This window comes from Archocentrus centrarchus, chromosome 4, assembly GCF_007364275.1.
Source record: "Archocentrus centrarchus isolate MPI-CPG fArcCen1 chromosome 4, fArcCen1, whole genome shotgun sequence".
NCBI classification, from domain to species: domain Eukaryota; kingdom Metazoa; phylum Chordata; class Actinopteri; order Cichliformes; family Cichlidae; genus Archocentrus; species Archocentrus centrarchus.
In genome coordinates, this window is record NC_044349.1 from 33,779,384 (window position 1) to 33,902,233 (window position 122,850).

The 122,850-nt window shown below is 40.8% G+C and overlaps 2 protein-coding genes across 2 annotated transcripts; one reads left to right on the top strand and one right to left on the bottom strand.

Moving 5' to 3' along the window:
* The first annotated feature begins 21,533 nt into the window (after positions 1–21,533).
* b4galt6 (UDP-Gal:betaGlcNAc beta 1,4- galactosyltransferase, polypeptide 6) lies at positions 21,534–74,921 on the top strand. The gene is given in 13 exon segments (XM_030726864.1): positions 21,534–22,308; positions 40,160–40,276; positions 51,376–51,489; positions 54,619–54,743; positions 57,478–57,594; positions 61,547–61,555; positions 63,380–63,523; positions 63,525–63,556; positions 63,683–63,690; positions 63,693–63,801; positions 70,575–70,679; positions 74,631–74,650; positions 74,653–74,921. Coding segments are annotated over 13 exon segments (1,140 nt in total). The 5' UTR covers positions 21,534–22,193; the 3' UTR covers positions 74,778–74,921.
* A 9,430-nt stretch (positions 74,922–84,351) lies between these two features.
* On the bottom strand, positions 84,352–116,212 carry LOC115779410 (desmoglein-4-like). The gene is given in 15 exon segments (XM_030728055.1): positions 84,352–84,536; positions 84,539–85,118; positions 85,227–85,544; positions 85,685–85,818; positions 86,153–86,392; positions 90,950–91,171; positions 91,971–92,113; positions 92,552–93,111; positions 93,580–93,765; positions 97,161–97,295; positions 98,156–98,325; positions 105,293–105,431; positions 112,665–112,820; positions 113,740–113,865; positions 116,130–116,212. Coding segments are annotated over 15 exon segments (3,351 nt in total). The 5' UTR covers positions 116,187–116,212.
* Between the last annotated feature and the right edge of the window lie 6,638 nt (positions 116,213–122,850).

Here is a 122,850-nt window from a genome sequence, read left to right on the forward strand (position 1 = left end):
CACACACACACACACACACACAGGCTTGAGATAGGTAACATCCGAGTTTAGTGCAAGAGTGATAGTGTCTTTCTCATAACTGTCCATGCAAGGAGGACCTTTGTTACTGCATAAACTGAGGGTAACGCCAGGGCCCTGTACTACAAGAGTTCACTGTACCCTGGTATATTTATCTGATTCACTTAACCATCCTCAGAAATCAGTGGTCACGTGAAACTGGTTAACTGCTAAGTTAAGCCAGGGTTTCCACTGCACGTTTACATGGTTCGCGTTGTCAGCATCTGAGGAGTCATAAATATGAATAATTGTAGTGTCAAAAGAGAGACTGATTTTTCAAAGGAAGGTTTCAGGATCAATAAAGTATTCTGACTCTGACTCTGACAGTATGTCATCCAGATAGACGAACAAAAATGGCATACCACGCAAAATGGAGTCCATGAGGCGCTGAAACGTCTGTGCCATGCCCTTGAGACCGAAGGGCATCCGCAAAAACTCGAAAAGGCCAAATGGAGTGATAACCGCGGTCTTGGGCACATCACGCGGATCAGTCAGTCAGTCAGTCAGAATACTTTATTGATCCCAAAGGGAAATTACTACTGTTACAGCTGCAACCGTTTCATTTAAACGAGTAAACCTAAAACACAATAACATACACTAAAGGCATAAAAGTATAAAGACTAAAGAGATATTTTGACTATATACACATCTAAATCTATACACATATGAAAATTGTGAGTGCAAAAATTTTTAAATGGGTGTCATTATATATATATGCACAGTCCTTTTTTGTACAATGTATAAGTGTATGTACAATGTACAGTGTATATAGTGTATGTACAATGTATATGGAAATTTAAACAATTTTACGTACAATTGAATACTGATAAGTGAATGACACTGATAAACCACAATGTCACCTATTAAGGGAGGAGTTATAGAGTCTGATGGCCACAGGTAGAAATGACCTCCTGTGGCGCTCTGTGGTGCATTTTGGTGGGATGAGTCTTGCACTGAATGTGCTCCTGTGTCCCATCACTGTGTTGTAGAGTGGGTGGGAGCCATTGTTCATAATGGCCTGCAGCTTAGACAGCATCCTCCTCTCCGACACTGCCATAAGCGAATCCAGCTCCACTCCCACCACATCACTGGCTTTGTGGATCAGTTTATTCCAGCTAACAGGAACCTGATGGTATCCCCTCACCAAATCCACCTTTGAAAAAATAGTTGCCCCAGCAAGATGAACCGGAAAATCTTGAATGTGGGGAACCGGGTACCTGTCATTAGTCGTCGCATTATTAAGGCGCCGAAAATCCCCACAAGGGCACCACCCACCTTCAGCTTTAGGGACCATGTGCAACGGGGACGCCCACGGGCTGTTTGAGCGGCGCACAATACCAAGGCGCTCCATGTTCACAAACTCCTCCCTGGCTATCGCTAACTTCGCGGCATCGAGACAGCGTGCACGTGCAAAAACCGGCGGACCCACAGTGGTAATGTAATACTCCACACCATGTTTAGCTACGGCTGCAGAGAAGGTGGGAACCGTGAGGGTGGGAAACTCGGCAAGCAAACACTGGTACTCATCACCTGTGGCAAGCACGTTAGCGAGGGGCAAGGGCCCAGGACTACCAAGTGTACAGGGGTAGGTATCAAAAGACACAGCATCTATCAAGCACGTATTAGCTACATTGACCAACAACCTGAAAGCACACAAGAAATCAGCGCCGAGTATAGGTACTGACACAGACGCTATCACAAAGTCCCAGTTAAACTGACGTCCCTTGAAACACACAGTCACCAACCTTGTTCCATATGTGCGAATGGGGGTACCGTTCGCCGCGTCCAGCAGGGGTCCGTGACATTGTCCCAAGGCGTCCGCAGCTGAAACCGGCATGATGCTACACTGAGCACCCGAGTCCACAAACAGACGGCGTCCTGAAGCAGTGTCCTCAATGAAGAGCAGCTTGTCCGAGCTGCCAGCGCACACAGCTGCTAGTGAGCACTGGCCCTCTCGTTTCCCTGGTGCTGGAAGGTACACGGCGGAATGCAGCGCTTCACCTTCACTCCAAACCGGCGACGATAGAATCAAAGCACGCTCTTCTTCCTCCGGCGCTCTGCGACGGCGGCCACAGCACCAGCTTCTCCAGTCTCTGGTCCTTGTAGAGCCGCACTCGGTAAAAGTGCATGCACTCCGGAATGCCTGGATGCCAGCAAAATCTTGTCCACCTCTTCAGCTAGCCCGCGGTAATCCTTGGCCCGTATCAGAGCGAAGCTGGCTAGCGCGGTGCATACAGGAGGGGGGAGCTGGTGCAGGAACAGATGCGTAAAGTGAAACGAAGTGTCGCCCGGGCTGAGCAGAGCCAGCATGTGCTCCATCAGTTCGGAGGGTTTACCATTTCCCAAGCCATTCAGGGACAACAGGCAATCAGCCCGCTCTTCGTCCGAAAGCTGATAAATCCGCAGCAGGTTCTCCTTCAGCGCTCCATACTTGTTAGCAGGCGGCGGGTTCCGGAGCAGTCCCATCAGCCGGTGGGTAGAAGCAGAGTCCAGCGCCGCGACGACATGGTAATACTTGGTGTCGTCTGAGGTGAACCCGCGGAGGTGAAACTGGGCCTCCACATGCTGGATCCAAGGCTCTGGATCGTGTTGCCAGAACTCCGGGAGCTTGACCGTGGCCACAAAAATAGCTGGAGAAATGGCACCGGCTGGTGAGGAAACAGCGGCCGTTGAGCTGTCGTCAGCAGACATGTTCTTTTGTCGGGGTCACCAATGTAGGAGTCGGTGGAAGGAGACACGAGCAGGTATGTAGAGTCTCAGCTTTATTGGCGGTAAACTACACAACAATTAAGGACTCAAAAGATGACTGACAGAATAATGGAAAAGTCAAGCCCTTTTGGCTCAGGCTTCTCACCTCCGCCACACTCCAGACCCTTTCCGGTCTCTTCCTTCGCAATAAGAGCTCAGGGCATTCTGGTGTGAAATGTGCATATATGTGGCCACCACACTATGATAAATGTCTCAGCTTTATACATTTTAAATATTTCAGTACATTTTGGGAGGATGAGGCATTTTGGTAACGCTTTCTTTTAAGGCCCGCCCTTATGCCGTAACTATCCTGTAAGTAAATCTTAGTTATGTGGAATTCCGCCATAATTATTTTTAATTCCGTCATTTTTACTACGGCAGAATTAAAAATAATTACGGTGGAATTAAAAATAATTCAGCTGTAGTAAAAATAATTACGGCGGAATTAAAAAATAATTACGGTGGAATTAAAAAATAATTACGGTGGAAGTAAAAAATAATTACGGCGGAATTCTACATAACTAAAATTTACTTACAGGATAGTTACGGCATAAGGGCGGGCCTTAAAAGAAAGCATTACCGGCATTTTAATTAAAGAATGCAGATCATATCAGGAAAATTAAGCCATTATGAACAGATCCAGACTGCATGAGCTGGAAAATAACTGGAGCCTGAACTGGATCTGGGCCTTATCCGATCTGAATCCGTGATCCTGATCAATTTGATTCTGATCCTGCTGCGTGGGTGGACTTGGACATGGTTTGCGGATCCGTTATAGAGCCGATGATCCCCGATTTAGGTGATTTTCAGTGGAAAATATGTGGAAATTCATACTCTGAATTTCAGACACTGTAACTTTCAAAATGACATCATTTAAATCACTTTAAATCCATTTAGTTCAGTTTTCAAGTCTTCAAATCATTTCAGCCTCATCTTCACTCAAACATTCACATCTTCTGATCCAGACATTTTTCCATCCACAGTGTGTTCTGTGTCTAAAGCTTCATCCAGATCAATGTGATGTAACAGTGATGCTACACTAACTACAGTAAATGTTTCAGAGGAACTGACTGACAGTCTGACAGCTGCTGCTGCCTCATTATAAATCTGTGACATCATCGCTGTCTCCATCCTTACAGCCTGTTGATGAGTGAACGAGCTTCATGTCACGTACAAAAATAAAGAACTAACGTCTAACTGGGATTTCAGTGCTTGTAAAAACATAAACGTCTGCAGATGAATTTGCTCCTCTGACGCTCTGACAGCCACTTTATGAAGGAGGAAATGAATGGGAGTGTCAGACAGGTGGTTCAGGTGCAGCAGGAGGGGAGGAGTCAGAGAGACACTCAGAGTTTGTTGGATAAAACTTGCCAGCGAGCAGGTTAGGTTCACAGAGTCACGGTACCATGGTAACTGACTCAGAGTTGGAGTTAACTCTCTTTCTGGAACTGAAAACCGGAGTTTCCCTCATTTTAGGGTTAACAAACTCGGAGTTATTAGCTAAACCTGCTTTCTGGAATAGGCCCCAGGTCTCCACCGCTGTGTTTGCAGCTGCACTTTTTGCTGAGAAACTGGACATACTGTGCAGTTTATGCAGCGGTTTTCTGATTTTGATGCTCAGAAATTCACATCACAGTTTTTATCTGAAAAAAATTGCCAATTTTCATCAGCTTGAAATATTCTCATTTTCCCTGATTTCATTTTTGAAGAAAAATATTATTTTATGTTTTATTTAATGTGTTGAGAAAAACGTTACTGTTTTCTGTCCATTCAAATTTATATTGCTGATTAAAAATATTTTTAGTTTTAGATGTTCAATAAATGTTAATCCCCTTTGGCCCACAACTTAGACTGTGTTTTCACTTTTGGCCCATCCAGTGATTGAGTTTGACAAAACATATCTTCTATTAGTGTTTATTTTCAGTGGGACCAAAGTTTATTAAAGTATAATGTTGTTTTAGGCAAAATTGCAATATAGTTAACATTACAAATTCTGTGGAACTGCATAATTAATTGTAAGTTTTGGCAAGCAAACAAAAAGACAGATTCATTACAGAGATATGTGGTAGTGTTTGTGTGCACAGTCAGAGGCCATCATAGTCAGAAAAGGTGTGGTGTTTTTTCCACTGCAAAACAGGTATATCTGTATGAGTCATGGGCCAGAAAATGTCTTAAATGCCAGTCGGTGTCTATCTTAGGACTGCTAGCACCACTGGCAGTTTGATACATGTGAATAGGTTTGGCAAAAACAAACAAACAAACAAAATGAATGTTGAAATGAATGAATGAAAACAACTGAAGAAGTGTTTTTAGGATAGTCAGAGGGAGGCGGCCTGTCAGCCAGTTTCATTGTCATGACATCCATTCCTGAGCAGTTTCACCACCATCAATACTTGGTGTTTGTAGATTGTAAATGTGCACATTGTAAGCCATTTGTATTTCACTGTATGTTCATGTTTTAGCTTTGAAACTTTTTCTTGCACAGGTCTTCATTTACAACCTTCTGATATGTTCTATCACCAGTTAAAATGCAAGAAAGGTAAATGGGAACCTTCAAGGTTTATCAGTCTTGATAAACCTGATAAATAAAGATGTAAGTAACAAAATTATTTACTTAAATCTACATTACAGTACTTCCTAAACAATTTACAAACTTTTGGGTTTCCTGGTTGTAAAAGCTGTTAAGTGTTTCCCATCTTCCTACATCCCTGAGAATGTTGTTTCTTGTTAGTCCTGTGATTCATAATCCCCTACAGGACTTTTCACAACAGGAACAAGATAACGAGGTACAAATTTTATCTACATTTGAGCTACAGCAGAGCTCAAGTATTGACAGCTAAGGTGGCTCATATTTGTGCCAGTACATTTTTACGTTTTCATGTAAAAAAACAAAACAAAACAAGTTTCGTAGGGTGCCAGGGTGGCTCAGCGGTTGAGCGGGCAACCACATATGCCATGTGGCAGTGCAGACGGCACAGGTTTGAGTCCCGCCCTAGCAGTCATTTACTGTATATCTTTCCCCATCTCTCCTCCTGCTTTCCTGTCTCTCTTCACTGTAAAACACAATCAAATAAAGCTGCAAAAGGTCAAAAAAAAAAGTTTCTTAGTTGCTCCTCTGTGAATCATCACCTTATTGTGGTAGAGGGGTTTGTGTGTTCCAGTGATCCCAGGAGCTATGCTGTCTAGGGGCTCATCCCCCTGAAAGGGTCTCCCATGGCAAATTGGTCTTGGGTGAAGGGCCAGATAAAGAGCGATTCCAACAACCCCTACGGAAGAGTCACCAAGGGAAATTTTTATCTTCCCCAGGATAGGGTTGCTGGGGCCTCACCGTGGAGCCAGGCCTGGGCAGAACTTCAACAGTATTCCGAGGGAGGCTGAGGACATTGAGTCTGAATGGACCATGTTCCGCAGCTCCATTGTCGAGACTGCTACTCAGAGCTGTGGCTGCAAGGTGGATGGTGCCTGTTGTGGTATAATCCCTAACATTTTTTTCTAATGTTGCCACTGTCACTTCCTTGCTGTTGTGGCCCACTTTCCAACCAATTAGGATTCTACCTACTCAGAGTATCATCCATGTCAAGCTACATGGAGAACTGCATGAATGCACACATACAGGTGCTGGTCACAAAAGTAGAATATCATGAAAAAGTTGATTTATTTCTGTAATTCCATTCAAAAAGTGAAACCTGTATATTATACTCATTGATTACACAGACTGATATATTTCAAATGTTTATTTCTTTTAATTTTGATGATTATAACTGACAAATAATGAAAACCGTAAATTCAGTATCTCAGAAAATTAGAATATTGTGAGAAGGTTTTTGGAGTTGCTGGGTGGGGTGCTGGAGAGGGCTCCATCTGGTGACTCCATCGTCTTGCTGGGAGACTTCAACGCTCATGTGGGCAATGACAGTGAGACCTGGAGGGGCGTAATTGAGAGGAACGGCCTGCCCGATCTGAACCCGAATGGTGTTTTGTTGTTGGACTTCTGTGCAAACCACAGTTTGTCCATAACAAACACCATGTTCGAACATAAGGATGTCCATAAGTGCACATGGCACCAGGACACCCTAGGTCGCAGGTCGATGATCGATTTTGTAATCGTATCATCAGATCTGCGGCCATATGTTCTGGACACTCGGGTGAAGAGAGGAGCTGAGCTGTGAACTGATCACCACCTGGTGGTGAGTTGGATCAGCTGGCGGGGGAAGATGCTGGACAGACCTGGCACACCTAAACATATTGTGAGGGTGCGCTGGGAACGCCTGGCAGAAGCCCCAGTCCGGGAGATCTTCAACTCCCACCTCCGGCAGAACTTCGACACTGAGTCCAACTGGACCATGTTCCACACCTCCATTGTTGAGGCTGCTGCTCAGAGCTGTGGCTGCAAGGTGGTTGGTGCCTGTCGTGGTGGTAACCCCCGAACCAGATGGTGGTCACCGGAGGTGAAGGGAGCCATCAAGCTGAAGAAAGAGTCCTATCGGGCTTGGTTAGCCTGTGGGACTCCAGAGGCAGCTGACAGGTATTGGCAGGCCAAGCGGAATGCAGCTCGGGCAGTGGCCGAAGCAAAAACTCGGGTGTGGGAGGAGTTCGGTGAGGCTATGGAAAGACTTTTGGACGGCATCGAAGCGATTCTGGCAAACCGTCAGGCGACTCAGGAGGGGAAAGCAGTGCTCCACTCACGGTTTATAGTGCAGGTGGGGTGCTGCTGACTTCAACTGATGTTATAGTCGGACGGTGGAAGGAATACTTCGAGGACCTCCTGAATCCCACTGACATGCCTTCTGTAGTGGAAGCAGAGTCTGGGGACAAGGGGGAGGACTTGAACATCACTGGGGGTGAGGTCACTGAGGTAGTTAAACAACTCCTTGGTGGCAGGGCCTCTGGGGTGGACGAGATTCGCCCTGAGTTCCTGATGTTGTAGGGCTGTCTTGGTTGACACGCCTCTGCAACATCACGTGGAGATCTGGGGCAGTACCATTGGATTGGCAGACCGGGGTGGTGGTCCCCATCTTTAAGAAGGGAGACCGGAGGGTGTGCTCCAACTTTTGGGGGATCACACTCCTCAGCCTCCCCGGAAAGGTCTATGAAAGGGTGCTGGAAAGGAGGGTCTGTCCGTTAGTAGAACCTCGGATTCAGGAGGAACAATGCAGTTTTCATCCTGGTCGCGGAATGCTGGACCAGCTCTTTATCCTCTCAAGGATATTCGAGTGTGCGTGGGAGTTTGCCCAACCAGTCTACATGTGCTTTGTGGCCTTGGAGAAGGCATTCGACTGTGTCCCTCGGGGTATCCTTTGGGAGGTCCTCCGGGAGTATGGGGTGTCTGGCCCGTTGTTGCGGGCCATTCAATCTCTGTACAACCGCAGTGAGAGCTTGTTCTGTATAGCCGGTAATAAGTTGGATTTGTTTCCTTTTTCACCAATTCTGTTCATAATTTTTATGGACAGAATTACTAGGTGTAGCCAGGTGGCAGAAGGCTTCTTCCTTCGTGGCCTGAGAGTCTCATCTCTGCTCTTTGCAGAAGATGCGGTCCTGCTGGCTTCATCAGGGGGTGGCCTCCAGCTCGCAGTGGAACGGTTCGCAGCTGAGTGTGAAGTGGCCGGCATGAGAATCAGCACCTCTAAGTCTGAGGCCATGGTTCTCAGCCAGAAAAGGGTGGAGTGCCCTCTCCGGCTCAGGAACGAGTTCTTGCCCCAAGTGGAGGAGTTCAAGTATCTCAGGGTCTTGTTCACGAGTGACAGGAGAAGGGAGCGGGAGATCAACAGATGGATCAGGGCTGCTTCTGCAGTGATGCGGACGCTGCACGGGTCTGTCGTGGTGAAGAGGGAGCTTAGTGTAAAAGCGAAGCTCTTGATTTACCGGTCGATCTACGTTCCTACCCTCACCTATGGTCATGAACTTTGGGTAGTGACTGAAAGAATAAGATCGCAAATACAAGCGGCAGAAATGAATTTCCTTCGAAGGGTGGCTGGCCTCTCCCTTACAGATAAGATGAGGAGTGTGGCCATCCGGGAGGGGCTCAGAGTAGAGCCGCTTCTCCTCCTCATCGAAAGGAGCCAGTTGAGGTGGCTTGGGCATCTGATTAGGATGCCTCCTGGCCGCCTCTTAAGTGAGGTGTTCCGGGCATGTCCCACTGGGAGGAGGCCCCGTGGTAGACCCAGGACACACTGGAGAGATTATATCTCTCGGCTGGGCTGGGAACGCCTTGGGGTCCCTCCGGATGAGCTGGAGGAGGTGGCTGGGGAGAGGGAAGCCTGGGCTTCTCTGCTAAGGCTCCTGCCCCCGCGACCCGGCCCCGGATAAGTGGAAGAGAATGGATGGATGGATGGATGGATGGATGGATGGATGGATGGATGGATGGATGGATGAGAAGGTTCAATATTGAAGACACCTGGTGCCACACTCTAATCAGCTAAGGCCTTTAAATGGTCACTCAGTCTAGTTCTGTAGGCTACACAATCATGGGGAAGACTGCTGACTTGACAGTTGTCCAAAAGACGACCATTGACACCTTGCACAAGGAGGGCAAGACACAAAAGGTCATTGCTAAAGAGGCTGGCTGTTCACAGAGCTCTGTGTCCAAGCACATTAATAGAGAGGCGAAGGGAAGGAAAATATGTGGCAGAAAAAAGTGTACAAGCAATAGGGATAACTGCACCCTGGAGAGGATTGTGAAACAAAACCCATTCAGAAATGGGGGAGATTCGCAAAGAGTGGACTGCAGCTGGAGTCAGTGCTTCAAGAATCACCACACAAAGACATATGCAGACATGGGTTTCAGCTGTCGCATTCCTTGTGTCAAGCCACTCTTGCATCAGAAACGTCTCGCCTGGGCTAAAGACAAAAAGGACTGGACTGCTGCTGAGTGCTCCAAAGTTATGTTCTCTAATGAAAGTAAATTTTGCATTTTCTTTGGAAATCAAGGTCCCAGCGTCTGGAGGAAGAGAGGAGAGGCACAGAATCCACATTGCTTGAGGTTCAGTGTAAAGTTTCTACAGTCAGTGATGGTTTGGGAGTGCCATGTCATCTGCTGGTGTTGGTCCACTGTGTTTTCTGAGGTCCAAGGTCAATACAGCTGTCTACCAGGAAGTTTTAGAGCACGTCATGCTTCCTGCTGCTGACCAACTTTATGGAGATGCAGATTTAATTTTCCAACAGGACTTGGCACATGCACACAGTGCCAAAGCTACCAGTACCTGTTTTAAGGATCATGGTATCCCTGTTCTTTATATACCCCATAGAAAAATCTATGGGGTATTGTGAAGAGGAAGATGCGATACACCAGACCCAACAATTCAGAAGAGCTGAAGGCCACTATCAGAGCAATCTGGGCTCTCATAACACCTGAGCAGTGCCACAGACTGATCAACTCCATGCCACGCCGCATTGCTGTAGTAATCCATGCAAAAGAAGCCCCAACTAAGTATTGAGTGCTGTACATGCTCATACTTTTCATGTTCATACTTTTCAGTTGGCCAGCATTTCTAAAAATCCTTTTTTTGTATTGTCTTAAGTAATATAATTTTCTGAGATACTGAATTTAGGGTTTTCATTAGTTGTCAGTTATAATTATCAAAATTAAAAGAAAAAAACATTTGAAATATATCAGTTTGTTTGTAGTGAATGAATATAATATACAGGTTTCACTTTTTGCATGGAATTACTGAAATAAATCAACTTTTTCATGATATTCTAATTTTGTGACTAGCACCTGTATGTAGGTTGTTTACTCAGAATCCTTCTCTCTGCATAGCCAAATACCTATGCAAATGGACACAGTTAGAGGCCGATAGGGTGTGGTGTTTTTTTTTCCCCACTTGATAACAAATGTGTCTGTACAGTATGAGTCATGGCTCTAGAGAATGAAAGTGTCTGTTACCACATTTCAACTGACGAGGTGCTGATGCTCGTGCCAGTGCTGGTGCTGGTTCCAAGGAACTCATAAACTACTTAAAAACGGGCCTGTGTTTCCCTTGCACTTTGCAAGCTGATCCTTTACTTATGAGTGTGGGCGGGTCCTTGACTGGAAACGAAAGCTGAAGGGCACAAACGTGGGAGAACACACTCCCCTTTTGTAAACTCTATTTCTTGTGATGCAAACATATTTTATGGTCCAAACAAAACTACTGCAGCATCTGCGTGTGGAACAAGGTATACACAGACAGCGATTATAAGCAAGACAACAAGTACACACGTTGTTTCCTTTTATCTGTGATATGAACTGAAGGCTGTGGTACACAGCCAACCAATAAAGACAAATTGTTAATATTCAAGATTGAAGTATCAATTAATGGTAGGACTTCTTTAAGCAGTCTAGTAGGAATGAGATCTAATAAACATGTTGATGGTTTGGAGGAAGTAACTATTGAAGTTAACTCCGAAAGATCAATTAGTGAAAGAGAGTCTAAACAAATACTAGCAGTGATGAAAGCAGCTGAACATGAAGATATGTCTTTGAGACAGTGAAAATTTTATTTGTAAAGAAGTTCATGAAGTCATTACTAGTTAAAGTGAAAGGAATACTCAGCTCTACAGAGCTTGGACTCTTTGTCAGCCTGGCTACAGTGCTGAAAAGAAACCTGGGGTTGTTCTTATTTTCTTCAATTAATGATGAATACTAAGATGTCCTAGCTTTATGGAGGGATTTTTTATAGGGCAGCAAACTCTTTTTCCAGACTAAGTGAGTATCTTCTAATTTAGTGAGACACCCTTCTCCCTCCAGCTTATGGGTTATCTTCTGATTTGAGGCTTTCCTTTTCAGAGGAGCCGCAGTATCCATAGTCATATGCAGTGAGGATGTAAATCTATTGACAAGATAATCTACCTCACTGGGAGTTTGGGTAACTACTTTGCACTGTGTGGCATATGGCATTGAAGAGCATAATAATTAAAGAATTATATCTTTAAACTTAATTAAAGTACTTTCACAAAGACTTATACTGTAACAACAGAAATTTCCCTCTGATTCTGATTCTGATTCTGATAAAACTTATTCCCCCCAGCTGTGTAATCCATTAGAGTAAATGTAAATGTTATTAAAAAATGATCAGACAGGAGGGGGCTTTCAGTTTCAGTTTATTGTACGAATGTTACTGAACGTTAAGTCTTCAGTTTCTATGCCATAGGTCAGGACAAGATCCAGAGTATAATTAAAGTGGTGGGTGGGCTCATTCACATTTTGAGAGAAGCCAGTTGAATCTAATAATAGCTTAAATGCAGTGTTGAGGCTGTCATTTTCAGCATCTACATGGATGTTAAAATCACCCACTATAATTATTTTATCTGAACTAAATCAGATAAAAAGTCTGAGAAATCAGACAAAAACTCTGAGTAAGGACCAGGTGGATGATAGACAATAACAACTAAAACAGGTTTTTGAATATCCCAATTAGGGTGGACAAGACTAAGAGTCAGGCTTTCAGAAGAATTTGTCTCTGTCTTTGATTAATTTCTAAATTGGAATAGAAGATTGCTGCTACTCCTCCTCCTCGACCTGTGCTTCGAGAATTCTGACAGTTAGTGTGACTCGGGGGTGTTGATTCATTTAAACTAACATATTCATCCTGCTGTAACCAGGTTTCTGTAAGGCAGAATAAATCAATATGCTGATCAATTATTAAATCATTTACTAACAGGTACTTAAAATACAGAGGGAGACAAAGTAAAACATTCAGGTCTTGAAGACAACAGTGGGGTGACAATATCAAAGACTTAAATGGCATCCACACAGCAAGTGATTTGCAGCTACAGTGAGTTATTGTAGAATGTCAGTCACCACTGGCACATTACCTAGACAACTGGAGCCTGGAATATCTGAAAGTGGTTGCCCATCAAAGCAATGTGCAACAAGAAAGCTGCTTCTTGTTTAGACATTCCTTTAATAGAATAGAATAGAATGCCTTTATTGTCATTGTACAGGATGTACAATGAGATTGGAGGGCCACTCCTGTTCAGTGCCATGTAACAGAAAATGAAACTCTCTAAAATGAAAATAGAAATATTATAAAAATATTATAATCTAGTATAATCAATGTGATCAAGAGATATACAGAAAATAAACAATGTGTAAAATATACAACAAATAGAATGTATAAAATATATACATACATACCTACATTGGTGCATCTGTACATTGTAGGAAAGTAAATGCGTGTATACATATAATAATGAAGATGATGAATATTGCACTTGGTGAATGAATATTGCACTAGTGAATGAATACTGGATATTACACAATATAGGAGTGATAGATATTGTTCAGTATGAATAATATAATATTGCACAGAGATGTGGGTGTTGCACAGTTACAGTGGGTGAGTGTGTGAGTTCAGGGTGGTGATTGCTCTGGCGAAGAAACTGTTCTTGAGTCTGTTTGTTCTGGCTTTGATGCACCTGTAGCGCCTGCCAGAGGGCAGCAGGTCAAACAGGTCAAAGCCAGGGTGTGAGCTGTCCTTAAGATAGTGTTTTATTTGTCACATGCACAGTTATACACAGTACAATGCACAGTGAAATGTATTTTGTACCTGCAACCATATATACACACACATATAAATAAGAAGAAGAATAAAAATAAAAAAAAGTAATTCACACTATACACTATACTCTATATACTATACACTATACACACTTTTATAAATTATAATATTTACATTGTGCAATAATGGTCCAGTTAGGGCTCAGAGTTGAGCAGACGGATGGCTTGTGGGTAAAAACTCTTCTTCAACCTTTCAGTCTTAGCCCTCAGGCAGCGGTAACGCCAGCCTGATGGGAGCAGGGAGAAGAGAGAGTGTCCGGGGTGGCTGGGCTGTTTTAGGATCTTCATGGCCCTCAGCCTGCACTGCTTGGTGTAAATGTCCTGCAGGTTGGGGAGGGTGGTTCTGATGGTCCGTTCAGCTGAACGAACCACCCTTTTTAGGGCCATGAAGTCCTGCTTGGTGCAGTTTCCCATCCAGGTGGTGATGCTCCCACGCATGATGCTCTTGATGATGTTCCTGGCTCTGCTGATGCAGCGGGAGGTGTAGATGTCCATCAGGGAGGGGAGAGGGCAGCCAACGATTCTTTGTGTTGTCTTGACTACCCTCTGAAGCCTGACCCTGTCTGCCTCAGTGCAGCTGCCGTACCATACTGTGATACAGTACGTCAGCAGGCTCTCAATGGATGAGCGGTAGAAGGTCAGCAGCAGGTTTGAGTCCAAGTTGTTCTTCCTGAGGACCCTCAGGAAGTGAAGTCGCTGCTGAGCCTTCTTGATAACAGCTGTGATGTTATCTGACCAAGAGAGATCAGCAGAGATGAGGACACCAAGAAACCTGAAGGTGTGGACCCTCTCCACACGCTCGAAAAAGGAAGAGCCGTGAGCCGCTGCGTCTGTGCGCGCCGCCATCTTGTTGCATTACATACAGTACACTGAAAAGCAAAGGGGTTATAGGGCTAATGGATTAAACACTCCAGGGAATAAGTGAATGCCTTCTGGATACAAGAACTGTGATCAGAAACAGCAGGATTTTAAATGATTACAAAACAGTGAATAGCGAGTCTCTCTCAATATTCTTCCTCATTTTTCATTCTGAGTTTCCAGGTTAAAATTGTGGAGGTAATGGTTCAATAGTGATTTGCTCAAACTTCTTCATCATTAACTGTCTTGGAAAACTATAAAGGCCTTTCATCTAACTGAAGTTAGAAAAAAAAAAAGAAAAGAATAAAAGGAAATCAACAAAAGTATAGTTACAGATGAAGGAGAAGGGTTATGGTTATGGCACACTACAGTGAACCTAAAGCACATTAATACTACAACTGAAAAAGGATATAAGCATTTAATGTATTTAATGAGCTATGAATTAAAATTAAAGCTCATTATATGTTAAAAAAAATGTCTTTAATCCATAAGAGCCAGACATTTTAAGGGTTTCTGGGGGTAAAATTGACAACATGCCATTAAAAGTTTTTTTGGCCACAGCAGCTTTTGTCTACAGTGGAGAGTGACAGAAAATGGGGGAAAGATACAGGGGAAGACACGCGGGCAAATTGGCAACAGGCCGGGACGCGAACCCGCACCACCCGCACCGCAACGTGGCGTGCGTATGTGGTCGCCGGCTTCACCACTAAGCCACCCAGGCACCGCAATTAAAATTTTACCTTGAAATGAGTGACAAAGTTAAAGGAAACAGTGACAGACTAAGTGAGTTTTCTTGTTGTCAAAAAGTCCCTTGAATTGTTAGGTAGACATAAAAAGGTTTTTGTGCCTAAAGCTAACCAAACAGTGAGTGAAATACAATATCCTGTACTGTAGCAAATACAAAACTAAGGCTGAAAAGAAAAGTAGTTCCAGACAAGGGTTCCTTAGTCTCCTTGCCAAATCCAGGTGTTCTGTGTTTCTATCCCATTTTCTTCAGTGTAATTACACTAACATTGCCACTGCTCTTTTGCAATCTGTGTAAATTAATAAATCCTTAGAATAGGTCATATCAAATGCCTCAGAGAAGTGAATTATTGTTGTTTAGGAATTCCCAAACCTAAACCTAATGTTTAGGTTTGGGAACCTACTGTGTTACAGTAGAATAGATGCACACAGACTGAGGAATAATCTGAAACACATCTGTTTCCCAGTCTTTAGCAGAATTGCACAGGGTGTGTTATGTGATAGAGTACAGTACTTTGATGGCGTTTGGATACACGCTTTTCTGTAGTCTGTAGGTGTGGGCCCTTATTGATCTGTAATGGCAAGAGTGAAAAGGTGGTGGCCAAGAAGAGGAGAGTCCTTACTGATGTTTGCAGTGCAATGTGAGCTCAGGGTTCTGTAGATCTGCTTGAGTGAAGGTAGCTGAGTGTCAGTGGTCCTCTGTGTTGATTTGATGACTCTCTAAAGAGCTATGTCAACCTCATTGCAGCTAGCATGCATTCACCACTACGCTACAGTAAGAGGACAGCCAGCAGCTGTTTGGACAGGTTGGCTCAGAGTTTTCTTAAGAAGTAGAGCTGTTTGTGTGTCTTCTTCACCAGAGAGGCTATATTTAGGGTCCATGTGAAGTACTGGGAGATGTGAATGTTGACGAATTTAAAGCTTGGCTGGGTTCAAATCCACCTTGGCTGGGGCTTCTCTGTGTGGAGTTTGCATGTTCTTCCCATGTCTGCGTGGGTTTTCGCTGGTTACTCCAATTTCCTCCCACAGTCCAAAGGCATGCAGTTACTGGGTTAGGTTAATTGGTGATTGTAAATTGCACAAGGTGTAAGTGGTTGTTTGTCTCTCTGTGTTAGTCGTGCAACAGGCTGGTGACCTGGCCAGGATGTATCCTGCCTTTCACCCTTTGACAGCTGGCATAGACTCCAGAATGGAGAATAGATGGATAAATGGATCGATGGAAAAGAGCTTACAGTAGCAAAAATAAAGCTTAGCTCCATAAAATATATACAATATCACAGAACAAAATAGGAGAGATAGCACACAGCAAATGTGCAATAACTCATGTGAATGTGAAGGAAACAATCAATCTGTTATTTACTAAAAGGCCAGAGGCACCAACATGCAGAGTTTCTCAGTAAGTCATCAAGTCATGTCGGGAAACTAAATGGAACCAAAATGGTAAACATGAAAACACAGAGTGAGGTGTGTAAGGTGTGTCCGCCTGGTTTTTCAGGTTTCTGTAGGTACTTGATCTGTTACCGCCCTGATCCTCTTCTTCCACCCTCTCTGTTTAGCTAAAACTCCCTCCCTCCCTCCATTTTACCTGACTGACACATGACTTCATAATAATAAGAAACCTGTTGTGCATTGCCGTGAGAGATCGGGTACACCACTCAAACAAACACTACACTGTTCACAAAATACTGGAGAACCTTTAAACATCGAGTTAGTGCGGTACTCCCACAAGATTGTCTTGAAATAATGAAGTCATAAGAATTTATGTAAAAATGCTTAACAGATGTTCAGTTTATATCAATTACAAGACACCTACTTCTGCCAGACCACATTTATCAATGAAAGTGCCATGTATTTTATAAATCAACTATAATGGCATAAAAGACATGTAAAGACAAGTAAAATATCTGTGAAATGGCTCTTGAACATCAAGAATAAATGCACACATCAGGAATTTCTAAAAGACCACCATATGGAATGTCTGACCCTTAAGCTTAATCATAGAGCCTACGATGTGGCCCTGTGTCATGTTGCCAAAATTTATACCTATGCTGGCTGCATTAATGGCATGTGCAGTCATATCTCTAACGAGGTGCACATTAGATCTGTTATGGTGTTTCAGAAAGGATTGTGATTAAGATGTATCTACGTTGTTGATACGAACTATGCTCGTTGTTGCACAGCCTTCAGGTGTGCAAATCTGAACTAAAAACTGCTTTTAGTCCCTGGGTGAGGAGGGTTAGGGCCAGAGACCCATAGTTCCATATTGTCTCAATAGAGCTCTTTGGTCTCAGATTGCAGGATTACTTTGTGACTCTTAGAGTTTCTAAAAGTTGAATGGGAGGTAGAGCTACCAACTATCAGGCCCCTCACCTATGGAGTTAGCTCCCAGACTGAATTCAAGGACACAGACACTCTCTCTAATTTTAAGATTAGGTGTACAGTGGCTTGCAAAAGTATTCATACCCCTTGAACTTTTCCATATTTTGTCACATTACAACCACAAACATAAATATATTTCACTGGAATTTAATGTGAAAGACCAACACAAAGTGGTATACAATTGTGAAGTGGAAAGAAAATTATACATGATTCAAAACATTTTTTACAAATAAAAAACTGAAAAGACCACACCAGCAACACCAATAATGCCAATTATTACTTATCCCAGAATAGTGAAAAGAGAAAAGTATGGACACGGAGAGAAACATGTTATGATCTGAAGCATGCCACATACATGGTGGAGCCAATGTTCTGGCATGGGTATATATGGCTGCCAGTGGAACTGGATCAGCAGTGTTTATTGATTATGCGACTGTTGATAACAGGATGACTTATGAAACATACATGGCTATACTGTGCTCAGATTCAGCCAAATGCTGAAAAATGTAGACAGACCCACAAACAAGCAGCAGCCAAAGGTGGCTACATAAAGGTGAAACACGGAATCTCAAGAGTGGACATTTGGTGATGTCCATGAGTTCAGGCAGTATTGTAAGTATTAAAAACAGTTCCTATATTTAAAATTATGTTACTTTGTCCAATTAATTTTGAGCCTCTGAAAATGGGGGACTATTTATAAAAAAAATAGCTGTAATTTATAAATAGTTAACGCAAAACTTTTATAAAGCTCCTGGCACAATAGATTGTTTGATTTAAAATCCACTGTAGTGATGTACAGAAACAAAACTGCAAAAACAAAAAACTGAACTGGCTTCAATTTCCTTTGTCATTTTACTGCTTGTTGGAAAAAACCCTTACATGATTGAACATGACTCACTATTTTGGAAACCATCACCCAGATGCCAACATTTCACTGGAATTCTTTTCTGCTGAAAAGAAGAAAGCTGTGACAGGTTGGTTGCTCAGACTTGTTACTTTTATGTAACAAAAGATTCATTTCCAAGAAGGAAGTGGATCAGTAGTGCAATTATATGTATTCTCTAGAAGCCACACAGCCCAAATCTAAAAACACATCTCTGTTGTTGCAGCAGAACCACACTTAACCAGTGCAACTCCACTGACGACACAGTGACTGTATTTTTCTAAATATATACACAGACATATGCATGCTTGAAAGTACTTTATGTATCTTATTCTTCTTATTCTTCGTTCAGCTACATGTCTACTGTTTATATACATTTACATTCACATTATATATCGATGTAATGAGAAAGGTATTGGATAGATACAATACAATAACAATAAGGTAGACTCCCCTGGGGGGGAATTCAGTGAATTCAGACATGGGTGTGAGGTAGAACAAGGAAGTGTTTTTCTGCTGAACTATAAAAGTAGACATCAATTAAAACATACCAAAGAGGAACTAATATGTCTCCTTGCATCTCAGAACAGCATTCTGTCACAATATGTCTCATAGTGCCCACTAACAACAATATTGTATATTACTGCCACCTTGCGATGCATTTTGGTTATTGTCTCTGGAATCCAACCACTGTCATTTTCTGTGGGCATGTCTGTTTCCTGTCACCAAAGGCTGGAACAAAGGCAAGCAGAGAGTGGAGTATCATTTTGTGGCTGTTTGCACATGCAGATAAACCACTGACAGGAAACTGATGGGAGGCCAATATGTAAGAAGTTTCCCCGGTCTCTGTTTTCACTGCCCTGAGGTTATTTACAATCTGTACATTATTATGTACATACACAGATGTGTGTGAAAACAGGAAGCAGGAGGAAGTAGAGGAGCAAATGACTGTATTTTATCATTTAGTTTCTCTCTAGCTAATCACTTTGGCCAGACTGCTCTTGAATTAACAACAAAGGAAAATATTGAAATCAGTGGGCACTGAATAAACATCAGTTGTGTGTAACACGGGACTGTTATTGCACTGACTCAAGAAATACCAATACTTGGCTTTGGTAGAGCAATTCTCACATTAGGTGTTCTACCTTTCTATAATAGTCATGGCTTCTTTTCAGCTTAAAAAAAACGATTATAGATTATATTGGGAAACATTAACAATATATTTTTAACATGTGATATGTTTAAATAATGAACTGAATACATCTCATAGTTCATAGTTTTATGATTTCAAATGCATACACTATATCACCAAAAGTATTCACTCACCCATCCACATAATTTATTCCAATCACTTCCATGGCCACAGGTGTATAGAACCAAGCACCTAGGCATGAAAACTGCTTCACTCTAAAGAGCTCAGTGAATTCCAGCATGATACTGTGATACAATGTCCCCTGTGCGACAAGTCGAGTCGTGAAATTTGCTCACAACTAAATATTTCAGTCAGCTGTTAGTGGTATTATAACAAGCTGGAAGCAATCAGGAACGACTGCAACTCAACCATGCAGTGGTACCAAATAAAATGACAACAGAAAGTTGGTGGCCAACTTTCTGCAGAGTCAGTGCTACAGGTTTCCAAATTTCATGCGGCCTTCAGATTAGCTCAAGAACAGTGTGTAGAGAGGTTCATGAGATAGGTTTCCATGGATGAGCAGCTGCAGCCAAGCCTTACACCACCAAGTGCAAGGCAAAGAATTGGATGCAGTGATGTAAAGCACACCACCACAGGGGTGGCTGTACCTCAGGAAGTAGAGTAGGTCATCTACTAATTGGAAGACTGGTGGTTTGGTCCCTGGCAAGTGTACTTGAGTAAGATATTGAACCCCAAGTTGCCCAAGTATTCATCAGAGTGTGAATGGGTGAATGCAAACATCTTGTATAGCGCACTTTGAGAGCTCAGAGTAGAGTAGAAAAGTTCTATATAAGTACTAGCTCATTTACTGGACTCCATAGTAGTGGAGATGTGTTCTGGAATGATGAATCATGATTCTCTGTCTGGCATTCGAGTGAACAGATCTGGGTTTGGCAGATGCCAGGACTGACTGCATTGTGCCAAGTGTGAAGTTTGGTTCAGGGAGGATTATGATGTGGGGTTGTTTTTCAGGAGTTGAGAAGGCACTATTGAATATAGTTCCCTGAATTATGGCAAATCTTGCGGCTCTATTATTGTGTTGTTCTGCATAAATCACTTTTATGTATCAAGATAAAGACTCCTCTTTGTCTGCTATTATAACACACTGAAAAGACCTGGGTAAAATTAGAGTCTATAAGATAATTTTCTTTTGATTTTTGTAGATGGGGTTCCTTTAGGAGGATGTCTGCTTTTAATTTTGTGACATATTCCACAATTGTTATTCTTTTTTGCCTGTGAACGAATACCACGTACATTCCAAGAAATCAGAGTTAAGGGCAGCATAAGATGAAAGATTATGTCATGTATGTATATACAGTGTGAGAGCTGGATGCGTGTCTGTGTAACCTATGGATTATGAGTACCTGTGAAAATGTTACTTGCATGTGGGGAGCTGTTATACATGTATAGTGGCTGTCATGTGGGAAAAACAAGAGGTGCTGGGTTATAGACATAGGGATGTTGATGAGAGATATGTACAATAAAATAAATAACCATAATAAAAGGATGCAAGACAATACAGATGGAGATGTTTTAGGGTGTATCTGTGTATGTATGAGGGGAAGTGATGTGTGAATGAGGAGTGGAATAAAGGGATATGAAATAATTGCGAAAAAAGACAAGAGAAAGGAAGAAAAAAAAACTCCTTTGGCAGGGAGAAAGTCATAAACCTGTGAGATTTGTTTTTACTTAATAATTTTTTTATTTTCAGCATTCTCTATGTCTGCTTATCCATTCAGAAGAGCCACAGAGTGGTGTAATGAATAAGATTGTTAAGGGATGTGGCTCAGAAGGTAGATCAGGTCATCTACCACTCAGAAAGTTGGTGGTTCAATCCCTGGATATTCCAGTCTGTGTGCCAAAGTATTCTTGGGAAAGATAATGAACCCAGAGTTGCTCTTTATGTGTTCACTCAGAGTAGAAAAGCGCTGTATAAGAACCAGTGTATTTACCATTACAGTGATATGTATACTTGTGTCATTTTACAGCATAGCAGCACACTATTCTGAGGGGTTTCCAATGTCCACAATTTTGCTTTCAAACACAAAAGCAGAACCGCCGTACACTAAATTACCAAACTGAACTTCCTTAACACATTGCGTCTGTGACGCCACGATCAAGGGTTTCCACGGAAACGTAGAGGAGAGATATACCCACCGGAAACGCTGCAGTGCCAGCACAAAATGTATCGGAAATATGCATTTTCTCTTTTTGTGAGTTTATTTTTCACACTATTCTGCAGTCGAGTATATTGAATGCCACGGTCGTGCGAAATCATAGTGCTTGATTTGATGAAACAGTGCGCAGACTGTATAGGAAACATCACCAGGCTGTGGTGGGGAAGGCACAGCGGCCCTGCCTCCTTCAATGACCGTCTTCAAGTGCTAGCGCTAAAAGTCTGCACTGGCGACACTGTAACCATGGACGAGTACCATAATTTGCCTTAAGTACTACTGACGCTGAATCTCTCGTGTAACTCTTTCACAATGTCCGACTGCTTGTGCAGCTGGAACCTCCCAGTAGTCTGATACTAACGTTACAGGCCTGCGTTTACCATCTCGAAATTTCTTGGCAGGTGGAAGCACACTAGCTGGTACTGCTAGCGTTGGGCTTTTCCGCACTGCACCTCTAGGGTTTGATGGTGCAGCCTGTGTGCAGTGTGTTTTTTTTTTTTTTGTTGTTTTTTTTTGCTGGCCACACCTCTGCATTGATATCTACCAATTGGAGGACCATTTGACACCAAAAAGTATTTTATGGGATTCTTATCAGCGAAAAAGAAGTGGACATAAGCTAAAATGGTGAACTGGAGGCGGCTACTGCGAATGTCCAACCGATCGTTTCTGGCCTTCATATTCTTCTTCTCCATGTCCACCACTTGTCTCTACTTCATTTACGTGGCTCCTGGAATAGGTTAGTAATCAGCAGTTTACGCTACACGCTTTACACGGTAATGTAATTGCGTCTGGATTTTCCTCTGCACTGTGCTTCAGCTGCTGTTATAGTTAATGCTAACGCTAAACAAGTTAGCTAACAGGCTCACTGACACAGTTTAAAGTTCGATACCAGGCTCTTATGTTTACCTGGGCTTATTTATTTTGCTATAATAATCAGTCAAAAGAGTCTCCTATTGTCTAGTAAGTTAAAACATTGCACTTAATTCATAAAATCAGGACAAGGGGTAGCATTCTGACACTCCAGCTGTCACTACATTTCTGGTTTATGAATGAATGAAGTATGAGCTTCACTGCTATCTAGAATATCTGGCGTTATGCTTTGCTTTTTCCTTTTTTAAGTTGGGTTCTGTTATTTTGTCGGTGAAAGCCTGAAAAAATATTGACGCGTATGGGTGCTGAACTCCTTTTTTAGAGTGTATGCTGATTTTGTTCGAACAAACTCATTTATATATTTGAGTTGATCATATTCCTTCCCAGCTGTATAGTACAATAAAGCCCTGACATTTGAGTAAGTATGTCTTCAGGCTTTCTTGAACTACCTCAACTGAAAAAGTTTTTTTTTTTTTTTTTTAAAGAACTCTCTTTAGATCCAGTTATGTATGAATGCGGATGTTTGAATTGTGTTTTGCAGGCTGGGCAGGTTTCACTTTTTGTTTGTATATAATATCTTTGTTGATTGCCTTTAATTCTTTAATATCTGTGGGAAAGAAGTGATTGTTTGTAGATAGAATTCCTATGTTGTAAGTGCAAGTTTTTTGTTTTTTTTTTCTGTGCTTGTGAGAAGAGAGTGAAATGAAATGTAATTTATGACATGAGGCCTGTACTACAAAACATGACTTGGGCTTGTAGCATTGTCAACACCAAGGGTTTTCAGTATCATGAAGCAGGGATTTAGCCAGAATCTGATGACACTGTGTGTGTGTGTGTGTGTGTGTGTGTGTGTGTGTGTGTGTGTGTGTGTGTGTGTGTGTGTGTAATATAATATGAGGAAGGGCATCTTGTGTAAAATTTTATTTTATTCTGTAAGAAGATCATTTATAACCTTCACTAATGCTGTTTCTGTACTATGATGAATTTTGAAACTTTTCAAATAAACCATTCCTCTGTAGATGAACAGTTAGCTGTTTTACAAGAATTTTTGAGAGAAAGGAAGGTTGGACATTGGCCAATAATTAGCTAAGACAGCTGGTGGCTGTAATTAGCTAATTACAGTCAACTTGAAGGCCTGTGGTACACAGCCAACAAATAAAGACAGATTTATCATTTTTAAGATTGAAGCATCAATAAATGGAAAGACTTCTCTGCACAGTCTAGTAGGAATGGGATGTTGATGGTTTGGATGAAGTAACTATTGAAGTGAACTCCGAGAGATCAATTGGAGGGAAAGAGTCTAAACAAATACCAGCAGTGCTGAAAGCAGCCGAACATGAAGATAAGTCTTTGAGATGGTTATGAATAATTTTTTTCTCTAATGTCTAAAATTTTATTTGTAAAGAAGGTCATGAAGTCATTACTAGTTAAAGTGAAAGGAATACTCTACAGAGCTCTGACTCTTTGTCAGCCTGGCTACAGTGCTGAAAAGAAACCTGGGGTTGTTCTTATTTTCTTCAATTAATGATTAGATCTGTTAAGATGTCCTAGCTTTATGGAAGGCTTTTTTTTTTTTTTATAGAGCAACAAACTCTTTTTCCAGGCTAAATGAGCATCTTCTAATTTAGTGAGACGCCATTCTCTCTCCAGCTTATGGGTTATCTGCTTTAAGCTGTGCATTTGTGAATTATACCACGGAGTCAGGCACTTCTGATTTGAGGCTTTCCTTTTCAGAGGAGTCACAGTATCCAAAGTTATACGCAGTGAGGATGTAAAACTATTGACAAGATAATCAACCTCACTGGGAGCAGAGTTTAGGTAGCTGCTCTGCACTGTGTTGGCACATGGCATTGAAGAGCGTAATAATGGAGGAATTGTATCCTTAAATTTAGTTACAGCACTTTCAGAAAGACTTCTACTGTAATAAAACTTATTCCCCACTGCTGTGTAATCCATTAAGGTAAATGTTATTAAGAAATGATCAGACAGGAGGGGGCTTTCAGGGAATACTGTTAAGTCTTCAGTTTTTATGCCATATGTCAGGACAAGATCCAGAGTATGATTAAAGTGGTGGGTGGGCTCATTTACATTTTGAGAGAAGCCAGCTGAATCTAATAATAGATTAAATGCAGTGTTGCAGCTATCATTTTCAGCATCTACATAGATGTAAAAATCACCCACTATAATTATTTTATCTGAACTGATCACTAGGTTAGCACTGCTGCCTCACAGTTAGAATACTATCTGGAAGGCCTGGGTTCGATTCCACCTTGGCCCGGGTCCCTCTCTCTCTGTATGGAGTTTGCATGTTCTCCCCGTGTCTGTGCGGGTTTCCTCCAGGTACTCCGGTTTCATCCCACAGTCCAAAAGACATGCACTCCAGCCCCCAGCCACCCCCCCCCGCAACCCTGAATGGGATAAGTGAATGGATGGATGGAACTGATCACTAAATCAGATAAATCAGACAAACGATAGTTTATAACAAACAGGTTTTTGAATTTCCCAATTAGGGTGGACAAGGCTAAGAGTCGGGCTTTCAAAAGAATTAAAACTTTGTCTGGGTCTTTGATTAATTACTAAGCTGGAATAGAAGATTGTGGCTAATCCTCCTCCTTGACCTGTGCTTCGAGCATTCTGACAGTTAGTGTGACTCGGGGGGTGTTGATTCATTTAAACTAACATATTCATTCTGCTATAACCAGTTTTCTGTAAGGCAGAATAAATCAATATGCTGATCAATTATTAAATCGTTTACTAACTGGGACTTGAGAGACCTAATGTATAATAACCAACATTAGACTGTTTTATTCTTTGGTGCAGTTGAGAATGCTATATTTTTTCTTTTAGAATTTTTATGCTTAAATGTTTCTTTTGTTTTTTTTCTGTTTAAGACTACGCTTCCTCCTCACAGTCACCCAGCCAGCCTGTATTCTTTGCTGGGGGGCGGTATCTAACGGTGGTTAAGCTACCATGGTTCGCACTGACTACAGGAGCCTGGTTAGCTAGGGCTGCACGATATTGGAAATTAGTGCGATATGCGATATGGAGGTCTAGTATTGCGATAACGATATTGTCGCAATATTTTTTCTTTTTACCTAAAAATGCAATATACATGACCAATAAGAAAAAAAAAATCTATAAAATGTATACCAACAACAAATATGCATTTCAAATGTTGCATTTATTTAACATATAAACAAACATGTTCACATGTTTGTTTGTTTTTCATTTGAATGTTATAGTACATTAGGGCTATATGTCTTGAGAGTAATTTTTTATCTTTAACACTTACCAATTGCCAGATGCAGGCGATGGCCAAAGCACTGCACTCTGAACCAGTTGTTGACCTCAGCAGCCTTCACCACGTTCGCTCCGTTATCTGTTGTGATGGCCACTTGTTTGTTTTTGGGCAAGTTCCAGTTGTTCAAAACATCCCGCAGGGCAGCAGCAATGTTTTCACCAGTGTGTGTCTCGGGGAAGTATGCTACTTATAGGCAGCGTGTAATGAGCTCAAATTTGCATGTCAAAAAGTGCACGGTAAAACTCATGTATGGCTCAGTGGTTCGACTGGACCACAAGTCAGTAGTGCTAGCATAAAAATCCACTTCACTGAGCTCTGCCTTCTCATAAGGAGCGGCAGAAGCGAAACTATCATTTATGTTAGTTTGTGAACTTGCCTTTCGTTTGCTTGACTTTACCGGAGTAGGCTGTGGGTTTTTAGATGTTAAATATACGTTGTAAAGTTCCTTGTGGTTGTATTGAAGGAGGTTTGTCGTGTTTCCTCTTGACATAGCCACGATTTTTCGGCATGACTTGCAAAGAACTTGTGTCTGTGACTCGTCCTGTGTGGAAAAACCGTAGTCGTCCCAAATGCTCTCTGTTTTCGTCTCGACTCGTCTCTTCAATTCCCGCCATGCTTGTTTTCCTTCTGTGTGTGTATGTGCTCCCTGCGCCGCTGAGAGCATGTGCTCGCTCTGGCCAATAGCGACGCGGCACCTTCACATTTAAGGTCGCGCGGGATTGGTCAAAGTGCGGACATAAAGAAAGACGTTATTTATACATTAAATAATTAGAAATTATCGCGCATTTTTTAGATATGCCTATCGCACGTGCCAATATCGCGATGACGATATTTTTTCGATATATCGTGCAGCCCTATGTTTAGCTATAGGATTTTTCAGGGTGTGGAGCCGAGTCTCCAATTCAGTAAGCCTGGCCTCCAGAGCTACACACAGACTACATTTCTTACAAGTACCGTTTCTGCTAAAGGAGGCTGAGGAGTAACTAAACATGTGACACTCAGAGCAGGAAAGTGCAAGAGGGTTGGTAGAAGAAGCCATGCTGATAGTTAGAGCTAGGCTAGCTGCGCTAAGCTAGTGAGTTCCTAAAAACAAAGTGAATAATGTGGATACAGGTGATTCAGCAGAGAGTGTGCTTTAGAGAAAGCAGGTGAACATTACACTGAAATATGTTGTTATCCAGATAAATTGAGCTACACAGATTATACAGCTAACACAGCAAAACACCACTGTACTCCGAAAGAGGAACAGGAAGTGATACAATATCGCAGTGAGAGCCAACACCAGGTGACAGCTAAAACCACCTCAACTGGCTCCTTTTGATGTGGAGGAATAGTGGCTCTATTCTGAGCCCCTCCTAATTGACTGCATTTTTCACCCTATATCTAAGGGAGATTGCTTTGAGGCAGGTCCATGGGCTGCAGCCCAAAAGCAGAGACATGGACCTGCTAAGGCTAAGGCCCGGACAACAGGCGCTCTCCCTTGAACACCCTCTCCAGGCTTCTCTTTAGAGTGTACCCTTGTTAACCCTATTATGGGCAGGGTAAACTGTTCAGTTGATACATCTACCATAAGGGTTGTTCTTTCATTCAGGAGCAGTTTGCCTTGGGAGACCCTACCAGAGGGCAAAAACTCTCAGACAGCAAAGCCCCTAGGATCACTGGGATACACAAATCTAGGGCTGCATAAAACGATTATTTTAGTAATCGAGTATTCTATCGATTATTCCAGCGATTAATCGAGTAATCGGATAAGAAATACTTTTTTTTATTAACAGTTTATCTGCAGATTTTAACTTCCGTACTGCAGTTTCTCGCCATGTGAACAAACAGCGGTGAATGAAGCAGCTACAAAGTTCTCTTTTCTTCACCTTAACACTTGCTGATCAGGTGCTTGATGAAGGACCTCCAGCTGTTTCACAGATTTAATGGTGGTTACTAAAAGAAAAAGCTGCTGTTTTGGACGCTGGAAAAACGTTTCCTTTTTCACTACTTGAGCTCACCGTCACAGCTTCGCCTCTTTGCGCTTGCGCAGTTAAAACCGCTGCCTGCTATGAGTGTTTTGAAAAACTAGTGGCTGCGGGAGCCATGGCGCATGTGTGAGTAATGGTGTAATGCTTTGTATTCACAAGCATTCTCAAAAATACGTTTCTACTGCAGGTCTATATTTAGTCACTAATAAGGGATTAAAGTATAAAAAATATTTTGAAGGAGCCCCTCGGTCCTGGGGGGCGGGCCTTCCGGTACCGAACCATCGCTAGTGCTAATGGCCCGCGCTCGCTAGCAAACCAGTTCTGGTAGCTACAGCTGAAGTAAAGACAAAAATAGCAGCTGAAATTATCAGCGAGCACAAGACACACAGACACACAGAGAGCAGTGGAGGCGTGGAAATGCATGTCAGCGACAGTTGCCACCCGTCCCGTAAAGTACGGAACACGGCATGTTACGGAGCCGTATTCCACGGAGTCCCGTAACATACGGGGTTCTGTATTTTACGAGACAGGTGGCAACTCTAGTGATGATCCACTCTGTGTTAAATTAAATCCATCGCAGCGACGGAGAGCTTTTTAGAATGTGTGCTTGTGTATACGTGAGTGATTCACATTCCAGTCCAGTAGGTGGCGGTAATGCAGTTCTATATTGGTTTGCCAGCCCCCAATAAACCCACAAAAAAACGTCAGCACTAATGCTGCTAATGCTAGTGAGGAGCGCCGCTTACACCGAGACAGCTGAGCGCTGCAGAGTTTAAACGAAGCATCGACACAGTAAATTTGTGTCGATAAATTTTTAGAATCGATTTAATCGAGTTAATCGATGAATCGTTGCAGCCCTACACAAATCCCTCCACCTTGATAAGGTGGCAATTTGCAGAAAGTTATCTTTCACATTTTATCTACCACTCCCATTACTGAGTAAGGCATTAATCTATGCTGCATTTTTGCTATTTCCTATTGCAGAAGATAGTTTGTCTGCATGCGAGGGTTGGTTGTAGCACAGCTCAAGCTCACCCTCTCTCACTCGCGCACACACCCTGGTCTTTGTGAGGATGGTGGAGAGAATTAAGCAGTCAAAAGTGTGGTTGCTCTTCACTAGAGTCAATGCTGACAGTGCTTGTTGCCACAAATGCAGTAGGTCTTTGCTTTGTAAACACAAGCAGTCTGTTCATACATTTAGCCAAAGTCTATCACATTCAGAGAAAGGTAGAGTTCAACTGCCTAGCTTGTAGTTCATCTGGTGCTGCTCCAGGTATCCTGGAAAGCACACATAATTATCTAAATTACTGGTTATCTTATTTAAAACATGAAATTGGGTTAGTGATTAAAAGAAAGTATTAGCAAGCCGACTTATGGATGCATACATTTAGTTTGAGATGGTCAAAACCTCACCTGAACTTTTGTTCCCAATACTCAATCCCAAATGCTCACTGTAAGGGATATACTGGCTAGGTGGTGTATACAGTCTGGCCTAAGTCTTCGGTCAGAAGACTGCAGCAACCCAGGAGTGCAAGGGAACAGTCTTTAATAAAGTCTCACAGGTGAATCACAATGAAGGCACAGAGTCAGTAACAGGTAGGTGACTGGGTAGATAAAAGATGTGGTTTTCTGAAAAAGCATGGACACCAATTCACTAATTAACAGTATAAACAAGCAGGATAATAACAATCACCTCACTTTCTGCTGAGTGTAACACACGCACTACTATATAACCATCCACAAGAAGTCCCCATAGACCACAATTAGACATACACAAACTCAAACTTATCAGGATATTAATAACAAACAAAGCGAGACAAATAAAATACAATTCTGATATAAACAGTCTCGCGGTACAGTTTAACATAACTGGGTGCCGTCATTATCGAACAGTCAGGCTGCAGTAGCACCATACAGGCTAACCGGATGTAGCTTAACCTGCTACCGAGCTACGATGGATATTTGAGCAATGAAATATATGTGCATGATATGCACACAGTTGCCCCACTGTCATATTGCTTAACCCGACAAAGAATGACACTTACGGCTTCATGAACGCACACCCAGTCCTCCAAAACTGTCTTTTTACTGTGATGCTCCTTCGCCGCTTTATTAGGTATGCCGGTCTGCCGTGCAGGGCATAAAAAACGAGCACCAGGGTCTCGCAGTTGTGATGTTCAACTCTCGCGCTAACCTCCGAAGCAGGGAGATTTGGCACACTCCCTTTCAGTTTCAGATTACTTAGTGATTTAAAGGCTGCAGTCAAGTCAACAATACAATTCAATTTTATTAATATAGCACCAAATCACAACAAATCCCTCAAGGCGATTACAATACAGTAAATGTTGTCAGAAAAGGTCTTTAACATCTGTTCAAGGTAGAGGTTTTAATTCTTACATAATATAGGTACTTGGATAAATTTTTAAAGTTGTCAGTTTGATTTCAGTTCTAAGCTGAATTGATAGAACTCTTCCCACAGATTACAGAACACTTTAGTTTTTGGAAATCGGACCAGGGGTTCACGTTCTAGAGGGATTTTAATCCAGCAAATTTGGGGGCAAGTCGTTACATTTTAATGGTAAAACAATGAAAAAACTGATTTTATTCTACGATTTTGAAATAAAACGTAGTACATCGTCAAATAGGCTTTCAACCACTTTCTTAGCAATTGCACAGGTACCTGTCACATTTAGGATTGCATTTACATTATGACCCTGGCATTAGCACTTAACCTGGACATTTAACCTTCAAGGTGACGCGGTCATGACTGTGAAATTTTTATCATATCCAAAATATAGCAAGTAGTATATCAAAGTGAAGGGAATTTGACAAAGATTACGAATCTGCAAATGAAAAAGGCTGATGAACTCACATTAGCCAGCAATTAATTGTAAAACCTCCTCCTAGTACAAGTCAAAACTTGATTCCCATAATTATCAATAAGAACATGAAAATCTGCCTTTGTCTTCAATATGTTCCTGAAAAGAAAATGAAAATTTAAATATTTATTTATTTTTATCTAGTAAAGTGCCAGCACGGTCGAATTATAATTTCAAACTTAATAGTTTTTTAATTAAGGGACCAAATAATCGATATAGAGGGTTTTCTTGGTGTTATGAGGGGTGTGAGAGTGTAAGATATTGGGTTAAAATGCACCTTTCTTTGTAAAAATAGAACTTTTTCTTTTAGAGAAATTGGATCTGAATCGGACAAACTGTGGGAGACCCCCGATGGCGGACAATGAAAATGATGTCATATCCAGACACCGGGAGCTGCGGTGTCCCGTTTTTTTTTTTTAGCGCAGAGCGAGTCAACACGAATCGCTAATTCTTCCTCCGGTGTCATAACACACTGTTGGCATGCGCAAGTGGGTCTATCCAAGTAATATAGTAGTTCTTTTTCTAACTTCGCTCAGTGTTTCACTATGGAAATCGCCTTGGCGTGACCACCTATGGAAGCTGCAATGACACCACGTCTGTCTGCGACAGACCCGTCAAGCTGTGCTCAGGGCCCCGCCCCTCATACTAACACAGCTGACCAGCTCCTCCAGCTACTCATTCTCACTTTCTTCCCATGAGAAACTACATCGAGCTCCCTCAGCGTGTCCAGGCTAGCTTGGTTAGCTGTTAAACAGTTCTCAAGCAGTCCCGTAGAGGAGTACGTCGCCGAACGCCGTTCTCCAGTTTTCAGTCTGGATTGTGCTAAGTCCTTTGAAAGAAGTGTACTTGTAGTTATACACCTTGGACAGCAACCGCGTCATAGCAGGCTGTCTCCAGTGGTTGCCTGGTTTTTAGTTAGCAGGGTAGCCGTTGTTTGTGTGTGTGTGTGTTTGTGACTTGGGCTAACGTGTTACGGCGAGCTTTTCAGTGTCCGGCTAGCATTAGCTTGTTAGCAGGCCACTACCGTGTTACGTCTGGCTAGCATTCATTTGCTAACCGACCCCAAACAGTGTTAGGTTTCAGTTAGCATTAATTTGTTAGCTGAATCTACTGGTAGAGCTCAGCTAACGTGTCACATCGAGCTGACTCTCGCGGCGACTAGCTTGGACTTAACCCCGTTGCTAGCGCTAGCTACAAACAGGCTAATGTGTTACGACGAGCCTCGTGTTGCTCAGTCTCACCCCCTTTCCGACTACTATGGCTACGGCTCTTACCCCCACCAAAGGGTCAGAACCGAAGGCCAAAGAGGCAGCATCCCGCGTGTCATGCAGTGCCTCCATTTTGAGCAGGGACCCTCATCGGATGTGCATAGCTTGCATGGGTGCTAAGCATGCTCAGACTTCTCTGGCGGACCCACACGGTTGCTCACGCTGCGCCTTGATGCCAGAGAAAATTTGGAAAGGAGGCTGAGAGTAGCAGTGGCTAACAGCCAGGACCCCTGCCTGTCAGCCAACAATGCTACAATTGATATCCATCAGCCGCCAGCCACAACGAGCTGGGCGGACATCATGCTCTCACTTCCCACGTTGTCTGGTTCAGACAGAGCAGATGCTGGGTCAAAGGTCACAGTGTCACCATGCACTATCCCTGTGTCATCATTTACTTCAAAGCACTTCATCAGTGTCACCAAGCACTGCCCAAGGTTTTCAGACACTTTACTGTGTTTCGGAGGTTCAAAAAGGAGTAAAGTGTCCATTCCTGCAACCAGGCAGTTTGCCAAGGGCAGAATGTCCCCCCCAATTTAAAAAAAGTGAAAGAAAATCACTGCTGTGTCACCTTGTCCCCAGCGGGGGGAGCCCACGCTCTTTCCGAGGGGGATAACTTCCGGGAGGCAGAGGTGATGTCACACGTGTTCAGGGGCCCCCTCTCTGCGCGGCTGGAGCAATGGTGCGCATGCGCAGTCTATCACTGGGTTATGGCCACCATTTCCCAAGGATACAGGCAACAGTTTGCAGTGAAACCACCGAAATTCAACGGAATGTTGACTTCAGTGGCCAAGGGAGAGTCAGCAAATGTCCTGGAGGACGAAATTGCTTCTCTGTTACACAAATGTAGCAATGTGTGGAGGCAGCGGTGTCTCCGTTAAGGAACAGCAGCATCAGAATATTCTCGTACATATACGATTATCTAATATGCTCCCGATCACGGGAGCAGGCAATCAGAAACTCCAGTGTGGTGGTAAACCACTTTACAGAGCTTGCCTTCAAAATCAACCTAGAAAAGAGCCGCTTGGAACCCGCACAATATATTGCGTATCTGGGGCTCATTTTAGATTCCAGATCTTATCGTGTCACGCTTTCAGAGTGCAGGATCACATCCTTCACTCAGTGCCTCTCCTTTTTTCAGCTGGGACACGTCATGCGGTTCTGACTCTATCTCCGCCTCCTCGGCCTCATGGCCTTGGTAATATCTGTGGTGCATTTGGGGCTGCTTATGATGAGGGATTTTCAGCATTGGGTCTCATCCCTACATCTGTGCCCTCAGGTCTCGGTCACAGTATAAAAATAACACCGTCATGTATTGCGGCTCTCCAGCCTTGGAGGAACCCAGCAGCTCTCGCTGCGGGAGTATCTCTGGGGGCGGTGTCATCCAGGATGACCCTGACCACGGATTCGTCCCTGTCGGGATGGGGCGCAACAATGATGGGGAGGGCAGTGAATGGTGTTTGGTCCCAGAAGCTGGCTCAGGCTCACATCAGTGTGCTGGGCCTGCACACAGTGCATTTAGCTCTAAGGCATTTTCTGCCGTATCTCCGGGGGCAACATGTTTTGGTGAAATAGGACAACTCCACAGTAGTTGCTTATATCAACCGCCAGGGTAGTACTCATTCCCTGCAGCTGCGCAGGCTAGCCAGGGAAATAATTATGTGGAGCAGCACAAAATTCCTCTCCCTTCGGGCAACTCACGTGCCAGGTATTTTGAACAGAGGGGCAGATCTTCTGTCCAGAGGGAACCCGCTGTTCGGAGATTGGAGACTTCACCCGCAGGTGGTGGAGCAGATATGGCAGAGGTACGGCCAGGCTGCCGTAGATCTCTTCGCCTCGCAGGAAAACATACATTACCTGCTGTTTTTCTCCCTGTCAGACGCAGATGCCCCACTGGGCATGGACGCTCTGGCCCATCCATGGCCAGACACACTGCTGTATGCTTTTCCACCTCTCAGCCTTATCTCCCCAACCTTAATCAGAGTGAGGGATCAGGGGCTGTCGCTAATCTTAATAGCTCTACGGTGGCTGTCAAAGCACCGGATAGCAGAAATAATTCAGCTTCTGGCAGACGAACCGTGGCCTCTCCCCATCCGCCGGGACCTCCCGTCTCAGGCACGAGGGGAATATTTCATCCTCACCCAGACCAGGTGGCTCTCTAGGCAGCATTTAAATTCTGCAGGCCTGCAGAATTTGAATGCTGTAGGCCTGCCTCTGAAGGTTATCAACACCATTCAGAATGCAGGAGCTTCCTCTACACGCTCTCTTTACAGTGGTAAATGGCGTGTTTTTTTAAGAATGGTGCTATGAAAGGCAGGTAATCCCTTTTCAGTGCTCTGTGGTGGAGGTGCTGTGTTTTCTTCAGGATTTGCTAGACAGAGGAAAAGCCTTTTCCACAATAAAGGTCTGTTTGGCAGCTATTTCAGCCTGCCATATGGGATTGGGTGATAAACTTATTGGTCAGCGCCCTCTTGTATGTCGCTTCATGAAGGGGGCTCCCAGTCTCAAGGCCACTGGTCCCATTATGGGATATGTCACTCATCTTGGATGCACTCTCCCACCACCCCTTCGAGCCGATCGAGGCAGTGGGGCTGAAGTTTCTCTCACTTAAAACCGCTCTATTGTTGGCTCTAACTACAGCCAAGCGAGTTGGTGAGTTACAGGCTTTGTCTATTCACCCCTCGTTTGCAGTTGGCCTCTGGTCTTACTAAAGCATGCTTGAGGCCGAATCTGGCCTTTGTCCCTAAGAAAATAGAGTCATCTTATAGGTGCCCCACAGTAGAACTGTTGGCGTTTCACCCCCCTCCGTGTTCCTCTGTAGAGGAGCACAGGCTTAACACCTTGTGCCTGTGTGGGCCTTGGGGACATATGTGGACAGAACAGCTGGGTTCAGAAAATTAGATCAGCTGTTTGTTTCCTGTGCGGTTTTATAGGCTGGATGTTGCACAGTCATCCCTGGCTCAGGCAGTCCTGGAGTCTAGTGCCTCAGGTCCAAGCTGAGATCTTGAGCAGTACTGGAGCATAGCTTCAGGAGGGCTGACGCAAGCCGGGAGTGGGCTATATCTCCCATAGTGAAACCGAGTGAAGTTAGAAAAAGAACATTGGGTTACTTAACGTAATCCATGGTTCTTTGATAACAGAGTGAGGCGTTACACCATCACTCTCCTCCTTGCTTGGGCACGGAAAGAAGTCTGCTTAGAATGAGTAGGGAGGAGCTGGTCAGCCGTGTTAGTATGAGGGGCGGGGCCCTGAGCATGGCTTGACAGGTCTGTCGCAGACAGACGTTGTGTCATTGGAGCTTCCATAGTTGGTCACGCCAACTGTTATCAAAGAACCAGGGATTACGTTAAGTAACCCAACGATACTGTATAGCTGGACTTTATTAATACCAGATGGTTTAGTGGCTTTTATTTTGATATGTCATTATACATGCCAAAATCATGTATGATGATGAGTTATTTAGATTATTTTCTTCTTCAAAATGAACCGTAAGAATACTGTTGAAGTACCAGACCGATACAGTGTCGCTAAGTGTAGTAATACTGTTAAAACAATATTCGTCCGAAGTGTGGATACTGATTATAATTGTATTTTAATAAGTGTTTGACACATATAAAAACAGTTTTACCAATTTTGTTCTGAAGGATTTGACAGACTCTGCCTCTGTGTATATTAACTGTGCCATGTGTTAGTCTTAGAAGATATTGTGCACATCTTTATTACTCACCAGGGTTCTAGGTGAGAACAATTTCCCCTGATTGGACATTTAAAAGTGTGACTAGACAACAATTTTCTATTTAAATGCTGGATTTGCTGAGAATGGAAAAGACTTTGGTTTTAAAAATACACTTCTAAGATAAAAATTTGGTTGGGGGAGTTGGACACAAGATGCCTTCATGCCTTCACACAAGGCTGAATGCATGCAAAGAAACTAATATCTATTCTATATTGACATTGAAACAAAAAGACACCTTCTACATTAAGCAAAAAGATATTGAATTGGAATTATATGTGGAGGCCAGATACTTTTAGAAAGCTACACGCATAGTGATAACAAAGCAAAATATTATATTCCAAGTTCTGTTTAAGAGTAGGATACGGGCGCCTGGGTGGCTTAGTGGTAAAGCCGGCGACCACATACACATGCCGCGCTGCGGTGCGGGCGGCACGGGCTCGCATCCTGACCCATCGCCAATTTGCCCACTTGTCTTCCCCTGTATCTTTCCCCCATTTCCTGTCTCTCTCCACTGTCTACAAAAGCCGCTGTGACCAAAAACGCAAAAACAAAAAAAAAAGAGTAGGTGACAACAGCTACAATGTTACAGTTTGTAGCTCATAGGCTCAGTCAGTTCTGAAGTCTTCTATTTTGAGTTTCAATAAAAGTGATTGTCTTAGGCTTCAGTCGCACAGGACAAGAGATGATCGGCAACCATTGTTTGTGAGTGGAAAAAAGTTAATTCCACCAACTGGCTGGCAAGTGGCTGCTGGCAGTGTTAGGTGAAACTGGTCACAAAAAGGGTGTTGCACCAAAAACCTTTTTGTGATTGCTTTCGTTGCTAGCCTATTGCTGTGGTCTTCCATAATTTGCATGGAAGATGGTGATTTGTCTGCAGCCAGCCATGATGAACATCTCTCAAACCAGTGATTCGTGACAACTTTATTTATGCACAACACGTTGTACCCTTGGCCTGTGCAAACCATTGAATGAAGTTTTATTGCCATGTGGGTGAACAAGTTCACACATTGGAAATTGCAGTTACAGAACACCATCCAAATACACAAACACAACACACATAGGGGGATATGTGTCCTTGGGTCATGCAGCCGTTTCTTACGGCGCTACCTTTGGCAGGAGGAGAAAACAACACATCATGGGGAAGTTAGGTTAAAAAAAAAGTCATCTGGTACAGTGCTCAAAAAGAGCACTATACCAGGGTCCAAAAAAAACCACCTTAGCAAAGCATTTGCACATGTAAAGCTAGGACAGCGGCGGTAGGTGAGGTCAGGGCGGGAGGGGATGCAGAAGGAGACGAGAGGTGGGGGCATTGTGGAGCCAGATGCCAGGTTCCAGCCAAAACAGTTTGCTGATAGTGGTGGAATTTCATCAGCGGCCGTGATACACCAGACCCAGCTTCACAAATCACAACGCGGAGTGGGGGGGAGAGCAGCCGCACACAGTGCCCTGGAGAGAGATATGGTTGCCAACCAAGGCCGGCAGGGGAGCCGAATTCCTGATAACAGAAGTTGTTTTGGAACAGGCTGCTTGTTTTTCCAACAGCCTTCAGTCTTACTGGGAAACCATTCAAAAATCCAATATTCCAAATTCGCTGATTGCCGTCCTCACTGTGCAGAACCGAACTATATCTCCTGATCTAACCCCTCTCGCCTGCGAGCTCGCTAATCTTGCGGCTCAGGTCCACCAGGCTTTGAGTCTGAGTTTGTGCGGCTCTGCTCAGCCCTTCCACCTGGATCGGCAGCCTCTGCAGATGTCGAACCGCCGTCCAGATTTTCTTAATTTGCCAGTAAAGCAGGTATCCACCGAGCCCAAACAGAGAAGATACTGCTACCAAAAAGCCGAATATGTAGGCGTCTTCCACGTCTTCCACTCCAAGGGCCGAGAAGCACACAGGTCTCCACGAGCTCCAAGAGTCGATGACGTATCCAACCGGGTCAGTTCCACTCGGACACGCAGGCTCCCCTGTCCCGGATCTCATAGTGGAAAAAATTCGATCAATGATGGAGAATGCCCAGTTTGCCAGATCCATGTTTCAATCTTGTTCTTATTCGGACAGTGTGTAAAAGACGCTCTCACAGCAAGCAGCAAGCGGAGAGATGGGGAGGGCAGGGAGAGAGAGATAGTGCGACCGTCTCCGACAAGAGCAGGAAGAAAGAGTTTTGTTTACAGCGTATAAAACTCATACGTTGTTAGCTTTCCTGTTAGATGCTAGAGTACAGAAAGAAAATGCTGAGCATTTCCACAGTCAAACACTTGAATTGTTTGCGCTTTCTGGCAAAAAACTTCAAGGTCATCAAAGGCTTTGTTGGAAAAAGGCCCGCTCTTCAAAATAAAACCCACATGGATTGTAAATAAGAAATAGTTAAGCTTTTGATAAAACAGACTATGTCAAGGACTATATCAAGGATAATCTGACAGCCATTTTAAAGGGTATTTTATAGTGACTGCTAGTTTAGTGGTAGTAGAACTTGAAAAAGATTTTTTTTTTTTTTTTTTCCCTCCAAGTAAATTTGTACCTCGCTGCTGCAGCCAAACTGTTTCAACAAGTGCAGCTTGTACTTCAAGGGCAAATTTGTATGCACGTTACAAAGTGCATAGCAGACAAGACAGCAACTTTCATGCAATGGGAGTGGAGGGAGCAGGTAGGCGCTAAACTTGTGGCTAGTCACTTTTTGGAAAAAAACAGTCGCTATGGGGGTCTGAAAAGCCCAACCAATGTCCAGTTGTTGTTGTTCTGGGAACACTAACCTCGCAAGAACCGCCACCCAGGCTACTGCAGGTGGCAGTTCTTGCGAGGCTAGTGACAGAATTCAGTTTGGAGCAGCACAGGAATGCTTTTTAAAAAATTATTATATTAAAATACGGGAAATTTACGGGAAAATAATAATACGTGAGGACGGCGGGACAGTGGGGTAAAATATAGGAGTTTCCCAGCCAAAACGGAAGACTTGACAGGTATGCCACAGATGCTCAATGGGATCTAGGTCAGGATTTTAACTGGGCCGTTATAACACATGAATATTCTTGCGCCTGCGCCTGCCTCTGGCTGCATGACCGCAGATGCTCGTCTCTAGATGAGTGATCTGGAACGATCATTTCATTGTGTGCCTTGTGTGCACAGTGACAATGAGTTGAACATCTATTCTAAGCCATTCCACTGTAGCTCTGGCTGTACGTTTAGGGTCATTGTCTTGCTGGAAGGTGAATCTCCTTTCCAGTCTCAAGACTTTTGCAGCCTCCAACAAGTTTTCTTCCAGGATTGCCTTGTATTTAGCTCCATCCATCTTCCCATCAACTAACCAGCTTCCCTGTCCCTGCTGAAGAAAACTATCCCCACAGCATGATGCTGCCATCACCATGTTTCACACTGGGGATGGTGTGTTCAGGGTGATGAGGAGTGTTACTTTTCCGCGACACACAGCGCACACATAGCGCTTTGCATTTAGGCCAGAAAGTTCAACTTTGGTCTCATCTCACCGTCTTCAGAGTGACCATGGGTCTCTTGCTGCTTCTCTGACCAGTGCGCTCCTTCCTCAGTCTGTCAGCTTAGGTGGATGGCCATGTCTTGGTAGGTTTGCAGTAGAATACTTTTTAAAATTTTTGGATGATGGATTGAACAGTGCTCCTTGGGATGCTCAAAGCTTTGGATATTTTTTATAACCTAACCCTGCTTTACACTATTCCACAACATTATCTCTGACCTGTCTGATGAGATCCTTGGTCTTCATGATGCTGTTTGTTTACTGGAGTTCTCTAACAAACACTGAGGCCTTCACAGAACAGGAGTATTTATACTGAGACTAAATTACACACAGCAGGACTCTATTAACTAATTAAGTGATTTCTGAAGGCAATTGATTGCACTGGATTTTATTTAAGGGTAGAGTACAGGGGGCTGAATACTTTCACGTCACACTTTTCAGATTTTTATTTGATTAAGATTTTGAAAACCATGTATCATTTTCATTCCACTTTACAATTATGTGCTACTTTGTGTTGACCCATCACTTAAAAGCTCAATAAAAAAACATGTAAGTTTGTGGTTGTAAGGTGACAAAATGTGAAAAAGTTAAAGGGGTATGAATACTTTTGCAAGCCACTGTACACTTTTGTTTATTTTTTTTCCTCCTTGCAACTGGTGGTTGCCAAACGATCACCGACCCATCTCCGGGCCTGTGTGACTAGAACCTTAGATTTTCAGTCCTTGGCTCACTTTCGCATGTGATGGCACAGCAGGGCAGACAGTACACAAGTATACTAGGTCAGTGGTCCTCAACCTTTTTTGAGCCATGGACTAGTTTAGTGTTAGAAAATATCACACTTTTGATTATGGTCGTATCATTTATTTTGATGTATTTATCCATCGGTCCGTGTAAATATTGTCTAAGTATAATAATAAATGTGAATCCACTGTGTATTCTTATGCAAGTCTCAGCAGCGTCCTTGTAACATTGCGCCACAACATGATTAGAGAGCATTGTGGGCAGGGAGGATGTTAGTCATTTGAGTGTTTGTAATGCTATAAGTCTGTGACACTAAAATATGTATTTCTGTTCTTTCTATCAGCCAACACATACTTCTTCATGGTGCAGGCTCAAGGCATCATGTTGAGGGACAATGTGAGGACCATCGGCCAGATGATCAGATTGTATACAAACAAGAACAGTACTCTTAATGGGACTGGTAAGTTCTTTAAGTGCTTACTTTGACTGTCCTGCAGCATTTTTTGGCTTCAGTATGTACTATACAGCTATACAGAGTTCAAAGCAATTGTCAGTGGCAGCACATGGATGGCCACATGGGGCTGACTGTACAGGGAAACTGTAATTTCTTGTGTTTCCTCCAGGGAGAGAAGCCAAACAAGTGTGGTGTTAACAGGAAAGTTGCAAGCTGCCCTGGTTGAAGGGTGTTCCTTCCTATCTCTTATTTAATTTTTTTTTTTTTTTAATTTCCATTTGTAATCGATTATAAATGCAGATACCAGTAGATCAGTAAATGGTAATTTACTGATCTACTGGCCAGTAATACTGGCTGCAAATTTTGGCCACCAATCTGGCTCTTCTTCTTCTTCTGTATGCTGTACTTAGGCAGTATTACACAGCATCACATGGATGCAGGCAGAAACATGAATACCACCAAAGCTAGTGAAGGTGAGACAGAACCAGGTAGCACCAAAGAGGCAAAAAACCAGCCAAGACAAGGAGCTTGTTCATAAATGAGAGGCACTCTCTGTAGCACAGACATGGTTTGTACTAGGTAAGACTGTTTAAAGTCCAGTCTGGTGGAATTTGACATCTGGGTTCTCATCTGGGTAAATTTTAAAAATGTTCATGGCTGCAGACTATATATGAAAAACCATCAAAAGATTTTCAGCAAGCACTGTTCTACCACCCCACACCTGACTTAATAAAATAAGAACTTGCCAAGAATCACAAATTTCTCTGAAATCTGATTCTGTTTCTCACTCCCAGGAGTCAAACCTCATACCATAACCCTGCAAATAATCATCGACTAATAAAAAGTATTGCAGTGTGTAATACCACAAAATAAACATAGTATATTATAAAACATTGACATTTTTTACTTTCACTTTAGACCACCACCTACTGTAAGGTTTTTGACACAGCTACCCTAAATTACCAGTATTAGTACCTGCTATCACCCACTTTTTTCCAGAATGGTGACTCAAATTCAGCACGATCACACACTATCTCCAAACATGAACTCTGCTAACATTAGCCTGCTTCTTAAACCAGGCAAAGACCCTACACTCCCATCCAGCTCCTGCCCAATCTCACTTATAAATATTGACCTTAAAATAATTTACAAAGCCCTTGCCAGAAGATTAGAAATAAAATTTATTTATTTATATAGCGCCAAATCACAATAAACAGTCACCTCAAGGCGCTTTGTATTGTGGGTAAAAACCCTACAATAATACAGAGAAAACCCAGCAGTCAAAATGACCCCCTATGAGCAGCATTTGGCGACAGTGGGAAGGAAAAACTCCCTTTTAACAGGAAGAAACCTCCAGCAGAACCAGGCTCAGGGAGGGGCAGCAATCTGTCACGACTGGTTGGGCTTAGGGGAGGGAGACAGGACAAAAAACATGCTGTGAAAGAGAGCCAGAGATTAATAATAATTAATGATTAAATACAGAGTGTAGTATAAGCAAAGTAAATAAGGTGAATGAAAAGAGAGAGTGCATTATGGGATGACCCCCCCCTTCCCAGCAGCCTAGGCCTATAGCAGCATAACTAAGGGGTGGTTCAGGGTCACCTCATCCAGCCCTAACTATAAGCTTGATCATAAAGGAAAGTTTTAAGCCTAATCTTAAAAAGAGAGAGGGTGTCTGTCTCCCTAATCCAAGCTGGGAGCTGGTTCCACAGAAGAGAGGCTTGAAAGCTGAAGGCTCTGCCTCCCATTCTACTCTTAAGTATGCTAGGAACCACAAGTAAGCCAGCAGTCTGAGAGCGAAGCGCTCGATTGGTGATATGGTACTATAAGGTCTTTTAGATATGATGATGGGGCCTGATTATTCAAGACCTTGTATGTGAGGAGAAGGATTTTAAATTCTATTCTAGATTTAACAGGGAGCCAATGAAGAGAAGCCAATATGGGAGAAATACGCTCTCTCTTTCTAGTCCCTGTCAGTACTCCAGCATTTTGGATCAGCTGAATGCTTTTCAGGGAGCTTTTAGGACAGCCTGATAATAATGAATTACAATAGTCCACCCTAGAAGTAATAAATGCATGAATTAGCTTTTCAGCATCACTCTGAGAAAGGATGTTTCTAATTTTAGAAAATTGCGCAAATGCAAAAAAGTGGTCCAACATATTTGTTTAATATGTGCATTGAAAGACATATCCTGGTCAAAAATGACTCCAAGATTTCTCAGTGTAACTGGAGGCCAAAGTAATGCCATCCAGAGTAAGTATCTGGTTTGACACTATGTTTCTAAGATTTGTAGGGACACTCCATCTATTATACATCCTGACCAACCAGATTTTATTAAGGGCAGACACTCAGCCGATAATACACACAGACTTATAAATGTAATAGATCACGGTTCCATTAACAAATTAGAAACCACTGTAGTCTTTTTAGATGCAGAAAAGGCATTTGACTGGGTAAACTGGAAATTTCTACTAGCAGTTTCATACTAATTTGGATTTGGTTCATCTTTCATAAACTGTATCTAAACACTGTACAGCTCTCCAAATGCATGTGTTAGGACAAATGATTCAAAGTTTTACTAGGCAGGGCTCCCTGCTTTCCCCTTCACTTTTTGTGATCTTTATTGAGCCACTAGCAGCAGTAATTCAACAAAATGTAGATATTTAAGGAATTCAAACTGAAAATATAGAATATAAGATAAGCTTATTTGCGTTTTTTTCCTTAGGAACTCACAAGCCTGTAGTTACATTTTTAGATAAGTTCTCATTTATATCAGATTAGCAGTTTTGCTTCTGAATTGTAATTTTCAGCCCACTACCATCAGGCAACATTAGGTATTTAGGTATACCTAATGGAGGATGATCTCATCCTCCATTGTTTTTAGTAGAGGAATATAATTCAACTTAAATATAATTCTATTTCAATGTAATTTGATCCCTAACAAACCATCTTGGTTTAAGTCACTAGACTCACATTTCCAAATTTTAATGGAAAAACAAAACATCAAGAATAAGTTTAAAAACTCTATAAAATCCGAAATACAGTGGTGGTCTAGAACTTCCAAACTTTTATCACTATTTCTCACCCAATAGATTGCAATACATTTCAAAATGGACCAAATCAAGGTTTTCACACAGCCCATGGTTAGACCTAGAACAAGCACTTTGCGGAAAAGTAAAAATCTAATTTCTGCCTTTCGTTAGCTCCAGTATCAAGCAACATAATTGCTTTAAAAGCCGTAACATAAACACCTCTCTGACAGGCTGCGGGAAATTTTTAAAAATAGCTAAGTCTTCACTTATCCTAAGTAAGCAAATGGCCATTTGGAACAATCCAGACACATGTCAGAAAAAAGGACTACATTTTCCAGAATGGCAAGTGAAAGTGATAATATAGTACATGTTATTCAAGATAGGTTCTTGGAATGAAATAAAGGTTCTATTTCAAAATGTGGAATCAGCAACAGTAAGTTTCTTGACTATTAGCAATTGACGTCCATCATTCAGGCAAGATTTAATTTAAGTCAACTGAATTTAGAAGTGCCTATATAGTTAACAGAATTTCTAAGTCTTTGTACCCCTAATTTGTTATCCAAAACATTTAAGTTACAGTAATCCCTTGCTACTTCACGGTTTGCTTTTCACGGACTCGCTGTTTCGCGGGTTTTCAATCAATATTACTGTAAAATATTTATTGCGGTATTTTCGCCGTTTCGCAGGTTTTTTGCGGTACTCGTTCTTCACATGCGTAGTACATGTTGTACAGTAATGTATATATTTGGTGTATAAGTGTGCGGGGAGGGTTTATAAAAACTTAAAATAGTCTATAACTACTAAAATAATGTATAAGTATTAAAATAAATATAGCGTCCCTACTTCGCGGATTTTCCCTTATCGCGGGTGGTCCTGGAACGTAACACCCACGATAAGTGAGGGATTACTGTATTGTTAAAAATTGATGATTCAGTTTCCCTCCAAACTGCAAAATGGGAGCAAGATCTTTCCATCAACTTCTGGACACAGATATATTTAAATGCCTTCAAAATGACTAAAACCCCCAACTTACAACTTGTGCAATACAAAACATTTGATATAACACTATACAGGACAAAGGATGTTCCAAATGGGCGTCACACGCTCAAACACATGTACTCACTGAACAGGCAACTCTGCTGAGAACTATGTGCATGCTATATGGTCTTGTACAGTATGCCTGTTCAGAGGTTCTGGCAGAGGATATGTCAAGACTTATCCGTGTGGTTTAATTGCAGTATCCCAACCTCTCCCAAATTGTGCATTTTAGGTAATGTAAGTAGATTAGATATAGAAGCATATACACGCATAGTTCTTACTGCCTTATGCATTGGTAAGAAAACTATCGTGAATTGGAAATTCAAAAATTATTTGTGTATCACTCACTATAGGAATTTACTTTAAGATTACTTTAGAGAGAATGTCTGCCTCCTCTAATAACCAATTGGATGAATTTGATTCTCTCCACTGACCAATTCCATCACTTAGTGGGGGTGATCAGCTGTAGTCTTGTCTCTCCATGTGCTTAGCAAGTGGCTGGGGGTGGCTTGCAGTAATGGGTGCTGGGTGGTCGGCCTCCTTTACCGGAGTCTGAGTCTGGGGGTGGGGACCATGTTCTCAGCTTGTGCTGGAGCGACCAGCCTCTGGCAGGGTGGGCTCCTTGTTTCCTCTGGCTCTTTGGGGCTCTTGCCCTTTGGCGGTGGGGGCGTTGTCTGGGGCAGTGGTGCAGACCAAAGTAGCTTAGCCATCGTTAGCTCTCCTCCAGCAGATTGTCCCTTGCAGCCGGGAAATTAAGTTGGCTGGGTGACAATGAGGAGGAAGTGTATACCTAAATAGAAGCCTCCGGTACACCACCAACCCGTTCTTGTTTGCACATTGTTAAACATTAGGTCTCTCTCTTCAAAGTTCCTATTAGTAAATGATTTATTAATTGATCAACATATTGATTTATTCTAACTTACAGAGACCTGGTTACAGCAGGGTGAATATATTAGTTTAAATTAAACTGTAAGAATCCTTGAAGCACAGGTTGAGGAGGAGGAATAGCAGCAATCTTTCACTCCACCTGATCAATTCACCACCACCTTTCGCCCACTGGTGAGCTTAGCGCTGGACCCCCTGTAGTTTGCCTACTTGCCCGGCATCGGGGTGGACGACGCCATCATCTACCTGCTGCAGAGATCCCTCTCTCACCTAGAGCTGGTGGGGAACACTGTGAGGGTCATGATCTTTGACTTCTCCTATGCTTTCAACACTATCCAGCCTGCACTCCTTAGAGGGAAGCTGGAGGGAGCCGGAGTGGACAGGCAGCTGACTGCATGGACCATCGACTACCTCACTAACAGACCACAGTATGTGAGATGCCATGCCCGTGTGTCTGATGTGGTAGTCCGCAGCATGGGGGTGCCGCAGGGCAAGGTCCTCTCACCCTTTCTTTTCAGTCTGTACACTTCTGACTTCAGATACAACTCAGTCCACTGCCTCCCACAGAAGTTTTCAAATGATACAGCCATCATTGGATGCGTATCAGACGGGAATGATGAGGAATACAGGGGGTCAAATAGTGACTTTGTTGGCTGGTGTGAGACCAATGCTCTCTAAATCAACGTCAGCAAGACGAAGGTGATGGTCATAGACTTCAGGAGAAAGTTACCCCATACAGCACCGGTGAACATCCAGGGAAAGGATATCGAGACAGTGGTCTCTTAAAAGTACCTGTGTATAGTGTTGTTTTTTGTTTTTGTTTTTTTTCTCATTGGTAGCTGTATTTTATTTTTAATTCATTCAGTTCTATTTTTTATTGTTTTTTTTTATTATTATTTTATCCTTAAGTGCTGCTCTCATTCTGTTCCTCTCTGTACTTGAGCTGCTGTAATGTGCAAATTTCCTCACCATGTGAAGTCTTGTCTTGTCTATGGAGCTGCATAGCTACAGACCACTCAGGGTGCCCATGCTAACTGCTGTCCACCAGCAAAATTGCCAACAGTGGGCTGTGAGCATCAGAACTGGATCACAGAGCAGTGGAAGCAGGTGGCTTGCGCTGATGAATTATGTTATGATGAGTTTGAGGTGTTGACTTGGCCTCAAACTTCCCCAGATCTGAACCTAATTGAGCATCTGTGGGATGTGCTGGACACACCAATTATTCTGATCTATGGAGGCCCGACCTCACAACTGAAAGACATAAACGGGGTTCTAACGCCTGACCACCCAGCGCTGCACCTTGCTGAGGTACTGTCATGGTGGGCTGAGAATTTCCACTGTTAGCTACTGTAATGGATTGCTATTATCACAGTTAGCTAGCGGCGCAGCCATTAGCACTAGCAATCAGTTGTTTAGCACCGAGGGTATTAATTAATCAATTAAAATATAATATAATATGAGGATGGGCATCTAGTATAAAATTTTGTTTATATAGCACCGTATCACAACAGTCATCTCAAGGTGCTTAATATTATAAGGTCAAGACCATACAATAATTACAAAGAAAACCCAACTATCAAAATGATCCCTTATGAGCAAGCACTTGGGAAGGGGAAAAAAACTCCCGTTCAACAGGAAGAAACCTCTGGCAGAACCAGGCTCAGAGAGGGCCAGCCATCTGCCGCAACCAGTTGGGGCTGAGGGGAGGGAGACAGGACAAAAGACAAAAGTAGTGCTCAGTGGTATGGTTATACTGGATGGAATTTTGTTTATGGTATGATTTCTTTTTAATGCAGCTACAGTACAGGTGAAGAGATTAAGACCCAGAGTTTGAATCTCAGCTACATTGAGCTCAAGGTCAGAGGTCAAATTTTCTGAAAGTTTTGCCAACACAAAAACTTGAATGATGTCACCTTGGATGTTCAAATGATACTATAGGTGCATCTACTAAAAATCTTGCTAAAAAGTGGAATTGTATCTAACAAAAAAGAACGCCAAAGGAAGTGTTAGCCCGTTATGGAGTCACTCTATAGGCCTGTGTCAAATATTTCATTTTCATCAATGGAGACTAAGAGGAAAAAAATTCATTGTTAGGTTGTTTGTTTTTATTATTTGATGACATTAGCATGTTTTATTTCATATACCCAGGTCCACGTTTTTAAAACTGCATGTTGGATCAACTTTTATTTAAGTGTAGTTCACTTGAAACTTTACATATCCAAAGCTTAACTGAGTCAAAGCAACAAGTTTACTTGACTAAGTCAAGTTGAGTCAACAAATTCTTTTTTACAGTGAAATAAGCTTTTCCAGAACTTAGAATGAGAAAACTAATACCTACAAATCTACTATAATTCGACAATGAACAAATCCATCATAAACATAACTATAATGCACACAGAAATATCTCAATATGTATTTCAGTCAAGAATTTTATTGCATTAATTTCAACAAGTGACTTGTTCAAAATTCCTAAATTCAAGTGTCTCAAAGACAGTTACTCCAGAGAGCACACTGAATATAAAATAAACTGCACTATGTAGTAGCAGTAGATTTATAAAGCTCTTGGCACCAAAGGACAACATCACGAGTACAGTTCCTTTAGGACAAGTGCAGAAACATCTTCCCATCCCTGAGCAGTTTATTCTTCAGAGTGGACTCCTGCAGTACATGAGTCAAAAGTCACTCCCATAGACAGGTGCTGAATTACCTCAAAAGTGTACTTCAAGTCTTTTGGATATTCAAGGTTCAGAATGTGCAGCAGTCCCATCAGATTCACAAAAGCATTGGGGACATCACGCAGTGGTCATTCCCTTGATGCCCTCCTCAGGATCTGTAGGCTTCATGAAAAACAAAACAAAAGTGTCAGTGCTTATGTAATCCTTTGTCATATCATTCAGCATTCAGGGGGCACAAGTGTTAGCCTGCTCACTGTGAACTAGTTTTGTTTTTTGTCTGTTTTTGAATGATAAACTCTTAGCTCGCACATCTTCAGGAATGCAGGATTCTTCCTCGCGTACCATGGTAGGCCCTGCAATGCTGCTGCCCAACTGTCTTTGATTCCATGCCTGCCAACAGAGCATACAGCTGCCATCAGAATTGGATGAGCCCATCAGTCCACAAGTGATTTCAAGTACACATTTTGGTTCCACACTGTGATGCTTGAATTTTACAAGACAATATTTATTTAATAAAAAATATTTTTTATATACAACCTAATAATACATGTAAAAGAAAAAATAAATCAAGGAAGCATTACATGATTAAGACAAGTAGAACAGAGAAGGGACTTAGCAACATTATATCTACCTTTTTAGTATTTAGGTTCACCCTCTCTCCTAATTCCCATCCCCTTCACTTCTTTCATTTCCATCTTTTCTCCTCCTCTCTTTCATCCTTCTGCCTTATCCCTATTAATACATTCTCCTTCTTTCAGCTGCTTCGTTTAGTGGTCACCACAGTGGATCACCTGCCTCCATCCCACCCTATCCCTTGCATCCTCCTCTGCCATGCCAACCCTCTGCATGTCCTCCTTCCATGAATCTTCTGAGGTCTTCCTCTTTTCCTCCTGCCTTGCAGCTTCATTTTCAGCTTCCTTTGTCCAGTATAGCCACTGTCCCTTCTCTGCATATGTCCAAACTATCTCAGCCTTGCCTCTCTAATCTGCTCAGTTTAAGCAGTTTGGAGAATAAGTTGTTTCCCTCTGTCACTATTTCTGATCCTCTACATCCTGGTCACTCCCAATGGAGAGCTGAACATTTTCAACCCAGCCACCTCCAGCTCTGCCTCCTGTCTTTTTGTCAGAGCCACCATCTCCAAACCATACATCACAGCAGGTCTCACTACCATCTTGTAAACCTCCCCCTTCACTCTTCTACTGGCTTTCTACTGTCTTGCTCATTTTCTGCATGAAACCATCCTGCTGCTCACTGCCCTTCACCTCTCTTCAACAACTCTTTCCTGTATCTTCATGGTATGGCTCATCAGCTTTATCTGTAGCTGCAACAGCTCTGCATAAGACAACACCAGCTGATGCTGTATAGAATTCTCATTCTTGCTGATCTGCATGTTTGATTTTTGACGTTAAGTAAATGGGTTTTGCAAGCTAGCTAACCAGCGAGCAAACTTGTACTGCCAAAAGCCACAACGAACTAAACATGAAATATGAATTAAAAGTTGTGGTGACTGACTGAAACAGAGTATGGATGTTTAATGCTTCCAAATAAAAAAGCTAGAAATACTTACTTGATAATAACATACAGTCCACTTCTTAACCAACATGGCAGCCAGGTTCTTCGCTGAATTTCCTATGTGACCCGCGACTGTGAGCATCATGTGACCATGATGTCATATTAAGGGCGCATGCGTAGTACATAAAATACGAATCCAAACGCGATTTCTTTAGTTAACTGAACGGATTATTTTGAGTTTTTAAGTATTTTTTCAAGTTGAAGTTGTTCTAACTCAGTTAGTTGTAATGGGCAATGAGTTCACACAACATAATTACATGAGTCCAGCTGACTAAATCCCCAAATCCCTTTTTACTGTATGGAGTTTGTCAAAAATGCATATTCACAAGCCACAAAGCTTCTGGGAGAATGGACAGATGAGACAAAACTGGAGCTTTTTGGCAAGTCACATCAGCTCTGTGTTCACGATGCAAAAATGAAGCATACAAAGAAAAAAACACTGCACCTGCAGTGAAACATGGAGGAGGTTTGGTTATGTTCTGGGGCTGCTTTGCTGCATCTGGCACAGGGTGTCTTGAATCTGTGCAGGATACAATGAAATCCCTCAACGATTGAGGCATTCTGGAGCGAAATGTGCTGCCCAGTGTCAGAAAGGTTTCTCAGTCACAGGTCATGGGTCATCCAACAGGATACTTACCCAAAACACACAGCTAAAAACACCCAGGAAGGGCTAAGAACAGAATATTGGATTACCTTGAAGTGGCCTCTATGAGCCCAGATCAAATCCTCTGGAAAGAGTTGCAACATGCAGCCTGGAGAAGGCATCCTTGAAACTTGAGAAGCAGTTTACTCAAGAGGCATGGGCCAAAATACTTGCTGACAGGTGCAGAAGTCTCGTTGAGAATTACTGAAATCACTTGATTGTGATTATTTGTTGTTGTGCAACAAAATATTAAATTGAGGTACCATCGTTTTTGTCCAGGCCAATTTCATTTTGTGTGTGTGTGTGTGTAAGTGTAAGTGTAAATAATTCTGTTGAATTCAAAAGCAATGTCTGATGTTCATTAGTTCATTTTCAGTAAATTTTTATTTATTACTTTTGTCAGTTTCAATTTATTTCAGTGACCATTGTGTGTTTTTCTTTCCTTAAAGAAAGGCTACTAACAATTTTCTCCAGGTCTATATCATGACACATCACTTTGGTCCACAACACAGTGGTTATAGTGATATGCGTTTACGGACAGGTTGGCACATATACTGAACTATGATGAAATGCTCCTCTGAACTTTTTTGTTATGTAGGTCATGTGCACTTCTTTCAGCTCGGTGTACAAGTCTACTTCTACTCTGTGACTCTCCTCTGTTGTTTGCTGTTTTTCTGGGCTTCACGGTTGTACAGAGGTTAACACTGTTGCAGAGTTTATGAATTCTCATTGTTCCCGCATGGATTTTCTCTGACTATTCAGGGTTTCTTCCCACAGTCCACAGACATGCTCTTTAGGTTAGTCATTTAAAATTGGCTGAAGTTGTGAATGATATGTGGATAAAGTGCTTACTTGCACAGAATAAAGTGCTATATGATTGTGACTGAGGCTTGTAGCGTGAAGCTTACTAGAGCTTTTTTAGTAAGACTGGGAAAGCACTACATAAATGCCAGACTATTCCATTGTATTGCTCTGCACTGAGTGAACACAAGCAACACTCTATACAAGTTTAGTACATAAGAGATAGTATATTTGTAGTATTGCATAGCAATATCGTTGTACTACTGCCACTGGTAGCTGCTGCCTTAGCCATTGTGGTTCAAAGTAGTGCTTTTGCTTCTTCATTGGAGCATTCAGTATTTTAGTGAGTTTGTGAATTGGGACTACTCTGAAGCATAGTGGCTCTTGCTTTGGGGGTATACCACTATGCAGTCAAGCTATAGAGAAGTTGTGCCTGATTTTGGTTGTTTATACTGCAGACTATCCTGATGGCAGTAATTCCACTGAGTACCTGGCCCAGCCAACCACTTACCTCCCTGAGAACTTTACCTACGCTCAGAGCCTCCCTTGCCCAGAACGATTACCTTCTATGAGTGAGTACACTGCTATAACCAGATAAGTGTCAAAGGGGCTCAGTGACATTAAGTCGTTGCATTTTTTTTCCTTGTGTTTTCCAGTGCAGTTTATTATACAGGTCACTCCACATAAAACTACAATTGGATCCTGTGTGAAATATGAACCATTTTTTGTGTACTCCATTTTAAATCCACACTAATCAAAGATATACATAAAATAAAATTAGCTTTAACAGTTTTAACATAACTAAGAAAGAAAAGTGTGCATATAGATTTGCACCTGGTCCCTGGTGGACAAGATTTTTTTTTTTACATGAGTAAGGACCTTCTGTTTAATTCTCTCTGCTAATACAACTTTAACAACAGAGAAGGAATCAGTGCTGAAATTTTGCTGGGAAAGTCAAAGCAGGGGACATCAACTACATTTGTCCAAGGGCTGGAATATTTCTCGGCAGACCCTGTGAGGGCCAGATGCTCTAGTAAAGTAAAATAAAATAAAAATTGTATCCTAAATAATATATTATCAATTTGATATGTTAATTTTCCTATCAAATGTATACTATTTTTAATGATGTGATGTGCAACTCTTGCACTTACATGTTCTTCTCTATTACGCTGATGATTGTTATGGGAACACCGCAATTGTGCACAGTTCTTTATAGATATGAACACGGGAAACAAAAAAGTCTACAAAGAGCAACAAGTTTATCTATGCACAATCTACTTTTCAAAAGGCATTTTTGTTGTTTTTTCTTTTTTTTTTAAATTAATATAGGAACATAGGAAGAGTTCAGATGCAAAACCCTCTAAATCTGCCTGGACACTTTCAAAAGAGCATTTTTTTTTTTTTTTTAATCTGGATCTTGTAGTAAAGCTCAATTTCATTTTACAAGCAATGGTGAGGTGACCTTTTTTTTGTTTGTTTTTGTTTTTCTTCACAAATGTAAATATAGTAATTTAGAAACCAGCAAAATTTTCTGTCCATCCTCTGCTCAGTGTGAATGAAGGCAAAAGGCCCAAATATTAGACTATAATAAAAATATTTCTATATACAGGGGTTGGACAATGAAACTAAAACACCTGGTTTTAGACCACAATAATTTATTAGTATGGTGTAGGGCCTCTTTTTGCGGCCAATACAGCGTCAGTTCATCTTGGGAATGACATATCCAAGTCCTGCACAGTGGTCAGTGGGATTTTAAGCCATTCTTCTTGCAGGATAGTGGCCAGGTCACGACGTGATGCTGGTGGAGGGAAAACGTTTCCTGACTCGCTCCTCCAAAACACCCCAAAGTGGCTCAGTAATATTTAGATCTGGTGACTGTGCAGGCCATGGGAGATGTTCAACTTCACTTTCATGTTCATCAAACCAATCTTTCACCAGTCTTGCTGTGTGTATTGGTGCATTGTCATCCTGATACATGGCACCGCCTTCAGGATACAATGTTTGAACCACTGGATGCACATGGTCCTCCAGAATGGTTCGGTAGTCCTTGGCAGTGACGCGCCCATCTAGCACAAGTATTGGGCCAAGGCAATGCCATGATATGGCAGCCCAAACCATCACTGATCCACCCCCATGCTTCACTCTGGGCATGCAACAGTCTGGGTGGTACGCTTCTTTGGGGCTTCTCCACACTGTAACTCTCCCGGATGTGGGGAAAACAGTAAAGGTGGACTCATCAGAGAACAATACATGTTTCACATTGTCCACAGCCCAAGATTTGCGCTCCTTGCATCATTGAAACCGACGTTTGGCATTGGTACGAGTGACCAAAGGTTTGGCTATAGCAGCCCGGCCATGTATATTGACCCTGTGGAGCTCCCGACGGACAGTTTTGGTGGAAACAGGAGAGTTGAGGTGCACATTTAATTCTGCCATGATTTGGGCAGCCGTGGTTTTATGTTTTTTAGATACAATCCGGGTTAGCACCCGAACATCCCTTTCAGACAGCTTCCTCTTGCGTCCACAGTTAATCCTGTTGGATGTGGTTCGTTCTTCTTGGTGGTATGCTGACATTACCCTGGATACCGTGGCTCTTGATACATCACAAAGACTTGCTGTCTTGGTCACAGATGCGCCAGCAAGACGTGCACCAACAATTTGTCCTCTTTTGAACTCTGGTATGTCACCCATAATGTTGTGTGCATTGCAATATTTTGAGCAAAACTGTGCTCTTACCCTGCTAATTGGACCTTCACACTCTGCTCTTACCGGTGCAATTAATGAAGATTGGGCACCAGGCTGGTCCAATTTAGCCACGAAACCTCCCACACTAAAATGACAGGTGTTTCAGTTTCATTGTCCAACCCCTGTAGATCCACACAGTACAACCGCAGTGGCACAAAATGGCAGCACATTAACATTTAACAATAACAGAATGCAGGGATGCATGGACATAACAGTTGGTGTCCAACTTTGGACTCATCAAAAACTCATTGTAGATCACTTACTTAAAATAAATAGCAATTTAGCCTTGCATTGATATCCCCAAATATCATCAAGGAGTTATAGCATACTGATGGATAAAACCGTATCCAAGGGGAAAAAAAAAATTTTTTTTTGTTTTTTTTTGGTTTTTTTGTGCCCCGATCAGCTGTTCGTCTGAAACAGTAGTAACAGTTCTGGAATTCACAGAATTATTCTCAGCGCATTTTATGACAACTAACAACCAAAATTGGCAACCCACTCATTGTGCATACTGCTCTTTGGCATCCCAGACATAGCTATGTACGTGATTTATCAGATGACTTGTCTTTTGTGTCACAAAAATTACACCCTTGGTACCCTTGGTACATCCGCAATGGCAGCTCCAGCTGACATTTTGTATTGAATTATTTTCTAAGTGTTGCTAATGTGTTATTTGGGGATATATCTTCCTAGCTATAATGAAAAAGTGGAATAAAAATTAGTCGTGTTTTTTTTTTTTTTTGTTTGTTTTGTTTTTTGTTTTTTTTAAATAAACATCTGTTTAACACTTTTCTAGTTTAGTGTGGAGTGACCACATATGTACATGTATATTATTTTAGGGTACCAAAATTTTGTGTGTGTGCTTGTGTGCGTGTGTGTTTGTTTACATAATTTTTTTTTTTTTTATGCCAAATATGTTTGTGGAATAACCTCCCACTTAAAAATAATCTCCTCAGAGGGCCTTATGAAAGTGAACATGACAGAGATCCCTATGGAAGACATAGAAATGAAGTTCTCCAAGTTTTTTGATGTCGAGTTTGGAGGCCAGTGGAAACCGAAGGACTGTAGACCCCGCTGGAAGGTGGGTTTCTACATTTAAATAATAATTGTATATTCTGGTAATTATTGTGAAAAAATACTAATGACCTGAAACATACTTAATAATTTTTATTAGCTGAAATGGCTTCCAGTGGAACTGGTCACTAGTTTTTATCAATCAGCCCTATATACATAGATGAGAACATATGTACTCCACACAAAAAGGCTCCTCTCACCTGCAGGTTTGAATTATCTTGATTTGAAGTGATGGTGCTAACCACTGTGCTGCCACATTTTATCTATGATGATGATAATTTGTCCAATTAAATTTAAGCCACTTAACGGAGTATTCTTTAATAGTTAACACAAAAATGTCATTTATTGCTTTGAGTCATAGCTGAAAGTCTGCTATTCTTTTGACTCTAATAGTTATTTCGCATCAGTTGTGGTGGAATATTAAGCTAAAATGATCAAAACTGGTTCAGTTTCTAAATTTTTCCAGATAGTTTTCTTGGCACATAAAGGGGTGCATACAAGTAGTATATATATATATGTGGCACCATAAAACTGTCAATCATGATTGATGATGACAGGTGTGTGGCAATGATGATTGACAGGTTGGAATTTAAAAAAGCAATGCGCGTACATGAGAGGGCGTGTGCGCGTGCGTGTGTGATCATGCGTGATCTAACAATTGACCCCCACTCAAAGCCTTATACGCGGCAGTTTAGCGGCGGATTACTAAGGTGATTTTTAATTAAACTAGGTTTTTAAATGTACAGCGTACAATGAGGAGTGGTACAATGTTTTTTTCAATGTTAAAACATGGATCGTAGGTCGTGTGATCAGCTAACACTTTGATTTTTGTTGTTGTTCAGATGAATGCGCAAAGGATCATGGGAGTTCTCATTTCGGCATTTATGTGTTTAGTTACAAAGTTATCAGCTATGTTTTGCTGCTCTCTCATCGATATTATTAGTTTGAGATGTGAATTATGCACGTTGTCTGGTATGGAGGCGATCTAGTTAATTGAACACCGTGACCATGATGGGTGTAGCCACCCTGCTTTCTCGACAACATTGGGGAAATTCCTAGATAAAAAACATACTTTAATTAACAAACACGTTAGTAATAGATATTTTATTAAATTAGGCTTAATAGATACTGTCAGGATACATTCAGCCGGCCACCTCGAAAACTCCTGCTTATAAACCTTTTGTAACAATGACTCCTAACAAACGAAAACTCCATGTCAGCTGATCACCCTGCCTACACTCCACGGTTTAACATGGAAAAAACCTTGTACTGCTCATCGCGCAAAGCTTATGATAAGTATGAGATTCTGTTTTCTGTCTTAACCCTGTGGGGAAAACATAGGACTGTTCACGAGGCCTACCTAGTTTGATCATAGTCTGACATTTTTTAATACGATCGGGATTTCTTTGGTTACGCATCTCACTCAAGAAGATGATAATAACCTGTGGGGCAGTCCGGTAAAAGAAAGAAAGCTCAGCGATCTTCGAGCTAACTTTGCAATACCTAGTCACTTGTTTGTGACCCCATACAGGAAGTGCATTTTTATTCACACAGAACCCCTTTTACAGGTCAGGGCCGTACTGCAAAACAGCCACAGCGACCCTACGCCATTAGCGGCTACACCCATCACGGTCAAAGTGCTCAATTAACTAGATTGCCTCCATACCAGACAACGTGCGTAATTCACATCTCAAACTAATAATTTCGATGAGAGAGCAGCAAAACATAGCTGATAACTCTGTAACTAAACACATAAATGCCGAAATGAGAACTCCCACGATCCTTTGCGCATTCATCTGGACAACAATAAAAATCAAAGTGTTAGCTGATCACACGACCTACGATCCATGTTTTAACATTGAAAAAAACATTGTACCACTCCTCATTGTACGCTGTACATTTAAAAACCTAGTTTAATTAAAAATCACCTTAGTAATCCGCCGCTAAACTGCCGCGTATAAGGCTTTGAGTGGGGGTCAATTGTTAGATCACGCACGATCACACACGCATGCGCACAAGCCCTCTCATGTGCTTTTTTTTAAATTCCAATCTGTCAATCATCACTGCCACACACCTGTCATCATCAATCATGATTGACAGTTTTATGGTGCCACATATATATACTACTCATACAACAGTAAGCATATGAAGTGTCTGTGTTGCTTTATTTGACAGAAATCTTTGCATTTTCCTGTTGTTTCTGATGTCTTTAAATTCATTCAAATCAATAAAACATTTAGACAGGATTGCAGTATTGTCAATAATATAAATGAGTGATGCTTAAATTAATATTTGTGCAAACTGATGAGTAAAATCATGCAAGTTCTTTTTATGACACCTTGAGATTGTTATTAATTTCCTGCTTTGTAGTACCTTACTATCAGTAAATACTCATTTGGTGGTTTAGATCAGATAAGAAAATAAATATTTTAGTCTCACAGAAAATAAATTAATGAATGTTGCACCAAAAATTTCGCTGCAGGAAAGATGCTATTAAGATGCATGGTATAATGGTAATACCAGGACCATATCATGTTATAGAAAGAATCCTAAAAATTTCCCTTCAAGCTAGCACTTGTTGATAGCATAAAGTAAAAACTCCCTTTTAATGGAATAAACAATCAGCCACAACTTGATGGAGTGGGAGAGAAGATGAGCAGTGAGAAAACCATAACGGAGTGGGTTTATTGGGCTAATAACTGCAGTTCACATTCTTGTGCTGATTCTTACTCTGTCTATAGGTGGCCATCCTGATTCCATTTAGAAATCGCCATGAACATCTTCCTATCCTTTTCCAGCACCTCATCCCTATGCTGCAGAGACAGCGACTGCAATTTGGCTTCTACATCATTGAGCAGGTACAGTCTTTTGTCTGTGGACTGTAGTGTAGGATGAAATGTTTTTGGCACATTGACAGAGTTGACATTCAACTCAATGTCCCTCTTCTGAGCTTAGTGTGGGTTGTTGAAAAATATGAAAGCAGTTTTCTTTTTTGAAAGCTGGCTTTTAAGATTTCCTGTTTGTTTCCTGATGTTTTTGTACATGTTTGATACCGTAATCAAAGCTTGTGTAAGCCGTTGGTGTGCTTCTACCACCAGGTAGAAGGCAAGTAGCTGTTTGACAGCTACAATTTAAAAAGTCTTGTCTGGAACCCCTTCCAAAAAATAAATAAATAAATAAAAGTAATATGCAGTCCACAGGTCAAACTGGCATATCCCAAGTTTGTTAAAACTATGCTCATTTAAAGAACAGTTTTAGCAGAGAAAGCACTCTCCAACAAATGAAAATCAATGAAATGACGAGTAGCAATTAACTATTACCACCATGGCATTGATTATCCCTGTTTCAAATTAGAATTATATAGTTTGCTTGGGATTATGGCCAGTTCTAGTCTGATATGTCAGGATGGGCATTTTTGGCCAAAGATGAAAACTGGAGTTTTGTGTAGCTGAATAGTTACCAGCATCTTGTCTTTCTGAGCTGACACTTTTGTACATGATCCTGTGAGTAAAAAAAATCCCTCTTCTTTCAGCTGCTCCCTTTACGGGTCACCACAGTGGATCATCTGCTTCTATCTCACCCTAACCTCACCTGAGGACTTCTACTGTCATAAATCACTCCTGGCATTCGTCTCTACCTGCTCAACCCTGCTTGCATTCTCTTTTTCATTTCTCTGTGCACTGTTTCTTTAAACTCATCTACCTTCACCCCATTGCTCTTTTCAGCTTCACTGTTACACCCTGTCACCCTTTCATTCATACACATGTATTCTGTCTTGCTTCTATTGACTTTCCTTCCTTTCTCTCCAGAGCATACCTCCGCTTCTCCAGACTGTCTTCCGCCTGCCTCCGTACTCTCACTACAGATCAGTGTTGTCTGTGAACATAGTGTACAGGGAACTCCTGCCTGACCTCATCTGTGGGCCTGTCCATCATCATTGCAACCAAGAAGGGACTCAGAGCAAATCCCTGACGTAATCCCACCCCACCTTGAACCCATCTGTCGCTCTACCACACACCTCACCACTATCTTATTGTCTTTCCATGTCCTGGGGCCATCCTCACATATCACTCCTTATTTCCACATATAGTACCACAATTTCCTCTCTTGGTACCCTATCATATGCTTTCTCTAGATCTTCAAAGACACAGTGCACTCCCTCTGATCTTCGCTATACTTCTCCATCAACGCTCTCAAAGCAAACATCGCATCTCTAGTGCCTCTCTCAGCCCAACCCAAACTGCTGCTCACTGATTGTTACCTCTCTCCTTAACCTAGTTTAAATAACTCTTTTCCATATCTTCATGTTATGGGCTCATCAGCTATATCCCTCTGTAGTTACTACAGCTCTGCACATCACCCTTGTTTTGAAATTGGTACCAGTACACACTTCTCCTCCATTTCTCAGGCCATCCTCTCACTCTACAGGATTGTGTTAAACCATTTTGGTTAAAAACTCCACTGCCCTCTGCTAGGACATCTCCATCCTTTCCAACAGGTATGTCATCTGGACTGAGTGGATTTCCACTCTTCATCCTCTTCACAGCTGCCCTCACTTTCTCCTCACTAATTCTCTGCACTTCCTGATTCAATGTCCTTCCTTCATCTGTTCACTTTTCTGTCATTTTTTTCATTCATGAATTCCTCAAATTCCGCCTGTCCCCTCAACACACTCTCTTAAGTTGTTAGTACATTTCCATCTTTATCCTTAATCACCCCAACCTGCACGTCCTTTCCAGCTTGATCTTTCTGCCCTAGCCAATCAATACAAGTCCTCCTCTATTCCTTAGTGTCCAGCCTTGCATACACTTATCATAAGCCTTTTCATTTACAACATCTTCTGCTGTATGCCTAGCTCCAGTACTTCCTGCTACATTTTTCATTCCCTGACTACCCTACTCCTTCTTTGCTAACCTTCTTCCTTTGAATACTGTCCTGTCCTCATTCCATTCCACCAAATCTCCTTGTTCTCTTTCCCCTGTCCAGATGATACACCAAACACCTGACAACAGCTGTACTTTCCCAGTCACCTGGTGACTCTCCCTACCACCAGAGCCTGCCTCAACTCATCCCTGAAATTACATACATTCTTCCTTCTCGGCTTTTCACCATTTAATCCTTGGCTCTTCATGTCGCTTACTCTTCTTGATTTCCAAAGTCATCCTACATTACCATCTGATGCTGCTGAGCTAACATTTTCCACTGACACAAAATCCACTAACCGTCTGTCCTTCTGCATTCCATTCCTGAACACCATCCCTACCCAACACCACCTTGACAACCTCTCGCTCCGATCGCCAAGCTCTTCCCCCGCCCTGGGGACACACGCTACCGCTCTATCCAGCTTACTCCAGAATCATTTTTCTTTTTCTCTTTTATTGACATCCAACTTGTGCACATGTGCACTGACAACATTCAACATCGCCTTTTTCCAGCTTCAAACTCAGGATCGTGTCTGACACACTTGTTACCCCCCACATCCACAACACTATTCACCTACTCTCCTTCAAGATTACAGAGCTACTCCATTTCTCTTGTCTACATTGTGGTAGAATAAGTTGAATCCACCTCCAGTGCTACTGGCTTTGCTTCCCATCTACCTGTCTCCTGCACGACGCACACACACAATATGCACGTGCTGGTCCTGAAATTAGAATATCATAAAAAAGTTTATTTATTTCAGTAATTCCATTCCAAAAGTGAAAACTTTGTAATTATTCATTCATTACAACACAGACTGATCTTTTAATTTTGATGATTATAACTGACAACTAATGAAAACCCAAATTCAGTATCTCAGGAAAATTAGAATATTGTTAAAGGCCTCATATTTGAAGAACCCTGGTGCCACACTTCTAATCCGCTAATTAACTCAAAACCCCACTGCAAAAGCCTTTAAATGGTCTTCTCAGCTCTAGTTCTGTAGGCTACACAATCATGGGGAGACTGCCTGACTTGACAGTTGTCTAAAAGACGACCTCTGACACCTTGCACAAGGAGGGCAAGACACAAAAGGTCATTGCTAAAGAGGCTGGCTGTTCACAGAGCTCTGTTAAATTAAAGAAATAAACAATTGAAATTATATCAGTCTGTGTGGAATGAATGAATTAATATAATATACCATAAATCAACTTTTTCATGATATTCTAATTTTATGACCAGCACCTCTCAGATAAGTCTATCAGCTTAAAATCTTTACATGGTACTTTCTATATTTTGACAATTGTCAACAAGTACCACTCTAACAATCATAGTTTCGAAGTTAAAAGGTTTTTTGTCAATTTTTGACCAGTAAATCATTAGGCTGATCTTGAAGACCTTAGTGAATGTAAGCCAAATTTCAATGGATTCTTAACATGACAATACTCTACACCCCTAAAAAAGTTTAATCAGAATTCATTCAAAACTTTGAGCTGTTGTGTTTAAAGACCAATGGCATGCATGCAAGCGCTACCAGAAACATAACCTCCTTGGCGGATTTATATATCAAAAATAACTTTATTTAGTTGTCTGATGTAGTGCCAAAAACTACAATACAGAACTGCAAGTGTATATAAATGTAGAAACTGTATAAATGACAAACACTGAAGATTTTCTTAATGCCAAAAAATTTTTTTAGGTTTGTCTGAGGTAGTGCTTCGTTTTCTGGCAAACTTGGCACATACACTATATGCCAAAGTATTCCCTCACCCATTCCAGATCATTGAATTCATGTGTTCAATCACTCCCATGGCCACAGTCTAGCCATGCAGACTGCTGCTACAAACATTTGTAAAAGAATGGGTTGCTCTCAGCTCAGTGAATTCCCAGCGTGGTACTGTGATAGGATGCCACCTGTGCAACAAGTCCAGTTGTGAAATTTTCCCTCATTACTAATAATCCAGTCAACTGTTAGTGGTAAAGTGGAAGCAACTTGGAATGACCACCAACTTTGCCACAAAGTGCTTGGCCACGTAAACTGACAGTAGATGGTGAGGTGCATAGTGCGCAGAGGTCACCAGGCTTCTGCCAGAGTTTTCCATGGCTGAGCAACTGCATCCAAGTCTTACATCACCAATCGCATGCAAAACGTTGGATGCATGGTGTAAAGCAACTGCCACTGGACTCTGGACTTCTCCATCTGGCAGTCCAATGGATCAGTCTGGTTTGCTGGTTGCCAGGAGAATGGTACTTGTCTGCATTGTGCCAAGTATAAAGTTTGGTGGAGGGGGGAATTAATATGTGGGGTTGTTTTTAACAGGAGATGGGCTCAGCTCCTTATTCCAGTGAAAGGAACTCTTAATGTTTCAGCATACCAAGACATTCTGGACAGTTTCATGCACTCAACTTTGTGTGAACAGTTTCGGGATCACCCCTTCCTGGTTTCAATGTGACTGCACCCAGTGCACACAGCAAGGTCATAAGGCATGGATGATAAGTTTGGTGTGGAAGAACTTTGTGGCCTGACCTCAACTCGATAGAACACCTTTGGATGAATTAGAGCAGAGACTGTGAGCCAGGCCTTCTTGTCCAACATCAGTTGCCTGTGCTTTATGAAAAAATGGTCAAAAATTTTGCATAAAGACACTTCTAAACCTTGCAGAAAGCCCTTCCCAGAAGAGTCGAAGTGTTTATAGGTGCAAATGGTGGGCTGACAGCACATTAAACCCTATGGAATAAGAATGGGATGTCACTCAAGTTTCATTTACCGTGTGAAGGCAGATAAGCGAATGCTTTTGGCAATATAGTGTAATTTGTTGCTGATCTCTCTCTTCATCTCCTCCTCTCTCTCTCCTCCTCTCTCCTCTCCTCACCTCCTCCTCTCCCTCTCTCTCTCTCCCCTCCCTCTCGCTCTCTCTCCTCTCTCTTCTCTCTCCCTCTCTCTCCTCTCACTTCTTCTCTCTCTCTTCTCCTCCTCCCTCTCTCTCTCTTCCTCCCCTCTCTCTCTCTCTCTCTCCCCTCTCTTCCTCTCTCCTCTCTCCATCTCGCCCTCTCCTCTCTCCTCCTCTCTCCTCTCTCTCCCCTCTCCTCCTCCCCTCCTCCCCCTCCCCTCCTCCTCTCTCTCTTCTCTCTTCTCTCTCTCCTCCTCTTTCCCTCCTCCTCCTTTCTCTGTACTGTCATCAGTATGGTTTCAAATTAGTGTCTAATCTGATTTTAATTGTAGTAAAAATTTAGAGAATCTTTTCTTGTTGTTGCTTTTTGTTTGTTTGCCAACCCAACTATGAAGGCTAGATTTGTAGGAGTGATTAGAAATTCATTCCCTGCATATTGGAAATATCAAAGTATTAATGCAAGCATGAAAACTTGGATATGAATTGTTCCACAAATATTTATTACATATATTTTGCCATAGAACAGTTTTAATAAAAAACAATTTAAAGCCATAATGCTTAATTGTTTTTTGCAGTTTGCTAATTGTATTTTTAAATCTCAGTTACAATTCAGTGTGTGTGTGTGTGTGTTTTTGTTTCAACAGCATAAGTTTAAAAACTATATCATTCATTACCACTGATTAAGTATAGTAATTGCGCGCATACTACTTGTAAATGTAGTATGCATGTAGTTTACTGTACTGAACGTTTATTGGAATGCATTGAGAAAATATGCCACTCCTATGACTGCAACCATGCTCACCTGAAATTTGACTTTTCTTTAGAGTGGAAGCCACCATTCAACAGAGCCATGTTATTTAATGTGGGATTCATGGAGGCTATGAAGGATTTAGACTGGGACTGCTTGATTTTCCATGATGTTGACCATATCCCCGAGAATGACCGAAACTATGGCTGTGGTCAGATGCCACGCCACTTTTGCTGCCAAGCTGGACAAATATATGTACATGTGAGTGTGTGGAAAATTTACCAGACTGGTAGATTCGAATTTCATTGCAACAGATCTAGCAATAATAAACTGGAGAGTTTCATTCTTTTCTTTTTTTAATTTACTCATGTTTGTTGTTGTTTCTAGTCTTCCATATATGAGTTCTTTGGTGGTGTGAGTGGGCTCACTGTGGATCAGTTCCGGAAGATTAATGGCTTTCCTAATGCATTTTGGGGCTGGGGAGGAGAAGATGATGACTTATGGAACAGTGAGTCTGGTGGGATCTGGAGATTCAGTTCCCTTATTTAGTTACTCAATCAGTTGTTTTTGTTTTTTTTACTTGGCCAGCCACTGAGGAAGGTACTAATTTTACAGCTGACAGTGCAGTGTAAGCTCCACTATCAGTTTAAATCCTTTGCTCTGAATCTGTCTAATGCAGTGATGCTACAGGTGCGACAAGCTAATTGTGAAGGACTGTTTTCACTATGAAAGCCAGCCACCAGATCAAAGCATATGTACAATACCAGTCAAAAGTTTGGACACACCTTGTAATTCGGGGATTTTCATTATTTAAAAATCATCTGCATTGTAGATCAATACTTAAGTGGGTGGCTGTAGCTCAGTAGGTAGAGCAGGTCACCTACTGATCGGAAGGTCAGTGGTTCAATTCCTGGCTACTGCGGGCTGCATGCCAATGTATCCTTGGGCAAGATACTTACCCCCAAGTTGCTCTCCAACCGTTCCGTCGGAGTATGAATGTGAGTGAATGTTAGATAATTAAAGCACTTAGCTTAATTAATTAATCATGGAAGTGCTTGTATGAATGGGTTGTGCATGGGTAAATGTAAAACGTGTTGTATAAGCGCTTTGAGTGCTCATATCTGAGTAGAAAAGCGCTATATAAGAACTAGTCCATTTACCATTTAAGTCATCCAAACTATGACAAAATGCATATGGAATTATTTAGTAAACAAAAAAAGTGTTAAACAAACAAGAATATGTTTTATATTTTAGATTCTTCAAAGTAAGCATCTCTTACTTAGATGACAACTTTTCACTTCTTGGCATTTTCTCAGTCAGATTTTTGAGGTAGTCACGTGGAATGGCTTTAACACCTGTGCCTTGTCAAGAGTTAATTTTTTGAATTCCTTGCCCTCTTAATGTGTTTGACACCATCAATTGTGTTGTAAAGATGTAGAGTTGGTATACAGTGAATAGCCCTAATTGAGTAATGTTCTAATCCATGTTATGGCAAGAACTACTCAACTAAGTAAAGAAAAATGACAGTCCATCATTACTTTAAGAACTGAAGGTCAGTCCATCCAAAAAATTTCAAGAACTTTGAAAGTGCAGTTGAAACTAGCTTTCATTAGTTGAAACTAGGAAGGAAGACCAAGAGTTACCTCTGTTGCACAGGATAAGATCATCAGTTACCAGCCTAAGAAACCTCAAGTTAACAGCGTCTCAACATCAACTGTTGAGAGAAGACTGCGTACATCTGGACTTCATGATTGAATTGCTGCAAAGAAGCCACTTCTAATGAAGAACAATAAGAAGAGAATGACTTGGGCCAAGGAACACAAGGAATGGACATTAGACCAGTGGAAATCTGTCCACTGGTCTAATGATGAGTCCAAATGTGAGATTTTTGGTTCCAAACGCAGTGTCTTATAAGACCGTGAAGTTCCCACTGTAGGCCCACCACCCGCAGGAGGCGTCGTAGGGGTCTGGTGCAGTGTGTGTCGGCCGGTAGCCAAGGGCGGAGGCCCTGGCGGACCGATCCCCGGCTATCGAGACTGGCTATTGGGACATGGAATGTCACCTTTCTGGTGGGGAAGGAGCCTGAGCTAGTGTGTGAGGTTGAGAGATACCAGCTAGATATAGTTGGGCTCACCTCAACGCATGGCCTGGGCTCTGGAACCAGTCTCCTGGAGAAGGGCTGGACTCTGTTCCAGTCTGGAGGTGAGAGGCGGCGAGCTGGGGTTGGTATTCTCGTTTCCCCCCGGCTTGGACGAGAGGGTAGTTTCCCTGCGCCTTCGGGCTGGGGAACGTGTCCTGACTGTTGTTTGTGCTTATGCGCCGAATGACAGTTCAGAGTACCCACCCTTTTTGGAGTCACTGGGCAGGGTGCTGGAGAGTGCTCCATCTGGTGACTCCATAGTCTTGCTGGGAGACTTCAACCCTCATGTGGGCAATGACAGTGAGACCTGGAGGGGCGTGATTGGGAGGAACAGCCTGCCCGATCTGAACCCGAATGGTGTTTTGTTGTTGGACTTGTTAAAGGACTGTTGGCGTCACTATCAGGCAACCGTGAAAGATTCTAAACAAGAGTATTTGTCAAATATTGGACTGGATTCCACTGTACTGTCTAATTTTAGGCCTATTTCGAGGCTTCCATTTCTTACTAAAATTTTGGAAAAGGTCGTGTATAGCCAAGTGAAAGCCTTTTTAGGCGAAAATGATATCCTTGAGGTCTTTCAGTCTGGCTTCAAGCCTCTTCATAGCACTGAGTCTAAGGGTTTTTAATGACATTTTCCTGGCCACAGATGCGGGAGACTGTGATTTTACTTTTTTAGATCTGACAGCTGCTTTTGATACAGTGGACCAATATTTTAATATCTCGTCTCGAACAGTGTATAGGTATTCAGGGCACAGCGCTAGAGTGGTTAAGGTCCTACTTGACCCAGAGAACTTTTACTGTCTGCTTAAATGATTTTAAATTTTCCTGTGCTCCTTTGTCGTGCGGCGTGCCCCAGGGTTCAATTCTTGGACCATTGCTGTTTTCTCTATATTTGTTGCCCCTTGTGTCTATTTTCAGAAAGCATAAATTGCTTTCCACTGTTACGCAGACGATACCCAGATGTACATGCCCCTAAAACATAGTGATGCAAACTCATACAGACCTTGACAAAGTGTCTCAATGAAGTCAAAGCTTGGATGGCTTTGAACTTCCTGCATTTAATGAAAATAAGACGGAGGCATCTTTTTGGTTCGGGCGTCACTGGGGTGCCAACTTCTGTGGATCTGGGTCCTTTATCCCAGTATGCAAAACCCATGGTCACAAATCTGGGAGTTAAGATGGATGAGAGGCTTAGGTTGGAGGGTCAGATCACTGCTGTGGTGAAATCCAGTTTCTTTCACCTGAGACAGCTTGCCAAGATTAAAACCATCTTGTCGAAAAAACATTTTGAAGCAGTAATCCATGCCTTTGTCACATCCCGGCTGGATTACTGTAACTTTTATATTGGTGTAAACCAGTCCTCATTGGCTCGTCTTCAGCTAGTCCAGAATGCCACCGCACGGCTTTTGACTGGAACACGTAAGAGGGAGCACATTACCCCTGTTTTAGCTTCACTGCACTGGTTGCCTGTTTATTTTAGAGTTCATTTTAAAATCCTTTTTATTTGTTTTTAAGTCTTTAAATGGCCTTGCCCATCGTACCTCTCTGAGTTAGTGCACCTACACTCCCCTTCCCGCTCGCTCAGATCAGCTGATAAACTGCTTTTGGACATGCCGAGGACTAAGCGGAAGCTTAGGGGGGACAGAGCCTTTGCAGTGGCCCCTAAACTATGGAACTCGCTGTCATTGCATATTAGACAGGCCTCTTCACTGACAACTTTTAAAACCTCTCTTAAGACCCACTTATTTCACCTGGCGTTTGACCAGATTTGAGATGCTGATTTTAGTTGTTGTGTATTTACTTCGTATTTTATTTTACCTAGTTATTTTACACTGTTTTTTTATTTGATTCATGATACTATGTATGTTATTGTTGCTTTTATCCTATGTTATTTTATTTATTAATTTTTATCTGCACTTCCCTTGTGTACTGTTGTCTTGTTTTCCTTGTTCAGCACTTTGATCAGTGCTTGCTGTTCTTCAAGTGCTTTATAAATAAAATTGGCTTGGCTTCTGTGCAAACCGGAGGCAGCTCACAGGTATCGGCAGGCCAAGCGGAATGCAGCTCGGGCAGTGGCCGAAGCAAAAACTCGGGTGTGGGAGGAGTTCGGTGAGGCTATGGAAAAAGACTTTTGGACGGCATCGAAGCGATTCTGGCAAACCATCAGGCGACTCAGGAGGGGAAAGCAGTGCTCCACTCACACGGTTTATAGTACGGGTGGGGGGCTGCTGACTTCAACTGAGGCTATAGTCGGACGGTGGAAGGAATACTTCGAGGACCTCCTGAATCCCACTGACATGCCTTCTGTAGTGGAAGCAGAGTCTGGGGATGAGGGAGATGACTTGAACATCACTGGGGGTGAGGTCACTGAGGCAGTTAAACAACTCCTTGGTGGCAGGGCCCCTGGGGTGGATTAGATTCCCCCTGAGTTCCTGAAGGCTCTGGATGTTGTAGGGCTGTCTTGGTTGATACGCCTCTGCAACATCGTGTGGAGATCTGGGGCAGTGCCACTGGATTGGCAGACCGGGGTGGTGGTCCCCATCTTTAAGAAGGGAGACCGGAGGGTGTGCTCCAACTTTTGGGGGATCACACTACTCAGCCTCCCCGGTAAGGTCTATGCCAGGGTGCTGGAAAGGAGGGTCTGTCCGTTAGTCGAACCTCGGATTCAGGAGGAACAATGCGGTTTTCGTCCTGGTTGCGGAACGCTGGACCAGCTCTTTATCCTCTCAAGCATATTCGAGTGTGCGTGGGAGTTTGCCCAACCAGTCTACATGTGCTTTGTGGACTTGGAGAAGGCATTCGACCGTGTCCCTCGGGGTATCCTTTGGGAGGTCCTACGGGAGTATGGGGTGTCTGGCCCGTTGTTGCGGGCCATTCAATCTCTGTACAACCGCAGTGAGAGCTTGGTCCGTATAGCCGGTAATAAGTCAGAATTGTTTCCTGTGGGTGTTGGACTCCGTCAGGGCTGCCCTTTGTCACCAATTCTGTTCATAATTTTTATGGACAGAATTTCTAGGCGTAGCCAGATGGCAGAAGGCTTCTTCCTTGGTGGCCTCAGAGTCTCATCTCTGCTCTTTGCAGATGATGCAGTCCTGTTGGCTTCATCAGGTGGTAGCCTCCAGCTCGCAGTGGAACGGTTCGCAGCCGAGTGTGAAGCAGCCAACATGAGAATCAGCACCTCTAAGTCTGAGGCCATGGTCCTCAGCCGGAAAAGGGTGGAGTGCCTATGCATTAGATAAAAGTCAAACTGTAAATATGACTGAGTGTGGTTTTACTAGGGGAAAAAATAATAATACAAAATAGTGACAGTAAATTGCCAATCTCAAAGTGATAAAAATTCCCAACACTGCACCTGTTTAATAGCTGGTTGGTTCTGGCCTTCACAGCCTACATTGGTCATGTTATTCGAGGGATGTTTTTTTTTTTTTCCTGACATCCAAACCAGTTTCCTCTCATCTGAGGGTGACCGTTTGAGGCTTCTTCCAAACCTTGGAAAAGTGTTGACACATCCAGATAACTTACACTTGCGTATAATTGTTTGAAATTATGATCATGGAGTCTGCAGTTGTGTAAAAAATGGTTCAAAGAAACCTTTGCAATTTGTGCAAATCTATAATTCTTAGATCTTCACTGAGGTCCTTGAACTTTCTTGTTCTGACCACTGGTCAATCCAAACAAACCCTGGTAGTTTCTCTTTGTTGGCAAAGAGAAACTACCAGCTGTAGTCAATCATTATTACTAATGAGAAGTTTAATAGGCCTTGACACTATCAAGTTAAGTCATTGTAGAACCTTCAGCAGCACTTATTAAAAGATTTAAAAATTAACGCGTTAATTTCGATTAATTAATTATGGGGAAATTAACGAAATAAAAATTTTAACGCATTTTAATCGCACTTTGCACCGAGGAACGTTTCTCAGTGCACAAGTTCCCGGCATACAGATTATATCGACGCACGATGTCCAAATTCAGGGGCCGCATCCTTCGAAGGACCCAGCCCACGTAGACCGCAAAGGCCGGAAGTGAGCGGCTAGCCTTCATATCAGCGTCACCTGCCCTCACCTCTGCCTAGCTCATGTCGCCTAACAACCATAAGTGCGAAGCACAGCTGTGTAAAAGCAGCTGGTTAAACGGAGAATGAACTTTTCTCCTTTTTGTGGTTTAATTTTAAGTCTTTATTCAAAATAAGCTGTTAAAACAAGCATAACAACATCAAGGAATACAGCTGAGCGAATGATTAATTTCCAACTATATTAAGTGAGACATTAATGTTGACTAAAACTATCCAGTTATGATGCTTAACTTTAATTTCAGGAATTTGCTTATCACAGGAGCACTTCCACCCTTCGTTGGTCTGTGTAAGAAGACTGGTGGGAAATTTTTTATTTTCAAGTTTAAGCTAATGTATATTGATTCATTCATCAACCAAACTTAAATTAATATTTCTCATGTTAAATATTAAAATGTGATTAAATTGCGATTAATTTTGATTAATTAATTACAAAGCTCCTAATTAATTAGATTAGATTTTTTAATCGAGTCCCACCCCTAATTTAAATGTGTATGTATATATTTGAGCCTCTATATATTTTTTGACATGAGCATCCAATTCTTGTTTTTTAAAGTCATCCCAACCTGGAAAAAATAGTTGAAAGAAATCATTAAAATTCCGAAATTACCATTACAGTCATGCCCATGATCAGTGTATGTAAACTTCTGAGCACAAATGGTTTAGTCTACAAAGTTTATTGATTCATATTAATCTTCACTTTAGTGCTTGAATATTATTCTCAGTTGTTGATGCTCATGATTTCCTTTGGTACTGGTGAAAACAGTTTTGGGAGGTGTCAGAAATTCTCTGTGGGGGAAACCATCCTTTTCAAAGGGGTGACAGAGTATTTAACAGTGATGCTCCTGATGACTCTAATATCATGAGGTTTTGTTTTCTTTTTGTTTGTTTTTTTTGTTTTTTTGTTTTTTATGTGTGCCAAAAAAATTTTAAGTTTAACAGCTTTGTTGTTCAGAACAGTGGTTTAACAAAGTGAATTATACTAGCAGATCTTTCAAACCAATGGGTTGATATTATGTATACACTAATGTTTTTGATTCTCTAAATAATAATTCAGCTTGATTTCCCTGCAGGGTTCATTATGCTGATCTGAATGTCACACGACCAGAGGGAGAGATTGGCAAGTATAAGTCAATTCCTCACCACCACAGAGGAGAGGTGCAGTTTCTTGGGAGGTAAAGCTGCTTTTCTCATATTAAATAAAAATAAATAAATAAGAATACATAAATGTCCCAATTCTAAACAAAAGTTTTAAAATAGAACATTTAAGTCTGTGAATGAAATCTCTTTGTTTTAACTGCAGTACATCTAACATCCTCTAGGTGATGTGTACAAAGTTGTACATAAATGTAATTTAGGAAAAAGAGCAAAGCAGATCATCCAGTAATTGGAAGGTAGGTTCATTGGATTCAGGGTTCCTCCAGTCAATATCTTTATCTGCTGATGTGTCCACAGGTTTATGGGTCTGTTTGTGATATGAAAGCTGTGTGCAATTTAAAAAAAAATGCACAAGTTAGCTTCCTAAAAGGGGCCATTTTATACCTTCTTTGCAAAGAAATAGATTTGTCCGTGTTTCTGAGTTTATACAAGAGGTTTTTCTACTAACTTGATCAATTTTTTTGAATGGGATCACACCATCAGTAATGCTACTGAGATCTGAGTGTGTCTGCTATAGATGTCTACCTGTAGTCTGGTCTCTGTAGTCTGGCTACATACCAGTAAGTTATCAGAACTGCAACATACACAACGTCATGCTATTATGTTGACAAAATTTGTCAACTAGTTCAATGGGCTGTTGAGGTACAAGACAAAATTTGTTTGTTCTTTTTCTACAAACATATAGAACTGTTTTTGTACATTGCGCAGTATCCTCAATTAGAAATGTCCTGTCTCGGCGTGATGCTGAAAAGCTAATTCCAAGCCAAGACAAGAAGTGACTTAAAAATGGACAGTGAAGAAGCCTGTCGGAGCAAATTCCACAGCCTAGCTGCTGCCACAGCAAATGCTCTGTTACCTCTGAGCTTTCATTGTGTCCTCGGCCCATCCAGGAGCAGCTGATCAGCTGACCTGAGCGACCGAGAGGGCGAGTGCCCATGTAGGAGCTCAGAAAGGTAAAGGGGGGCAAGACCATTCATACATTTATTACTTCTAGGCTGGACTATTGTAATCCATTCAGGGTTCTAACCAGAAAAAAATTTCAGCCTGGCACGGGGGGGTGCGGAGGGGCTAATGCGATGCTGAAGTGTACGAAAGGATGCAGTACGAGCACTGTGTGTACAACTGGGGTATAAAATTCATTCACAGAATGGGCCAAAATTTAAAACACAGTCTTAAGTCTCAGGCCAAACAGGATTAACCTTTTATTGAACAGTCTAAAACTGAAAATATTTTAACCTGCAATATAAATTTCAATGGCCATAATACAGCAACTTTTTTCCTCAACACATTAAATAAAATATAATGTACTATTTTTATTCAAAAATATCAGGGAAAATGAGAACATTTCAAGTTGATGAAACTTTGCAAATTTCTTTTTTGATGTACTATCAGAAAAAAGTCCAGAAACAAGAAACAACACACTATTTAGTTTTCTCTCTTAATCCATTTCTTGCTTACTTTACATGAACTGACAAATTTCCTTAGGTAGCTCTTCACACCTGTGTGATAAGGTATGTCACCAAATTCAGAAGGTATTTCCTCCAGAAAAGACTAAAACTGCTGGTGATTTCAACCTTTGCCTCTTAATAAAGATGTTTGTTTTTGTTTGTTTATAAGCACTGTAACACAGACAGTGAACTTTATGTCACACACGCATGCATGTAGTGAAATTTAGTGATTTAACCCATCACGCATGCAGCACAAACAGCACATGTGGCGCAGGGGGCAGCTAGGACCCACAGTGGTGTACTCAGATTAGAGACAGGCAGAACTTCAGTGTTCTATGTTTTGGCTTCTTCTGGCCATTTGGCTTTTTTATTGCTGCACTGGAGAGTGGTTATACAAGCAACCTTTTAGATTTTTAACTCTATTGCAATTCTATTGCAAATTCTGGAAATCTTGGATATATATATATATATATATATATATATATATATATATATATATATATATATATATATTAGGGGTGGGACTTTAACGCGTTAATTTCGATTAATTAATTACGGGGAAATTAACGCGTTAAAGAATTTAACGCATTTTAATCGCACTTTGCACCATGGAACGTTTCTCAGTGCACGAGTTCCGGCATACAGATTATATCGACGCACAATGTCCAAAATCAGGGGCCCGCATCCTGCGAAGGACCCGCCCACGTCTTTCGTAGCCCACGAAGACTGCAAAGGCCGGAAGTGAGCGGCTAGCCTTCATATCAGCTGCCGTCACCTCTGCGTAGCTCATGTCGCCTAGCAACCGTGACGTGTGAAGCACAGCTGTGTAAAAGCAGCTGTTAAACGGAGAACGAACTTTTTCTCCTTTTTGTGATTTAATTTAAGTCTTTGATTCAAAAATAAGCTGTTAAAACAAGCATAACACATTTCAACATCAAGGAATACAGCTGAGCTAATGATAATTTCCAACTATAACCAGTGAGGACATTAATGTTGAAAAAACTATCCAGTTATGATGCTTAACTTTAATTTCAGGAGTTTGCTTATCACAGGAGCACTTCCACCCTTCGTTGGTCTGTGTAGTAGACTGGTGGGAAAATAAACAAAATTTTGAAGTTTAAGGTTATGTATTGATTCATTCATCAACTAAACTTAAATTAATATTTCTCATGTCAAATATTGAAATGCGATTAAAATGCGATTAATTTCGATTAATTAATTACAAAGCTTGTAATTAATTCGATTAATTTTTTAATCGAGTCCCACCCCTAATATATAGATATAGATAGAGAGAGAGAGAGAGGAGGAGAGAGGAGAGAGAGAGAGATAGAGAGAGAGAGAGAGAGAGAGAGAGAGAGAGATAGAGATAGAGAGAGAGAGAGAGAGAGAGAGAGAGAGAGAGAGAGAGAGAGAGAGAGAGAGAGAGAGAAACAGAGAGAGAGAGAGAAAACCGAGATATGAGAGAAACCGAGAGAGAGATAGGAGAGAGAGAGAGAGAGAGAAAACCGAGAGAGGAGAGATATAAACCTATATATATATATATATATAGATTAGATATAAACCTATATATATATAAACCTATATATATATATATATATATAAACCTATATATATATAGGTTAAGGTCTGGGCTTTGAGTGGGCCATTGCAACTCCTTGATTTATTTGTTTTTCAGCCTTTCTGTAGTAGATTTAACTGTTGGACAGAGAGCCCCATATTTGACTCAAGAATATGTTGGTATACAGAGAAGTTTCTAGTCGACTCTCATGCCAAAATCACCACCCCTTTACCACCATGCCTGATAGTTTTTGTGTTTGTGCTTATATGCTCTGTCCACAAAATATGGCATAGTGCATTATGGCAAAGCATCTCCACTTTTGGTCTTGTCTGTCTGGTTTGTTTTTATGTAACTTTGCAAAAACTGAGCTGTGCTGCCATGTTCTTTTTAGAGCCAAGAAGGCTTTCTCCTGGAAGTCCTTCCAGACAAATCATATTTATTAAGTCTTTTTGTAATTGTACTGTTATGAACTTTGACATTTAACATGCTAACTGAAGCCTGTAAAGAGGTGTATCTCTTGGGTTTTCTGAAATTTATGTGAGGCACTCCACAGTTTGACCTTTGGGTAAATTTTGCTGGGTTGTCAACTTCTGTGAAGATTGGCATTGTGTTAACATACACCTGAATGCTTCCAGATAAGTGAACTGCCAAAAGCTCTGGTTTCATAAAGGTGGTCACACTTGCTGATGATCACTTACTCAAGTACATTTGATTAACAGCATCCAGCATCTGTTTGATTTACAGTCCACTGTGGTGGTGTTCATAGGCAAATTTTTTTTTTTAAACTGTCGTTGAAAAAATACTTCTAGACCTGACTGTATTGAGATAACCATTACCTTAATGTTGGCTTGTCTAGACACTTTGGCCCAGACTTACTAAGCAGGGCAAAAAAGCGATGGGGTTCAATCACATATGGGAATACAGCATGTGGAGTGTACTAATACTGTCAATTTATTTGGTAGGTATAAACTGCTGAGATATTCCAAGAGCGGCAACACTTGGATGGTCTCAACAACTTGCATTACAGTCCCCACATCTCGCTTAGCAGTCTCTACAAGAACATCTCTGTGGACCTTTATCCTGAGCTTGCCCCTATCACAGACTACTAAACTGACCTATCCACATCGTCCTCCACTCCCTCAGCTCACCAAGCTCCTTTCCAGTTTGCCATCCTGGTATTATATTCAGCAGTTCAGAGGTGCAGCTGCAGAGAAGAGAAGGTGGCACAGATTGTGAGGGATAAAGTGAATGTGCCAAGAAATAATACTGCCAAGAAATCTTGCTGTAGACAAATAAAATCCAAACTGGGGGTAAAAGTGTGTGTGTGTGTGTGTGTGTGTGTGTGTGTGTGTGGGTGTGTGTGTGTGTGTGTGTGTGTGTGTGTTAAGGCAGTGGCTAGTCTCTTAAATTGAACTGTTGATTTTGTGTGTCAGGAGGTCTGCTTGTGTGTTGAGTGTGAGTGGATGAGTGTGTTGCTGTATTTCATTTTGTTTGTGCCAGCTTAACTACTACAAGTTACAATCTTGGTCTGTTGGGTGAGCAGCAGTTATCCTAAACTCTGTTTACGGCAAAGCCTTAATGTGGCAAAACCACAGCTCCCTGCTCTCGGCTCTGCACTGCTTCACTTATGTATCACCATCACCTTACAAGGCAACAGACTTTTTTTTCAATTTCTGTTTCATTATTTTATACATATCATTTTTATGTAGGCTTTTTAAAAGGAGGGACATGGGGTCAACATTTATGTATGTGATGTACATTTGTTCTATTTTGGTTCATTATATTTATTTCAGGATGTTTGCCATTTCTTTTCTTGGCTGTTGTGTCTTCTGCTGCACTGCTGCTTGAATTCCGCATGAACATGTATGTAAATATCAACCTATTAATGCCCGATGACAGAACACAAGTATGTAAATATAAGGCTTTTGAATGCTTGGGCAATTACAGTGATATCCAGGGATTTGAATTTTATTTTGGCAGCTACCCTTTGGAGGATTTAATAAGAGTGACTCATTCCGTTCCAGCTGGAAGTTCTAACATTACTTTCTGAGCCAATCTCTGGTTCAAAAAGTATCCATCTCTCATGTTTGAGATTATCTTTTGCATGCCTAAGTTGATTTTATTTTCCACATTTAGTTTTTTTTGTTTGTTTGGTTTGTTTGGGTTTTTTCAAATTATAGAATTATTTCATCAGGTAGAGATCTGTATATTTATTTTCTTTATTTTTTTTTATGTGCATTGTATGAATAAAAGTTGGAGAAAGCATGACTGGGCCTCCCATGACTTGGTTGCAGCATGGTTGCCAGCATATGTCCACACAACATGCTTTAGTACAAGTTCAAGATTTCACATGAGTGTGTATTTTTGTCTCAGATGTTTTTATTTATAATTTTTTTAATCTATTCTCCTGTTGTGTTTTTTTTTCTTCCTCTTCTTTCAATTGCTGGACGATGTCATAAACCTCTTCATTGTACTGTACGATGTACTGGAGCATGGCAATTTGGTGTGGATGATGTGTGTCTGGCTTTTTTTTTTTTTTTTTTTCTTCCAAAGTTGCAAGGCCACTGAAGAGCCAGAATGAGAGAACATTAGTGCCAGCTTCTCATAGCTGTCCAACTGTTCTTGTTTGGCATGTGGTGTGAAAACATATTTTTCCTTAACCTTTTGGAGAAACGTGTAGACAGAATTTTTGATGACATATTCAGTGTTATGATTCTGTTTCTCTAGGATTTAAATTTGACCATGAATTGTATGTTTGGACATTTTATGTTTTTAAATGGTTCTATGACCACTTTTGTCCTTGACATTATTTGCTGAATATCGAACCCCATAGTGTCCTACACACTGTGTGAAATTGGAAACTGGCAGCCTAAACACTGTTCCTGCTGTGGGTCGTCCACTGATTTAAAGCTTTAGTGACCAAAGATGTGAAATTTATCTCTGTGACTGCTATTAATGCCTACTTATAAACCAACTCGTCAGAATAAGATATGAGCAAAAACTGTCCAGCCTGATATGTACAACGGTTACTACATAAAGTAACAAATAAATGCATCAATTTGCTAGTAAAACTATGGATTCAAGTTAAAATTGTACAAAGACATCAGTATATCATAACTAATTTAATTATTTTGGTTGGCTGGAAATCAATATTGACTGTTTGCAGTCTCAAGGTGCTCAGGCAGTATTACAGCAAAAGCACACAGAATTTTGTAGTGAAAATCAAGAGCACATCAGCATCAGATTCACTTTACATGATTACACATTTAATAAAAGGTTTCAGGATTTGGCAGGCTCTGTGTGATTGTCAAATAGATGTAGGTTTTAAAAATGCACATTGTTGCATTCTGCTTTTTTGTTGGTTTTAAATGGGGTTCTATTTGTTTGGAAGCTTTGATTATATTATGTCGTCTTCATCAGCAAAATTGCCTCTTGTAAAATTGTAAACGGGTTGAAAGTGGCATGTGATGGTCAGTATTGTGAGCTGCAGACCAGCTGCAAAACACATCTTTGAGATAATTTTACTAAGAAGTAAACTTTAAAAAAAAAAAAAAAAAAACGGCAAAAACATGTAAATACATTAAAAAAAAATGGCAATAGATGGTTTGTTGCTTGCATATTTATATATTTTTGAGCTTTGAACGTTCAAATTCAAATGTTTCAACAGTGATAAGATATGGGCACACAAGTGATAACCCAGAATCACATCCAGGTTTAGGCTTCAGAAACACTTTGCGCCTCTTAAATACTGACAGTCTGTTTTCAGTAGAAGCTGCATTAAGCACCACCGAGCAGCAGTGTAGGAGTGCAGAAATTAAGGCATAGTTACAGTATTGAGTGTCCAGCCTTTTTTTTTTTAAATCACATGTACAGATGGAACACTCCCATCCAGAAAACTCCCAGTGTACTATGAAGCTTAGCATAGGACTGACCAAAACATTGTGAGAGACTTGTCACAGACCATGCAAGATGGATCCCAATAATTAAATAATAGAGTTATTAAAACAGGGAATTTAGGATCTAAAGGCAAGCAGTGTTTCTCATGACTCATCTGTTCTTTTTTTATATTTAATATTGATGTGATATTCCCAGCACAGTATCTATCAATGCTTTAATTTCCTAATTCCAATTTGTATTGAAATATCAAAATTTTGAAAAGCAGTATTTACAATATAAGCCTTGTTCCACATGGGATTGAATTAGTTCCTGTGGTGCATTGGCTTGAAGCCCCATTCCCTCAAATATAAAATGTCCATCATCAGTGTACACCTGAAGGTTATACCCCTCTCCTAGGACCTTTTGGTGGTGCTTAGACCCAAACACAAGCATGCTAAATGGATGAAAACAGAAACTGCAAAATGTAGCTCAAACCACTATATAGACGTTTAATTGGGTGTGGTTACTGACTGGATCTGCCACAGGTCTCTAGTATATGGTTTTTATTTTTTTAAATTAGCTTCAAGTCAATGTAAGTTTTTCCATCACAGAACACACAACACAAAGATGGTGTGGCAGGGCAGCCAGCATGTAGCTCTTCAGGTTAGGTTGTATTTCATTACTCCTAATCTCTAGGAGTTGAAAGGCCAAAGTTGATCCATATAACAAGAGTGTGTGTGACCAATTTTTGAAAATTTTACTTTTTTACCGTTAGCTCTGATTGTCAGCTCAGTGGGTCCCAATAATAGGCAAAACTGACTGTTTCATCACATAACTTTCAGTAGTCTAAAAGTGTGTAAGGTTGTTCAGGTAATATGTTCACCATTGGGCAACAATTACTCTTATTTGTAGTATTTGTGCCTTGAGTTTTTTTTTTTATGACTTTACATTCTAAGTAAAGATCTATAAAACATTATTTTTTATTGAATTGTCAGTGATTTTCACCCTTTATTGTTAATTATATGAAGTTTAAATGAGTATGCAGTATGTTTTTCATGTTCCTGATCTAAAAGGTTTTTATCAAACATTTGGCATACTTTGTCCTCTCTTGCCTTGATGTTCTGTCATCCTTTAATGATCTGCCATGACTGTTTGTGGATCATTTTCAACAAAAAATCTTGCCAACATGCACTAAGTCTGAGCTGTCCGGGCAGTGAACATTTTATCCATGTCAGTTGTAGCTGAGGTGCCTTTAAAAAAATATATAATAAATCCATGTTTACCATCCTTCCAAAAGAATTACCAGAAGAAAATAGTTTAAAGACAACTCTTTTATGCACAAATTTCAAAAGCTTTGAGGATAATCAACGAACAATGGCTCAACACGTTTTATGTTCTTCATTCTTAACTACATATGTGCACAAAATATTGTAAATTATAGCCAGTTTCCATGCGCATGAAGACAAACGGGTACACAGGTTTTGGTTTTATGAACACCACAAAAGGCAGCTTTCCACACAACTCAACAGTTGCAGTTACTTATTATTGTTCGGTCTTAACCTTACAATATAAAGCGCCTTGAGGCGACTGTTGCGATTTGGCGCTATATAAATAAAATTGAATGGAATTACTAAAGGGCAGCACGGTGGCGTAGTGGTTAGCACTGCTGCTTCACAGTTAGAATACCATCTGGAAGGCCTGGGTTCGATTCCACCTTGGCCCAGGCCTCTCCCTCTCTCTGTGTGGAGTTTGCATGTTCTCCCCGTGCTTGTGTGGGTTTCTTCCGGGTACTCCGGTTTCCTCCCACATTCCAAAGACATGCACTTACTGGGGTTAGGTTAATTGGCTAATCTAAATTGCCCATAGGTGTGAATGAGAGCATGAATGTGAGTGTGAAAGGTTGTCTGTCCCTCTGTGTTGGCCCTGCAACAGGCTGGCGACCTGTTCAGGGTGTACCCTGCCTCTCGCCCTATGACAGCTGGGATAGGCTCCAGCCCCCCCGCGACCCTGAACAGGATGTGCGGAAGCGAATGGATGGATGGATGGAATTACTAAAGAATATGATGTGATGATTGTTGGTAGTTGGTAGTTTAATTGCTCTGTGGGTGTTTACCAGTAAGTTCACCTCTTGGTGACAAACCGTCAAACTTCTTCTATGGTGAAAAAAGCAAAATATGTTGATAAAATTGTTATTCCAAAACAACAGGCAGTGTTGCAGTTGTTTATGGTTATGGTAGTGGTCATTTCAGAATTTTGATAGAATACATTTTCTAAATAATGACTGGATTGTGTCATGAAACTAAGAGGACTGTAATTTAAAAGGGAAAAAAAATTACTGCCTGCCCTGCTCAAGTTGGTCTGGGTGTTTTATTACTTTCATCATACTTTCATCTTTGAAGAGTAGCCTGTGTCCTTTGTAGCCCTTTGATGTTGATTGTCTAATCACCACATTCTTCATGCACACAAGTCTGTTGAAGAAGAACATATACTACCCTGAGCCAGGCCTGTGAACATGATAATGTAGCACCTACTCCCTGCAGTTCTGCCTCTTACTGGCTCAGAAGCAGGTGCTAGAGCCCTTCATATTGTTAGATATCTGCAGTCTTTAGGGCCAGATGGTATAAAGCAGTTTAAGTGTGCTTTAAATGGTTACTTTGTAAAGATTTTTTTCTCCTGTCAATAGAAGACAAAATAAACACATCATCAGCATATTCTGGAAAACGTAAATGAGCAGTCTCATCTATTTGTTTATCCTCTTAACACATTTTACATTACATAATATATATTTGTTGTGATGTTTATCTCTGGGTTGCTTTGATGAAGAATTAACCATTGATTGGACTGAAAACATACAGGTCCATGAATTTTTGCACAATGACTCAGTGTTTGTAATGTTGCCTCTGTACACCACCACAGTAGATTTTAAAAAATCAAGATGTTATTGATGTGAAGACTTTAAGTTTTAATTCAGCAGTAGTATTGCATGAATTGTTCAGGAGTTGCCATTTGTATATAGCACACACACTTTTTTAAAGGGTCAAAAATAACTTGACAGACTAACTTGATTTTAAGTATAATGATTGCTTATAAAGATCAACTTAAGGATTGTTTTCCTAGCCTAGCAGAGCATCTTGCAGCCACCTTCAACTATTTCTTTCAGTTTTGTTTTCAGTAACTAAAAAACATGCACTATTACGCAGAGATAAGGACCTGTTGCTTTACTTTGAGAAACTCTTGGGTTGCTTTTGCAGTATACTTTGGGTTATTATCCAGATCTTGTAAATAATTTCTCACAGAATAATGAGGGCATCGGCATCACCTGGCCATGAAACCGATCGTCAGTCAACTGTCCAATTACTTTTGAGCCTATGGGGTACTATATAATATTGTATAATAATGGGTGTAATTATTATAGTTAACACAATACTTTATTAAATCGCTTAAAAGAAAGTCTGCACTTCAATCACAGGCTGTTTGTATGATTTAAAATCTTCTTTAGTGGTGTACACAGATTAAAAAAAAAAAAAAAAAATTACAAAAGTTGTATTATTATCCAAATGGACCTGACTGCACATAGACATATTTGAGGTGATTTGTATTAACATATTGTTGAAGATTGTTCATTTTCATAAAACATTTATCTAGTTCAGAGTTACAGGGGTGCTGAGGCCTGTCCCAGTTGTCACTTGGCAACAGGTGTGGTACACCCTGAATAGGTCACCAGTGCTAATTATTTGTTTAATTTGCAGATTATTTTGTAAAGTGCAGCAGAGCAAATTGGGCTATTGGAAAAATTATCCACAAAAATAAAAAACATCCCAGTTGAGATCAGAGCAGGATAGATTAAAGGCCTCCAGAGCTGCTGGTAAGTCTTAAAAGAAAAAACTTAAAGAATTTTTCATTTCATTTGAATGCAGAGGAAAGCAGCAGCGAGAAATTACCAAAGAAGCAGCACCGTTTTGATGACATAAAATTTGAAGTGTGGGACGACATAGTTTTCCTATTAATTTAAAAAAAAAAAGAAAGTTAATTTAAATTAAATTCTATACACTCCTGAAGGTGTATAGAATTTAGGATTATTACTTATGAATGTGTCATGGTTCTGGTTTTGTTCTGAGTTCTGTAAAGTTTGTGGTTCTTTGAGTTTTGTATTTTGAGTTATCTTTTCACTTTCATCATAGGGTATATTTAGTCCTTAAGAGTTCAGGTCTTAGGGTGATTTGTTTTGTTTTGTTTTGTTTTGTTTTGTTTTTTAACCTCTCCTATGTTCCCTGTGTCCTGGGCCCCATTCCAGGAATCATGTTCAACAAACTCTGAGTTCAAAACAAACATTAAGTTGATCAACTCTGAGATTGGCAACTCCCATTTCCGATTCTGGAACAGCTGATCAGAATCAGTTCAGTCAATTCTGAGTATGTGCACCCTGAGATTACTGCATGGGTGAATCATAATTTTACATTTGATTTTAAAAAAAATCAAATTATTTGGCTCTAACCTGACAGAACAAAATTCAGGAGACAGAAACTTAAGATAAAAATCTGCAGAAAGATCAAATCCAGTTTACTGACTGACCTGTGATATTACTAACCCAGACAGCAGCAGACTGCGAGGGCAGAGCTGTCTCAGCTTTATAGATTTTAAATATTTCAGTACAGTTTTGGGATGAAGAGCTATTTTAAATATAGAACGCATATGATGTGTGGAAAAATTAAACCGTTATGTACAGATCCAGATGAGATGAGCTGGGAAATGACTGGAGCCTGAACTGGATTTGGGCCTTATCCAGTCTGAATCCATGATCTTTATCCATTTTGGATCCCTCCTGCAGTGCAAGTGGACTCAGACATGGTTTGCTGATCCATTAAGGAGCCTATGATCCCTTTGGACATAGGCTCGAGCTTCCATTTTAATCCAGAGGACCAAGGATTATGAAGACATGATAGCTTTCAAAATTTTATGGATAACAAACTGAGACTTGTAGCTAAACCTGCTTCCTGGAATAGGGCACTGGTCTGTGTTCAGTATTTTGGACTCTGTTAACCCTTCTTAAGTTTGCTTCTAATGGACTTCACAATTGTGTTTTGGATTTTCCACCTTCCAATTAAAGGTTCATTTTCGTTTTTTCGGCCTGTCTCGACTTATATTGCTTCCAAAACCAGGTAAAAGTGTAAGAAATTACTTTTTTGTATAAAAAGAAAATGGTAAATGGGCCAGTTCTTATATAGCGCTTTTTTACTCTAGCTGAGCACTCAGAGCACTTTATACTACACATTCACACAAGCACTTTTTTTTCTACATCCAAGTGCTTTCTATCTGACACTCTGATGAGCACGTCTGGAGCAACTAAATATCTTCAAACTTCAATATCTTGCCCAAGGATACGCAGACTGGAGCAGCCAGGAGTTGAACCACCAACCTTCATAATTAATAATGGCCTGCTCTACCCCCAAGGCACACCAGTATGTGTGCAAAAATAGAAAGGAACAAATTGTAAACTGTGTTCAAGGTCATGAGGTACTGTGAGCATCATTGTTAGCTGGCAGGTGCCAACATGACGGTGGGAAGAAACCTCCCAACAGCTGAATAAGCAAAGACTGTATAGAATAGAATGCTTTTATTGTCATGAATGTACAATGAGATTAGATGACACATGAGGTGTTACGTTTCCTTTTCAGTATCAGTGCTGGTGTGAAGACTGTTCCTGCTTTGCAAGGGATTCTTTCAATAAATCTCAGAAAATCTGCTTGGTTTCAATGCTCAATTTATTTTTTTCCACAACACCCATAAGGTAGAAAACTGTTTGAAACCAGCTTTCACACAGTCTACCAGTCCCTCATCCCACAAGCTTCAAAAAGAAAACAAAAAATAAAATAAAATAAAGTGTATATTTACACATACTGTACATCACCTAACCTAATCACCTTAAGTGAAGTAGCAATTAGTAGCATTTCTCAGCATTCCCACTTTTTTCAATAAAAATTATTTTTAGATAAATTATAACATTACTGCTTTAAAATGCATGCCCCCTCAAGCAAATTTAGACAGGTATGTTTACAAATTTCAGCATAGTTTTTCTGGCTTACAGATGAACCTATAATACATGTTTAATTTAGTATAATGATATATGAGAGGAAGATCACTATATGCTTCTTTATAATTCAGTTCACAGCAACTAAGAATAAATACATGTAATGATTTTTTTTTTTTTTTACATTAAAATAAAAGACCCAGACATGCCAATGAAAGATTGCTGTAAACAAAATGAATTTACCCACTAACAAATTTCTAAATACAGGAATCAGGTATCAGATTAATCACTTTGTCATTCTCTAATCTTTTAATCAAAACACAACTTTGTTTACAAACTGAGATCCCTCTAACTTCAGTTGACTTTAATTATATTGGTTTCATGGCTATCAATCAGAATGAGTCACTTTCACTTCTTCCACATTTTGGCAACCAGTACCATGTTGCCAACTGGTCTCTTTATGTGTGATAGCCATCTAAACCTGACCAATGGCTATGAAGACAAGCTCAGTCTTTCTAAAGAATGTGCAAGATTTTCCAAATCCCACTACAAACTATTGACCAGCATTCCTCACTGCAAATACAAAACAAAGTTATGTCTCCTGTTGACAAAAGGTCTCATATTGAGAATTAGACAGAGTTCTTGAATTTCACTGATCATCATATTAATTTGCTCACCTTGTGTGTAGGTTTTACTATATATTCATGCTTTTTGTATTTAACCAGGATAGCATGTCTGGGCAAAGTGCCCTGAGATGAGCCAGGGTCCAACTCTGCTACTTAATCTGGACTAGTTTTATCCTTAATTAACATATAATTATCATGTTCATTTAATTGCATTATTTTCCAGTCCTCCACAGAGCCCAGGGACACTGCTGGGCTGTTGGGCATGAAGAGAGAGGGGCTAGCTGGAAGAGAGGAGCTGGCAGGATTCTCTGAATTCTCATTATCCTGGATTAAAAAAGATTGGTTCTGTTGGATCCATCGACTAACAAAAGTGTGTTCTTTGGATGTGGTTGAACTACATATTGTACGGGTTGTAGTACAGGTCTGGTGTGGTAAATTGGTTGCTGCTGTATTAAAACAGTCTGAATTGGACTGGGTAGTTTATCAGAATGATTAATATTAGAGGAACGACTGATTCTAGTAATCTTGGCATGGGGAGGTGTCATAGATGGGGCAGTACTTACAGTATTGACAGATGATTGTTGTTTGTTAATAGATGACATTACTTTCTCAGTCTTTATGTCTGCATGCTTTGTCTCAACAATGTGCCCCAGTCTGGTCTTAGAAACTGGTTCAATAAAACCAACTGTGCTTTTGGTAGAACCTACTACATTATGTGGCAGAATGGTTTTGCGTGTCATTGAAGGAGGGATACAGATCTCAGCCAGATTCTTGAACTTTGGTCCAAAGTCAGTGAGGGTGTGTAAGTCATCGTCATTCTCCAGAAGACTGCAGCAGCCCACGGAGCCAGCAGAGGAGCCCTCGCCCTCAAAATTATATTCCAACAGAGTATTCTCAGCAGGAACAGCACACAACGCTTTCTGTTTGAGGTAAACAAGTATAAGTATCAAAAGGCTCATGACATAGGTGTGTCGGGAGAAGATACTGTGACAAAAGAAATTGCATGCAAAGTTACTATACCGTACTACCTGAGAGTAGTAATCATTGAGAAAAGCATCAGGAAGGGTTATATCCTCATAGAGAGCTGTGGTATGTTGTACACCAAGCCTATTCCTGCTTAATGTAGCACGTCCATTGCCATAGTTCACTGATTCCCTTGACAATGTGTAGGAATTGTCAACTTCTATTACATTTTGGCAAGTTGCCTGAAATTTGTGCTCATTGCTGATTTGTATCTGATTAGTTTCCATTATTTTTGAAATTATAGCGTTGGAGTTTAGCAGTTGTCCTGTCTCAACCTTTCGGAGGGTCCCCAGGGTAACAGGTAAACTTTGAAGTGACACTTCCTAAAAATATAAAAAGAAATAAAGTATTAGCTTTGATTTTTTTCTCATTTTGTGTATTGATGAATTAAGAAAGAAACAAAACAAGAAACAAACATAAGTAATATTTTTCCCAGAAAAAGGAGACAAAAATGGCAACCCACCTTATCCTCACCTCTCCCTTCAGTATGATAGGATATGAGGTACTCTGTGGTATAAAATGGTACCTCACTAAATTTGTCAGGAAAGATTTTGTCTGCACCTCCACACTGACAGAGCAGCAGAACAAGTGGAACGACTACACAAATGAAAAAATAAAAGCATTCAAATCAATGTAAAGATTTTGAAATCAAAACACTAAATCATAAAAGATCAGGGCCTTCGTGTATTTTAATCAGTGTTTTCTTTCCTGTAATACAGCAGCACAGTACACAGTACTTTAATTTTCAGATAATACAAAATAATTTGCTACAAACTAGTATTATGTTTTCAATAAAATTGAATAAATAAAACAAATAAATGTGTAAGGCTGTAATAAATAGTCCTGAATATATATTAAGGTAAAACATTAGGCATGTGGTTTCTTGCTATGTTATACACATCAGTATTGGATATTTTAAAACTGAACTCACATATTAGTAAGCACGATGCCATTACCAACAAGCCAATGGCCGGTGCAGCAAGCTTAGATGACATAGTTCCTAGTGCTGCTGTCTTTAGACTGCAGTCCTTTGTTTCCACACAGGTACAAACATCCACAGTAAACACTTCTGTGCTTGGACAGGACAGACCCTGAGCATCCAACACTTCTACCTGCAGCTCATATGGACCAGGCCATAGTGGCTCAGAAGAATGAAGAGCAGCACTTGTCTCTGGAGAGAAGAGAGCAAAGAGAGCTGTCAAACACAATTCCCCCCTTGGCCAAGAGGGGGCTGTGATCATAAACACTGCAACTTGACAACTTGAGCTTCAGCTTAACTTTACCAAGACTGCAGGATTTATTCTGCTTCCTCTAACAAAGGAAATTCTTACTTTTGAGGTAACAAACAGTTGCACCTCAATTACATTTTGACGGGTAACATAAAATTTGCATGAATTTGTCTTCAGTAACCTTGCACTTTACAATATTAATATTCGCACTGGATTGATTTTAGTGTCATATGATTAAAGGAATGAGTAATTGTGTTACAACTCGTACAATATGAACTATGAAAGTGTCTGAATATAGTATAACAGAAATTTGATTCTGTTCATCTGATGTAGCGTTTTCAGTAGAGAAAGGTTTCATCACTCAGCCAAGTGAATTCTGCAGTCTCAGCTGACTGCAGGTTTGCATAGTGATCAAAATTTGCATCATTGCCTAACAATGAACTACAAGATCAGTTTCATGGTTGTTAATATGATAAATGGCTATATGTACTGTTCACAGGGAGTTGGGGGATCGCTGCAATCAAAGCATTGTAATTTAATTCAATTCAATTTTATTTATATAAAATCACAACAACAGTTGCCTTAAGGCATTTTTTTTAATGTAAGGTAAAGACCCTACACTAATACAGAGAAAACTCCTACAATCAAAACAACTCCCTATGAGCAAGCATTCAGTGACAGTCGGAAGGAAAAGCTCCCTTGTTGTCCTGTCTCCCTCCCCTCAGGCATAACCAGGCTCAGGGAGGGGCTGCTGGTTGGAGCTGAGGGGAGGGAGACAGGACAAAAGACACACTGTGGAAGAGAGCCAGAGATTAAGCGACCCTGAACAGGATAAGTGGAAGAGAATGTATGGATGGATAAATGCAGAATGGTGTATAAACACATAGTGAAAAGAGGTGAGTGAAGAAGAAACACTCAGTGCATCATGGAAACCCCCCAGCAACCTAGACACACTGCAGCATGACTAAGGGATGGTTCAGGATTACCTGATCCAGCCCTAACTAGAAGTTTAATCAAAAAGGTAAGTTTTAAACTTAGTCTTGAAAATAAAGAGGGAGCCAATGAAGAGAAGCCAGTATTGGAGAAATATGCTCTGTCTTTCTAGTCCCTGTCAGTACTCTAGCTGCAGCATTTTGGATAAGCTGAAGGCTTTTCAGGGAGCTTTTGGGCCAGCCTGATAATGAATTACAATAGTCCAGGCTAGGAGTGAACTGGTTTTTCTGTATCACTCTGAGCCAGGAGGTTTCTAATTTTAGGGATTTTATGAAAATGCAAGAAAGAAGTCCTACACATTTGTTTAATATGTGCATTGAAGAACATAACCTGGTCAAAAATGACTCCAAGATTCCTCACTGTGTTACTGGAGGCCCAGGTAAAAGTATCTGATTAGAAACCATGTTTCTAAGATTTGCAGGGCAGATTAAAACAACTTCAATTTTATCTGAAATGGTAATGGTGAAAGATGTTTTCCCCATCCCCATCCTTGGTTCAGAGATGGTCATTAAGAGTTTAAAGCAATTTAATTTTCCCAAAGGGACACATTAAAAACTGGGACTGCATCAATAAGCTGAACTCAATTCTCTTTATAAATTGTTGTTAAAAATCCCAAACATATCAGCAAATCTACATTAGAATGGCTGAAAAGTAATGAATCAACATTGCAATGGCCCACTCAAAGTCCAGACCTCAAACTGACTGGAATGGAAGGAACTTTGCTAAAGAGCAGTGGGCTTGAATTCCTCCACAACAATGTGACAACAATTAGTTCAAGTTTTTCACATGCTGCTTCTCCATTTTGACATACTTTTTACTAAATAAATAATGACACAGTGTAATATGTCTTGTGTTGTTATTCATCTCAGGTTGTATTTAAATAATTTTAAGACTTAGTAAAGACCAAATAATTTTTCATTATGTCCTATTATAACCGTTCTAGGTTATATATAAAACCTAGAACTTGACAAAAGGAGTACCTGCTATTTATCACTACTGTATGCAGAATAATAAACAAACTTACAGCATTAGCCCTTTATGAATCTACCAATTTGTTAACTCACAAAACAAATCCCTTTGTCTTTCCTTTGTGCACTGCAGTAAGAACAGAAAAACAATATAGTATAATTCTTCAGTATGGTACAATGGTACTTCGAATACCACTTTACCTGCTAGCATGTTGTGTAGCTACTGTAAACATTTCTAGTTTCACACATTTTGTAAAAATCACATACTGCCAAGCATTTACACTACCTCAGATGATTTCCCACACTCTTATCACTTCTGTTGAGTCGCATGCAAAGAGGCAATAAACTTAAACTTGGACTGTAGAATTTGACAGAATTTTCCTGTTGTCTTCCAATATGTGAAATTTTCACAGACATGTAATTTTTATTTAAAAGAAAAACCCTTAAATTCTATTTTAGTGCTGACAATACATATCTAAAATTTGATGCACTGAGTGAAAATGACAAAACATACGGCAAATTAAGTATATTTTCTGTAATTTTACACAGATTTCTTAGTTAATTAACAGATATATTGTGCAATTATGGAAGTTTTCAACAAAAAAGTGGTTAAAAAAATTTATGAGCAGATAGTTTATGTCAAAAGGTATACATAATTACAGCAGTTTCACAGGTGGTGTATTTTACATAAGTTTTGTATGATGTATGATGATGGTAGTGATGGCAGTGATAAAAAAAACAATCATTATTACTATTATTGTTGTTATCATTATTATTGTATATGCGTATCCCTCTATGTGTGTGTGTGTGTGTGTGTGTGTGTGTCAGAGTCAATGTCAGTTTAAAATTAGCTGGAAGTGCTACGTCTTCGCTGAGTCTTTTATTTACAGCATGTTTTAAGCACACTATAGACCAGGGGTGGGCAATCCCAGGCCTCGAGGGCCGGTGTCCTGCAGGTTTTAGATGTGTCCTTGATCCAACACACCTGAATCAAATGGCTGAATTACCTCCTCAGTATGCAGTCAAGTTCTCCAGAGTCCTGCTAATGACTTCTATATGTGATTCAGGTGTGTTGGCTCAGGAACACATCTAAAACATGCAGGACACCGGCCCTCGAGGCCTGGAGTTGCCCACCCCTGCTATAGACTCTCTGCTGGGAGAATATGTTTTATATGTTTTATATGTTTATATTGTTCAGCCATACTTTACTAAAACCACTGAATGAAGTGCAACTGTGAGTCGCAATGTCAGGGGAATGTGTGCACATTAATTTGGTGATTTAGGAAATGTATAAAATGTTGTTTTGCTTGATTCTAATCTGCTGCGTAGTCTCTTTTACACTACTGGAACTGCAGCTACTAGAACACACAACACACACCAAGAATACCTGTTCAGCCCTTCAAATTAATTTCAATTTGATGTGGTGAGAAACTAGTGATTTCTATGTCTCCTTTGAAATTTCTAATGTGCAGCAATCTGATAGAGCACCCAGCAATAAAATTATTAACTGGAATCAAAATGTTTATTTTACTAAATCACCAGATTAATGACTTTCTGTAGCATTCATCTGTTGTTGTAGCATTTTACTGTTATATTTGAATGTTCTTTGTAGACTTGTATTCACCATTTGATAATGTCTCTGGCATATGTGGCATATCATTTTCTGTAGAAAAATATGACCCATGAAACGCCCCTTTGAGATTGGTTAGATGCTGCCAACGCCACTCCTTTTATGTGAATGTGCGGGAGGAACCCTGGGTTAACTTTGCAAGTTAGCCCAGCTTAATTGTTTATCCTAATTGCCAATGTTAGGGTAAGTGAAGATAATGCAAAGACCCTGGGTATACTGAACTCGCTTTGTAGTATATTCCCAGGTCCACCAGTCTGTATGTCTTTGATTTGATTTCCATACCCCTCTTGGCTTCCCCACCTGATAATACACTAGGCTTTAGCGCACACACACACACACACACACACACACACACACACACACACACACACACACACACACACACACACACACACACTTCAAGAGACTTAATTGTTTTTCTTGTGTGTGCAGTATGTGACTTATATATTTATTGTTTCAATAATGTCTGTCAATTGTTTTCTTTAAAGAAAATAAATAAATAAAATCCCATCGAAAACATGCTTATTTATTCCCGATACTGTCGCCATTACTCATGGTCAGTAGATTAGACATGCAACTCTCTCGTCTCCAGACAGCTAATGAGTTGGCTAAACAACAACAATAACAGTTATAAGCTAATGTTGTGCCAGCTAATGTTAGGCTCACACTTTCCCTCTGATATGCAGTTGATTAAATTCTCACATCATATGAGGGTTTACTCACCAAGCCTCAAAGTCCAACAATATTACATTCACTTCAAAGACAGTTTGATAACACCAGTGTCTTTTTTAGTTATAGGGCAGTAAATTACTGTTAAAAAAAAAAAAATGTTCAACAATCACTAATGCAAAAGAAAACAAAATTGTATAAACTTTTTAAAAATTTTGACCCAAACCACTTTTTCTTACCATTAATAACTTCTACAACCCAGCTGCCTCGTGTCCCATCAGGTATGATTCTGAAGGTGAATGGAGCAGCATTGGGACTAACATCTTCATCGATGCCTGTAACATAAACTGATTTTTTATTAGAGCACAGACTGGTATGGGTTGTAGTGAGGGTTGGACAGTGGTCATTGGAGTCTGCGACTTGAATGGCTATTGTTCCTGTGGCTGTCTTTGATGGCATGTCTGAAAGCAGATAAAGTCGATACCTCAGTAAATACATGTAATTGCCATTTACTTTTACAAACATATGAATTTGTATTTTTTGTAACAAGTTCAGTGTCTTGTTCTCATAAATTGTAAGGTCTGTTAAAACTAGTGTTTTTTAGAAGAGCAATGGTGTATATTATTGCTGACTAATTGTGTAAAATTTTATCACACGTTTCTTTCAGCTGCTAAAGTAAAGACAACTGTGCAAAATGGAGACATAATTAAACATATGATTCCTGTATAAAAACTTGAATTTAATAAAATAGCAAATGATTATTTTCTTTACATTTTATAAACCCAGTTCCTAAAAGTTGGGATGCTGTGTAAAATGGTAAGTGGACTGGTACTTAAATAGCTTCTTCCCACTTGATTTGAGCACTCAAAGCACTACTACAAGTCTCATTCATCCAATCACACGCATTTATCTTTCTCTTTACATAAGCACTTTTAACAGTTAAACATACACTCAGGGTGCCACAGCCACCCTATTGTATTCTGTCGTAAATACAAACAGAATGCAATGACTTGCAAATCTCATGACTCATATCTTATTCACAGTAGAACACAGAAAACACATTAAAAGTTTAATGTTTAATATTAGAGAGAAATGACCAAAAAACTTCACTGCCATACTTTGAAAAACATTAATGAACTGTGCAAACATCTGAAGTAAACTGAAATTAAGTCCTGCAGTGGGGAAGAAAGATGCCCTTCAAACCCAAATATAAGAAAAGAGGAAAGCAGAAACAAGACTTACTGTTGACAAGATAATTACCTTTGGATATAGCTAGAATCTTGCCGATATAAGTACCATTCCTCAAGAAAGGCGACTCTCTGTCTAGTACTTTGTTGAGTTTAATCTCAGCCGTTTCTTCATCAATTGTAAACCAGTTGTCTGGATCATAACCTTTGGCATAACTGGAGTACAGTAGATGTATAAGAAAGGGAAAAATAAACTATAAGCAAAGTAACACTGAATTAAAAGTTCCCATTTACTTAAAAAAAAAATTGTTCAACAGTATGAACATTATAAAAATGCTAGTATGGCTCTGTCTAGGCCAGGGATCAGCAACCCGCAGCTCCGGAGCCACATGTGGCTCTGTGCAGCTTGGGGAAGTAAATTATAATCTGATTATACTTCATATTTCAGTCTTTATATTATTAACACAATATGATCCTTTAATAGGATTAAAGCAGGCCTATTGCCTAAGTTATGCATTAAAAAAAAAGGGAGATGTTTTTTAAAATGGTTTATAGAATTACCAACATATTTTGTGATTTTAACTGGCTTATTTATGTCACTACCTACAAGCATACTTAATTATTATGCATTCATTTATATACTACTTGACAAACCTGACTTCTTCAGCTGGTTTTCCTGAATCTGGATCAATGGCCGCAAACACAGTGATCAGGCCATTTTGAGGTGCTTCATTTGGATCCTCAGATACAGGAATATTCCTGGTGTCAGGTATAAATGCTGGACCCTCTGGTACATTATTCACTGCTATTTTTACGGGGTAGCTTTTTGGTGGCTTTCCTGGCTTCTGCTTTGTTCCTGGTCCTGGTTTAAGGTCTGGCTTCAGCCCAGTGCCCACACCAGGTTTAATTCCAACAGCCCCTGCTTCAGGCTTAAGTCCCACATCCAACCCGACATCGAGCCCTCCTTCTAGATCTAGGTCCACATCTACATTCACACCTGCATCCACTCCCACATTTACTTCCAGATCTGCCCCAACACCCACACCAGCTTCTGTACCAGCTCCTGCCCCGGCACCTGCTCCAGTAGCCAGAGGTCCACCCTCTCCAACCTGAATGTCTACATCCATCTGTATAGCACTACCTGCCACAAAAGGAGCAACATTTTCAATCAAAAGGCCAAGCTGAAGATTCTGGACTTCTTCAAAGTCCACAGCCTGGAAAATAAATGATGAAAGAAAAAAATTAATGAGATGAGAGAAAACAGATAGAAAAAAGAAACAAGAAATACATTTATGAAATCAACGCAGAACTAAATGATATATTGTGAATCAACTGGTTCTTATGTTGTACTTTTCTGCTTTATATGAGCACTCAAAGTGCTTTATAAACCATGTCTCATTAACCTATTCACAGACACATTCATACAAGCACTTTCTACATCTAAGTGCTTTCTATGTAACATTCACACACACAATCACACTCCGATATATGCATCTGGAGGAACTCAGGGCTCAGTAACTTGCCCAAGGATACTTTGGCATGCAGACTGGAACACACACACACACACACTGGGAACACGAACCTTTGGATTAGCAAATGACCTGAGCCATAGCCACCCCAATTTGCAACTAGTTGCAAATTAAAATCTTCAAATATTTGAAGTCATCTTATAAAAAATGTACCTTTATCAGCTTTAGGATGCCTTCATTGGTTTTGTTGTCTGTCTCAATGGAAAATAAATTATCGTCATTCCCTTTGGCAATTGTAAAGACAGTCAGCCAGTTGTCTGTGAATTCTTGGTCTTTGTCCAAAGCTTTGATTTTCATCACCACCACATTTTCAACATTTTCATCCACTGAGCCAGAATACTGAAATTAGAAGAGTTAATTAACATGTTAATGACAGCATATAAGGAAAATGGTTTTTTGTAATAATCAGGAGTCAAATTCAACTGAACAAATTATTTTAGTAATTTGGCAATTCAGTATACTTTTTTTTATCTTATCCTATTGTGAGCTTTTGTACAAAATATTCAATTTCCATTCAATTTAATTTGTTTTACTTTTATTTACATAGCATTTTCATAACAGGTGCTTTATATTGCAAGGGAAAGACTATTAGAAAGGGACCCCAAACAACCCTGTGAACAAGCACTGTGTCATGGTCCTGGGTCAATTTACCCAGCACTTGAGTTTTTTTTTGTTTTTTTGTTTTTTTTAATTCATGTGAGCCCTTGTTTAATGTTTATATTTGCTTTGTGTATTCTTTAGTGTATTCAGTTTAGTCCTAGTTCTCAGTTGTTTTAGAGTTTAGTTCTTCCCTGTGTCCCATCCTATTGTGTATTCTCCTGTATTTAGTTCCTTCATATCTGTGCTTACACATTTAGTTTTTGCACTTCTTGCTTTCTTTTGTAAGCTAGTTTTTCCTTATGCTTTGCCTTTAGTTTTGCTTCCTGGTCTCATCCTGTGTGATTCAGTTTGGGGGTGGGGTGAGGTGAGTGGGGAAAAGAGAGCATGGGGAAACAAGGACAAACACAAGCTATGGGAGTCAGTAGACAAAATTTGACACATGGGGAGTAAAAAGAGCAGAGTGGGCAAGAAATGCTCAGTGCATCATGGGAAGTCCCCCTGTAGCCTATAGCAAGGAGCCACCTATAGCCATTCATTATAGGCATTATCAAAAAGGAAAGTTTTAATCCTAATCTTAGAAGTAAAGAGGATGTCTGTATTTCAAAAACCAAACTGTGAACTCCACAGGAAAGGAACCTGATAGCTGGAGGGTCTGCCTCCCATTTTAGTTTTGAAAACTCTAAGAACCTTAAGTAAGCTTCCACTCTGACAAAAAAGTCCTCTATTGGGATAAAATAATATTTTGGATGATTTTAATATATGATGGGGCCAGACGTCCAGACGTCTGAGAGCAGGTTTTCAAGTTCAATTCTGGATTTAATTCAATTCTGGAGTCCCAGTGAAGCGAAACTAATATGGGTGAAATATGAGGTTAGGGTTAAGGTTCAGGTGTAGAGTTGACGTTATCACTGATGGATGGATGGATGGGTGGATGGATGGATAATAACAATCTTCAATTCAATTTTAATTTATTTATATAGTGCCAAATCACAAGAAACAATAACCTCAAAGTGCTTTATATTGTAAGGTAAAAATTTTAACAATAATTACAGATAAACCCAACAGTCAAATCAACCCACTTGGGGACAGTGGGACGGAAAAACACCCTTTTAACAGGAAGAAACCTCTGACAGAACCAGGCCCAGGGAGGGGCAGTCATCTGCTGTGACTGGTTGAGGGGAGGGAGACACAACAAAAAACACACTGTGGAAGAGAGCCAGAGATTACTAATAACTAATCATTAATGCAAGAGATGAATGAAAAATAAATATTCAGTACATCTTCGAAACCCCACCCAAGCAGCCTAGACAATTGAAGTGTATCTAAGGGCTGGTGCAGGGTCACCTGATCCACCCCTAATTATAAGACTGATCAGAAAATAAGTTTTAAGTTTAATTTTAAAAGTAGCAAGGGTGTCTGTCTCCCGAATTCAAATGGGGAGCTGGTTGAAAGAATCTTAAAGCTGAAGGCTCTGCCTCCCATTCTACTTTTAAATACCAGAGGAACCACAAGTAAGCCAGCAGTCTGAGAGCAAAGTGCTCTATTGGGGTGATAAAGTACTGAGGTCTTTAAAATAAGGTGGGTCCTGATTATTCAAGACCTTCTATGTAAGAATAAGGATTTTAAATTCAATTCTAGATTTAACAGGGAGCCAGTGAAGAGCCAATATGGGAGAAATATGCTCTCTCTTTCTAGTCCCTATCAGTAGTCTTGTTGCAGAATTTTGGATCACCTGAAGGCTTTTCATGGAGCTTTTAGAACAGCCTCATAGTTATGAATTACAGTAGTCCAGAAAAAAGTAATCAATGCATGAATTAGCTTTTCAGCATCACTCTGAGACAGGATGTTTCTAATTTTAGAGATATTGCACAAATGCACGAAAGCAGTCCTACGTATTTGTATAATATATGCAGTGAAGCACATAACCTTGGTCCAAAAATGACTCCAAGGTTCCTTGATGAAAGCATCTGGTTAGACACCACGTTTCTAAGATTTAAAGTGTTAATACAATAACCTCAGATTTATCTGAATTTAGAGGCAGGAAATTAGCAGTAACCCAAGCCTTTATAAATTTAAGACATTCCTGCAGTTAATTGATGTGTGTCATCTAGTTTCATGGATAGATAAAGCTGGGTATCATCTGCAAAGCAATGAAAATGTGTGCTAATAATACTGGCTAAGGGAAGCATGTATGAGAAACCAGCTCCCAGTTTGGTTTGGGGAGACAGACACCTCTATTTTTAAGATTAAACTAAAAAACTTAGGTTTTTGATCAAGCTTATAGTTAGGGCAGGATCAGGTGACCCTGAACCATTCCTTAGTTGTACTGCAATAATCCTAGGCTGGGGTGTTCCCATGATTCACTGAGTATTTCTTTTTCATTCTCTCTGCATTTAATCAGTAGTTATTATTAATCTCTGGCTCTCTTCCACAGCATGTCTTTTGCCCTGTCTTCCTCACCTCACCCCCTACCAGTTGCAGCAGATGACTGGGTCTGCTGGAAGTTTCTTCCTGTTAAAAGGAAGTTTTTCCTTCCCACTGTCACCAGTGCTTGCTCATAGGGGGACTTTTTGATTGTTGGGTTTTCTCTGTAATCATTGTAGGGTCTTTACCTTACAGTATAAAGAACCTTGAGGTGACTGTTTCTTGTAATTTGGTGTATATAAATAAAATTGAATTGAATGCTAAAGATGGGAGTAATAGAAGAGTACTGGAGTATTTGCAGCAGGCGGGGTTCACAGCGAACCCAAAGAAGTGTGTGGTTGGATGGAGGGAGGTACAGTATCTGGGGTACCACTTGGGAGGTGTACAGCTAATGTATAGCTCTATTGAAAATGATTAATAATATAAGAATACATTTGTATGCCTCAAGAACAACTGTTGGTTGTATAGAATAGGTTGGACTCTGGCAAAGTTTTTGACTGTTCATGTCATATATGACATATTGGGAATACTTTATTTCTCTTGGGAGGTGTTTTATTTGGGGTGCTCTGAAGTTCAGTCTGGGGCCTTCTTCTTTTATGTCTTTATATGCTACCCTTAAATTGAATTATAGGCACATACACCAAGTTACACCCTGCCTCAGTTTCTGAGAGTCTTGAACTGACTGCTGTCTATAAGTACAGGTCCATTACCTCAGATTTCTCCAGAGTGGGGATGTTGTCATTGATGTCCAGGATCTTGATCTCCACAGTTCCAGTTCCTGTTAGTCCCCCTGCTGCTCCTCCCATATCAGTTACTTTTATAACTAGTCTGTAGAAGTCACAAGCCTGTCAGAGGAAAAGAGGACAAAAGCATAACTTATACATGCATCGTTCATAGAAGAATTGTGATCATACTGTACTGGTGAAAAAAGCTAAGATGGGGTGTCAATTCCAATTCAACATTGCTGTCCTTCTAGGATGAGAAAGTAGCTAAAGGTTAATTCTCATTAAAATTAATCTTTGTTTTTTTTAACAAAAGAACTCTATCTCTCGTGAATTTCAGTTGTAAACAGCCTGGTTCCTATATAGTGCTTTCCCTATTACACTTGAGCACTCAAAGTAAGCACAGCATGCCTTATTCACCCATTCATACAAGCACTTTTCTCTACACCTAAACTAGCTGCATACAAGCACTTTTTCTACAACTATCAATCATTCACACTCAGATGAACACATTGGAGAGACACTTGGGGTTCAGTATCTTGCCCAAGGATACTTTGGCACACAGACTGGAGCAGCCAGGGATTGACCCACCAACCTTCCAGTTAATAGGTGACCTGCTCTACCTCCAGAGCTATAGCCACTCCAATCAGAATACAGACTGTCAGACAGTTATGACTTTTTCAAATTTATTTTCAACAAAAACTCTGAAGTATATGTTCAATTTGTTTTATTGTAAATGAACTAGTTCTTATATAGCACTTTTCTAATCAGTATGAGCACTCAAAGCACTTATACAACATGTTTACATTCACCCATGCACTCCCATTCATACAAGCACTTCCATGTTTACTAAGCTAAATGCTTTTGCATGTAGCCTGGAGTAGCCAAGAATCAAACCGATGACCTTCTAATCAGTAGGTGACCTGCTCTACCTACTGAGCTACAGCCACCTCCATTGTATGTGCAGTGACTACTAAACTCACCTCTCTGTCCAGTGTTGGCTTTTTGACATACAGTTTTCCAGTGCTTTCATCTAAATTGAACATATGACCTGTGCCTTCTGGCTCCTGACTGGCGATTTTGTAGGAGATCTGAGCATTCTTTGTTCCAGCTTGGTCCTTATCTTCACCCTTGAGCTGCATGACAAGGGTTCCTGCAGTGGACCACAACATCACATGATCAACAATTTTGAAATATATATTACACTGTTAAAAAATAATTAAAGCAAGGCTTTGAAAACATATCAGATCTCAATGGGAAAAAAATTGTGCTTGATATTTACACTGATATGGACTGGGTAATGTGTTAGAAATGAAGGGATGGGGCGCCTGGGTGGCTTAGTGGTGAAGCCAGCGACCACATACATATGCGTTATACATTGTGGCGCGGGCGGCGCGGGTTCGCGTCCCGGCCTGTCGTCAATTTGCCCGCGTGTCTTCCTCTGTACCTTTCCCCCATTTCCTGTCTCTCTCCACTGCCAACAAAAGCCACTGTTGCCAAAAACGCAAAAAGAAATGAAGGGATACCACATAATTTGATTAACAACCCCCTCTGCTGCTTAACTGACAAAATCAGATGTTCAATTCACAGATTAAAAAGTATTCTTTTTTTTTTTTTTTAGCAGTATGTAGACTGTGTTTAGAGCTGATAAAAAAAAGTTTCAAAATTTCAATTGGATCTTACAGAAAAAAAACACATTTAACAGTTTATAATTAAATATAATGTGGGAGGCTGTGGCTCAGGGAGTAGAGATTGGGTGGTCATCTGTGAAACATTAAAGTTTTAACCCTGTTTTTTTCAGTTCCCATGTCTGTTGTGTTCCAAAGAGGGGTAGAGTTTTTCCTTTTTTCTGTCTCTCTTTTGTTTTCTTTCTTTCCCTCTTGCTCTTAGTTGGAGATGTGGACCAACGCTTCCTCAGGAGTCCACCTAGAGATGGAGTTTTCCTTTCTTGGGCTTTCTCTCCCACAGCTGCTATTAACTGGTTAGCCTGCTCTTGGTATTTAACCTTTAAAACTAACCGTGTTGTCGCTGACACAGCATGTTTCAAATGTCCAATGATTAACTGACTTCCTACAACAGCACAAGTAAAATTGTCTATAAAGCACACTCTCAGCTTTCAGAAACCATTTGAAGTTTTCCAACAGGACAAACTGCTGCATAAATACAGTAATTCAATTCAATTCAATTCAGTTTTATTTATATAGCGCCAAATCACAACAAACAGTCGCCTCAAGGCGCTTTGTATTGTGGGTAAAGACCCTACAATAATACACAGAAAACACAACAGTCAAAACGACCCCCTATGAGCAGCACTTGGCGACAGTGGGAAGGAAAAACTCCCTTTTAACAGGAAGAAACCTCCAGCAGAACCAGGCTCAGGGAGGGGGGGTCATCTGCTGTGACCGGTTGGGCTGAGGGGAGAGAAAAGACATGCTGTGGAAGAGAGCCAGAGATTAATAATAATTAATGATTAAATGCAGAGTGGAGTATAAACAAAGTAAATAAGGTGAATGAAAAGAAACAGTGCATTATGTGAACCCCCCAGCAGCCTAGGCCTATAGCAGCATAACTAAGGGATGGTTCAGGGTCACCTGATCCAGCCCTAACTATAGGCTTGATCAAAAAGGAAAGTTTTAAGCCTAATCTTAAAAATAGAGAGGGTGTCTGTCTCCCGAATCCAAGCTGGAAGCTGGTTTCACAGAAGAGGCGCCTGAAAGCTGAAGGCTCTGGACAATAGTCCACCCTAGAAGTAATAAATGCATGAATTAGCTTTTCAGCATCACTCTGAGAAAGGATGTTTCTAATTTTAGAAATATTGCGCAAATGCAAAAAAAAGTGGTCCTACATATTTGTTTAATATGTGCATTGAAGGACATATCCTGGTCAAAAATGACTCCAAGATTTCTCACAGTGTTACTGGAGGCCAAAGTAATGCCATCCAGAGTAAGTTTCTGGTTTGACACCATGTTTCTAAGATTTGTGGGGCCGAGAACAAGAATTTCAGTTTGATCTGAATTTAGAAGCAGGAAATTAGAGGTCATCCAGGCCTTAATGTCTTTAAGACATTCCTGCAGTTTAATTAATTGATGTGTGTCATCTGGCTTCATAGGTAGATAAAGCTGGGTATCATCTGCATAACAGTGAAAATTGATGCAGTGCTTTCTAATAATACTGCCTAAGGGAAGCATGTATAATGTAAATAAAATTGGTCCTAGCACAGAACCCTGTGGAACTCCATAATTAACCTTAATGTGTGAAGAAGACTCCCCATTTACATGAACAAATTGGAGTCTATTAGATAAATATGATTCAAACCAATGCAGTGCAGTACCTTTAATACCTATAATATGCTCTAATCTCTGTAATAAAATGTTGTGGTCAACAGTATCAAAAGCTGCACTGAGGTCCAACAGGACAAGAACAGAGATGAGTCCACTGTCAGAGGCTCTAAGAAGATCATTTGTAACCTTCACTAATGCTGTTTCTGTACTGTGATGAATTCTGAAACCTGACTGAAACTCTTCAAATAAACCGTTCCTCTGCAGATGATCAGTTAGCTGTTTTACAACTACTCTTTCAAGAATCTTTGAGAGAAAAGGAAGGTTGGAGATTGGCCTATAATTAACTAAGACAGCTGGGTCAAGTGATGGCTTTTTAAGTAGAGGTTTAATTACAGCCACCTTGAAGGTCTGTGGTACATAGCCAACTAATAAAGACTGATTGATCATTTTTAAGATTGAAGCATCAATAATTGGAAAGACTTCTTTGAACAGTCTAGTAGGAATGGGATCTAATAACATGTTGCTGGTTTGGACGAAGTAACTATTGAAGTTAACTCTGAAAGACCAATTGGAGCGAAAGAGTCTAAACAAATACCAGCAGTGCTGAAAGCAGCCAAACATGAAGAATAATCTTTGAGATGGTTATGAATAATTTTTTCTCTAATGTCTAAAATTTTATTTGTAAAGAAATCCATGAAGTCACTACTAGTTAACGGCTGACTCTTTGTCAGCCTGGCTACAGTGCTGAAAACAAACCTGGGGTTGTTCTTATTTTTTTCAATTAATGATGAATAGTAAGATGTCCTAGCTTTACGGAGGGCTTTTTTATAGAGCAACAAACTCTTTTTCCAGGCTTCTAACTTAGTGAGACGCCATTCTCTCTCCAGCTTACGGGTTATCTGCTTTAAGATGTGCGTTTGTGAATTATACCACGGAGTCAGGCACTTCTGATTTGACGTTTTCCTTTTCAGAGGAGCCACAGTATCCAAAGTCGTACGCAGTGAGGATGTAAAACTATTGACGAGATAATCAACCTCACTGGGAGCAGAGTTTAGGTAGCTGCTCTGCACTGTGTTGGCACTGAAGAGCATAACAATGAAGGAATTAGATCATGCAATGTGTGCTTGAGCAAAAATGCTGGCAGTGATACGCTTGGTGTTAAAGGCTGTTAGGAACCAGCTGGTGCTGCTACTCTCTGCCAGATCATTGTCACCATCATGGTGGTAAAAAGGCATTCTTTGTTATTTGCTTGCTTTCATGTTTCTCACCCAGTAATTCCATGCTCTTCAGTTGCCTGCCTGAAGCCTGTCTGATTCCTTCAAGTTCTATTACTTGCTTAATTCTGAGGAGATTAACAAGCACTTGTTGCTTATCTCTATCCATCCATCCATTTTCTTCTGCTTATTTGGAGCCAGAACACAGAGAAAGCAGCCTAAGCTGAGGAACTCAGACCAAACCAACAAAACTACATAATACAAATAAAAGCAGAGATGAGATTCTGAGGCCACCAATGCAGACACCTTCTGCCACTTGGCTATGCCTAGAAATTCTTCCCATAAAAATTACAAACAGAATTGGTGATAAACAGCTGCCCTGGCACAGTCTAACACCCACTGGAAACAAATCCAACTTTTTGTTGGCAATGCTGACCAAGCTCTAGCAACAGTTGTACAGGGACTGGATGGCTCAAAACAAAAAGCCAGACACCCCAAATTCCTGCAGCACCCTCCACAAGATACCCTAAGGGACACAGTTGAATGCCTTCTCCAAGTCCACAAAACACATTATTACGGCCACAAAGAGAGCTGCTATCCCCCCCCCCCCTCCAGGTTCTTCCAGCCTGATTGCCACAGCTAAGTGGCATTGCAATTGTTTGGGAGGCTGCATATAAGGCTCCAGCTGTCAGTGCTCCTGGCCTTTAGGCCACTGGGCTCTGGCATGTGTGGTTGCTGGACCGTGGTCTGCTTGTTCTGAAAGTGTTTAAGATTACTAGTAGTAAAACCTTGGCATTTGTGTTTTTGGCTCTGCAGTGGAATCTTTTGTTTTGCTAGTGCTCCCGTTTTTTCCAGTTTTGCGGAAGCTTGGTAGGGGTTCTCTGACACTTTTGTTTGTTACATTTTTCTCCTGTTTTGTGGCTAGCCAGGGAGTTTAGGTATTGTCTTTTTGTTTTCACCCCAAAGATTAGTATTATTTTTGCTTCTAGAAAGTGGGGGTTTTGTTTGTTATTTTGGCCTAGGAGATCCTGAAGTCTGATATGCTTCCTTAGTTTCTCTTTTCTTATTTTGGTTTGTAAATAGTTATTTATAAATATTTGTAAATAAACCTTTTAAGTGTGTGCAAGATCCTGTTTGTGGTTTGTCTTTGTTTTGTGTTACGCTCCCCCTGCAACCCCTAGACCCTGCAGGCAGGAGAGCTGTAACAACTTGTGAACTGGATGGGCAAATTTGCATGCACACTGAAATATTCATGAGAGTATAACGAGGTAGTCCAGCATTCTGTGACCAGAAAGAAAACTGCTTTGTTTTTCGGTCCCCCTTATTAAAGATGGTAATCATCACCACAGTCTACCAATCCAGAGGCACTGCCTCAGATCTCCATATGACATTGTAATTAGAAGGCTGGTGGTTCGATCCCAGTTTGCATGCCAACAGTGGATTAAAAGCCCTAAAATACGGTACTATCCGAGGTGTGATACCTCTGTATCATCACAGATACGGACAATATCCAGATGAATGCACACTGGATCTTTAACAGAGATGTTTTGTAAATTTCTTCCAAACTCTGAATGAACATCCATTACATATCTGGATAATATCTGGCTAATATCCATCTAAACATCTTTGACAGATCAGATCTTCCCGTATTCTGTCTGGAAACATTACAGATCATTCCGGATATAGGCCCTTTTTGTCCAGTGCAAGTTATCACTGGGCAGATATTGAACCCCAACTTGCTCCCAATGTGTTCACTGGAGTGTGTGTGTGTGTGTGTGAGAGAGACTGCTCATGTAGAGTAGAAAAGCAGTACATAAGAACCACTTAATTTACCATTTATCTCATCCCCAGTAATAAGGTGAGTCCTCCCCTATGTCTCCAGACTCTGCTGTCAGAGGATGTGTCAGTGTGAATACATGAAGGATATCCTTAAAGTATTCCTTCTCTGGTCCAACTAATCCTCAGTTGAAGTCAGCAGCTCCCTGCCCACATATTCACCATGTGAGTAGAGCACTGCTGTCCCCTCCTGAGTCACCTGATGGTTTACCAGAATTGCTTCGAGGCAAACTGAAAGTCTTTTTCAACAGTCTCACCAAAACCCTCCCATACCCAAGTTTTTGCTTCAGCTGCTACCAAAGACACATTGCGCTTGAGCTGCTGGTGCCCATCAGCTGCCTCTGAAGTCCCACAAGCTAATCACGCTCGACAGAACTTCTCCAGCTTGTTCACCAACTGGTTTGAGGATTACCAGCAGGACAGGCACCAACCACCTTGCAGCCACAGCTCCATGCAGTGGCCTCAGCAATGGAGGTTAGGAACACAGTCCATTCAGATTCATTGTCCTCACCTCCTCAGGATTCTGTCGAAGATCTGCTGGAGGTGGGAGTTGAAAATCTCATGGACAGGGACCTCTGCCAGGCGTTCCCAGTGCACTCTCACTATGTATGCCAGACCTGCCCAGTATCCTCCCCTGCCATCTGATCCAACTGCACCACCAGGTGGTGAACAGTTGACAGCTCAACTCCTCTCTTCACCTGAGTGTCAAGAATATACAACTGCAGATCTGATGATATGATTACAAAAGTGGTCGTTGACCTGTGACCTAGGGTGTCCTGGTGCCATATGTACTTATGGACACTCTTATGTTCAAACATGGTGTTCACTATGGACAAATTGTGATTTGCACAAAATTCCAATAGATCAGGCAAGCCATTCATCACAATGTGAGGGTGTGCCCTTCCAGGTCTCACTGTTACCCACATAAGCACTGAAGTCCCTGCTTAACTTACTTGAGCCAAACAGCTTTTACTTTTTACTTTATTACATTTTTAGAGCACTTTAAACACAGGGACTGTAACAAAGTGCTGTACAGTCAACACACTTACACATTCACATAAAACACAAAACACAGCAATAGGGACAAGCTAAAAGCAACAGTCTTAACTCGGGGTAAAAGCCAAACGGTAAAAATGGGTCTTAAGAAGAGTCTTAAAAGTAGATAATAAAAGAGCACTCCTAATAGCTACTCCCAGTAGCTGGTTACAATTACAGCAAGACCAAGGTCTTATCTGCATCTAACCTGCCGGCCCACTCTCCACTGAATCCATCATACCTTCACTAAAATCTCACCTGCTTGCCTTCTGCCCCTCAGAATCACCAGTTGAAGAAAATGGCAAGTAAAGTCTCAGAATCATATTACAAACTTTAAAAGATCTTATCAGTCTGGCCTTGGGTGCTGTTAACATCTCTTCTTCAATAGAAATTCCAGTCCTGATCCACTATAATTAGTTGTCTAGGTCTGCTCTTTGGGCCCAAATTGCATTAAAAAGAAGAATGTCAAAGTGTCCTGGACAAGATATTTGGAGTAGTCATGGATGCATCCAGGAATACTGTTTGCTTTTATCTACACTGAAATGCAGATAAACACAGATTTTTGTTTTTTAACCACAAAAATGTTAAGCATTTCATCATCTTGTCAAACATTTGTCACTTATCTTACAAGATTGAATAATTATTGCTAAATAACAAATAATGTCACGTGACAGCAAAAGATGAAATACAGTATGTATGCCACATAAAGAAGGAGGCTGATAGTTAAAATATCAGGTTTAAAATCCATCGTTACCTTTTTTGCTTGCCTCTGTAATGTTCCCAGTATGCAGCTCAAAGGAAGGAGCATTGTCATTTTGGTCCAGGACTGTTACAGTGAGTGGGATGTTACTCTCTGCTGTGGTCCCATTCCTGTATCTAGCAATCCCTGTTAGCTGTGTGAATTACATAAGAAGAAATGATCACATAGTTTTAAAATTCATCCTTTAATGTGCAAACAATTTTACAGAAACCCACTTATTCCCAGCGACTGGTAACTGACTGACAGACAGCTGGGAGTAGCCATTTTAAGTAGCTGGTCCCCGTGGTAATCGGAAGGCTTTATGAAGGTCTTTCAAAGTTGTTCTTTGGACAGTGGCTGCTTTTAAATTCATTTTAAGTCCAGTCCTTGTACCTGAAGAGGAGTTTTTTTGTTGGTCTGTTAAGCCACTTAATAATGAACTAGGAAATACTCAAAACAGGCACTTGACAATGGGTTTTATGGAGTGATAAATACAAATTGGAAATTTTTGTTCAAATTCTCATCGATGTGTATGGAGGAGATTAGGAGACACCAGTGAGCATCTACAGCCACCTGTAAAACTGGTGGTGAAAGCTTTGTCATGGTTTGGGGCTGCTTTTCAGATGGTGATGTTGGAGATCTTGTCAAAAAAAATGGAATTATGAGCACAGAAATGCATCAAACACACTGCCAGTGCAATAAAAGCATGCATGGATAGAAAAGCACACAATGGAACACTATTGGTCATGGACTGACCTCTCCAGAGGCCAGACTTCAGATTTATTGAAGCAGTGTGGGATCATCTTGATAGAGAATGGAACAAAAGGCAGCCAACATTCAAAGAAGAGCTTTGAATGTCCTTCAAGAGACCTATTCCCAATGATAACTTGAAGAAATTACAGAAGTCTGCCTATGAGAGTTCAGATTGTGTTGAAGAATAAAGGTAATCATACAAATATCAATTTCAAGCTCTGTTTTTATCTTATGAATTGCATTTCCATGTATGTTTACATGTTTCAATAAATGGCTGCAGCTATTTCCGGTAAAATATAAAAAAATTAGAGATTTCTGCACAGTGCTTTATAATGAGTGAACCACACAAATTAAAGTATATTAGACCAGTGTTAACTTGATGGATGTGGGTGGGGTGTGTTTTGTGGGGCAATGCAGACCCGTCGCTATGGGCGGGCCCTGGGGGGCCGTGCCCGCCCACTGATACGCTTGGGCCCGCCCACCCAAGCCAGATCACTAATCAAGCTAATAATAGTGGTGCCCCCCCCTGTTGGATTTCATAAGCCCCCCCTTAAGAGTGAGATCTGGCGACGGGACTGGGGCAATGAAAGTAAATGTGACTGATCGAAGCAAATCTTATGGTGTTTTCCAGAAAACAGACATTAGAAGAATACCAATAAAATGGCATCTAGACAACTATATGAATTCCATGAATGTAAGGTTTTCCAAATTGATATTCAATTTTTGTCTGTCTTTTTTTTTTTCGGCTGTTGAAACCGGCAGTTAGAGTCCATGCTCCCACTATTGCCCCAAGTTAACAAGACTGATCTTCTGATGTCAGAGTTTTCATATTTACGGCCTGGAAGCAGTTTTCTGACTGAGCTGACCCAAATAAACTAAATGGGCATACTCTAAGTTATTAGATCATCCCACCCATCCCATAATTATATGTCACAAAGTTGGCAGATGTGTTAACATCAGTTTTTATTAATATACTCTGGGTTGCATACTTTAAAAAACTAGATTTTAATAGTCCTATTCACTCAGAAATTTATACAGACATGCAGAGATAGTGGGTGGCGGGGTGCTTCTTGCCTGGAGGACGTCTTATTTCACATCTGATCATTAGGTTTTTAACCAGTTTGAGCGTGTGACTCTGGCATTCTTAGAGGATGTGGTTCGGCATATTAAAGCCCTCAAGGTTCTCCCCGTGATGCTGCTCCTCCTCAATTTTTTTAAAGAGCTTTTTCCTAGTATAGGACAATCCGTACTTGCCATCATTAATAGCAGTTTGTCTTCTGGTGTGGTCCCTGTAAATTTTAAACATTCAGTCGTGCAAACAAAGGTCTTGAATAATCAGGCCCCATCTTACCTCAAAGACCTCATAGTCCCATATCACCCAAATAGAGCACTTCCCTCTCAGACTGCTGGCTTACTTGTGGTTCCTAGGATACATAAGAGTAGAATGGGAGGCAGAGCCTTCAACTTTCAGGCGCCTCTTCTGTGGAACCAGCTCCCAGCTTGGATTCAGGAGACAGACACCCTCTCTATTTTTTTAAGATTAGACTTAAAACTTTCCTTTATGATCAAGCTTATAGTTAGGGCTGGATCAGGTGACCCTGAACCACCCCTTAGTTATGCTGCTATAGGCCTAGGCTGCTGGGGGGTTCCCATAATGCACTGCTTCTTTTCATTCACCTTATTTACTTTGTTTATACTCCACTCTGCATTTAATCATTAATTGTTATTAATCTCTGGCTCTCTTCCACAGCATGTCTTTTTTTCTCTCCTCTCAGCCCAACCAGTCGTGACAGATGACTGCCCCTCCCTGAGCCTGGTTCTGCTGGAGGTTTCTTCCTGTTAAAAGGAAGTTTTTCCTTCCCACTGTCACCAAGTGCTGCTCATAGGGGGTCGTTTTAACTGTTGTGTTTTCTCTGTATTATTGTAGGGTCTTTACCCACAATACAAAGCACCTTGAGGCGACTGTTTGTTGTGATTTGGCGCTATATAAATAAAATTGAATTGAATTGAATTGAATTGAAAAGAAAGGGTTAATATATATGTTGGGGTGATATGGTACTATGAGGTCTTTGATATAAGATGGTGCCTGATTATTCAAGACCTTGTATGTGAGGAGAAGAATTTTAAATTCTATTCTAGATTTAACAGGGAGCCAATGAAGAGAAGCCAATATGGGAGAAATATGCTCTCTCTTTCTAGTCCCTGTCAGTACTCTAGCTGCATCATTTCAGCTGAAGGCTTTTCAGGAAGCTTTTAGGACAGCCTGATAATAATGAATTACAATAATCCAGCCTAGAAGTAATAAATGCATGAATGAGCTTTTCAGCATCACTCTGAGAAAGGATGTTTCTAATTTTAGAAATATTGCGCAAATGCAAAAAAGCGGTCCTACATATTTGTTTAATATGTGCATTGAAGGACATATCCTGGTCAAAAATGACTCCAAGATTTCTCACAGTGTTACTGGAGGCCAAAGTAATGCCATCCAGAGTAAGTATCTGGTTAGACACCATGTTTCTAAGATTTGTGGGGCCGAGAACAAGAATTTCAGTTTGATCTGAATTTAGAAGCAGGAAATTAGAGGTCATCCAGGCCTTAATATCTTTAAGACATTCCTGCAGTTTAACTAATTGATGTGTGTCATCTGGCTTCATTGATAGGTAAAGCTGAGTATCATCTGCATAACAATGAAAATTGATGCAGTGCTTTCTAATAATACTGCCTAAGGGAAGCATGTATAATGTAAATAAAATTGGTCCTAGCACAGAACCCTGTGGAACTCCATAATTAACCTTAGTGTGTGAAGAAGACTCCCCATTTACATGAACAAATTGGAGTCTATTAGATAAATATGATTCAAACCACTGCAGTGCAGTACCTTTAATACCTATAGCAAGCTCTAATCTCTGTAATAAAATGTTATGGTCAACAGTATCAAAAGCTGCACTGAGGTCCAACAGGACAAGAACAGAGATGAGTCCACTGTCAGAGGCTGTAAGAAGATCATTGGTAACCTTCACTAATGCTGTTTCTGTACTGTGATGAATTCTGAAACCTGACTGAAACTCTTCAAATAAACCGTTCCTCTGCAGATGATCAGTTAGCTGTTTTACAACTACTCTTTCAAGAATCTTTGAGAGAAAAGGAAGGTTGGAGATTGGCCTATAATTAGCTAAGACAGCTGGGTCAAGTGATCGCTTTTTAAGCAGAGGTTTACTTACAGCCACCTTGAAGGTCTGTGGTACATAGCCAACTAATAAAGACTGATTGATCATTTTTAAGATTGAAGCATCAATAATTGGAAAGACTTCTTTGAACAGTCTAGTAGGAATGGGATCTAACAAACATGTTGCTGGTTTGGAGGAAGTAACTATTGATGTTAACTCTGAAAGATCAACTGGAGCAAAAGAGTCAAAACAAATACCAGCAGTGCTGAAAGCAGCCGAACATGAAGAATAATCTTTGAGATGGTTATGAATAATTTTCTCTCTAATGTCTAAAATTTTATTTGTAAAGAAATCCATGAAGTCCCTACTAGTTAAAGTGAAAGGAATACTCGGCTCTACAGAGCTCTGACTCTTTGTCAGCCTGGCTACAGTGCTGAAAAGAAACCTGGGGTTGTTCTTATTTTCTTCAATTAATGATGAATAGTAAGATGTCCTAGCTTTACGGAGGGCTTTTTTATAGCACAACAAACTCTTTTTCCAGGCTAAATGAGCATCTTCTAATTTAGTGAGACGCCATTCCCTCTCCAGCTTTCGGGTTATCTTCTTTAAGCTGTGCGTTTGTGAATTATACCACGGAGTCAGGCACTTCTGATTTGAAGTTTTCCTTTTCAGAGGAGCCACAGTATCCAAAGTTATACGCAGTGAGGATGTAAAACTATTGACGAGATAATCGACCTCACTGGGAGCAGAGTTTAGGTAGCTGCTCTGCACTGTGTTGGCACTGAAGAGCATAACAATGAAGGAATTAGATCCTTAAACTTAGTTACAGCACTTTCAGAAATACTTCTACTGTAATAAAACTTATTCCCCACTGCTGTGTAATCCATTAAAGTAAATGTAAATGTTACTAAGAAATGATCAGACAGGCGGGGGCTTTCAGGGAATACTGTTAAGTCTTCAGTTTCTATGCCATATGTTAGGACAAGATCCAGAGAATGATTAAAGTGGTGGGTGGGCTCCTTTACATTTTGAGAGAAGCCAATTCAATCTAACAATAGATTAAATGCAGTGTTGAGGCTGTCATTCTCAGCATCTACATGGATGTTAAAATCACCCACTATAATTATTTTATCTGAACTGAGCACTAAATCAGATAAAAAGTCTGAGAAATCAGACAGAAACTCTGAGTAAGGACCAGGTGGACGATAGATAATAACAAATAAAACAGGTTTTTGATTTTCCCAATTAGGATGGACAAGACTAAGAGTCAGGCTTTCAAAAGAATGAAAACTTTGTCTGGGTCTTTGATTAATTAATAAGCTGGAATTGAAGATTGCAGCTAATCCTCCTCCTCGACCTGTGCTTCGAGCATTCTGAGTTACTGTGACTCGGGGGTGTTGATTCATTTAAACTAACATATTCATCCTGCTGTAACCAGGTTTCTGTAAGGCAGAATAAATCAATACGTTGATCAATTATTAAATCATTTACTAATAGGGACTTGGAAGAGAGAGACCTAATGTTTAACAATCCACATTTAATTGTTTTATTTTTTGGTGCAGTTGATGAAGCTGTATTATTTATTGTTTTTGAATTTTTATGCTTAAATAGCTTTTTGCTGATTTTAGCTTTGGTTGTTAGTGGTCTGGGAGCAGGCACCGACTCTATGGGGATGGGGTTTTGGGGGGATGGCAGGAGGAGAGAAGCTGCAGAGAGGCGTGTAAGACTGCAACTCTGCTTCCTGGTCTCAACCCTGGGTAGTCAGTTTTTAGGAGGGTTAATAAATTTGGCCAGATTTCTAGATTTCTTTTACGGCCCGCCCTTCGTTACCTTATATGGTAACGTATACACCCTTAGGCCGTAACTACGCGTAATTTACAGGGATTTATCCTGTAAGTAAATTTAAGTTATGTGTAATTAGGCTGTACTATTTTTAATTAGGCTGTAATTATTTTTAATAAGGCTGAAATATTTTTAATAAGGCCGTAATTATTTTTAATAAGGCTGAATTATTTTTAATAAGGTTGAATTATTTTTAATAAGGCTGAATTACCTAACGCTTTCTTTTACAGCCCGCCCTTAGGCCGTAATTACGCGTATTTTACAGGGATTTATCCTGTAAGTAAAGTTACGTGTAATTAGGCTGTACTATTTTTAATTAGCCTGTAATTATTTTTAATAAGGCTGAATTATTTTTAATAAGGCCGTAATTATTTTTACTAAGGCTGAATTAGTGGGCGTTCACCAACGCCACCTAGTGGATGTGGGAGACGTTCAGCAGCTGAATGATGTGAGGTATGGGTAGCCTGCTGGGCTGACAGTATCAAGGTGAGCCCACGAAGCTCCCGACAGCCTCCGAGCACAGCATGCCTTGAACACGCGCCACGGGTCAATGCGTCGGGTGCAAGGGCCTGAACATCACTGCTTGCAGCTTTAATTTAATTATATATATATATATATATATATATATATATATATATATGCTTTATAAACTATGAGATCATAAATGTAGGGGTGCTGACTATTATATTGATTATTAATTATTAATCTAAAATATTAATCTTGTCTTTAGCTCTAAAGAGTACTTACTTACTTTAATCTATTTCATTGCCATCATTAGTTGTGTTCTAACATCTATAGATTTATATGATCTGTTTCATCATACCTAACAACCTTCAGACAGTTAAACAACAATAAATTTGTGCCTCAAGCACAAATTTCATCTCTCTGAATAAAAACATTATACATGTATACACAGCTCATGTTGCTTACTAAACAAAAACAAATGGGTCAGATGTTAAAATGATTTTATTTTTATTCTAGAAGACTCCCAACAGAGTCTCAGAAAGATCAACTCGCCTGGTAGATCTGTGGGCAGTGGCCCTGATGTATGAGTGTGTGAATAAAAAGGACAATGTAACCTACTTGTGCACGTATGTTTAGCCTACATTCAGTGAGCATTGCACTTTGTAGTGCCTGCTGATTTTTTTAAATTCTCGGGGAGGGGAAATGATGACCCTGACACCATGGTAGTCAAAGTTTGTGCAGCAACCGTTAATGTGCTACTGTATTTCTGTTGCACAGAGCAATGTTTCTTTACATTAGGTATGATTTTCCTGTCATTTACTCCTTGGAAGATAAATAAAATTAGTGAGCTATCATCTATCACCAAACTATTAGTCACCACTAGTGGCTTCTACCATATAAAAATACTAATGCCTTTTTTGGCATTGTGATTGCTGTCAGTGTAGTCTTTGACATCTGCATTTCATAGAAGTGAAGCTGATACCTGGAGTGCACTTCGATGACTTTCATTTGGTGATACACAGAAGAGAAGATTGTGCACAGTAAAGTCAAATCTAGGCTTTGATTTTATATTAACCATTGGATCTTTGTTGTCAACATGGGAGTTTGTCATCACATTAATATATAAAATGGGGACAGTTTCCAAAAGAAAAAAGACTTACATTGTAGTATGGGCAATTTTCCCGGTCCAGTATACCAGTGACACGTACAAACCCAGTGAGTCGGTCCACCACAAAAAGGTTGAATGGTTTTTTGTCCGCTCCTTCTCCAGAAAGGAAATATTCAACTTTTTCAACACTGTCTTTATCAGAGCGTATCTGAAAACAAATCAGGGAAAACAAATTTTGAGTAACACCTCTGTCTTGAAAGGAATTCAAATTAGTGTTTACTTTAAATTCCATGGTAATATTTTCAGTGTGGTATTTTGCCCATAAATTTCCCACGAAATATTTTGGCTTTGATTACACATCAGCTGGTGGTCTTTTCTCAACATCCAGTCATGGTTTTAAAATAGTTCCAAAATGAAAATTGAACCAATAAATTACTTTTATGTTAGGTTGAGGCACTTCAGATGTTGACTGGCTGCAAAAAAAGTTTGTGTTCAAGAACTTTTTTCTACTGGAATTACAAATCGCTTTTGTAATGACAGCAAAAACAAGAATCTATTATTAATTTTATGCCACCATAGGAATCCCACCATAATAAATACTGTACAGACCTGAATTATGTTTAAAATTTTCATTTTACTCTTGAAAAGAAAGTGTGCTGTTCATGCAGAATTTTCCAAATGGCATGCTTCTTTAGTTCAAAAATTGCACCCTGTGATTTATGGTTTTGACTGTACTGGACATAATTACGATTAACAAATCTTCAAAAAATTTCCTGTAATAGTAGATCTGCACTGACAGCTGTTTCACTGGCCAGCATATTTTTGTGCTGTAATTAACAAACCTAGGACTTGGGGTTATTTTAAAGTGTCATACTGCTGGTCTTTTTATTTTGACAGAAATTAAATATCAGTCTGTAGCCAAGGGCCAAATTCTCTTATCTGAAGACTCAAATGTTTGAAATAGTTTCTCTTCAAGTGGAAACAGGTTTTAACGTTACAGGCTTAGTAAAAGACCACCAAATGATGTGACAGAAACCAAGCACCCACTATTCCACAATATAATGTACATATGATGTACACATCCTAAGTTTGGCACCAAAGATTTCAATGTGTTGAAGCCAAGAGACCTTTGCAATGTATTCCAAATGGGTGTAATCAATATTCTCCATTAGCTTTGCAGGAGGAAGGATCCATTCTCTTCGATTCCTCTTCAGGTCCTTTACCTTCTTCCCTCTCGCCTCAGAACTCACCAACTGTTAATGACAGTAGTATAATTAAATCACTTAGCCCATGACTAACCAGCAGGATTGATTTTCTTGTTTCTCTCACACTGTGCTATTTGTGAACCACCAACTTTGTACATAGCATATACCTGACTGCACCACTTCATAGTGTGTTATAATTTTAAAATAACAGAAGATGCAATTATATTAAAGAAAGGATTAAGATTTTAGGGAATTAGTTGCCTAGAAATTACCTAAAATTGTTTGAAATATTTTGATGTTCACATTCAAAAACAAAGGAATACTTTTTTTTTTTGCTTTTTAATTTTCTACAATCTCATTGTACATCCTGTATAATGACAATAAAGGCATTCTATTCTATTTTTACAGTTTTTTTTTCACTAATACTCTCCCACCCCTGGCTCTACATTGTTTTTCTTGCCTTTTTCCATGGTCCTTGGCCTTTTGCCTAGTGTTTTGTGTTTTTGTTCCTTGGGGTTCTGTTGTTGTTGAATTTCTTTTGTGTTTGCCTATGGGTTAGATTCTTACTTTTTTATTTTCTGGATCTTGTTCTTAGTTATAGTTATTTGTATTTAATTCCTCCTTCCCTTCAAATCCCCGTGTCCCCATTGTGCTCCCTATGTTGTGTCACATCTTCTATTTACCTGTAAACTCACTTCCTGTTTTATTTTCCTAGTCTCCTGTTACATGTGTGTTGTATTCAGTTTTGCTTCCTCCTTGCCTTGTTAGTGTCATTCTGTCCACCTGATATCTCGTTATCCCTTGTGTATATATTGTCTGTGCTTTCCCTTGTTCCCCGTTGCATTGGTGTCATTGGCTTACCTCCTGCTGTGTGCAGAAGCGCTTGTTTGTGTATATTTATGATTAATTGTGTTTTGTACAGTAGTTTGTTCTGCTGGCTCCTGTCCAGCCCTGTTATGTTCATTGTTTCCAGTAATTAAAGTGTGAATTCTGAGTTAAAGACTTGTTTCTCAAGTGCTGCAAAGAGGTCCTCAACCCACCTGCCACAGCTGGTACATGACACCTTTTTTCTACAAAGAAAAGCTGTTGTAAGATACGGAAGAGTGATATGTAGCCAAAGTTGTGCCACGACAATCAAACTGAATCTCACTGTTTATGGCACTTGTTCCTATCTGGTATGCACCAAAACCACCTGACTATTTAATTAGCAAAACTAATGCACAGATTATCTAAACTGGCACTGTGCAGTGGTTGCCTCATAGAAATAAGATTGCATAAGTGCATATAAAATAAAAGCACAGTGTGCAGAAGCAAATATGGCTTATAGCCTAATCACTGAGTGAACTAGAAAACATTATATTAATAACATTCCATTTCGATTTTTCATTTTACTTACTTTCCCAAACTCAGGGACATTTTTCATCACAAGTTACACACACCAGCTGTTCTGTTTCTTCTTCAGTTTTTTAGTTGTCTCTGTGTTTATGAGAATCGTACTTCATATGGAATGTGAGAATTCAATATGCCAACTGTTAAAAAATTAAGCTTTTTTCACTTTAGTCTAATAAAACAGAAACCTATACTTAAATATACAGCTGGCATAGAGGCTATAGACTGAAATAAATTGTGTACTGTCAAAGTAATGTAATCCACTGACTGATTTATGTGCATTGCCCATTATTATTGGAATACATAATGTTTTTGACTTGATTAAAGTGTTAATACTAAGGAAGCCAGAATACCCAGAGAGAATCCACACACAGAAATGATGTGAGAGTCCACACAGAAAGGGCCTGGACAGCTGACAGAGTCAAACCTAGGACCTCTTTGCTCTCAGGTAACAGTGTTAACCACCATGTGTACCCCCCACATACACGCATTGGTTGCTTTTATTGACTTTGACTCTAATTATATATACTAGTGACTAGATCAAAATTGGCTTCAAGTATAACATGTGTGCTCTTTAATTTTTGTCTCATTTTCATGTCCTCCACCCAACTCAATCTGTTGCATATTGTGTTGTCAGTAATTTCACAAGTATACATTCTTAACTGTTAAGGTAATTTCAAATTAGAAAAATTATTAACTTTTTGAAATTTCTAAGAATCTTATTTAGTACAATATTTGTTATGATTGGAGGTTAATAAGGTTCATGGGTGTAGTGAAGGAGGTCATGCAGAGCACTGGCGGGAGAGAAGAGAATGTTAAGAATAGGATACAGATTACCTTCTGTGGCAATCTCTAAAGACAGCAGCCAAAAGCAGTGAGCCCTGGTACTTTAATCAGATAGTAGTGTAAGGTTGAATACTCACCAAGGCCAGTAGTGATAAAAGCAGTAAGCTCACTTCTGTAAGGCAAAATTGTGCCATGATTATAGGGAAGCTTCAGGGGTTTGCTGAGTTTTGAGTTGAATTAGGCTGTTAAAAAAGAACAAAAAGGTGGGCTGTATATAATCTTTTTAAAGACACACCCATGTAACTTTTAAGTCCATCCCTCTATATCAGCAACTCAATCATAGTCATGTGCAGACTCCTTCTACTCAGTTTGTTTGGTTCACAAATGTTGGCATATGAGAGTTGAAGGTGTGTCTGTTTAGCACAATAATTTGAAAGGTAAGATAAGGCAATGCTTCAGGGTTGAATACTTGACAAGAGAATAGACAGATAAACCAAACTCTAAAACACTTTGTGAAAAAAATGCTACTTTTCAAGTAAATAAATAGTTGATCTTTTTTCAGTGGCAGTAGGTTCTCCATAGTACTTATTTATATTTAAATCTGTTCAGAATACTTTGCAATGTAAGTTCCCTGAGAAGAAATAGGATGGGGCACAAATAAGAAGTACAGTATGAGAAGTTTGAATTTTTGCCCATAGAACGAACGAACAGACAGACAGACAGACACAGCACCATGAGGGGAGCTGCTGATAACAACCCATCAAAGAACTGACAAAAACACAGACAATAAATACACAAGAGATAATGAGAGGAGAGTGGAAACCGCTGGGAAGAATAGGTGGTCAGAATGCACTAACAAGACCAGGAGAAGCAAAACTGAACACATTGCACATGATACAAGACACTATCAAATGAAATAGAACAAAGAACACTGTTACCACCAAAGTCTAAACAAAGAACAGTTCTGGGCATCTACTCGGCCATGGGCAGAGGCAGGGCAAACCAAGCAGTTCAATTCAATTCAATTTTATTTATATAGCACCAAATCACAAAAAATAGTCGCCTCAAGGCACTTTATATTGTAAGGTAAAGATCCTACAATAATTACAGAGAAAATCCAACAGTCAACGGTGTCTGTCTCCCCAGTCCAAAATGAGAGCTGGTTCCACAGAAGAGGCGCCTGAAAGCTGAAGGCTCTGCCTCCCATTCTACTCTTAAGTCTCCTAGGAGCCACAAGTAAGCCAACGGTCTGAGAGTGAAGTGCTCTATTTGGGTGATATGGTACATTTTGCATCAGCTGAAAGCTTTTTGGGGAGTTTTTAGGACAGCCTGATAATAATGAATTACAATAATCCAGCCTAGAACTAATAAATGTATGAATTAGCTTTTCAGCATCACATCAGATAGGATTTTTCTAATTTTTGAAATATTCCGCAAATGCAAAAAAGCAGTCCTTCATATTTGTTTAATATGTGCATTGAAGGACATATCCTGGTCAAAAGTGACTCCAAGATTCCTCACTGTGTTACTGGAGGCCCAGGTAAAAGTATCTGATTAGACACCATGTTTCTAAGATTTGTAGGGCAGATTAAAATAACTTTAATTTTATCTGAAATTGTAATGGTGAAAGATGTTTTTCCCATCCCCATCCTTGGTTCAGAGATGTCATTAAGAGTTTAAAGCAGTTTAATTTTCCCAAGGACACATTAAAAACTGGGACTGTTGTGAAAAGCCACACCAATAAGCTGAACTCAATTCTCTTTATAAATTGTTATTGTTAAAAATCCCAAACATATCAGCAAATCTACATTAGAAGATTTCTCACAGTGTTACTGGAGGCCAAAGTATGACCCTCTAGGGATCATCACTGAAGGAGTCCCTCCAGAGGCTGGCACCAGAGAGGGTGACTAGATAACCTCCAGTGTCCTGGCTGTAGGCCAATGTTGGCAGAAGAACAGACGGAATGCACCAGATGGCAAGACAGGACGCTGTTTATAAACACTGGCCCAGCATCATCAGAAAGCAGGGAGGCAGGTGCAAAATGGGATTGTGCTGAGCACACAGCATCCGCAGACTGGGACTGCTGGTTCCGTCGTCGGGAGCCCTGCTTCTTCTTGTAGGGGCGACGGTGGTGATGAGTCGCCGGACTGAGATGCCACTGTAGAATGATCTGAGGGAAGCAATGGGGAGGAAGTGGTCTGCTGCTGTATTCAGAATGACATGAGGATTACACAGAAATTCATTTATGGTATTTGAAAGTATTTTTTATATAAATTTAAAAATATAATAATGTTCACAGGTATGAATGATCAGAAATAGATGCACTGAATGCAATATGAGCTTGTGCTTTATGACTTTGTTGAGTATTTGTATGTATTTATGTTATCTATCTAGTTGTTCTACAGTCGTGCATCTGAAAATACATTTATATGATATGATATTCCATTTATTTTCATGAAATCACTGGTGCCTATAAAATGACATAGGCTATGCTGGTGCGAACACAATCTGTGAAAGTAATGTGCTGTTTTATGGCCCCTGTCAATCATGATTCAAAGAGCCAGTGAGCCAAGGAAGAAAACAAAGTCCAAAGGCAGACCTTTGGACTGATGTTGATGTCCATGTGTTTTTACAAACACACTAACACCTGCGTTTGCATAGTAGAACTTTGCAAACGCAGGTGTTAGTGTGACGCGGCAGTATACACAGTTAGCCTTTGGGCAAAACAGAACACATTCCTTATTAACAATGGCTTGTTCATAAGGTTTGAAGTTTCAGTATGTGAAGTCATACACAAATTTAACATGCACCCTTAATTTCTCCTTCAGTAATATAGCTTGTTTGGTAAACATGAGATGGCTTAAACCCATCCATCCATCCATCCATCCATCCATCCATCCATCCATCCATCCATCCATCTCTTCCGCTTATCCGGGGCCGGGACGCGGGGGCAGGAGCCCAAGCAGAGAAGCCCAGGCTTCCCTCTCCCCAGCCACCTCCTCCAGCTCATGCAGAGGGACCCCAAGGCTTTCCCAGGCCAGTTGAGAGATATAATCTCCCCAGCGTGTTCTGGGACATGCCCAGAACACCTCACCCAAGAGGCACCCAGGAGGCATTCTAATCAGATGCCCAAGCCACCTTAACTGGCTCCTTTCGATGTTGAGGAGCAGTGGCTCTACTCTGAGCCCCTCCCGGATGGCTGCACTCCTCACCTTATCTCTAAGGGAGAGGCCAGCCACCCTTCAAAGGAAACTCATTTCTGCCGCTTGTATTCGCGATCTTATTCTTTTGGTCACTACCCAAAGCTCGTGACCATAGGTGAGGGTAGGAATGTAGATCGACCGGTAAATCGAGAGCTTCGCTTTTACACTAAGCTCCCTCTTCACCATGACAGACCGGTGCAGCGTCCGCATCACTGCAGAAGCAGCCCTGATTTGCCTGTCGATCTCCCACTCCCTTCTCCTGTCACTTGTGAACAAGACCCCGAGATACTTGAACTCCTCCACTTGGGGCAAGAACTTGTCCCTGAGCCGGAGGCCACCCCCTGATGAAGCCAACAGGACCACATCATCTGCAAAGAGCAGAGATGAGACTCTGAGGCCACCAAGGAGGAAGCCTTCCACCACCTGGCTATGCCTAGAAATTCTGTCCATAAAAATTATGAACAGAATTGGTGACAAAGGGCAGCCCTGACGGAGTCCAACACCCACAGGAAACAAATCCGACTTATTACCGGCTATACAGACCAAGCTCTCACTGCAGTTGCACAGAGACTGAATGGCCCGCAACAACGGGCCAGACACCCCATACTCCCGCAGGACCTCCCACAGGATACTCTGAGGGACACGGTCGAATGCCTTCTCCAAGTCCACAAAGCACATGTAGACTAGTTGGGCAAACTCCCACGCACACTCAAATATCCTTGAGAGAATAAAGAGCTGGTCCAGTGTTCCGCGACCAGGATGAAAACTGCATTGTTCCTCCTGGATCCAAGGTGCGACTAACGGGCGGACCCTCCTTTCCAGCACCCTGGCATAGACCTTACCGGGGAGGCTGAGTAATGTGATCCCCCGAAAGTTGGAGCACACCCTCCGGTCTCCCTTCTTAAAGATGGGGACCACCACCTCAGTCTGCCAATCCAGTGGCACTGCCCCAGATCTCCACGCGATGTTGCAGAGGCGTGTCAACCAAGACAGCCTTACAACATCCAGAGCCTTCAGGAACTCAGGGCGAATCTCGTCCACCCCAGGGGCCCTGCCACCAAGGAGTTGTTTAACTACCTCAGTGACCTCACCCCCAGTGATGTTCAAGTCATCTCCCTTGTCCCCAGACTCTGCTTCCACTACAGAAGGCGTGTCAGTGGGATTCAGGAGGTCCTCGAAGTATTCCTTCCACCGTCCGACTATAGCCTCAGTTGAAGTCAGCAGCACCCCACCCGTGCTATAAACCGTGTGAGTGGAGCACTGCTTTCCCCTCCAGAGTCACCTGATGGTTTGCCAGAGTCACTTCGATGCCGTCCGAAAGTCTTTTTCCATAGCCTCACCGAACTCCTCCCACATCTGAGTTTTTGCTTTGGCCACTGCCCGAACTGCATTCCGCTTGGCCTGCCGATACCTGTGAGCTGCCTCCGGAGTCCCACAGGCTAACCAAGCCCGATAGGACTCCTTCTTCAGCTTGATGGCTTCCTTCACCTCCGGTGACCACCATCTGATTCGGGGATTACCACCACAACAGGCACCAACCACCTTGCAGCCACAGCTCTGAGCAGCAGCCTCAACAATGGAGGTGCGGAACATGGTCCATTCGGACTCAGTGTCCTCAGCCTCCCTCAGAATGCCGTCGAAGTTCTGCCGGAGGTGGGAGTTGAAGATCTCCCAAAGTGGGGCTTCTGCCAGGCGTTCCCAGCACACACTCACAACAATTTTACGTGTGCCAGGTCTGTTCAGCATCTTCCCCGCCACCTGATCCAACTCACCACCAGGTGGTGATCAGTTGACAGCTCAGCTCCTCTCTTCACACAAGTGTCCAGCAGTGTTAATTTCGTTGACGAAATATTTTCATCATAGTTTTCGTCAACGACCCTTTTTTTATGACAAAAACGAGACGATAACTAAATTAAAACTACCTAAAATGATAAAAATGATGACGAAATTGACCGACACTTTCAATAACTAATGAAAAAGAGATGAAAATGCTTGGCAGGGACGACATCCAATCAGAACTGATTTAAATTTGTGACAGGGCAGGGCAAGTTAGAAAAACATCCAGTCAAATGCACAGTTGCACAAATATGCTCTAAACCCGGGAAGACAAAACTAGCCTGCAATTTGTCTTTACTTCCAATAGAACTAAGTTATGTAAACAATGTCAGCAGGGAGAAAGAGAAGAGCCAATGTATGGACACATTTGTCCTTTGATGCTGTGACAAACAAAACGATGTGTAAACCATGTGGGGAGACTATCTTTGGTAAAAACACAACAAATCTTAAACAACATCTGCAAACCAGTCACCCAGATCTCCATGCAAAGGTAAGCATTTTAATATCATGTAAAGTGTTTTTCTGTCATGGTGTGAGTGGTGTGGCGAGCAGGGTGGACCCAAACGCAGAACTCCAGAGGCAAACTGAACTTAAACAGTGACTTTATTGTAGGTAAGTGAAAGAAAGCAGATGAATGGCACTGAAACAAAAACTCTAACAACTGGACAACAGGACAAAACCACACCTTCACAGGGGAGGACGACAAGGAACAGAGGGGATACGCAGACAATAAATACAGGGAGAACAGGTGGACAAAATCATACTAATGAAACACAGGAAGCAAAACTCCACACAATACACAGGGAAGGCAAGACTGTCAAAATAAAACAGGAAACACCAAACAAGGTACACGCAGACTTAACACAGGGGGCTGGAACAGAGGAAAACTAAACATGGACCAAGGAACAGGGAAAAAGTCAAAACAGACACAGGGGAGACAGGAACAAAGGGAACTAGAAAACCACAACTGATAAGGCCAGAACTATGATGAATAAAGAAGATCAAAACAAAACTAGAAAATAACAAAACCCAGTGAAAACAGAACTAAACACAAAATGCTGAGCATACGACCCAGAACCATGACATTTTCCCAGTTTAGCATTTGTGTTTGGAGAAAATCACCACACCGCGGTGGATTAGGCTTTCCTAATCTTAGTCCTGAACACTGCCCTGTATCTTTCAGATCATGTCCTGCTGTAAAACGCTCGTATTATCTCATTAAGGTGGTGTTAATAGTCAGGTGTGTGGGAAGCAGGTGAAACGCTAATGTTAATATTATTAATAATATTGCATTACTTTTAATAAATGTTTAATTTTGTGTAAGTGTGTATAATGACTAATTCAAGAGAACTGAAGAAAAAGCATTTACATTTTACACCCTTTATATTTTAGTCGACTAAATCTACTGTAGATTTAGTCGACTATATTCTTACAATAATTTAGTCGACTAAAACTAGACTAAAACTAAAACTATTCAGATGACTAAATTATGACTAAAACTAAATTACATTTTCATCAAAAGACTATGACTAAAACTAAATCAAAATTTGCTGTCAAAATTAACATTGGTGTCCAGAACATATGGCCGCAGATCTGATGATACGATTACAAAATTGATCATCGACCTGCGACCTAGGGTGTCCTGGTGCCATGTGCACTTATGGACATCCTTATGTTCGAACATGGTGTTCGTTATGGACAAACTGTGATTTGCACAGAAGTCCAATAACAAAACACCATTCGAGTTCAGATCGGGCAGGCCGTTCCTCCCAATTACCAGGTCTCACTGTCATTGCCCACGTGAGTGTTGAACTCTCCC